A 144,179-nucleotide genomic window follows, 5' to 3' on the forward strand; every position below is an offset into this window, starting at 1 on the left:
CTTTTTCTTTGGCATTAGCTTTTGTATAGGAAATCTATATTTTTATTCCCTTATGGTTTTCTTGGTATTTAGTTACAAATTAAAACAGCAGTTAGGATATTAATGATAACAATATGTATTATTTAAGAGTTGTATAGCTGATAGTGATATGCTTCCACCAAAGATTTTATATTTTATTGTGATATTGTCTATAAACAAGTAAATGATTATTTGGAGACCTATGCCTTCCACTTGATGTAAATGCTATATATTGCAGTTTTTGTTTTATGCCTATGAACATTCAATGTTATAACTTTTTATTGTATACTTTCTAATGAGGAAAGGGCATTTGAATTTAAAAGGCCTTGAAGTATTTTTATATGTACTAAGAAGGCCACTGAAAGCACCAGTTGAGAGAGTATATTGTATGGTTTTTAGTCCTATGATGGGAGGAAGTTTTTAAAAGGATTTGGTCTTTAACTGTGTGTGATGGCATCGTGTAATCCATATAGTAGACAACACTTAGTGGAATAAGGTTTTTGTTGTTGTTTTCAGCTTACAAGTTTGCCACATTTTAGCATTATGGTAAAAATGGAGAAAATAATTTTAGATTAGTTTGCTGATGTTTCGATCACTGATAAGATTTAATTCATTATCTCTGAAGATGCTGAGTTGCTTCCATTTTTCTAATCTAGAACTGGAACAAGTGGAGCAAGACCCAGATTTCATAATGTTGTCTCGCCAATTTAAAGCTACTGCAATGGAGCTTATTTCTATTTTGGAGCTGGTAAAGCTTTTACCTTTAACACTTCTACTAAATTGACTGAAAAACATGGAAATGCTATTTGAGCATTGAGCTTTAAAAGCCCTAGTATTCTTTTAAGATTGGTTGAATAATATCATTATAGTCCATGTTTAAAATTTGAATAAAATATTTTGGGTTATAGATATGAACTTTTGTTTTATAGTTATAAACTTAAAGATTTTGGGAATGCCATCCTTTTTTGTGTTGTGTTTGTATTAGTAGCACATTTCCTTGCTTGTTTACAGAAACAAAAAACTGGTGGAAGGACAAAAGTCCTTTTGGACAACGTTCCAGTTCACAAGTTGGCTGATATATTTGTTGCTAGTTTTGAGATAAGTTTTGAAGAACAATTATCTATGCTGGATTCAGTTGACCCTAAAGTGAGGCTTTCAAAAGCAACTGAGTTAGTTGACAGGCATTTACAGGTGAGTGATAGGGTTACTGATGCTTGATATGGTTCTGGTATTGTATCATCTCTAATTCTACTCGTGTCTGTCTATGTCAACAGTCGATACGTGTAGCTGAGAAAATTACACAAAAGGTTGAAGGACAATTGTCAAAATCTCAAAAAGAATTTCTTTTGCGCCAGCAGGTTAGTTTTCTTGCTCCTCTTTATGATATATTTCTCAAATACAAATGCAAGGGTATAGGTGTTAAATTGAGAAAAGAGTTAGACCTTACTAAAATTCAATAACATGTTTCAAGCCAATAGTTTTTCCAGACTATTATGACAAGTAGGAAGTCTGTGTGCACAGTATGCATTAGTAGATAATGTTTTGTCTTTCCTTAATGGCACTTATGGCAGTAATATATGACATGTAAGTAAATAAGAATCTATTTTGTCAAGAATTAAGAAAATCTTGGCCGGCTTTGCAGCAGATGAGCATTTTTCTGCTTTGTTTATGTGTGTTAATCTAATTGAAATGTTTTTGTTATCTGTTTTATGTAAAATATATTTTAGATAAGGGCTATAAAAGAGGAACTTGGTGATAATGATGATGATGAGGATGACCTGGCTGCCCTTGAAAGAAAGATGCAAAGTGCAGGAATGCCTCAGAATATATGGAAACATGCACATAGAGAGTTGAGGTACTTTTCAATGGAAACATAATTAGACATGGTGATGAACTGATTATTGATCTTTGTGAGGGAATTACTTGCTATAAATGTTTTGTTAAAGGAAAGCAAAATGATATTATCATTATTCAAGTGATTTTATAGCCTTGAAGACACAATCAATTCATTTTACTATAATTTCTGTCTCAGGAGGCTTAAAAAAATGCAGCCTCAGCAACCAGGGTATAACAGTTCAAGGGTTTACCTAGAGCTTATCTCTGATCTTCCCTGGCAGAAGGCCAGTGAAGAAATTGAACTGGACTTGAGAGCTGCACAGAAACGGCTGGATAGTGATCACTATGGTTTAGTGAAGGTTAAGCAACGGATAATTGAATACCTGGCGGTTCGCAAGGTTGCCAAACACCTGTTACTATGCTTTTCTTGTCTTTGTAAAATTTAATGTGTTACTAATTTAAGTGCATGCATACATTACAGCTTAAACCAGATGCAAGGGGTCCTGTGTTGTGCTTTGTTGGACCACCAGGTGTTGGGAAAACATCATTGGCATCTTCTATTGCTGCTGCTTTGGGAAGAAAATTTGTACGCATATCCCTTGGTGGAGTCAAGGATGAGGCTGATATTAGAGGACATAGGAGAACATATGTTGGAAGCATGCCTGGGAGGCTTATAGATGGATTAAAGGTTCAACTGCATTGAAAATTTTGAACATTATTAGTACTAATAGCTTCTGATTTGTATGACATTTGCAAATACATGTGAGAGGTTATTGATAGTTTTAGATTTTGATACATGGAATGCTTTCATTTTCTTGTTTGCTTTTTGTTATTTGATTTTGTCCTAGTGAATGTGACTAGAACTGATTTGGTATTAGGATCCAGAGATGAAATCTGAAATTCCTAAATGCTTATACAAAACTATAGTACAGAAAATGCTGATTCAGTAATTTTTAAATTGGAACCTTGGAGCGTTCCATTGTACAGAATGAAAAATACGTTTATGAGGATTTGGTGCATATGATAATTCTTACTTCTTTCAATGCATTCTCATTTGGAATAAATCTGAGTTTTAGACATGCAGTAACAATAGGAAAGAAAGATTAAGAAACAAATGCTACGTTATCTAACAATGATATTAGAGACCACTGAAGTTGAAGGATTAAAATGTTGATACGCAGGTTAACAAACAGTAATGATTGCTGATTAGTGAATTCATGTGGCTGAGTTCATTGTTCTCACTTCTTCTATGATCATATTATTTTAGGTTTCTTTTTGTTGTGCAATTTAGAATACTCCAGAGAGAATATAGAGGTTAATAAATAGTTTTGATTAGTGAATTCATGGGGTAGTGTTCTTTATTCTTTTATGATGATATTATGATGTAAGGCTTCTTTTTTGTTTTATAATGTAAAGCATTGCATCCATATTTGCTAATTATTGTGTGTTTGTACGAAACCTAGATAATTTTAATTATCATATTTTATGGATGCACAGATATAAATGGAGAAGACATTATCTCTTATATTAACATAATGCTTCATAACAAGTATTTTAAAGCTGGTATATTGATTTTTTTCTTTCTCTACACATTGTAACACATACTTGAAGTCATTAAGGGCAAGCGTTAAGATTGGACCAAACAAAATTGAATATATATAATATAGTTGTTGCTGTGTTTTTCCGTCATGAAATCTTAGACTGATTGATGCTTTTCACATGTAACCTACAGAGAGTAGCTGTTTGCAATCCTGTCATGTTGCTTGATGAAGTTGACAAGACAGGTTCTGATATTCGTGGAGATCCAGCTTCAGCATTGCTAGAGGTTCTTGATCCAGAACAAAATAAATCGTTCAATGATCAGTATCCTTTACTCTTAAAGATGTGTTCCCTCAATTTGCTCTTCTCTCCTGTTGGATGTGATGATATATGTACATAGATATCCTTTCTGATGAATAAAATTTCTCTTTATACACACCCCACCCAGTCACACACAAAAGACTTAAGTTGAAATAATGAATAATGCAACAGCTATTTCCTGGTTGGGGAAACCTGTTCTTTTGCATTTTTACTCTCTGGTTGCTAGCTAACTAACAATAGATTTTTGTGAAGATTTCGCCATCTGCCTTTTAGATGATTCGACTGTTAAGGATAAGTTAATCTTAATTTTAGTTGACTTCTTTTAGTAAGGGAATTGTGTTAATGTATACCCTGATATATGTATTACTTGACCAGAGTTGTTCATTTTTTCTTTTTTCGCTCCTTATAATGTTCATTGCTGAGGATGATATCTTATCCTCCTTGTTACTGACATCAAATCTTTCCTCTTATTATTCACTAATATTTCATCTTCTACTGTAAAAACAAAAGCAAAAAATAATCTGTAGTTGTTCCTTAATGTTAGCTAGCTATTTGAATGTTCCGTTTGATCTATCCAAGGTAGTTTTTGTGGCTACAGCAAATAGGTTGCAACCCATTCCTCCACCACTTCGTGATAGGATGGAAATAATTGAGCTTCCTGGATATACACCTGAGGAAAAGCTCCACATTGCTATGCGGCATTTGATTCCAAGAGTTTTAGACCAGCATGGATTGAGTTCTGAGTTTCTTCAGATTCCTGAGGTACTGAATGTATTTTTATATAAAAATAGTTTAGAAAACTGAAAAGTTTCTGCTCATTAAGGGACAGTGCCAAAGAAAAGGAATAAGGAGACAGATGATGTATTTTTAATTTTACATGAAATAGATTAGTGTATGAGTGAGCAATTAATTTTATAATTATCCATAACTGTAAATATTTTTTTCAGTCTTCACAATCTTGGAAAATTACTGGTTTCTGTGTTTTGATTAGGCCTTACAACATATTGATTGAACATCAAAAGTATTTCTTTACTAATCTTTACGATCACATTCTTTCCTTCTACATGTTATTGTTCTAAAGAGATGCTATAAAACTAATGAAAACATATGAAGCATATTAGTCTCAACTGAAATACTTTCTATATCGTTTGTGTTCTTAGAAAGCAATTTTGTATAGAATTCTAACAAAGAACTGTATGTAGGCAATGGTGAAGCTTGTCATTCAGAGATATACTAGGGAAGCTGGTGTGCGAAACTTAGAGAGAAATCTAGCTGCCTTGGCTCGAGCTGCTGCAGTAATAGTTTTAGAGCAAGAACAAGTAGTTCCATTAAACAAAGGGATGCAGGGACTTGCTACACCACTTGTGGAAAACAGACTTGCTGATGGGACTGAAGTTGAAATGGAAGTGATACCAATGGGTGTCAATAGTCGGGACATCTCAAGCACGTTTAGGATTGCCTCTCCATTGGTTGTTGACGAAACTATGCTTGAAAAAGTGCTTGGGGTAATTGATGATGATATATTATAATGTGTGTTTACAACATTTGTTTGATATATTACATGTGAATGAACTGGCTTGGTTATGATGTCATCATGGAAGATTTTTCATAAGCAAATCTTGAAGGAAAATTAATTTGATGTCATTTAATGCAGCCCCCAAGATTTGATGGCAGAGAAGCTGCAGAACGTGTGGCTACCCCTGGGGTCTCTGTTGGGCTAGTTTGGACTGCTTTTGGTGGAGAAGTTCAGTTTGTGGAGGCTACAGCTATGGTTGGGAAGGGTGAACTGCATCTCACTGGACAACTTGGTGATGTAATAAAAGAATCAGCTCAGATTGCACTGACATGGGTAAGCAATCAAATCTAAGTGGCTTAATTTTCCTTCCATCTTGATTAGTTTTATCTTACTAGCATCTCAACATTTTTATTGGACCATTGGAATAAGGGGTCTAACAGTTCCGTATTAAAAAAATCTATAGCATCTTATGTGTAAAAGATTATCTAGGGTTGTGGTTTTCTAATAAGCATTGTATCTTGAGGCTTTGTTCCTGTTTCGATCCAATTACAAGGAGTTGCGTTTGTAAGGTCTTGAGCTCTGCAACTGTAATGGTTAGCTCTTGTGGTGTGGTCCTCCAAATGTTCTTATCAATCAATATTTAGAGCTTTCCATCATGTTTCTCAGTTGCAAATGAGTGGCATGGGTGGTGAAGCTAACATTGCCGTGTTTGTTGAGACCAGTCAAAGGGTTAATGCATGGTTAGCCCACATGGGTGCTGGGGTTATAGAATGTGGTGGGATGTTAGGATCCAATTGCAAGGTATGAGACTTGAGTTCTATATTAGCAACATGGGATTCTAGAGGTTTATAAAGGGCTCTTCAACTATAACGACTAGCTTTTGTAATGTGGTTCTCTTAGGGTTCTTATCAGTTCTCTTTGAGAACAACAAGATGAAATAGGTCTAAAGTAACTCTAATATTTTAAGACGGAACCCATTAAGAGTTTGTATGAAAAAATAAAAATCCTTTGATATATCTCGTGGTGTGCACTAGTGACATTTTCTTTAATTTTTTAGCCTTAATTTGGTCATTTGCATTGAAGGCTGCATTATATGTTTGTCGCTACACATTGGCTGTCATGTTTATCTTTTTGAATACATGCCATCTGACTGTTATATATGCTCAACACATGGATTAAATAAAGAACCGTTACTTGCCTTTTTACTATCAAGGATTGATTTTGTAGGTAAGGGCAAGGGCTACTGATCTTAGGCTTGCTGCTACAGAAGGATTTAATATTTTGGAGGGCCGTGATGTACACATACATTTTCCTGCGGGTGCTGTACCTAAAGATGGGCCCTCAGCAGGTGTGACTTTGGTCACAGCACTGGTATCACTTTTCAGTCAGCAAAGGGTGAGATCAGACACGGCTATGACCGGAGAGATGACATTGAGGGGTCTTGTTCTACCTGTTGGTGGTGTCAAGGATAAGGTAAAATTCTAAATCTTTTTAACCTTTGTCAACTTTTTGAGAAAATGACTTTAATAGAATGAATTCAGAGCTTAGACTTAAATTAAGTAACATACTAATAATAAGGAGAGAAAATATAGTAAGATGAAAATCTAACAAGAAAAATAAGAAATAAAAGTAAAGCACCCGTGATGGGATAATATGAGGGGAAGGCTTATATATATATATATATATTTTACCAAACGAAATTAACCGATTACCAAGCAGAATTATACGAACCCAGTTTGCCATTACAAATGGAATAAATGCTTTTGCAGAGTTAGTTTGCAATTTGTGCCTGGCTTTTAATGTATGGATCATATGATCAAACAACATATTTCAGACAGTAAAAGATTAAGACTGTAAAAGGTGGTATGAAGTGACTTTTTTCAATGTTTCACAGATATTAGCTGCACATCGTTATGGTATTAAGAGAGTTATTCTGCCTGAAAGGAACTTGAAGGACTTGGTTGAAGTACCATCGTCAGTGCTATCCAATTTGGAGGTAATTCTGCTTCCATGTTTGCAGCATCGTTACACAGTTTTACAGTTGTACGCTGAGCATGTTTCCTACTAATCTAGACAAGTATTTGGTAATTGATATTTAAAATTCAATCTCTAATTCACTTTTAACTGATATATTTTCAAATCAACAGTATGCCTTGTATAGGCCTGTTTTCATTTTCTACATTTTTATGGTGCTCAATCAGGTCCTTAAATCGCTTATCATCAATTTACCAAAAAAATACATCTCTTATCATCACTGAAATGAAGCACAAAATCACACTTCCCTTTTTAACTTAACAGGTCCTGCTTGCTAAACGAGTGGAAGATGTGTTAGAGCATGCTTTCGATGGTGGGTGCCCTTGGAGGCAGCACTCAAAGTTATAGCAGCATCCTTGCTTTGCAGGACGACTTAGTACACCTTCGTGTTTCAATCAGTAATGGCTTGTATATCAATTCAACATTCGCTCCTCTCCTGATCTATCATCGTCATTGTGATATCGGGGTCCGAGTTTGAGTACTTTGTCCTATTCAACTAATCGTAGTTAAGCAAAAAACTCAAGAAACCAACAATTTGGATGGGAGCTGAGCTGACATCTCCATTTATCATAGGGAATCCAGTCCACCACAGTTTTAGTGTGTAAATGCTTTAGCTTGAGACCAACTATTGTGGAAGAAGGTGAGCAACTGCATCCTTTGAGTGCTCTCCATACAACATCTCCGGGTCACACTTTTGTAAATTATTTACCCTGTCACCACATATATACATTTTTAATATATATTATGCATAGATCGTAACAAGAGAGGGCTTCCTCTCTCTTTAATGTGGTTCCTTCTTCCTGCATGTCAATCCTTTTCTTTATGTTTTAGTCTTTAGTCAGTAAGGCCGAGTTTTGAAATATGTTGTCAACTACATAGTTATTATTATTCCTGCAACATTTGGGCTTACAGAGATACATTAATCTCACCTCGAGGAGACAAGTAGGGGTTTATTAGACATGTGACATGTTAGATGTGAGACTCTGTCGAGCAATCTCTTGAGATATCATATAAGAAATAAAAGATTGAATCATGAAATTAGAAATTACAAAAATGAAACATTATACAATCAATAAAAATTCACACTATATTAATGCGTTCTCATATAAAATGTTCAGGCTATATGTGATGTGTATATGTCGCTGTAATTTAATAGGTTCTAACTTATATACATTTATGTATTTTATCGAAAGAATAACATAAACTTGTTTTTTATAGAACAAAATTTGAATAAAAAGTAGCTTTTAATTAAGTTGGCGGGATGAGTTATTTTACAGCTTCCACAGAGTTTAATTGTACAGTCTTTCCCTTGAATCTCAACGACTTTTTCTTTCATTGATTTCCTATTTTAAGTGAATTTTTATCTTTTATTTTATTTTAAATTATCTTTATTTATTATGAGGTATTGATTTGTTTTAAAACTATTCGTATTTTTATTTTTTAAATTTTTATTACATGAAATAGATTTTTTTTACTGAAATGAGTAAGTAATTTAATTAAATAAAAGTTGATATTTTAAAATATTTATAATTTTATACTTTAAATTTAATTTTGATTTTAGATTTTTAAAATTTTTTCTTTTGTAGTTAAATTTGTGAAACTTTGATCATAACAAAGACTTAAGTATGTTTTAGTTTCTTGATAAATTAATGAATTTTATTTTTGATTCCTAATAAATTTTTTTATTGAATTTCTGATAAAATACTTTTTTGTCTTTGTTATTTTTTTTAATCCTTTTGATATATCTATTTTTATTTTAGTTCTTATAATATTTTATTATTTTATCTTAGTGTTTTTGAAAAATATTTAATAAAGACTAATAATAAATATTTCAAATATTTTATTCATATTTATTTTATCTTTCATTGTCATGATGAAAGATGAGTATCTTATATTCTCACAAAGTTATTCTCTACAATGACCACCTATCTCCAATTCATTATTTCACATTTTTCTTTCACTATAAAAATATTTTGCTTTGAATATTCTCATTGATGGAAATTTCACTTTACAATATTCTCATTGGAAAGTATTTTGCTTTAAATCCCCAAGTCATTAGTCTCCAACCTAAGTCAATAGTCTCCAACCTACTTCTCTAGCATAACAATATTAAAAACATGCAAGTTTCTGAAACCTAGGCCTTCAAATTCCTTTTTCATTGAAAGTTTTTCCCAATTAAGTCAATGTATTTCTTTTGATGAGTTATTATTTGAACACCAAAAAAAGAATTCATCATCTTTTTCCGTTCATCTTGAAGAGTAAGTGACAAAAGAAACACTCTTACAATAAGAAGGTATATATTGAGGAGCAAATTTAATGAGAGTTTCTTTACCATTCTTTGACAGATGCTTTGTGGTCTAGTAATTAATTTTCTTCCACATTCTATCCTTGAGAAATTCAATAATAACCTTTTTCTTTCTACCAATGATGGAAGGTAGCCCAAGTACTTCCGTGTGCATATACTTTGTGAGGCACCAATGAGTGAGCTGAAGTTCAACCACGTAACCTATATATAAAAACACATTTCTCAAAATAACAAATGACATCAAATATTAAATAACCCAAAAGCCACAAGTAGTAGCTTTTATCTAAGCATGAAAAATCACGTCTCTTGATGACCAAACGTATTATGTTTAGCGCGAAATCTAATCTATAATAACATGATAGCTCTTTCGAAATAGGCACTTATAGTTTTGGATCCTAGCAAAGATTGTGTTGCCTGCGCTTATCAAATGTTTCGCTTAATTTGTTAAGCGTGAATGCGTGAAGCAAGAAACTATAGCAAAGGTTGGCACCACGCACCTTGATAAATGACAAAATGGCCTTTAATTAATCTGGTTGTTATGTGTTTGCGTAGTGAAAAAAACCACGAAAAATAATGGGATCTTTTCATTTCATTTTAATATTTTATAAAATGCAACAATATTCTCTCTCTCTCTCTACCATAATATTAGTATCCGGTGAACATATGTTTGGATTCACACCTTATTTGCCATGTCAACATCAACACTAAAGAAAAATTGCCAAAATTTGAAATCACCAGTGACCAAATGTGCAATAAAATTTTGAGGGAACACAATTATGCACAATCATGAAACTAGATGGATAAAAAAGTGAGTTTAAGTGAAAATAATAATATAAGTTTTAATACATAATTTATTATATAATCTTAATCGTAATTTTAATTAAAAGTTATAGTTTTTCCCCTATATAATTATTATTAATTACTCAATAAAAATAATATATTACGTATATTATTAATTTTTAAACTACGAACCTTTTGCTTACTAATTTTTACACTCTTAATAAAAAAATATTTATTATCAGACGTGTTTTGTACATATCTCATTAAATAACTCAATTTAAAACACACTAGGATTGGCCTAATGATAAAAGTTTGAATAATATGTATGTAGTCTTAAGTTTAATTATCATCGCCATTGTAAAAAAATCAATTTATTTTTGGGAAAAAAGATAATCATGTATGTAATATATATATATATATATATATATATATATATATATATATATATATATATATATATATATATATATATATATATATATATATATATATATATATATATGTATGTATGTATAAATAAACTTAAACAAACGGACTCAATTGTGGTGTTGATAACAAAAGAAGTGTTTATTTTTCCTTCTAATTTGTTAAATTCTTATAATTAAAAATATCTCAACTAACTCTAATCCAAAATTACATGAGAAATTTAATAACACTATATGCTACTCTTCTAAAGTGAAAAAAAAATATGTGAAATAAAAAAGCAAAGCTTTATTTACTGTTGATTTAAATTGATGTATTTTAAATACAATTAACTTGAAATTTAAATTAATCAAATGATATATATATTGGCTCTCACTTTTTTACTTTTGATATCTCTTCACTTTAACGGACTTCAATCCATCGATACCACACTAGTGCAAGGAGAGTATATCTCATCACACAATTGAATAAGAATTCATCTGATCACTTCCCAATTTTTAACGATATATATGTAACCCATCTTTTGCTAAAAACAACAACGGATGTTACAAGGAGAGTAACGTTAACTCGTTTTTTCTTCTTCAAAAGTATGTGGTTTTAAGCTTTCATCAGACTTGTTATAATTTTAACTTTTACGTAACTTTTAATTATTTTAATATGATTATGCATGTGGCTTCGATGTTCTATGGATAAGAGCCCGCAATGCGTTACGTGACAAAATTTCAAGTGGCTTCTAGTATGACGCTTATAGAAAGATTGTCACAAAGAACCCAATCAAAACAGAAAGCAACAGAATTTCAGTTTCAATTTAGCCTTGAGACAAAGTTTTCATCAATTCATTAATTAACGTGTAGCATCAGATTCCTACCGAAACACCAACTTCAATAAAAAAAAAATATAATAATGTGTCGATCACATTATAAAGTCTAAATTAAATTCCATTTCTCAAAAACCTAGAGAAAATCAAGAATGAAATTCGCTTATAACCTAGTGATGATTTTCTTTATCTTTCTCTTTCAATACTCAAACGGCTCCAACCTTATCCTTCAATCATGCAAAGAGGCCTCAAAGAATGATCCAAATTTGAGCTATGATTTCTGTGTTGCATCCCTTGAAGAAGCCTTATCCAAGTGTCACCCACCACCCACCAACCTTGAAGACCTTGTGGGCATGTCAATTAATCTATCCAAATCCAACGTAACCAACATGGTTTCCATCATTTCAAACCTATTGAAGAACAAAACTTTTGATCAATACACTAAGGCTTGCCTAAAAGATTGCTTCGATCTTTACTCGGATTCGCTTTCGGCTTTAGATGATGCTGTGGTTGCTTTCAAGTCCAAGGATTTGGACACGGCTGGTATAAACTTGAGTGCTTCCTTGGATAATTCTGTTACATGTGAAGATCAATTCAAGGATAAGAAAGGTGAAACTTCTCCTATAACAAAGGAGAACAACGTGTACTTCCAACTCAATGTAATATCTCTAGCCTTCATCCAAATGTTTCGTCAACATTATTGAGAAAATTTAGAGCATATCATTACAATTATAAACCTTGTATGGTGGGAGTCATGAAATTAATTTTGTGATTTTTATATAAGCTTTATACGTGTATAATTGAAGTGTGTGTAAAATCCTTTATTTGTTATGATGATGTATTGAGATTGAAATTATGAGGTGCATGTAATTAAAGCCCTTCATATGTTGGAATTGCTTTGAAGTAGTGAAGTTCTTCCTCTCACTTTACACCCGTAAGTTTGTTATTCGTTCTGTTTTTTAATTTGTTGGGTTTGGGTTGATGCGTGATGATCACAATTGGGAATAAGTGTTTTATTCCTTTTATTATTTTTTGAATGGTGACTCGTGGAATAGGTGAGGGCACGTTTACAGTTAAGCTTGATTTGACTTATGGAGGATTATTGCGACTTAGAACATGATCTTTTCCTAGGCCCACACCACGCACCCATTTCTAACGTGGGTTGGGCAGTTTCTATCTACCCCTAATTTCATATTTTATTTTTATTAGTTAAGTTATATCTACCTATTACTAAAATTATTATCGATAATTCTTATCAAAATTAAATGATAATAAAAAAATAATCAAATAATGTGTATTTTAATATATTTTTTAAAATTTATATTATATAAATTTTAATCTATATTAATAAAATAACAAATTTTTTTAGATTAGTATAAAATTTTGTATATATATGAATTTGTGGTTTTATTAAACATCATTCAATTCAAAATTATTATATTATTAAATGATACCATAATTTGTCAAAGTTATACTAGTGCACTTTAATCCATTTTCTTTTTCCACTAATTTTAATTAAAAAAATATACTATCCATATTTACTATATTATTATATCGAAATTTTATCACGATTTATTAAAATTATTTTTTTTTTGGATAAAATGATTACAAATATTTTATTAACTTTTTATATAAAATTTAATCTTTTTGATAATTTTAAAGTTTTATTAACCAAGTTTAATATAAAATTATTCAAAGAAACTATTAGTCTAAATTATTTTAAAATAAATACCACTTTCAACCTATAAAAACAAAAACTTACGAATGAATTATGTAACTATACCTATTTAAAACATTTTAAACAATAATACTAATTATATTTAAATAAACATTTAAAAAAAAACAAAAAACTAAAAAAATTACAAATTGGTAATCCATAAGTAAGTTATGGGTTGATAATTTGTATGTTATTTATGACGGATTGTCAATCCGTAAGTAACATTCGGATTGTCAATCCATAAGTTATATAAAAATTACAAATGATCGATCCATAAATTTTATATAACTTATGGATTATCAATTCGTAAGTTTTATACCCAATCAAAAATCTAGATTAAAGACAAGTTGCAGCTTACCTTCGCTGTAATCAAGCACACTAACTACCACCACAACCACCACTTGCAAACATAAAGGAGGACCTCTCCTCTTATGAGAATGAATGAATGTGAAAAGCAACAAAATGAATGAGTGAAGAAGGTAAAAGGAAAAAGAAGAAGTAACAGGGGTATTTCCGGAATTTTAAAAGATTCTGGGTGCACAAGCAGAAGCCGGTGCACAAAGCAAAAGCTGTTAACCAATCATTGGAGGCCCAGTAGATAACCACACGATAGTTTTAGCCCAATCGGGGAGAACCCACGCCGTTTTCACTTTCACTTGCAACATTCACGAACTCTTTCGGAGACAGACACAGAAGTCAGCGAGTGCACCATAAATGTAGAAACCCCTCAAATCAAAACAAAACCATACAACACAAATCGTAGATTGAAAAAAAAATAATAAAGAATCAGAAAAAATGGGTTCTGAGAACAAAGAAGCCCCAGGTGGAGAACTTAACAATTCGTCTCCTTCGCCCTCTTCTTCTCATGCTTGGAAAAGTCGAATCGTTATTCCAACCCTTCTCGCAGGTCCCTCTCTTTTTCTCTGTATTATTGTGTTGCTTCTTTTATTTTCCCATTAAATATTTTTGTTTTCTCCAGAAAATGAAATGAATAAAAAAAAAATAAAACTAAGCTATGTTTTGTATTGGTACCTCATGCCCATGATGACTAATTAATTTGATTTTATATGCTATTGTTTAGTATTATACACGCGATCAAGTTAGAGGAGGTCATGTTTGTTCACTATTCAATTATGCATGATTAAGATTAAATTTTAAGAATAATCAATCACACAGACTCACATAAGTTTGAGGATAAAGAGAATGAGGGAGGTTGGAGAGTGTTTGTTTGAATTTATGATGTTTGTGGGTTTTTGGAGCAGGAGTTGCTGGTGCTGGAGCTGGGTTGATTTCAAAGCATCGAAGAACTCTTGGTCTTGCTACTGTGTGTTCTAACTATGCTGTGAATTTCACCATTGTCACCGGGTGCTATTGTGGTAATTGTTGGATTTTCTTTTGATCTGATGATTGGCTGTTACAGTTTTGGGAATATGTTGTAGTAGTTTGTATTTGAGGGTGTTGTTGTGCTGATTAGTGCTGCGTGTTTTGAATCCATGATTGTATTGATTTGCTACTGAATTTTATATGGATTTGCATCCTTCTCATTTTTTCACATGATTGTATCATGTTATGGGAGAAAGGCAGGGGTTTTTTGTTGCAGAGACAGAAGCCATTGATGCCTTTCTTTCTCTCCTAATGTATTGTTGTGTTTTTAAGAAAAATGAGAAGATCCAAATATGTTGATGTAGCTATTAAAAGAATAATATGCCCTGATCATTTCCGGGGGGAGGTTATGTTACTGGCCTGAAGTTGTTTGAGTGGTCTTATTAGTAAGTTCCTCTTATAAAGAAGTGAAATATGTTAGGTATTCTGTTGTCGAGTGCTATCTATAAATTGGAGCATGTCCTCCATTTTTTCCCATTACCTCATATAAATTTACTGTTAGCCTTATGGAACATTTTGATGAAGTAGATAGGTCAAATTTAAATTTGGTTTGGTGAAGCAACTTTTTATCAATCAGAAGCAACATACCTTGATAAATAATAGGAAAAATGTTGGTTAGATGTTTTGAGAATGGGAAAAATGAACAACAAAAATGAATTTTCTATTAACTGATCTTTTTAGATTTCTAGCAGAGATTCTTCGTTGACATTATGCTATGAAATCCATAATTAATTACACATAATGTGAAAAATTGCCATAAGGCAAAGAGACTGTAATCAGTGAACAACAATCAACAAATGTAGTTCTAGATTGCAAGTTTTCTTCTGGAAGAATACTTTGATTCAAAGGAAGGATATTATCTAATAAATGCTTGATTACCAAGTTTTAATTTTATAAAATGCTTCACAAATAAAATAAACTAATAATAGTAACTCATTGCATGGCATGTCGTGAGAAATTCTCAAAGGATATTTGAACTGTAAACTCCAATATTTTGATTTTTGATTTAGGGTGATGTGAGATATTGCGGGCCATAAACATTAAGTGGCTTCTCTTACCAAAAAAAAAGAGACAAATAACAAACATGAATGTGAATTCCATATAATTTTGCAATTGATTACCTTCTTTTCCCCTTATTATGGCTTTTTGGTATTTGAAAGAATTTTGTTAATGTCTATATTAATCTATTTACTTGCTTGACAAGAGACAATAGTTTTAACAGAAAATTAAGTCTCTTTTGTATATCTGCCATCTGGCACCATTTTGTAAGTTCATTCCAATAGCTTGGGTGGGTTTTCGCTAAATTTAATGCTAATGAGGTTACCACCTTCCCTTTTGTTGAATTGAGGATCTAGAGTATTTGGTTTTTTCTTTGGACTTCATGTATCAATTCCAAGAATTCATGTTCAACATGCCTACATGGGCCTCAATCCCTATTAGATGACTTTTCTGCCTAATTTAATAAAATATAATGCTGTCTAATTTGTCAGGGGCACGCGAATTTGTGGCTGCAACTAGAAAAACGGGACCTGATGACATATTGAATTCTGCAGTAGCTGGATTTGGAACTGGTGCTCTTCTAGGGCGTCTCCAAGGTTTAGTTCTGCTCCTCTCGCTCTTTTACTGCATGCTTGTGATTTTTGCCAGTCAAACCATGGTGATGTATCTACCTGTTCCTGAACTAATCTTTTGTTACATATGTTAAAATGAATTCTGCTCTTGGATCTTACTTATTATACACTTTCTTTGTTTATGTATGATGTATTTGCTGCAACTCGTATCATATATTATTATATTAGGACCATTTGCTAGATCCTTCCCAGTGCCCAGCAATGTAGACTGAAATAACCTTTGCTTGATAAGATCTAAATTGTTTTCATGTTCAGTTTTCTTGCTCGGTTGTTTTTGTTATTTCGTTTGTTCATTTTATTCCCTCTATTTCCTTAACTTATCATAAGTAAATGAATGCTGCTCTTGGATCTTACTTATTATACACTTTCTTTGTTTATGTATGATCTAATGCTGCAAGTTGTATCATATATCACGTATTCAGGACCATTTGATAGATCCTGCCCAGCAAATTAGACTGAAACAACCTTTGCTTGATAAGATCTAAAATGTTTTCATGTTCAGTTTCCTTGCTAGTTTTTTTTTTTCTTTTTCTTTTGTTCATTTTTTATTCCGTTGTTTCTTAAACTTTTTTTCTAATGATTCCAACATGTCATAAATTTTCTCATTAGCACCAAAAACATGTTTCATTAGGTAGTGAAAGAATTATTTGGATGTTATAAGGAAGAATAGGATGTATCACGGTTATTTCAAGAACAAGTTTGTTCTCTATCTTAGAATGCAACCTATTTTTTATGTCTGGCCAAGGGTAAGTTTCTTGAGATTACCACTAGTGATGTGGAGGTAAGCATGTGTTGTACACCCTGGGAGAGGGTAATGTTGAGTGTCTCCTAATTGCAATGGTACCCAAGGATTAGTCATGACAATGCTTATGAGAATAATTAGGTCAAAGGCCGATGAAGTTTTCCCAGATTATGTTTAAATTTAGATAGATGCATTACTTAGTGGTGAAATCCTTGCAAATAGTTCTTGCTTGTATTGGTGAATAAGCTCAAATGGTTACAAGCATTAAAAGTTGATTTCATTTGTGGAATTTTAGGTGGTCAACTTGGTGCAATCCGGTACTCTGTCATGTTTGCTGTTGTGGGGACAACAGCAGATTTTGCTATACTGAAACTGAAGGATGCTTTGAGAGATCACACTAAAACAATATACCAACACATTGAGAATTCAAAGAAGAGTGGAACTTGGTTAAAATTGCCGGAATGGTTCCCAATCCAAGTACTTGACGAGGAAGCTCTTGCTGCAAAACGTGCTCAAGAAGAGCAGTTCCTTCAGCAGAGGGCAAGGATTCGCAGCCTAAGGGAAGAAGAATCTTGAGAACTTCAATTTTTTGTGGATGTATGCGCTCATCTTGGAGTAAGGCAAACTCCCACCCCCTAAAGCTTTTGTACCCAATTTTATTTTATTGAATTAGTTTATAATAACATACTTTTCTAGCTGATGAGCAATGGCTTCAGCAGAGATGTTGAAAATGTTGAGATTGAAATTTCAGTATTCATTTGGAATGTCTATTGATTTTTCCCTTCTAAGGGTAGACAATGTCAAGTAACTACATGAGAAAAGTCTATAAATAGTTGAAAAGATTGTTTTGCTGTATTTTGACCTTTACAATCTCCATAAAATTGCTTCATATGGCATTTGTACTCTAAATCATTTTGGCTTGCTATGAATCATTTGTGTTTATATTAGAGGCCTAATGGGATTTGGGATGATTATATGTTGTGCACTTCTAGTGCTGTCTAACTAAATTAGAACCTGAATGCGAGAGAAATTCTGTTTGTATATGGCATGTCGGGCTACCTCTACACTGAAATTTCATATTTGAATGACTTTCACATTTAACTTTGCCACATGAATTTTGTAAGTCTCCTTTGCCTTAAAGACCAGGTCCAAAATTCCCTATTTAATATTGAAATTAAGGTTTAAATATATTTTTCATACATGTAATATATCTTCTTTTCAAATTGTTACTTTTTTTTTTTGATTTTGCTATTTGACCTTTTCAGATTTTTGCATTTGATACCTATTGATAGTTTGAGGCTGTTAAGTGATGATGTGACAAATGAAATGTGATATCACCGTTGTCATATCATGTTTGATTTGTTTAGTTGTCATTTTCTCACTTTCCATGTCATTATCCTTTTTTTTTTAATTTTAAAATTGTTTCCCCCATCCATTTTTGCAACCCAAGAGCACCGCACAATCACCCATCACCACCCAGGCTACCATCGATGATTGCCATCGTCACTCTGTGATTGCCATTATCACCGATTAATGGTGTATCGCCTCCAACAGCAGCACCATAGTCGTATGTGGCCCAACCATCGCAGTAGTCGCATGTAGCACCCCAGCACCAGTGCACCACATTAGATTCACGTTGCGTGACCATTCCCAGCCAGCATAGAGTCATGCATAACATCCTCACCACCACTTAGATTTGCACCGCACAACCACCACCACTTTGCATGGAGTCGTGCGTTGCACCTTGACACTGCAAATAGATCCACAAGTTTTTTGTTCTTATTTTTCTCCAAATATTAAAGTGGTTTGAACTGATTTTGTGAAATCGATTGAGGGGTTTTGTTCCCTTTCTCTAAATGAACAAAACACATACTCATTTGTCCATTATCGTCGTCACAAACCAAACGAATTGTATTGGGAGAAGAATGCGGAGTAATGAAGATCGTGAAGGTCGTCCGTGCAAATAAGAGTTGGTTTTTTATTTTAGCGTTGGCCAAGCTGATTCTAGCGACATGTTTTTTTAAAATAATTAAAAAATAATTAACGATGTGAAAAAGTAGATGATGTGGTTGTTACATGAAACTGTTGATGTGACATTTCATCAGTCATGTCATCACTTAACAGAGCCAAGCTAACGGTAGGTACCGAAAGCAAAAATTTGGAAAGGTTTGGCAACAAAAAAATATAATAGGTAGCAATTTGAAAAATGAGTATTACATATATGAAAAATATATTTAAGCCTGAAATTAAATTGTAGCTTGATCGTCAACTTAATTTAATGCCTAATGGTATGATAAAAAAAAACAAGGGGAAACAAAACTGATATGGTAAATCCAGAGAGTAACTTAAGCTCTCAAACATAATGATGCACGATTGTTTTGGAAATTACTATTTGCCTTGATCGTGTATAAAAAATGTTTATGAAAATACATTTGTTGGTAGTAATTTTGTCTCCGATAATGTGGCACGAGATAATGTTGTTTTTATAGAAAAAATATTGGGTTAACATGTTTTTAACCTCCACAAGTTTTTATTTTAACAATTTTTTGGTTGAAATGTAATTTTGCTCCATTAATTAAAAATCCATAATTTTAGTCTCTTTGTTATAAAATAGAGACATTTATTCATTCAGTTTTATAAATTTCATGATTGCGATTCTTTCAAAACATTGACGGGTAAGATTAACTTGATATGATCTAAATTAAATAATACAGGTTGAGATTATTTTTTTAATACATGTTATAGTTAACATTAATATATTAACAATCAACACTTTCAGTTTAATAGAAGAACTAAAATTATAAGGATGTGTTTGATTTACATTTTCATTTTCTGTTTTCATTTCTTGTTTTCATTTTCTGAAAATTGTTTTCATTTTCAAAAGATTAGAATTCTGAAAACATGTTTGATTTGACTTCTTGTTTTCTGTTTTCATGAAATAAAAATACTAAAAAAATTTATGATATATTGACTTCTTGTCTTTTTGTATTTTTAGATTTGCTTAAAATTACATTCATTGTCACCACAATTTCATTTTACCTAAAATGAAGTTTCTATTCTTAACTGAAAACGAAATTTTATTGTTTTCATTTTCTGGTTATTTCCTGTTTTCATTTTCACTGAAAATATTTTTAGAAATCCAACCAAACACATTTTCATCACCGTTTTCTGTTTTCAATGAAAATGAAAACAAAAAACAACCAAACCAAACACCCCCTAAGGTTTTCAAAATTGAAAGACTAAATGTCTATTTTAAAATAGGAGATGAAAATTATGAATTTTGAAAAATATGGAGATTAAATGTTTCTATTTTAAAATAAAGAGACCAAAATTATGAATGTTAAAAAATAGAAAGATGAAAATTGCATTTAAACTTATTTTTTTTCCTTGTAAGTTTAAAAGTTTTAAAATGAATCTTTATTGGTTATTATGTGTCATGCATCTAAAAGGTCTAATTATATGTCATGTTAGACTAATCATTTTAGATACTGTCATACCCTAATTTCGTCTGGGGACAATTATTCATCAACGTACGGACTTTGGCTGACCGATTTAAGATGCTTAACACTCGTCACTGGGTAGTCCGTAAAGTTTCGCGACGTTTCAAAAAGAAATCAGCCAAAAATACAAAATAGGGAGGATTGCACTCATTAAATTGGGGGGTGTATCTAGCATTGGGCCATCCGGGCCATCTAGAACATTCTGGTATGGGGCTGCACTCATTAAACTGGGGGTGTAAATAGCATTGGGCCATCTGGGCCCATCTAGAACATTATGGTATGGGGCTACGCTCATTAAACTGGGGGTGTATCTAGCATTGGGCCATCTGGGTCCATCTAGAATATTCTGGTGGGAGGGTGCACTCATCAAAATGGGCGGTGTAACTAGCATTAGGTCTATCTGGACCATCTACAAAATTTTGGTGGGAGGGTGCACTCAACAAAATGGGGGGTGTAACTAGCATTGGGTCCATCTGGACCATCTAGAACACTCTGGAGGATGTGCACTCATCAAACTAGTGGGTGTAACTAGCATTGGGTCCATCTGGACCTTCTAGAACATTCTAAAAGGAGTGTGAACTTACCAATTTGGGGGGTGCACTTAGAAAATTTCATTTAGAACGGTGAACTTATCAATTGGGGGTTGCGCTCAGGAAACTTCATGAGGAAGAAACCCTAGTTTTTTTTTGCTATAAATTGGGGAGGGGGGGGGGGGGTGAGTTTAAGGGGTTCAACATTTTTCGCACTAAGTTTTCACTTGAAATTAGTGAAAAGAAGAAGAAAGAAGGAGAAAATTCAAGCCGCGGTGTTTCTTTAACGCTTCCAAGACGTTTCCGTGATCGATTCTGTGTACGTTTTTCGTCATTCTTCGTTCGTTCTTCGATCTTCAATAGGTTAGTTTTCGATTTTGAAGCTTTGAATTCATTCTATGCACCCTTATGGGTCCATTCTTTCTTTGTGTGTTTTCATCTTCATCTCCTCTACTTTCGGTATTCCTTTTCTGCGTTTTAAGCGAGTTTCGGCCGATCATTTAAGTCGTAATCTCACTTAATTGATGTTTAAATGAATTTCAACCGATCGTTTGTGTTATAATCTCGTTCAATCCCCCTTAAAATAAAATCCAGCCGATTGTTCACGTCGTAACCTCAGTTAAAAAACAAACAAAAATAAATAATAAAATATCTAAAAATAATAAAAGATCTAAAAAATAACAATAAAATAATAAAATAAGTGTTAGCCGGACATTTTACTTTGAAGTTCTTTTTAATGAGTTGAGAAATAACCAAGTGAAACTAAGGCTAAAATCAACTCACAAATCAAGCATTTGCCCGCCAAAAGGTCATTTTGCTTTTTCGAAGAACTACGTAGATCTGATTTCCTCATCGCAATTCAGGATACGTAAGAGCAAAAAGCTTTTGTCGACCCCAAGAGATCATTAAAAGTCGAAACGCCTTAGTGTTTCTCTCCTTTCAAAACCAAGAGATCGTTAAAGGTCCAACGCCTTAATGTTTCTCTCCTTTCAAAACTAAGAGATCGTTAAAGGTCCAACGCCTTAACATTTCTCTCCTTTCAAAAACTAGAGATCGTTAAAGGTTCAACGCCTTAACGGTTTTCCCTTCTTTCAAAACCAAGAGATCATTCAAAGGTCCCAATGCCTTAATGTTATGTTCGTCAAAAAACCCAAGAGATCGTTAAAGGTCCAACGCCTTAACGATTCTCCCCTTTCAAAATCAAGAGATCGTTCAAGGTCCAACGCTTTAAACGACTTTTGTCCGGTTAAAATCAATCCTGCGAAAAAAAGATAAAGACAACTTAACTAACGTTCAGTTCTTAAAGAACTACGTAAGTCTGATTTCCTCATGTACATAAATGATAAATTTTTTTATGAAATTCAAAATCTTGTTGTGATGAAGATAAAATTGATAAATATTATGGAAAATATATCTGATACTATTATTAATGATTTTGATAAATTATTTTAAATGAAAGTAGCAAAATCATATCTTGTGATTTGCTAATAATTTTTTTAAGTAAATTAATTTCAGTCTTTAAATTATTTAATTTAAGTGGTTGAGACATTAATTTTACACATGTAAACGGATCCTATCCCAATAAATAAAAATAAATAAATTCATATTTGAAACTTTTATTGGGTCAAAACAAAAACAAGCAATTTAAGAATAAATAAAAAAACTGCTTTCAAAGAGAAAATGTGATTTTTTTATCAAGAGCATGAAACGTAACACAACACTATTTTATTTAAATTGCCCAAGTAAAATGGGGATGTACACTTGAAGGGTATCAAGTTTTAAGGTCATTTGACGATAATATCTAGTTGTTGAGAATTTTGATTAATTCCAATAAGGTTTTCGTTGTTGACTTCCCAATTGTACATAGATGAGGAAAATCCCTGGCATCTTGGTAAATGGCATATGAAATTGATGCATCGTCTCCATGTCATATTGCAAAACAAAAATGTTGTGTCATTGTCATGATGATGGTCAATTTGTTTAAAGTAACCCAGAAGCACCACTTGAATTTCCAAGTCTTTGTTATTGGTTTTGCAGTGAATTGTGAAATTTAAACCTTACTTCAAATTATTTGATACTCGAACTATAGTCACGTCTCCCCATTAGCTACAGAAGAAAGTTCCCAACTCAAAATACAATGAAAATTGCTGGTGAGAAAAAAACTCGCTTCATCGAAATAATCATGCTTTAAACTATACTTGATGAATTGAAGAAATTGCTAGAATCTATTGGAGAAGTGACAAGAAGAAAAATAGAGAAATTAAACTCGGGAAGAAATTTCAAATTGGACAAGGGAAGGCCGATAGCCTTTTTTATAGTTCAAAAAATGTAAATTTATTTCTAGTAACATGTAAATAAAATCTGTAGAGATATGATGCGTTTACCCTATAGGAATAAAACTAATATTTTATACCAAATCTCAATCACTCAATTTAAATAATCTAATTGATTCACTTTAAAAATTTAAAAATTTAAATTAGCAAAATCATGAAATATGTGTTATTTTTATTTAAATTAATTTATCAAAATCATTCATAATAGCACCACATAATATTTTTGTCAATCTTATTTAAATTGATTCACTTTGCAATTTCTCGGTTTGGTAGTAGAAACATTTTGTATCAACTCTCATATATAATATCTTTTTTGCTATAAAAAAACCAGGCTACCATTAACGAAAAATATTATCTAGTATTATCATTAATGACTTTTATCTGTTAGTTTAATTAGAAATAATAAAATTATATCTCATTATTTACTAATTAGATTTTTTAAATCTCTTAAATTATTTAAATTGTGTGATTGAGATTAGGTATAAAAGTAATATTTTACACCTAATGTAAATCAATCCTATCTCACATATATATGTATGCATGCTGCACAATCACTAATTGAATAAATTGACGGTAATAAAAATTGTGAAAATACTAACGAGATTGTATCCATTAAATTTTCAAAAATCATGTCATCCAACCCATGCATGTCTATATGAGTGTACACGCGCATGTGTGTGACTGCATGTGATCAAACTACTATAACAGTAACTATAAAAGAATTAAAAATTAAAATTTTGACTTTAAATTTTCTTCATTATTTCAGTTTTAATATTTTTCTCTCTCTTATTTCTATTATTTTTTTAAGACTCGAAGTAAAATTATTAAAATGAATAACAAATGACTTATATTAAATTATTACAATAGAAAATATTAATTAGTAAATTGTCTCTACTTTTAGCTTCGTTAATTTCACCATTTTTTCTTATTTATTTTATATTTTTTTATTTATATCTTATATTGAATGAATTAAGTATTTTATCTATCGAGAGTGAAATAAAAAAATTACTTGATGATAAAATATATCTAAATGATTTTATATATCAGAAAGATTGAAGATTAATATAAAATTAATAATTGATATTTTATTTATTCTTTTTTATTTATAATTTTTGCATTAGGCTCTGGTATTTGTAAACACAACCATGCTCATCTTTACTATCTTTTAATGTAGTCAAAATGTCTTCTCAAGAGCATTTTTGGTCCCTTCCAACTAATAAATACAGAGGACGTATTGCAAAATTTCACTTACAGTGACCAAAGACAACGTGGACGACGATGAATCATTGGTGAAGAAGACCATCCAGACTGTTAGAAAAGAAAATATTAATACTACATAGTAAAATGCTTTTATAACGGAACAATTCCTATATCAAATAAAAATAATATCGAGATAAATTATATAAGTAGAGAATAATTCTCAACTTATTCATCCTCTAGGACATGGACTACAACAAATATGATGGTATAGTTTGTGGAAGGCATGATGACATCTGAATAGATTGGAGGTGTTCAAAATTACATAGTTAATCCATTAAAGGTAAGAAGTATTTTCAAATTTTATAGTTTATGTCTTCAATTATTTTTTTCAATTAAAAGGATGGCAAATTCTTAGTAAATGACAAGTTTATTGAATACCACAATCAAGGTGCATCCTCAAGGGCAGAATCTTGTCATTCAAAGGGGTATCGGTGTCGTCATTCAACAATTGCGATCTAGTCAAACCCCTTGTTGTTCTACATTAAATCTAGATCTATAGTTGTCTGATGCTTTTGTTTCTTGACCTGTGCATGTGGAATTTGGGCATTTTCTTTTTAATAATCTTTTTTTGTCCTGTATGTGAATATGAAGTAACCACTTTTATAATGTTAGTTTTTAGTTTTTAGTTTTTTAAGATATTTTTTTATCTTTAAAATATTTATTAAATTTCTTTATTATTATTTTAAATAAAATAAAATTTTGAATAATTTTATATTAGCCAGTTTATTTGAACTATTATGATAATAACATAATAAAAATATAATATCTAAAGTGTATTTTTTTAAAATTTGATTGAAAATATTTTAAGAAATACTATAAGAATAATAATAGAATACTTAATATAAAAAAATGTAATAATTAAAATTAAAAATGTAATGAAAATAATTTATCTAGAAATAAAAATAATCCTTCCATCTTAAAATAAGCATCACATTTGTGAAAAGAAATTGTTTAAAAATAAGTGTCGCATATAACTTTAATGTAATATTAATTATTTTTTTAACCCTAATAAGTGTTATTTTAATTTTTCAATATAATGTTTATATTAAGGTTAGTTAAATAAAATAATATTTTTTTTTTCATCTATTTATTCACTTTTCTTGGTTTGTGTAAAATATCTTAGGATAATACTTATTTAGGGAAGGTGGGAGTGCAAGAATTTAATGTTAATTAAAAAACTAAAATTATGACACCTCAAAATATATTTTTATCGATTAAATAAAATTAAAAATTATATAAAAATATCATATAAATGTGTTTATTTCAATCATTTTATATTTTTTTAAATCTATTTTAATTGTTAATTTTATCAAATATTTATAATTTAATAAATTAATTTAAAATTTTTCATCTACCATTTAGTATTTTAAATTCTAGTTAATTTTACAAAACATAACCTAAATAATTAAAATAAAAAAAACTTGATATTCTCAATGATCACCCATCATTGTTTAACAACACAAAATAAATCACAAAGACTAAAATCATTTACCAAATAAAAGTTGAAGGACCAAAATTAGTCAAACTTTTGTTTATGAATTAAAATCATAATTCTAAAATAATTTCATACACTAAAAACATAATTAACCGATGTAATCAAAGTTGAAGTACATTTATCATTTTCTTTCTCATCTCTTCCGCTACTTACTACCTCACTCCTATAGGGAAAGGCAAAGGAAAATCCTCCCACCCCCAAACCATATATATATATATATATATATATATATATATATATATATATATATATATATATATATATTTATCATAAGATAGCTCAGTGAGAGAGATAGGAAGAGGTGGTGCTATGTTATATATCTAAGAAAATGGTTTATTGTTGAATCTGGAACGGCTAGCTATTACAAAGGATCTCACGTGGCCTCTCCAAGTCCCACCATCTTGCGAAACAGAAACAAAGACATGAACTTCATAGATTGAAAATGTATCTAGCTAGGAGATCTGATGATGAAAAAGAGTAGGAAATAAAAATGGTTTCAGAAGAGAAGAGGGGAAGGTAAGATGTGAAATGAAAGGCATAAGAGCGAATGAATGGAAATGAAAATGAGAAAGAGAGAAGGAGTAAGAAATAGCATATTGCAAGTCTATTAATTTTTGAAAACTAAAGCCAAATCATTTCAGAAGCACAACACCCTGATTTCCCAACATAAACGACACTCCTTTTTATTGAATTGATAACTTTAGTCATCTAGCTACAAGCCTCACACCCTTCTTGGTTTCTAGCATCAATAACAAAAACAAATCATTGCACTTTCGGTGATACATTTTTAATTTCAATTTGTGTTTTGTTTTCATCCTTCAGAAAATTCAGTTATCTATCAAGAGTCCATTTGAATTTCAATTCAGCTTTCTTGAGCCAAACGGCATGAATGAGTTGTAGCATTGCATCCATTGTCATCAACTAGCTAAGTTGTTGATTTTTTAAAATTGTTTATTTCCGGAAGCCAGGTTGTTGATTTAATTTATATTTATTAACTATAGACGAAATCATGTGAATTTGATGAAGTAAAAACAGTCCAATTTCTATAAGACCTTTGGAATTTTTATTATATTTTAATTTAGTTAAAATATGTTTTCGATCCCAAAACACTATAATTTTGTGTTTGCTTCTTGATAAGTTATGTTTGTTACTTTGAATTCTTAATAAAATAATAATTTTGGAGAGTGTTTGTTTTACAAAATCTTTTACAATTCCCAAAAGTGTGGATATGAGATTGCATATTCTCATGTTTGTTTAAAAGGTGATCAAAAAATATTTATGGGTATCTTTTAGAAAAGTAAAATGTTTATGCTTATGTTGATTTTATATTGATTTAATTCCCATGAAAAGAGGATGAGAATATGAATTCCTTATGGGTGAGAATCATATTAATTATGAAAAAAATTCTATTATATCCTCAATATCAAGATCTATTATCTCATTTATCTGTCTATGATTTTTTTTTTTTGGAATCTCTCCATGATTTTATGCTTTACATCGGTTAGTATTTCAGATTCTACAATTCAATCTTGATAACAAAGGGTGTGAATTTGAAGACAAAAGAGCATGTTGCAATTGATTTTGAAATTTAATTATTGATATAAAGACAATTTATTGATTTTGGTTTTTGTTTACTTGAGGTGTGGTTAAAGTTTTGTTGTACATGTTTCTTCATGTTGCTTGTTCTTTATAAGGCCTAATGAGATGTTTTGGTGTTGTGTTTCTTAATTTTCTTTAACAATAAGATATAGTTAAGGAATTTATTAAAAAAAAATGGTAAGATTCTTTATTGCCACTTGCAAACTATAATATATAGTCTCATATCTTGTTGTGTAGGTGCATATAATAAGTTTTTTAATATAAAAATGATATTTTAGTAATTTAACATGCATTCTTAGGAAAAAATGATGTGAACCAAACACATTCTTTAAACAATATTTTGGGAAGATAAAAAAGACTCTCAATTAATTTTAATAGTTAAATAAATGTATTGTTTTTAAAAATAACTAGAATGACATTCCCATCTAGTATGTCGGAGAATGACATTCCTGATAATAAAAAAGATTTCATAAAATAAACATTTTTTTTGTTTTTATATTTTTGACATTTTTTTAATCCTTAATAGATGAGTGAATTTGTGTTTGTTTTTTGGTAATTTTTTCATTTGTTATTACTTTTTTCATAGAGACTAATAACAAATGAAAAAAATTGTCAATGAACAAATATAAAATTCATTAATTTATCAAATAACTAAAAAATATATCAAGAATCAAAAATATAAAATTTTTATTTTATCATCAAACAAAAATGAAGAAAAAATTTATTAGAGAATAAATATATAATTCAAGTATTTATTAGAGATCATAAACATATTTTATCCTTTTAAACATTTATAGACTTTGATTTGGAAGCTTGCATGAAAATATATGATTTCTAAATTACCGTTTTTAATTTAATTTAGAACAATTTCCGTATTGCATTGATATATTGTATTTCAGTTAGCATTATTACCTGTTTTATTTTTTATTTTTTTTTTGCTGAACTTTAATTTATATTATTTAAAAATTATATAAGTTTAATTAGAATTTAATATATAGATTTATTACTCAAAATATTGTAAATAAACATTGTTTTCAAATTTTAAAAAACTTCTCCCTCTTTTTATTTTTTTGATAATAAAAACTTCCCCCTCTTCTTATATATATATATACAAGATTTTCATTTCCTACAAGCATACTCCATCGATAAGGAAAAAAAAAATAAAATCAAGAATGAAATTTGCTTCATACCTAGTGATTTTCTTCTTTATGTTTCTTTTCCAATGCTCAAATTCAAATGGCTCCAATCTTATCTCTCAATCTTGTATGGAGGCCTCCAAAATTGACCCAATTTTGGAGTATGATTTCTGTGTTGCCTTCCTCTCCAATAAGTGGCACACACCACCCTCCAACCTCAAAGATTTCGTGGTCACATCAATTCAGCAAACCAAATCCAACGCAACCAACATGGTTTCAATCATTTCAAACTTCTTGAAGAACAAAAGTTTTGATCCATACGTAAAGGATTGCCTACGAACTTGCTTTGACCTTTACTCGGATAGCGTTTCGGCCTTAGATAATGCTGTGGTTGCTTTCAAGAACAAGGATTTTGACACGGCTAGTACCAAAGTGAGTGTTTCCTTGGATTCCCCAGTTGCATGTCAAGGTTTGTTCAACGATAAGAAGGGTGAAAATAAGTCTCCTTTAACAAAGGAGAACCGCGCCTACTTCCAATTCAGTGTAATACCTTTTGTTTTCATTCAAATGTGTCGTATACATAATTGAGGGAAAGCATACTATATGCTGCACGCTTTAATTGTATTGAGTCATTAAAATAATTTTTAAGAGCTTTCTAAGAGCCTTAATTGAATCGTGTGCAAAATTCTTATGGTTTAAATACAGGTACCATACGACCCGAATACGAAGATATGATATTTTTTTAAAAAGTTAATTAAAACGTGTTGTTAAAATACTATACATATCTAGATTTTGTTTTAACAAACATGACAAACATTATTGAGTGACAAAATAAATTTATTTAATAAAAATAATGTTTGAGCAAAGCTAAAACCATACTAGTGGATCTTTTTTTATTATAAAATCCCTAAAGTTTAAAACAATAAAATTATAAAAAAAATTCAGAAAGTGGCTCAGGCCACATCTGAAACCGCTTGAACTGTATTAGAACTGTATTGAAAACAACTTGAGCTGTGTGTTATAATTTTTTAAAGAAAAAAAATGGATACTTTTTGGATAGGTTTCGGTGTTGAACACGAGTATGACACCTCAATACTTTTCCCATATTTGGAGCATCGTGGCTTCATAGGTTAAACCAAATTTATTAGTAAAATTCACTACAAGAAGTTTTAGCTCGTTTTATCAGGGTACATGGGAGATCCCTCGCTTTCCTCGGTCGTTTGCTCGTACCTCACTTCTTTGTAATTTGAGCTAAATGAACAATTTTATAGGAGATGCTCTCTGGTTTTGAGAATTCCATCTTCACAAACTACAATAATTACAACGTAAACATCCTCAAGTTAAAAAACAAGTGTGTTGTCAGTATCCCTTGGACCTTACTGAATCTGTCTTCTGCGTGATCATAGGAAGTTTCCGCAGTTAAAACCCTTCCCACGAAATTACCAATGAAGCCCACTATTTTACGCAACACAATTGCCTTAAATAACAAATGTAAAAGGCCAAAACAGTACTCTCTTGTTACGGATACAAAGAACTAACTAGGGTGACTGATTTAATTTGATTTGAGTGTTTATTTTTTGAAAATAATTTTTATTTTCAAATTTTTAAAACTTATAAAATATATATCTAGAAAAAAGTAATCTAAAGTGATATCATGTTTTTACATTTTTAGAAAATACTAAAAACATTAATTTGTTGTTTTTAGATTTTTTTTAAAAAAATAATTTCTACTCAAAATTTTAAGTGAAGGATTTTTGCTTTTATTTTTTAAAATGAAAATAAAAAACACTCAAAATAAATGCCACCAATCAACAAATACAAAGCCGCTAAGGAAACTTCCCTTGTGATAGTACTTCCCACTACCTACTTGAAAAATTGAAATCCTTCATGTATATTAACCATACATTCTTTCCATACCTTTGCACCAATTAACACTCACCCTTTTCAGTTTATACCAAATAAATGATGTTACAAGCTTCTTTTTTGCGCTTGATCTCTTTCTTCTTTCTCATCGCACTCCCTCTTGGAAGAAGCTCTACCACCTTGAATGTACCAAAGGACATAATCAACCAAACATGCCAAAAATGTGCCAACCAATCCATCATCTTGAGCTACAAGCTATGCTCCACTTCTCTTCCGACGGTTCCGGTGAGTCACTCCGCAAATCTCGAAGGGTTGGCGTTGGTTGCAATGGAGCTAGCACTAGAGAATGTCACTAGCACTTTGGCAATCATAGAGAAGCTATTAGATAGCACAAGTTTGGATAATTCTGCTTTGGGGTGCTTAGCAGATTGCTTGGAACTGTACTCTGATGCAGCATGGACAATACTGAATTCCGTAGGTGTTTTCTTGTCTGGGAATTATGATGTAACTAGGATTTGGATGAGTTCAGTTATGGAAGCAGCATCAACATGCCAACAAGGTTTTACTGAGAGAGGTGAAGCTTCTCCTTTGACACAGGAGAATTATAATCTCTTTCAGTTGTGTGGTATTGCACTTTGCATTATTCATTTGGCTACACCTGGAGTACCTTATTCTCAATTATTCCACAGATAAATTTGGTCGTATACGCTGTCTTTCTCATTAATAAAGTGAGAGACATCGATTTAGTATCTCAAAATGGACAATATTAGTGAGTATAGTGGAAACGTTTTGTATCTTAATAGAAAAGGGAATTAAAGGAGAAAGACGGAGTAGAGATGCTAGTGCTAGACATTAGACATAGAAATTAGAATCATCTACGTTGTTTTCTTTGTTTTAGTTTTTATTAGAGCAAAATCTTTTCTATGAATGAAAGGTGTATTTATCGTAGAATTCCTCATCGATCTGACTATTTTTCTTTTTAATTTAGTCTATCAAAGTTTAAATTTTTAATAGTTTAACTTTCTATTCCGATATAACACCAAGATGCATTTGGATCTCATGTTATTAACTAATTAACGTGACAATTTTATTTTATAAAAAGAAAAACGACGTAAGAAAAAAAAAACAAAAAAACTAGGAGTTTAAGTCCCTCTCAACGAGAGTATACTTTTCAATATGTCATTTGTTGAAATTATCGGGTTTTTTTTTCTTCTTCTTAATAATCTAACATATACAATTAACTAATTTAAGAAAAGTAAGATCTAAGAAAAAGGGTGTGATTAATAGAACTATTCTCTAAGCCAGTTGAAAGTTCATACCATAGCCAAAGCTTATACACGATAAGTTTGAAGGTACAAACTTAAAAATGAGTTAACAGAACTTTTTGGTCTAAATAATAGATATATATCTTCCATGAGAGTTGATATTGCTCGAGTCTTGTAGGGCTATTTATGATTGGATGCCTTCTAGCATGGGCAAGCTAAATAGGTCCTCTACCGTGCGAAAGTAAGATGGCTTGTTAGATACAAAGTTTTATGGAGACTATTATATGCCTGAATAAAGTTTTTTTAAAAACTTTTTTTTTCTCTCTCTCTCACAACTCTTTTCCTTTCTCCTAAATGGTGGAGAAATGCAAGTGGACCGCCGCCACCACCACACTAGAGAGGTCGTGTCCCTCCTTTGTGGAAAAAAATATTATATCTCTTTGAAACAATTGATCTTCCTAGTGTGGAGGATGGGGAGATACGGTCGCTGGTGCGGCAGTAGACGACAAAGCCAATCTTCCTGTAATTTTAGAAGGTGATCTAGAGGGCAATGCGAACTCTGATCGCAAATTTGTTGTCCACTAGCAGCTTCACATTGCTTTTACTCTTCACTTGCAATTCTTTCATCAAGGCATCTAGCCATACTGCTTGACATTTAGTTTCTGAGGCTGTAATGTACTCCGCTTCCCATGAAGAGAGTTCTACAACAGGTTCCTTTCTGGAGGATCAAGAGATTAGAGCTCCTTCAAAGAAGAAGATATAGTCTGTTGTGTTTTTCCCATCACACTTGCCTCCACATCAATCTGAATAAGAATATCTAACCAATTCTAGTTCTATACCAACCTCAGCCTTTGGAAATAGGATTCCAAAGTCCACTGTCCCTTGCACATATCTTAGTATCCTCTTTACAACTAACAAGTGAGACTGCTTTGGCTCTTGCATGAATCTACTGAAGCTGAGATTAGGCCTTGTATTGCACAAATATCTCAAGCATCCAACTATCTTTCTATAATAAGTAGGATCAACCAGATATTCATCTGTATCATTCTTTAACACAAGTCCAACTTCAACTAGTGTTCCTATTGGATTGCTTTGTAGCATATTGAACCTTTTCAATGGATCTTTTGCATATTTAGATTGATACATCACTACACCATATTGAGTCACTTTGAACTCAGTTCCCCAAACATAAGTGAGGAGTCCAAGGTCACTCATCTCAAATCCATTCATCATCTGACCTTTGAACATGTTAATTGTATTTTCACTATTACTAGTAATTAGGAGATCATCAACATATAGACACACTATCAGTTTCTCTGCTTTCTCATTGCCTTTCCAACATTTCACATAGACTACATGTTCTAAGGTGTATTTCTCAAAACCAATTTGAGACAAAAAGCTATCAATTCTCTTGTTCTGAGCTCTTGGAGCTTATTTAAGCCCACAGAGTGCCTTCTGGAGCCTGTACACCTTACTTTCATTACCTTTAACCTCAAATCCTTGTAGTTGATGCACATAAACTTCTTCTTCTTCTAGGGGACCATTCAGGATAACAGACTTCACATCAAGTTGATGAATGGACCAATTAGCATTGGTTGCAGTGGCTACTACCAATCTAACAGTTTCAATCCTTGCCACTAGTGCATAGACTTCACTATAATCGATTCTTGCATTTTGCAAGAAACCCTTTGCTACCAATGTGGCCTTATACTTCACCACTTCTCCCTTAGGATTAACCTTTACCTTGTAGACCCATTTCAGTGCTATAGACTTCTTGTGCTGAGGAGGATCTACCAGCTCCCAGGTTTGATTCCCTCTCAATAGAGTTGATTTCCTCCTTCATAGCGTTTAACCATTTTTCATTTGTCACTATCTTTTCAAATTCAACAGACTCAAATTTTGCTATAAGTTCAAAGTGCACTAGTTCACCTTCTGAGTTGACTAATGATTCTTGAAACAACTCATAGTCTCTCAAATGAGATGACAATTGACTTATCCTTGCTGATATTCTCACAGTTTGATCTCTACTGATAGTTGGTGCAGCTGAGGTTTCTTCTTCTAGAAGTATCCTGGATTGACCCTCTTTAGAGGTTGTTCCCCAATTCCAACTTCTACTCCCATCGCATATCACATCCTTTCTTATAGTAACTTGACCATTCTCTGGATCATACAATCTGTAGCCACCGGTTGAGTGATAACCCAATGAAATATGTTGAGCGTCTTTGTCATCTAGCTTTCTTTTTATGTTTGTAGCAAATTGAACCAAATGCCTCCAAGTATGTCGCATCTAGTTTTAATCCAATCCATGCTTCTTCTAGTGTCATACCTTCAAGTCTCTTAGTAGGAGATTGATTCAGAATATAAGTTGTTGTTGATACAACTTCTCCCCATAAGTAGCTTGGTAGGTTCTTACTTTTCAACATATACCTCACCATATTCATTATTGTTCCGTTCTCTCTCAACTGTACCATTGTGTTGAGTTATGTAAGGTGGTGTTACTTCATGAATTAGCCCTTTACTTTCATAGAAATGCTTGAAATCATTTGACATATATTCGCCCCCACCATCTATCCTTAGGATCTTGATCACTTTTCCACTTTGCTTCTCTACTAGACATTTAAATCTTCTAAAGGCTTCTAGTACTTCATGCTTCCTCTTAACCAAGTAGATCCTAACTTTCTTAGTTAAATCATCAATGAAACAAATAAAGTACTACGATGCCAAGTTTCTCAGTTGCTTTTGTGGGAAGATACTTGCTGAAGCTTCTTCTGGCTTGCTTGCATTTAATGCACTCTTTGCACATCTCTTTTGGTACTAAGATCTGAGGTAGTACTTCAACCATTTTCTGTCTGATAAGAAGGCGTAGGTCCTTGAAGTTGAGATGGCCAAATCTATGATGCCATAACCACTCCATCTTGTTTTTTGAGGTTGCAAGACACTCATGCTCCAGAATATTCATCCAAATTCTAAAGGTCCTGTTCTCAGATAGGTTTACCTTAATCACAAGTTTTTGGTCTTCATCAAACACTTTGAGACAATTGTCCTCTATCCTTATAACAACCCCCTTTTCAAGTAGTTGGCCTAGGCTTAACAGATTAGTCTTCATGTCAGGTACAAACAACACCTCCTCGATGATAGGGTCTTTTCCATCCTTCCCCTTGAATGTTACTTTTCCAATACCTTCAGCAGTCAATGTAATATGATCTGCAAAGCAAACTCAGCTCTTGGATGATTCATTCATATTGATGAACCAATCCCTCTTCCTTGTCATATGAGTGGTGCAACCAGAATCTAAGTACCATGAGAAGTCACTTGATGATTTACTACTAGTGGTAGCCATAAGCAATACGAATTCAGAATCCGAGCCTTTATCTTGAGCCAAATTTGCATGATTACTGGCCTTGTTCTTGGCACCTTCTCCTTGCCAACATTCTTTTGCATAATGATTAGGTTTCTGACAGTTGTAGCATTTCACCTTTCTTTTTTCGAACTTCTACTCCTTGTTGTTGTTGGAGTTTGATTTTGAGAAGTTTAGCATGATGTTTTTCCTTTGAAGGATTCACTGCCTTTAGCTGTCACTTGTTCTTGGTTCTTTGTGGTGGTGTTTGACTTGTTTCCTTTCCATGGTCCTTTCCCTTTCCATTTGTAATTGGGTCATGCATGAAGTGTCTATTCTTGATGGGATCTTCACTCATAGATCCTCATCTCATGTGCCTCAAGAGAGTGTTGCAATTCTTCAATCTGTATTATGTCTAAGTCCTTTGACTCCTCGATTGCAACAACTACATGATCAAATCATGGTGGCAAAGTTCTCAATATTTTGTCTACCACTTGTTGATATGAGATTATGTCCTTTGCAGGCCCTCATTGAATTGACTAGTTTTTGAATTCTGTCAAAGTAATCTGCTACAGATTCTTTGTCCTCCATGGTGAGAAGTTCATATTGCCTTCTCAGTGTCTGCAACTTAATCTTCTTATTCTTCTCTCCATCTCCATATGTTTTCCCTAGAATATCCCATGCTTCCTTTGATACGGAGGCTTTGGATATTTTATTGAATATCTTTGAATTCACACATTGGTAGATGAGAAAACACGCCTTGCTATCATGTTTCTGTTGTTGTTTGAAGGTCAGTTTTTGCTCCTCAGTGGCATTCTTGTTCGATTCTATAAAACCAGTTGTCACTACTTCTGCCCCATCTTGGAAGCCAAAAATCGCCGACATTTTGATCCGTCAATTATCAAATAATTTGCCATCAAAGACTGAAAGAGACCCCTGAATAATACTATTAGGGATTGCCATGTATGCACCCCACTCATTTCTTCAATCACAATGCGAGTACATAATCGATTCTTCTTCAGTTGTTCTTCTAACCAATAACTTTCACTCAGCCACCGCACCTCACGAAAAAATGGTGGAGAAGAAGACTCAATACACAAAACTTGCGAGAAAACAAAAAGAATCTCTCAAGAAGAAGACACATTTTATTGAAAACAATAAAAAAAAAACTCTCTAACTACCATTCCTCATAGGTGTAGGATCTCACAACTCTTGATACCTTGCTAAACTCTCTCTAAAATACATTTAAAAATAAAGCATACAATTGAATGGATAAAAAACTATATTGATAACAAACTTTGGAATTTTATCATATTCAATATTATGAAGAGCATATAACAATCATTACTTAAGAGTAACTAACTCAAGTAACTCCTTTAACATTTAACAATTTTTGAATTATTTCTTGACATTTCATAATATATTTTATCAATAAATTGAATTTTTTATTTGTCACTTTATATTTAGTAATTATTTTACCAGATAATTTTATCAAAACTTATAATTCAACCTGGATACTGACTATTCAGATAAATAACGACTAAAAAATTATTTTTATTAAAAATTAAATTTAAATAATATCTTAATAATTTAATCTTAACTTAAACATATGCATCATCATTAACTTCACTTGATTCAGTAGTCACCCTCTTAATATAAAAGTTAAAATATATACGAAATTATTGCTTGACCGACTAAGAACGAATCCGTAACGAGCTTAAAAAACAACATAATAGCGATTAGCGATCTGTTTTGAAATAAAAAAGAATACTAATTATTAAATCCTGGTAGACATGCACTAAAAATAAATCTAAAATTTCACTTGCACCCACCCACACACCCTCGCATCCATCGTAATCAAAACTTAATTCACATTTTTGTTTGGGTTTTTTCATCACAGTGCTTTTCTTTCCTTCCTTCTGAGATTGCTGAAGAGAGAAAAGCAAAATCGAAAGAACTGAATTGGATTTCATTGGCGGAGTGAAAGTGAAGTGTTGCGCAAATCTGATTGGCAAGAATGGCGCCAGTGTCGGCTCTCGCAAAGTACAAGCTGGTGTTCTTGGGCGATCAATCCGTTGGGAAAACCAGCATCATCACTCGCTTCATGTACGACAAATTCGACAACACTTATCAGGTCTTCTTCTTTCAGATCCAATCTCTCTTTCACTATTTCATCACATTTTTTAAAAAAAATTCAAGAGATCACGGTTTTACCGTGGAATGGGATCATTGCTTTCGTCGTGATTGGTGGTGATATGTTCCTGAATTTAGGTTCATTTTTTGTTTTTAAGAAATTGTTATTTAAACAGACGCCAATGTGGTTTGGTATATAAAATTTATTATACTTTTAAAATTTTACCATGTGTTTTTGTCCCTCATTCCAATTGTGATTGCCTTGAAGACATTAAATAATTTCATTACAAAAATTTGGTGGCTACTATAATTGTATGTTGTATGATGCAGCTTCAGGGGAGGAAATGGCATATTGGAGAGAAACAGAAAACAGATTCAGATTCCAGTGTTGCACGTGTCTTATAAAAACTTTAACTATATAGGCGTCTAATAGTTTAGTTTTTTGATCCGCAAAAGTTGAGTGTTAGTTGGTTAGTTTTTCTTAGCAAGAGAATCAATCCCGTTACCATTTACTCTTTCTCTTCTTTCTTAACCACCCAACCAACTTTATAAGTCTAATAGTTTCGTAGTAAATTATTTGGAGAATAGAAAAAAAAATAGGCATATAAGAACATTGTAGCACCAGTAATTCTGAGTCACGCGAAATGATTTTAAGACATCCATATATGTATTTTCTTGTCTTTACTTCCATGTCCACCTGCAAGTGAAACTAAAGTCTACAGTTAATGTGTACACATGTGATGATGGGGCATGTTGAAGTCCCACATCGAATAAATATAGTGTCGAGATAAACTATATAAGTGGAAAGTAATCCTCACCTTACAAGCCGGTTTTATAGGGTTGAGCTAAACTCATGAAAAACCTACTTTTTGACAACACATTATGTGCAAATATAATTCTACACATGCATTTAGTTGTTTACATTTTGACCGTACTCAAAACTTTCCTTTTTTTTCCCTTTTGCTAAACAGGCTACAATCGGTATCGATTTTCTGTCAAAAACTATGTATCTTGAAGATCGAACTGTTCGACTGCAATTGTGGTAAGATGTTGCTTGATCATTTTAAAAATTTCACTAGGGAGGGTAAGGAATAGTTATGAAGAAAATGATGGAAGGGGAAGCAAAGGATTGTTTGGTCTATAATGAAGAGGGAAGGGCAGAAGGGGAATGGGGGCAATGCTGATATATCAACTATCTGTTTTTACTGTTTCTCATCAAGTGTAAAGAGATATTGGAATACTAAATTTTGGAATCCTGTGGAGTAATGATAACTTCCCTGCAAATAAGGGACGAACAATGTCTCCCCCCCCCCCCCCCCCCCCCCCTTTTTTCCTCAGTTTTCATCCACTCCTAAAATATGCAAATTACTGAACTGCAGATACATTACTATTTGATGTTTATCTTGTTTCTTTTGTATGTTATATTTCAAAGATTTATTTGGTATATCGGAATCTGCATTGCAGAATATGTGATATTTTATGATTGCTAACATTTTTAATCCTTTTTTTTTATAAAAAATTATCCATTTAGTTATGAAGTATTTGCCTTTATCCCATACCTTTTAATCTCACTATAATGTCTGTTTAAAATGGTTTTTAAATATTAACTACTGTTATGTATTCATTTGTATTTTACTTTATACCATAAAAAATTAGGTTTTGAAGTGGATTGATTTAAGCTGAACATGATGCTATTAGACATTTTGTAATCTGCAGCATTTCCTGGTTACTGCTTTGTATTCTTGGGCTTTATTTCAACAGTTGATGTATATTGGAAAACTTGACTGAATTCAATGGAGTTTAATGTGTTTGATCGACAATTTTTAGTTGAGTTTCCATACAAAAGCAGTACACTGTTGGCTTTTTATTTTTATTTTTATTGAATTCTCTTAATTTTCTTCCTCTCAAAACCTTTACTTTTTATTTTTCTTCATTTGTGACAGGGATACAGCTGGCCAGGAAAGATTTAGAAGTCTTATTCCAAGCTACATTAGGGACTCATCTGTTGCTGTCATTGTTTATGATGTTGCAAGTATGCCATTTAGACCTGCTTTCTTTCACCTATTCCCTCCATGACGAATTATATTTTCTTGCAGATTTTTCATTTCAATATAATAATATATTAATAGTTAATAAGTTTTTTTTTTGGATGCTGGTTAATTAAGTGTTGAATTTGAAGAGCTGAGTTTTCTATTCATTATTAATTTCTTCAAAAACTTATTAAGGAAGAAGATTTATATCTTAGAGGAATATGTATGCTCCATTTAATAAAAAATCACGTTATTTAAGTAATTCCTTTTCCTTTCTTTGGGATATGATTTGAGTGAAATATTCATTTTTTACATAAAGTGGGTGAATTCTTTTAATCAAAAAAGAAAGTGAATATGGGATGAACATGTGGCCTCCCCCAGATTCTAAAGTTACCTGTGCCAATTAGGTAATTAATTATCAGGAACTGGAACTTCTCAAGAAGTAGCTTTCTCTAACAGGTGCTGCCTGTTATTCTTGGACAGCTCGAATCTCTCTAGTTGACTCATATCATGTGTGCATAGTTTTTTGTTCACTGTTCCTAAAGTCCTAAACACTTTGATGGACAGTTTCTGATTGTTCAGCATTCTTGTGATATAGGCCGTCAGACTTTCCTAAACACATCAAAGTGGATTGAAGAGGTGCGCAGTGAAAGAGGCAGCGATGTTATTGTTGTTCTTGTTGGGAACAAAACTGATCTTGTGGATAAAAGGTAATGGCTAATCAATGGTAGAGTGACTAACTTCATCAGATAGTTTATACTGGCCGGTTTCATGACATGACTCTTATGTTCTGTATTATCTAATGGCCTATTTGATGTTGATTTTTGGCTAGTTACTAATTCAACACTTAAGAGAAAGTTTATGGGTTAGTAAAGAAGAAACTGTTGTGATCAAGGGAAGTAAAACTACACAAATAATCATTTCATTCTTCACAGGCTAGACTGTGGGATGTGGGACAAGAATAAGAGAACAATACTGTGTGCAGTAGATTAAAGCTAATAGAAAAATTCATCAATCATATGAAGGGGGATATTTGTGTTTTGTTTGGTGAAATGAGTTATAAATCGGTTAAGATCTTCAAACAACTGGAATATTTACTGTGTCACTGTTTCAAGCCTTGAATAGCCTCAAGAATTCCTTGAGAATGAGTGACTCGTGACAAGTAGTCCATTCAGATAAAATGAAAAACATCTCAAGCTATATATTAGACATATACATCACAAACTTCATTTACTATGTATGAAAGACCTAGAGAGAACTGGCATAGTTTAAGGGCTTTATTTAGTTTCTTCTTTTATTCAATATATTTATTATCAGGTATGTGTACATCTAAGAGAGAGATATCTGGGGAAAGTGAGAGGAGGGACAGTGAAAGATGTTGTCCAATTTGATTTTCTGTCCTTCCAGTATGTTTGCGACATTTTGAGGAAAAACTGTTAAAATATGTTGTTTTTTCTTGCTAAAAACTGGATATTGTTTCCTGACTTGGTAAATTTGAAACATGCTTCATTTTCCTAACCATGCATAGGAAAGTTGTCCATGAAGCTGCACAAGAAAAAAAGTGATTATTTTCCCCAAAAATATGTTAAATCCAAACATGAAGAAGAATGTTGCTTAGATTTTTAGAAACATGTTAGAAGGGGGTCACTGTTATCCATGAAAGATGATATGAAAGGAATTAGCAGAACCCTATATTTATGATAGTCCAAGTCTTAGAATTTGGGCTTAGGACCTAACTCAATCCTACAAAATTAGCTTGTAAGGTGGAGACTACCCAAGCTTTATAAGCTCTATTTAAGTTATATCTCTAGTCAATGTGGGACTAAACACCATCCTTGAGGTTGCAATTAAGGCAGCCCTCAAAGAGACCGCAACTAAGGCGAGTTAGGGATGACAGTAAGCACTAAGTCTCTAAAATATGACCTGCTTGAATGGTTTGGCCCTTGAAATGCTTCTTTTGCACTCTGCGTATTTGTTCCGATATCTTGTACAAAATATGACCCGCTTTACATTTCCTTTCTGTAGCTTATTTCCAGCAAGGAGATTGCTATGGTACAATGACTAACATTTTATAATATTTAAAAATCTATTATATACTAGTAGTTGCAAGTGAAATGTTTAAGAATTCACCTTGGGTTCCTAATCCAGGAAAAAAAATGGTTACAGGAACAAGGTTGTTTGACTTTTCATTATGGGTAATGTTCTATACATTTGACACTACAGGCAAGTCTCTACAGAGGAAGGGGAAGCAAAGTCCCGAGAGCTAAACGTTATGTTTATTGAAGCTAGTGCAAAAGCTGGCTTTAATATAAAGGTAAGCCTCTCCCTTCTATGCCATAGATATTTAATAAATATCAGCTTGATAATCTAGAAGAAAGCTATCTCACCAGGTCCTGAGGTGCATATATTCTTTTTAGTGATAATTTGTCAGGGAAGTTAATATGATTTTTCTGTATAATTATAAGCCTATTGCATTGTCTTGCAGAATGAATACAACAGTTGGTTGTTTCTACTAGTCAACTTAAAATTTTCCTTAAGTTTTCCTCAATTATGTTAGATATACTTGCTGGCATTATGATATATCTACTTGTTATATATACCTAGTCCTGACTTTTTATTTGTACTGCTTTGTCAAACTTTTTATATTTAGGCCCTCTTTCGAAAAATTGCTGCTGCATTACCCGGAATGGAAACATTATCTACAACAAAACAGGAAGATATGGTTGACGTGAACCTGAGGTCTTCTGGTAGCCATGATTCCCAACCTCAGTCGGGTGGATGTTCTTGCTGAATGAATGTGCCTTGTCCTAAAGTTTTGTATCTTTTTGCTTCATGCTATTTATTTTGGAATGTGTTTGTCTCAGATCTGTAAAGATTCATTAGTCCTTTAGACTTAAACAACTTTATGTGAGAGAAACTATTGAAAACAAGTGGAGAGGTAGCAATGGAAGAACAAATGTAATACAGCTCATTGGTTAGTTGGCTATTCATTATTATTTACTTTGATAAAGATAAAAGTCTACATTTACCTTCTTCGTCCTATATTTGATCTAGTGTTACTACAATACTTCTGTACTTTATTAAAAAAATTAATGAGTAAACCCCAATTTTAATTAGCACATGAAATTATAAGCTCTTGTCATTTTAGTTTTGGCTTAATTACACTTGATATCCCCAGTTTTTTTATTTTTTGGCAAATTTTACATCTAACAAATTAATTTAATGTATTTTACCTTTAACTTTTAAGAGACTTGTAAATTTTATGCCTTGGTTTTAGACTTTCATTTAATCATAAATAACAAATTACGAGTAAACGACGATATACAATTATTTAAGACAATAAGTGCATACACATGCATTGCATGCTTAGCATTAGACGATAGTTTGACGCTTGTCTAGTAATTGGACAGAATTAATATAACTATTGATGAGGTGGTGTGAATTTCAAAATCCCTTTAGCATAAGTAACAAATGAGATACTTTTGAAAATAGAAGTTGGAGGCAACCGAACGTGAATATATACAAACAATCATTAGTCTTGATGTATAATCATAAACAGTTTTTTTCTCTCCATACAAACAGCTAAAATTGGGGTTGGGGACCCGTATTAAGGTGGAATGGAACAGGCAAAGAGAGGCTGTATCTGCAATACGGGGAGCATTACTTTCTGGTTGTAGTACCCACTTGGACTCGGAGCTTTGAGAGATTGTAGCCAAGAGACTTATTGAGTTGGAACCAAGAGATATTGGCCCTTATATTTTGCTGTCAAATATGTATGCTGCTCAGGGGAGATGGGATGTGAGATTGATGATAAATGAAAAGGGGTTACAGAAAGAAGCAGCATCCAGCTTGGTTCATCTTGAAGATTTTGAATCTAAATATTTTGTTAAGAATAATTCAGGCCATAGGAAAAAGATAATGTACTCGATGTTGAGTGAATTAGGAACACAGATGAAATTATCTGTTGGACACTCGATTAAGGAAGACAATTTCATACCTAGATAAAGATAAGAGTCTCTATTTTAGAGGCTGTTGGGAGAGAAGCAAAGTGCAAGTTAAGGAACGAGATGTTGAGGTCATGATTATGGATATCAGGGAAAAAGATGTCATAACTCATAAAAGAGGCTGCCACTAAAAACTATGTGTTGCAGGATGGGGATGCTATGATCATGTAAGGATCTTGTAGATTCTGCAGGTCCAGATTGGTTTCACCATAGATTTTGGGTCCCTGAATTTTCTGGTAGCAGATAATTTATTTGATGAAGAATAACTTGCTCAATGTCTTGCATAATTAAGACACTCAGATAATCAATCCATAAAATCCAAAGTAGAGAAGAGAGATTTCATCAACTTTGTTTGTCAAGTGAAAATTCTTGCAAGACGAGTGTCGGGTCTTACGGTGCATACTCGAAATGGAGTTTTAAGGAAGATGAGTGGCTGGTACTAAAGATCAAGAAACACAGTTATGCCGTCAGATTGTAGACCCTCTTCACCTTCCTTGATAAAAGGATATCAAAGAAGCAGACAACCATATATCTCTATCTTTTCCAGACTAAAAATTATTGGATGAGAGAATTTTGTCTCAGTTCAAAATAAGAAAAACACCCATATACAAAGAACACTTACAAAGTATTGACACTTATCTTGTCTCAAGGAGGCAAGTGAGGATTCAAGACTGTCGTTTCACTTGACTAATTCCTTAAGATTCATATCTATATCTTCATCTTTGTACTCAGATATTTGTAATTTTGAATTTTTCTTTATCATATTTATAGCTGTATAATAGCTTATTTGATGTGCACAAGTAAAATATCATGACTGTAATTTTTTTGAAGCCTTCCAATCTCTGTCCACACAAGCGCGAGTGCAGGTGCCCCTGTTGTTGGGTGAAGAGCTAGCAAATAAAATTGGGGGAATTGTTTTCTTTGAGTTTATTAATTATTATTTTGGGAAAGTTTATTTATTCTCCTGTTATATAGTCATTTCTCCATAATTGTTAGCTTGTTTAGAAGAAATGAAAGCATAATTCCAACATCTGGAATTTTTTAGGACATTTGGCATATGATTTTTAAACCAATACAATGAAATTTACTTCCATTGCTATTAATATTTCATAGCTTCTTTTTGCTTGCGGAGGTATAATGACCGAATCTTTCTCAAATGCTTAGTGACAACTTTGAGCCTTTTCTAGCTACTGTATTCATCTGTTTACCTTGTGAATGAATAATTCTATGACAAGTTCAGTGGCTGAATTGTTGATCCATTGAAAGCTACTGGAAACCAAGTGATATTTCAACATGCTTGTGAATAAAATTGAGATATTTTTAATTATGAAATACATAAGGAGTTACACTAAAAAAAAAAAAAAACACTGGGGATTTGGGTGACATGCATACATGTCTAGTAAGATCATAGAATTTCGTCGGTCCTCACAACTTAAGAGAAAAACAAAATTATTGAAGGGAAATTAAATAGGGTAAATCGACTGAACTTAAAATAATAAACTTAATTTTTTTTTTTATTTCATATATTACAGGCAACATCAGATTGATACTTATTTTTTGGTGCTTCTCTATTGGTCCACTTGTACCCCTAAGTCGTATGTTTGTCCAGCCTTCCAGTCTTGTGGTATGTTATTAACAGGAACCACCCATGTTTCTTCTCCCTCTTCTTCAGGGCTAAACAACATCCTCAAAGTCAAAGGTCCACTTGGTGGAGCTGTAGTGGTCCAAACTGCTCCATGACTCCGGTCCAGTAACTTGCACACAAAGTTTTGAGTCTGCACTCAGCAAAAAGAGATAATACTCATTACAATACTTTTCATCTAACTAACTGGACGTTACTCATACATCCATTTCAATTGAATGATGAAGAGTTTAATGTCTTAGTGATTTCCATATCAAAAGTTAATTATTTGATAAAATATATGGCTAACCAGTGGTTAAGAAATCAAACAAAAAAAATTATTAAAAATAACATAGGAGTGTAATTAAAAATCACTGCAAGCGTATTTTTACACTGGTTAGCATTTGTGAAAAAGTTGATAGAAAATCAGTAAATGATCTTAAAAATACTCAAATTTCACCAGGTTTCTTGACTAAATTATCTGTTCAAAGATTTGACAATTTCTAATTGATTGGCACGGGAAGGAGGAAGTATACCTCACAAAGCTGAACAGCAGTTATGTCTCTACTTCCTTGTTGAAACCATATGACAAAAGCCAAATAGTGAGGGTTGTTGCTGCTCTCATGTATCTTAACTGTAATGTTTTTGTTTGGGTAGCTGCATGAGACACTGCAGATAACAAGAGAGGCCTAGTTAAGTCTTTGGTTTCAACATTCTACTTAAAAATTTAATGCATGCATGAATCAAAAAGGTGTTGTTCTGTGTGGAAGAATCTCTGACCGTCTATATTGAATATCAAGTACGCCAAGAGCTAATAGAGATGCAGCAGCGTCAGTGTTGAGAGCCATTCTACCAAAGGCTCGTTGGCTAAGAATGAAATCAGTGTTATGACCTGAGCCTGAGTCAGTTATAACCACAGTCACACCGTTGTCTGAGCATAAAGCACTATTGCTACATCTTACCTGGTAAAACATAATGAGAAATATTACTTTCAAAGAAAGTACGTACTAGAACTATATATAATGCATGTATATACACTGTTATATTGCAAAGTGCTGTTGAAGAATGCCTATTAATTAAGTACAACTCATAAAAAGATTAATATAACTATCTATGATCTAGTTTGTTGCTAGTTTAATATATCTTGAACTTTTGATCGGTCGTGCGTATAATTATATAGAGGATGAACTCATGCAAACGCAAGAATTAATTACTCGTACGGACGAAATAACAAATATAACAAAAAAGAAAAAAAGGTTCTTTTTTTTTTTACAGTAAAAAAAAAGTTGTTTGTGTGTGCATGTGTATGTGTATTAAAAGTGAGATTTACATATAGGTTATTGCTAATTAATTTTTGTTAATCTTCAGAAAACATGCACGATAAAATCATCCTATAGGTTGTGTTAGTACATATATAATAATATTAAACTCATTAGGGTCGGTTTAATAGTAATGAGTATGATCGATAAATGCATAAAAAATTAAGTTCGATCTTCATTGTAGTTGTTGTATTAAAAAAAAGAGCAAGTAATAATACTGTATACTAGCTTGATCAGAACTCACTTGGTAACAGGCACCACAGCCAACACCATTTCGATAAAGATTAGATGCAGCTGATACGTCGCCACCATTAACCGTAGCACCAAAGGAACCAAATTCACATGCACCAACTGCATTAAATTAATTAAAATCATGTTAATAAAATATCATTTCATGTTTGCATTTTGTTATACTTTTATCAGTAATTAATTTTCTTACCATCTGTGCCATTTTCTTGAGAGTTTGGGTAAAATGCTGCACGAGATTGAACAAATGAAGTATCTGCCAGAGTTTGCATGAAAAGAAAGGTGGCAAGAAGAAGGGGATACAAAAGAGAGAGAGCCATGTGTGAGATAGAATTATAAATTAAAGCAATTAAGATGGAAAAATGAAAAACTTAGTAATATGCATGGAGGGAACCCGGATTTCTCCCATTTATAGAGAAATATTATTGGTCAATGTTATCAACTTCGACATTCCAAAAGGTATAAAATTAAATTATTCACAAATTTGAATAAGAGGAATTTTGCTACGGTACGTTTTCTCTGAGTTATTTGCTTAGAGTTGGACTACAGGCTATTTGTCTTAATTTGACGATCGAGGAACGCCACTTTAAACTTTTGTAAGAAAAAATTGGGATTTGACTACTACCAAATTAATAAGAAAATATATAAAGTAAAAATAAATAAAAATAAAGAATTATGAGCTGTACTGTTTTTAGACCAAAACATGAGCTGTTGTTAAAATTGATTTTCATATATTTTTACAGTTTCTCATAATTCTTTATCATTTTTACCATTTAAAGCATTTAAATAATATCTGTTTCCTTCAACTTAACAATTCTAAAATAATTATAAGAATGTTTTATAACGGATCCTACAACTTAGAAAGTTTCTGGAAAGCTTCACATAATATCAGTTGAAAAATATGCCCGATGCGCAAAAGGTAAAAAAAGGTATAATTCTTTTCTTCCTATATACTATATACTATATAGTCCATGCGGCTTGCTCTCCGATGGAAACCAATTGCTTTAAGAGTTTCTTTGGGAGTCAATATTTTCAAAGTAACACTTTGAACATCTCTAATGCAATTGCTAAATTGGATTTTTAAAATTGAGCAACAATATTTAATTTTTGGTGATAAATTTATACTTTTATTATTTTCTAAATATTTTAAAAATATATAAGTAAATATTTTAATTTAAAATGAAAATATATAAAGATGTGAAGTTTATTATGAAGCCTACTTACATTAAGAACTCAACTTGGTTCCATTATTTGAAAGAAAAATAGTAAATACTCTTGCATTATTTTATGTCACTATAGAGAACCATCAAGAAAGAGTTAATTATCTAAACTGAATTCCTGCATATGCTCTTTGAGATAGTGTAATAGTCTAATAGGTACTGTTTATAGTCTCTTTCTACAGTAGCAATTGCTGTGATGGGAGAGAAAAATACAGGATTCAATTGAGACGGACCTAACATGTGGGTTTCACATGCTGGATCTTGTATCTTTCTTTGTTCTTGCTATAGGGTATAACATGGTTGGACTTAGATTAAAATATCTTTTAAATTTAAACTATTTTAGATCAAGAAATGTATGTATCTATATTTTCTCATTTTATACTTATGAGTTAAATATGTTTTACTTCATGTAGATGCAAAATGATACTGAAGAGGTCTACTTTAGTTTATTAACGTTGAATATAGTGAGAGTGTTGTTGTAAATATCTTTTATTTATGTTTAATTAAATTGGAAAAAAGTTCTCTCTTCTCCTCTTTCTCACAGCGGGTGTTGAATAATAATTTCATTTTCCTATATCTCAATATCCTGCATATATAATTTTCATTCGCAAGCATAGACGTTTGATTATGACTTATGAGAGGCAATTGACATTTGCTCACCTAAATGGTAGGCTAAAACCAAAGATTGAATTGTACTGAATTAAAAAGTGAAGTAGCCTGAATTGGAATGGAATATAAGGGCGAAGAGTTAGGCCTTTCAGCACTTTGAAATGAGTATGACCCTATATATGTCACGCATATTTTAGAGTTAATTCCCACATTTTGTCAAAGATCACATAGTAAGTACCTTGATCTCAATGTGGAAGATGCATACGAAATATCCATCTAATTTAGATTAGATATTATTAGTATAGTATGTTTGAAGATACATTACACGGGGACACAAATGCAAAAGGAGCAGACTCTCGTCATGATGAGAAAATGACCTTGGTCCTCCGCATATCTATATAGCACTTTTTGTTTTTGCTAGGTCGTTTGATGGTCATGTCATAACATTGTGGGCATATGTTATTATAGTGATGTTCAAAAGCCAATATTTCTTTGAACCAGTATCTGTAAATGTAGTCTCTTCCAAATTTGCAGAAGCCTGCTGCCAAGTTTTCATGAGTTTTGTGCAAAGCATGATTTTAAATTGCTGGTATAGTCGGTGAGTCAGAAAACCTTTATATTGTAGATAATTAAAAAAAAATACAACTAATGTGATAACTAAGAAAAATAATAAATTTCTCACATATTTAAAATCAATTTAACTTTATTATTTAAAATTTCCAAAAATTAAGGAATAAAAGTTTATTTTATTTTATCTTTTTAATTTGTTCTCCCACAAATATTTATGAAAAATTCATTCAAGTATAACTTATTTATGCTAAAGCTTATGATTTTTCTTTTATCAATAAATGTTGATTTATTAATTTTGGTTAGAAATCTAAAGCTTAAGATGATATCTTGAGCTAGAAGTTTGGCCAATAAAAATATTTTATTAAGAAATTAAGAAAATGAGATTAAAAGGATCGAAGACCACTTGGTAGTTGGTAGTTCTTATACGTGTCATACTTATATTTGTCATAAATTAACCATTCAAAAACGCTAAAATACTTATGATATTAGGTGGAAACATTTAACTTGTTTATATTTCTAATGGTAGGCGCACCTGTCTTAAAAGTTGGATGAAATTGATTTTAATACAATTAATTTTGAATTATTAAACACAATCCAAATTAGTTATAATTATAAATTTTATATTCAAGCATATCATGTACTTGGGTTGACAGAATTGATTCTTTGGCGTGCTGCTGACAAAGACTGCCACGAAGGTAAGTCCCTTGAAGCACATCAGATAGAGGCACTGGACCCAGCAGCGTGCCATTTGTAATCATCAATTTGTGTGAAGAAAAGAGAGGTAATAATAATCTATATACTTGTGGTACATCCAAGGAAACTTCTCCTAGATGCATATTTCTTGTCCTTATCGTTTGAGATATTTACCCTAAATATCAGGGAAGGAAGAAACGGAATTTATATAGACTGCTAGCAGTAGGAGATTGAGAGGTACTGAAACAAAAACACAAAATAAGGATAAATATATAATAATATTCCAATTAATAAAGATAAAAAATGGAATTTAATATAATATTTTTAAGAATAGACACGATATTTTCAGTCGAGAGTCAATGACCCGTTTATCTTACTACCGATATTCATTTGAGTATTTATTTAATAAATAGGAGTAAAATTTAAATTAATACTCCAAAAAGATAAGTCATGAGATAACATGATTTCTAAATTGAAAATCATACATTATTTTATGATTTTTTTTCATTAAAGTTATAAAAAAATTAACCACTTTAATTTTTTTTTTATTTTTTTAACACAACTTTAAAGTGTTAAGAGTTTTTTTTCATACGACTTTAAAGTCGTAATAGAATTTTTTTTTCTTTTTTTCTTATTAAAATTGTAAATTATTTTACAACTTTAATTCTTTTGCACCCAAGGTATTTTTCTTAAATTGTAAATATTTTTTATTTTAATTATTTAATGAATTAATGTATGCTTTCTTTTTTTGTTTTATTTAATATTTTCTATATATTTTATATTATTTTATTTAATATGTTCTATATTTTTATATATTGGTTTATTTAATATATTTTCTATATTTAATATGTTCTATATTTTTTTACTAATTTTAAGGATTATTATTTGTTTTGTAAATTAAAAAATAATGAAAAGAAATTAAATAAAAATATTAAAATGTACTTTGTCTAACAAAAATATTAAAATGTTTTGTTGCTAATATTAACAAATAATATTAACTTATAATTTATCAAATAATATTAATTTTTTAAAAAAAGTTTAATATTTGTGGCTCAAGAAATTGTAAATACACAACTTGGACGACGAGCAATGACATGAACTATCAAATTGAACCAATGGTGTTGTGATTGTGAAAATTTTCGGTTCGAATTCCTTACTTGCATGCAATTGTAACATGTGCTTCTTGCATTTTAAACTGTAATGACTTTGTTAACCCTGAATACAAGTGGGAAAACATTTAAAAAGTTTTCATTCCGTTATAAATGAAGATAAATGACCTTAATATTTGGGTCCATATTTTGTGTCTAGTCCTTCAAAGAGATGAGACACAGGAGAAAGACCAATCACTAGTCGTATAGATAATAAGATTGACAAATCAATTCCAAATAAGCCTAAGAAATATTTATTTGTATAGAACTGAATGACATAATCGTAGTAACGATTCATATAAGTAAATTGATTACTAATATTATTTCTACCTTTTAATTTTATGCTTCTATTTAATTTTTATTGTTCAATTTATATTAATGTATTATGTTGTTTTTATTTTAACAATTATTTTTATTACTAAATTATTTTCTGTTGTTAATATTAAAATAATTTATAAAATAAAATTAATTAATACTACTATACGAAATTATTAATTTACTTAATGATAGTTGTAAAAATTAATCAAATTTTTTTAAACAATTAATATTATTTCATAAATTATAAGTTAATATTATTTGTTAATATTAGTAACAAAAAATTTTAATATTTTGGGTAAACAAAGTACATTTTAATATTTTTATTTAAATTTATGTTTTTTGTATTATTTTTTTAATTTACAAAACAAATAATAATCCTTAACGTTAGTAAAAAAATATAGAAAATATTAAATAAAATTTTAAAAAACAAAACATACATTAATTCATTAAATGATTAAAATAAAAAATATTTATGATTTTAAAAAATACCTTACCTGCAAAAAAAATTGAAGTCGTAAAATAATTTACGACTTCAATAAAAAAATCCATTACAACTTTAAAGTTGTGTGAATGAAAAAAACTCTTACGACTTTAAAGTTATGTTAAAAAAAATAAAAATTAAAGTCATAAAATTTTGTACAACTTCAATGATAAAAAAGAAGAAGTCGTATAACAGTTTACGAGTTCAATTTTCTATGACTTATCCCTTTGGGGTATTAATTTAAATTTTACCCCATTTTGGTAAATTTGAAAGAAAAAAAATACTCCCTTTTGGTTGTTTGCCCTGAAAGGAAGGGGAAGAATAGGAACTTTTTATTAAAATAATGGATCTGCAAATAGAAAAAAAAAAAAAAAAAGGAGATAGGCATGACAATTTCCCTTTTTCTTTTGGGCCTTTGAATGTATCAGTTAAAGCAGATTTTCTTTTGAGCCTTTGATTAGCTAGAACAAGTTTTTGGAGTCGACAAAAACAAAAGGAATAAGTGTGTTTTTAGTGAATTAAAAAAAACTTAAATTTTTTTATATTTGTAACACGCATATTTTTACCTACCTGAACTTTGTTATATAAAAAAAAAACAAATCATAGATGAAAGTAAAAAATGGAAAACCAAAAAATCAAAATATATTTACCTAAATTCACCCGAATCTCAAGTGTTGCAAATCTATAAAAATGATTTTTATAATAGTTATGTAATAACTTTATTGACTACTTTTTAATTGTGTACTCAGATTAGACAATTCTGTTTAAGTTAGACTTTTAATAAAAATGGCATAGAACAATATGTTAAATTAATCCGTAAAACTTACAATTATAATCACCAGCCAATTTAGCCCTAAAATTGTGAAAAATAAATTTTAGACCCAAAATTAATTACTATTAATTAATTTGATATCTAAAATTGTATCGTTCATCAATTTAATTCTTAATATTACATTTTAACTATTTTTTTCTTTGAACTCAAATTTGGTTGAATTAAATCTCGGGAATTTATCAGGAACATTTTTAAATAATTTAATTTTTAATTTGACACTTGTTAGTCAATTTAATCTCTAACATTAAAGACCAAATTGACTAATACATGTCAAATTTGAATGTAGTTATTAAAGTTATGAACAGCCGTCAATGTTAGAGACAAATAATTAACGAATCTTAATTTCAAAAAGAGCAATGTTTATTTTTAACGATTTCAAAAATTAAATTAATCGATACTTATAATTTTAAGAATTAACTTGTTATATTACCCACGTATTAGCTCTGAATCAGACATCAGGTTAAGCAGAAAAAATCAACAAATGGAACTGTTGCTGCAAATTATAACAAGCTCAATTAACTCCATTCTCATTCTTTTCCCATTAAAAGGTCCTTCGTATATTAATTCAAGATTCATTTTATCCCGACCAACAAACTGCTTCAATCTCATCCCTTGCTGACCTATATAACTCCAGCCTCTGGGCACACTGCTGTCTCCTTTCCCTCAACACAGAATCTTCTCCCAACAACCATGCGAGTTGTCTTTCCTGAAAACATAAACAGAAAAAATAGGCGTGAAAATGATAAAATTTTCGTTTGCATTCCCCGATTCTCTTTTTGGGTTATTGTATTTTGATTATCAATGGAGACTAAGGGTCTATTTGGATACAAGGTTTGAAATGTTTTGTGAGTTTCTCTACTTGAAAAAAGCTCTATATTTCTAGTAGAGAAACGGTTTGTATCCTAACAGGCCTCAAGTTTTCACGTTGTTTCAGATGGCTGAGAAAGACATTTATCTGAGTGTGTGAAGTATTTACTATTTAGCAGTAGTTCAATCATCCAATGCCCCATTATATGTCTCCATAGAAGTTTCCCTCTAAAATAGGATGATGAATCATGAAAGTGATATGTGAATGCAGTTTTTTTTTATCCGCAGGAATCAAACACACTTATCAAAGTTTTAAAACTGACGCACACAGCTAGACCTCCTTAGTGATATTGTCAAGGAAATGACTCCGCACACAGATCAATTCAAATCCACTGAATCATAGGCATCTGATTGCATCTAATTGATTGAGTCATAAGAGTCGTTTGATGCCATTTATTTTAGATTCTAGTCAATGATTTGTTTGCTGATTTATAGGAACTAATTTAGCTAATTAGTTTTAAATACGAATGTAAATAACAATTATGAAAACCTCTATATATTGGCACTGTAGTTTCCGAATAATCAATCATCCATTCTCTATATGGTATCAGGATAGGCATACTCCCATGAGTTAAGATCCATGGCCGGCTCAACCAATTCTTCCGCAGCAACTACTAACAACAACACTCAAAATGGGACAACAACAACCCAATCCAACCCAGTGGTTTTTCAACTCACTTTCAGCTATCAACAACTATCATGCTTGGCATCGGCAAGCAAGTTCCCTTCTATCTGGCATGAAGCTGTTCGGTTATGTGGATGGATCCACTCCCTCCCAATAGCCAGAGATCACCCAGGATGGTGCAACCATTCCTAATCCAGCATATGAAACATGGTTTTGCCAAGATCATCTCATAGTGAGCTTGCTCCAATCTGCTATGAATGAAAGAGACAACATAGCTCTTTCAGCCTGCTCTTGAAGCCAAATATGCGAATCCATCGCATTCTCATGTTATGTCTCTTAAAAATCAACTCCAACGCAGCCACAAAGGATCTCAATCTGTCACAAAATATTTGTTCTTTGTCAAGAGAATAGTTGATGAATTATCTGTTATTGATCATGTAATATCAGATGATGATGTAACTCTTTATGTGCTTAATGGTTAGGTGCAGAATACAGAGACATCGTTGCATCAATACACACAAGAGACCGTCCCTTCTCCTTTGAAGAATTACTCAGTCATTTGGTTGCCCACGAGGAATTTTTAAAACGTTATGATTATCCCTCTTAAGTATCAGTTCCCACTACCAACTTTCATCAAATGTGTTGAACATGTATATCAGCAGTTGCCTATCATGAGTATTTAGGACTGTTTATTTTATTTTCAGTTATTATTTTTTATGATTCCTTTCGGTTACAATAGTTGTTATGTTAGTAGTTATTGTTTAGGAAGTCAGTTACTGCTTTTATAATTTTATTCAGTTACAAAAATCTCTATTTAAACAGATTATTATTCAATAAAATGTGTGCATTCATCTCCCTTCATTCTGTGAGTTAAGTTTTTTTTTCAACAGATTAGTATCAAAAGCCTTCTTCTTAAGAGAGACCTGTGAGTGAATCGAGTGAAACCCACCACAAAAAGCCAAAACACCTTGCTTTAATTCATCAAATTGATGGATTCTGAAACACCGTACACAGCACTAACACCACCTGTGTTTGATGGTGATAATTATCAAATCTGGGCAACAAGAATGGAGGCACATCTGGAGGCAAATGATCTCTGGGAAGCTGTTGAGGAAGACTACGAAGTTCTTCCTTTACCAACCAATCCAACAATGGCTCAGATAAAAAATCAAAAGGAGAGGAAAGCAAGAAAGTCAAAGGCAAGAGCTTCTTTATTTGCTGCTGTCTCAAAAGAAATTTTCACTAGAATAATGACCATCAAATCAGCATATGAAATCTGGAGTTTCCTCAAGAATGAATACGAAGGAGATGAAAGGATTAAGGGAATGCAAGCCCTGAATCTGGTTAGAGAATTTGAGATGCAGAAAATAAAGGAGTCCGAAACAATTAAAAAGTATTTTTTGGTTCTGAATTTTCTGATTCAAGAATAGTTGAAAAAATACTGGTGACTGTCCCTGAAAGATTTGAGGCTACTATTACAGCCTTAGAGAATACTAAGGATCTGTCAAAACTTATCTTGACAGAACTTGTAAATGCTTTGCAAGCCCAAGAGCAAAGAAGAAGAATGAGGGCTGATGATTCTGTGGAAGGAGCATTGCAAGCTAAATTGCAAATTAACCAAGTTAAGAAAAGCAAGTGGAAGAAATACAAGAAGAAGAATTTCCACACACAAGAAGCAGCGGCTAACACTAGCAACAAAAGTGGAGACAACAACAAAGGATTTCCTCCTTGCAAGCATTGTGGCAGAATGGGTCATCCTCCTTTCAAATGTTGGAGAAGACCCGATGTTAAGCGTGAAAAGTGCAACAAGTTAGGGCATCATGTGAGAATTTGCAAAAAGCAATCTTCAACAAAAGAATGAGGCTCAAGTTGCAGATCAACAAGAGGAAGAAGAGCAATTATTTGTAGCAACTTGTTTTACAAGCAGTAGCTCAACTGAATGTTGGCTAGTGGATAGTGGTTGTACCAACCACATGACCCACGATCAAGAGCTTTTCAGAGAGTTAGACAGATCACAAGTATCAAAAGTTAGAATCGGAAATGGTGATCTTATCACTGTTGAAGGAAAGGGAACTGTAGCCATTAAAAGTTGCACAGGTACAAAATTAATTTATGATGTTTTGTATGTACCTGAGATTGATCAAAACTTGTTGAGTGTGGGACAATTGGTTGAGAAGGGGTTTAAAGCCATCTTTGAAAATAAGCACTGTTTGATTAAAGATGTGAATGACACGGAAATTTTCAGTATCAAAATGAGAGGTAAAAGTTTCTCATTTGACCCACTGAAGGAGGGGCAAGCAGCCTATCCAGCTACTATAAATAGTACAAAGGCTTGGCACAAAAGGTTAGGTCATTTTCATCATACAGCTGTGCTGAACATGTAACGAAAGGAGTTGGTTCATGGCTTACCTCACTTAGATTCTAAATTACCAAGTTGTGAAGCATGTCAATATGGCAAGCAAGCAAGATTACCCTTCAAACAATCAACCTGGAGGGCAACATAGAAGCTGCAGTTGATTCACACAGATTTGGCCGGACCTCAAAGGACTGCTTTGCTTAAAGAGAGTAAATATTACATCATCTTTATAGATGATTTCACCAAAATGTGTTGGATTTACTTTCTCAAGTTTAAGTCAGAGGTTGAAGGTGTATTTTGGAGATTTAAGCAGTGGATTGAAAAGCAAAGTGGTTGCATGATTCAAGCTTTGAGGTTTGATAATGGCAAGGAGTACACTTCAGTACAATTCATCATGTTTTGTGGTGAGGAAGCAGGCATTGAGCATCAATTAACAGCTCCTTACACCCCTCAACAAATTGGGGTTAGTGAAAGAAAGAATCGGACGATAATGGAAATGGTCAGATGTATGCTTCATGAGAAAGGGTTACCTAAGGAATATTGGGCAAAAGCTACAAACACTACAGTATTCTTGTTAAATCGACTTCCAACCAAAGCAGTAAACGGGAAGACTCCTTTTGAGACTTGGTATGGTTATAAACCTTCCTTGAAAAATTTTAAAGTATTTGGATGCTTGTGTTTTACTTATGTGCCACAGATTAAGAGAGACAAGCTAGACAAAAAAGCTGAACCCGGTATCTTTGTGGGATATAGTTCAGTATCTAAAGCTTATAGAGTTTTCCAACCCCATAAAAGGAAAATTCTGATAAGCATGGACGTGAACTTCATGGAGAATGAGAAATGGAGCTGGAATGATACTGAAAAGATGTCGATAGCTGACCCTTTGCAAAATCAAGATGAGTTAATTGATGATGCACCCGTGAGAGGCACTAGATTGCTCTCAGATATTTATGAAAGATGCAATGTAGCAGTTCTAGAACCTGCAGGATATTGGGATGCAAAGGAGGATCCAAAATGGAGTGCTGCAATGCAGGAGGAGCTTGTCATGATTGATAAAAATCAGACTTGGGAACTCGTTGAAAGGCCTGAACACAAAAAAGTCATAGGTGTGAAAGTGGGTGTTTAGAACAAAGCTGAATGCAAATGACTCAATCAACAAACATAAAGCAAGGTTAGTAGTAAAGGGGTGTGCTCAAATTTTTGGAGTAGATTTCTTTGATACTTTTGCTCCAGTTGCAAGGCAGGATACCATTAGGATGTTGCTAGCTATTGCAGCACAGGAGGGATGGAAAATCTGCCAACTTGATGTCAAGTTAGCTTTCTTAAATGGATTTCTGGAGTAAGAAATCTATGTTGAGCAACCTGAAGGTTTCCTTGTGAAAGGACATGAGGACAAAGTCTATCTATTAAAGAAGGCTTTGTATGGTTTGAAACAGGCCCCAAGAGCCTAGTACAACAGGATTGATAAGTACTTATCAAAACTAGGCTTTGTTAAAAGTCTTAGTGAATCCACTTTATACATCAAAGGTGATCGAGCTAACTTCATTGTGATCTCTTTGTATGTTGATGATCTCTTAGTCACTGGCAGCAATGTTGAACTTATTCAGCAATTCAAGGATGATATGATGCAAGTCTTTAAGATGACAGACCTAGGAGAAATGTCTTATTTCCTTGGTATGGAGGTTAAGCAGAATGATTTGCACTTGGAGAAGGATACAACAACTAAAGTAATGGTGGACAATCAGGCAGCCATAGCCATCTCTAAAAATCCAATTTTTCATGGAAAAACAAAGCATTTTAGCATCAAATTATTTTTTCTTAGAGATGTACAGAGGGATGGTGCAGTGTGCTTGAAGTACTGCAAGACAGAAGACCAGCTGTCAGATATCTTCACCAAAGCTCTTCCGAGAAGCAGATTTGATTTACTGATAGAGAAACTTGGACTTGCTAACCACTGATACAAGGTTGAGTGTTGAATATGTGTATCAGTAGTTGTCTATCATGAGTGTTTAGGACTGTTTATTTTATTTTCAGTTATTATTTTTTATGATTCTTTTTAGTTACAATAGTTGTTATGTTAGTGGTTATTGTTTAGGAAGTCAGTTATTGCTTTTATAATTTCATTCAGTTACAAAAATCTCTATTTAAACAAATTATTATTCAATAAAATGTGTGCATTCATCTCCCTTCATTCTGTGAGTTAAGTTTTTTTTTCCAACAAAAAGAATATGCAGTTTTGGTCCAATCACTCAAACCAGCGAGGTCATGGTGATTCTCTACTCATAGTCCACATGGAAATGGGTCCTTTTCACCAAATCAAAGCTTCAATTATCGGCAAGGTGGCCAACAACATAGGCGTTTTCCTGGTCCACAAAGCAGAAATAATAAACCCCTGCCAAATGTCAATTTTGTGACCTCGAAGGACATATAGTCAAATATTGCCTACAGTTGTCTCAACGTCCTACTGCCAACTTTGCAGCTTCCACCGCTACACCCTCCACTAATTGGGTGCTTGACACAGGTGCAAGCCACCATGTGACAAGTGATCTTCGTAACATCAACCTTTACTCTCATTATGATGGCCCAGATGAAGTAACAACAAGTAATGGCACAGGTTTGCCCGATACTCGTGCTGCTTCTACTAAACTTCCCACCTCCACCTCTGCCTTTACTTTGCATGAAGTTTTGTGTGTTCCAAAAACATGTCATAATCTCATATCCATTTCAGAATTCTATCAAAGCAATAATGTTTATGTTGAATTTCACCTCTTTTCTTTTTGTATGAAGGATCGTACAACGCAAGCGACATTGATGCACAGTCAAAGTAGTGATGACCTGTACACCCTTCAACCCACAACAAAACACTCATCACCCACTCAAGCAACAACACTATCCACCATTCGATCCCCTCCACTCCTTTGGCATGCTCGTCTTGGTCACCCTCCCTGAAAATTCTACAACATGTTTTCAAGGGCAATGACTCCGTCAATATGCCCAAATCTCCTCTTCATTGTTCTTCTTGTCAATTAAATAAGAGCCATAAATTACTGTTTAGTGAATCCTCTGTAACTTCAAACTCACCATTAGAACTTATGTATTCCGATGTTTGGGGACCTTTACCAATTCCCTCAATAACTTGCTTCCGTTACTATCTCATTTTTGTTGATCATTTCACCTAATATGTATGGTTGTTTCCATTAAAATTCAAAAGTGAAGTGTTTGATGTTTTTCCTAAATTTCATGCTCAAGTAGAATCTTTCTTCAATCACAAAATTCATTCTCTTTACACCGGTGGGGGCACTGAATACATAAAACTCAAATCATTTTTTCAAAACCATGGTATTTCACACTACATTTCTCCACCCTACACCCCTGAACATGTTGAACTTGCAGAAAGAAAGCATCGACACATTGTCAAAACTAGTCTTGCACTACTTAATCATGCCTCCAAAACAATGGTGTTATGCTTTCCAGACAGCCGTATAGCTCATAAATCGCATGCCCACCCCAAACCTTCAAAATAACACATCTTTCTCCAAACTCTTTCACGAGCCCATATCCTACGCACATGTAAAGGTGTCTATGTTATCCTTGGCTTCGTCCATATTCAAATCATAAACTTGATCACCGCAACACTCCTTGTGTCTGTCTTAGCTACTCTTCACAGCATCATGCCTACAAATGTCTTGACCAAGTCAGCAATAAAATTTACATTTCTAGGCATGTAGTGTTCTTTGAAACAGAATTTCCGTTCTCTTCCCCTTCAAAAGGCACAACGGTACCTTCACTCCCTGACCTCACTTCACCATTCACTCCTCCAATTTCTCCACCCTCCATGACACACCAACAAATCCCATTCAAACACTTGAATCTCATCCCTTAATTCAACGCACTTTCCCTCATCTATGAGAACCCACACACATCACCCTCTCACTCAACAACTCCGCTACAACCAGCCCAACTAAGTGAACTAACCTCCACACCAACCCCATTGATACCACACCAACGAATGTCATTGCCTTATCATCATCAAATCTCTCACCACCACTTGATCAAGCATCAATGAGAGCTCCCTTCAGGCCAATTACTCAATCCATGCACAATATCCATAAGCCCAACAAAAAGTTTCTTTTAACCACCAAGCATCCCCATTCCATCCATCATTGAACCAACATGTGTCTCCAAGGCAATAAAGTCACTAGAATGGCGTGAGGCTATGAGTAATGAATTTAATGCATTACTTGCACAAGGTACTAGGGATCTAGTTCCAAGAGACCACTCACAAAATGTTATTGGATCCAAATGGGTCTTTCGTATCAAAAGAAATCCAGATGGATCAATTTCAAGGTATAAAGCGAGACTAGTGGCCAAGGGATTCCATCAAAGACCAGGTTTTGATTATACACAAACCTGATACAGTTCACTTGGTGCTCTCTATTGCTCTCCATTATCAATGGGCCATTAGACAGTTGGATGTGAATAATGCTTTTCTACATGGTCACTTGAAAGAAGAGGTGTTCATGGCTCAACCACCTGGGTTCATCGATCCTGAATTTGCCAATCATGTTTGTCGTTTAAAAAAATCAATTTATAGGCTCAAGCAGGCACCCTGGGCATGGTTCAGTGCTTTACACTCCTTTCTATGTTTATATGGTTTTCATGTCTCAAAATCAGACTCGTCTCTTTTCATCCTCAATCAAGGTAACATTCTAATGTTATGCACTTGTATATGTGGATGACATTTTAATTACAGGCTCATCTATTTCAGTCATCCAACATTGCATTTCTTCTTTGCCCCAACAATTCTCCACCAAAGATTTGGGTTCTCTTCATTATTTCTTGGGCATAGAAGCTATTCCTACCAATACAGGTCTTTACTCAGTCAGCACAAATATATCTGTGACCTTCTTGAAAGGACAAAAATGGCAGAAGCAAAAGACGTTCAAACTCCATTTTCCATTAGCACATCTCTTACATTAAACGATGGCACTGTAATTGTAGACCAAGCTCAGTACAGAAGCATTATTGGTAATCTCCAATATATTTATCCATGACTAGACCAGACATTGCCTAATCAGTCAATCGGCTAGCACAACTCATGCACTAACCCACCACCATGCATATGACAGCTCTAAAATGCCTCCTGCGATATCTCAAAGCTACCATATTTCATGGACTTCATCTCCATAGAGGGTGTTTACCGTTTTTATACCTTTAATGATGTTGATTGGGCAGGTAAAAAGGAAGATACTTCAACTTCCGCTCATCTTGTTTTCTATGGAAGGAGCCTCATCTCTTGGAAATCTTCCAAACAATGTGCAGTAGCTCGTTCATCCACAGAAGCTGAATATCGATCCCTAACAACAACCTCAGCTGAACTCACATGGATTCGATCTTTACTTTCTGAACTTTGCATCCAAGTTCAACATGTCCCGACCATCCACTGTGACAATCTCAGTGCCACCTATCTTTCAATTAATCCGGTAATGCACAGTAGGATGAAGCATATAGCAATTGATGTGCACTTTCTTCATGACCTCGTTCAACAACGAATTCTCCAAGTTCAGCATGTCTCCACCACGGACCAACTTGCTGATTTCCTCACAAAACCCTTATCCAGGCAGCGTCATCACCTTCTCAAGACCAAGATTAGTGTCCTTGATGGCACACCTCTCTTGCGGGGGCGTGTCAAGGCAATGACTCAGCACACAAAGATCAATTCAAATCCACTGAATCATAGGCATTTGATTGCATCTAATTGATTGAGTCATAAGAGTCGTTTCATGTCATTTATTTTAGATTCTAGTCAATGATTTGTTTGCTGATTTATAGGATCTAATTTAGCTAATTATGTTTTAAATACGAATGTAAATAACAGCTATGAAAACCTCTATATTGGCACTATAATTTCTGAATAATCAATCAAGTCGAATCCATTCTCTATAGATATGTATGAAGTTTGATATGGTAGAAGGGTTTTGTATTATACCTCCTTTTTGCCCAGTTGTGCATAAAAACGGTCTAATAAAGATCGCTTAGCCTCCCTCACTTGACAATGAACCACAGCCTTTGGAATGGTATTCCTCAATGTTTGTGACACCATCCCAACATAAGATGAAACATTTGAACCGATCCTCTGGAAGTGTTCCTCGGCATACCGATCAACTAACAAGGAGGAAGCTGGATTCTTTCCCTTGTCAACTTCCTGAGGGAGCTTCCGGAAGAAATCGACAGTGATATAGGAAGATTCCATTTCCACCAGCCGTAACGTTGTCTTCTTACCGTCTTCACGGAATCTCTCTAACGCCTCATTAGCTGCTTCTGCTATTTCAGCTTGAAGAGTTGGAAAGCGCTTCAATTCCTGCAACCATTGTCAAATTTAAATGAAAGCATATTTCATGTAGAGTAAACCATTAGTACTTACTAGAGGAAAACAAAATTCAACCACCCCCCCTCTGGGGCCAAAAAAATAACGTTAATTAAACTCAAACCTGCGTTTCTGCAATTGACTTTCTCACGAGTTGCTTCAATACGAAGTGAACCTGCCACAAATAGCATTTAGCACGAGAGTTAGCAAATATTGGTAGCTTGCTAAATATGAAGAAAAAAATAGTTTGGAAAAGCTTATTTTGAATCTAGGAACTGAACTGGATCAAACTATTTAAAGCAAAAAGCACTTACAGCATCCACAGAAGCTTGTGCAGGACCTTTGAAATAATGAAGTGAGCTCTCCAGAAGGCGTCGGTAACCTTGCTCTGGAGCGATTAGATGAGGTTGATACCCATCTGCCTCTGAAATAACTTTTTTCACATTTTGCAACGACAAATGACGGTCCAGTGGAAGCTTTCTCAATGCAGCAGGAAGCTGATAATCAAAAACCACGTAAATTCGATCTCCACCTGGCCTCCTAGGAGGGATAATACAAGAAACTGGAAGGGTCAGGGCATTTCCTACGCAGAAATATTATATCCAGTTTTTAAAACTAGATGCCTACACACTCAAACTTCAATGTAGGTGGTTGGTTATCATCTTTAATCCCTGTATTGTAATTACGACCATGAAGGATTTGCAAGGCTAATGATCTAAATTACAACTTCATTAAGTTTTTTTATCCCTATTATTACACTATAGTTACTGTAACTTCTTGAAGTCTTCCGTTTGTTTTACCTTCCAAAACCTTGTTCAGTTTGTAGTATATAGTTACAGTTTCCTGTCGAGTTAAAATAACTTGTTTTTGGCAGCAAATAGAAATTAATAACATTGATATAATGAGGTCTAATTCATGAAAAAAATAATTTGATATACTGTGGCCAGTTTGAACAGAAAAATAAAATAAAAATCTTACCCTCCATCTAAATGCTCCTTAAATACTCGTTCAAAATCACGGCATAATTCTAGAATAGTGTACAGCTGTGCCTGATAAAATCATAGAAAGCTATATATGAACATTTCAGTAGGAATTATTTCAACTTATATCAGTAGCAGACAGCAAAAAATTACTCCTCACCCCAGCATCAACAGCAACTGGTCTACCAAGGTGTGCCAACTCTGCTTCAAGCTCATCAATGTTTCTATTAATTAAAGATGCAATTCCTGGAAGCCGAGTTCTTATCACAGACTCTAAATGCTGAAATCAAATCAGTTCTATAAGTAACAAACCGAGTAACTCTGAACAGTTGCAAGAGGAAAAATAAAAACATCCCCTCCCAACACACTAAAGAGTAGGATAAATAGAAACCTTTGAGAGAATCCTTGCTAGATATTCCGAGCCCATTTGGCTGACCAAGTGTGAGTAATCAGGACTGGTAGTGAAAAATGAATGCTCCTGCTGCCGAGCAGCAATCATATCCACATTCCTATTAATATCTGCCTGAGAACGGTTTACAACTCCAACCCAAGGGTTTTTAAGTTGATAAGATCTTCCCTCAAGGACCTACAGGATAACCAAAATGTCGATAAGATTCATGTAAAATCAGGACTAGGTTTCATAACAGGCCAAAAATTATAATCTCACGAGTTTGCACAGAATGTACTAGAAAAGCTAAGATCTTACATCGAGAGCATTTGTTCCTTTGTCCATCAAATCAAGCTTTGTCAACACACCGAACGTTCTTTCCCCTAAAAGACAAACATTTTGAACGCGGTGTCAAGAGAAAATCATAATAGCATAATAAAAATAATAGTCAATGCATACAATTTGTATAGTTGAAGCATAATGGTAAACAAAATGCAGCAAGCATACCTGCAGGGTCAACTTGTCTGGAAACCTTGATGGCATCTGATGTTGCTATATCTTGATTTGCTGAAGTAATGGCCAAAATTAAGCAATTGGGCTGCAATACAGAAAAATATATAAAAGTATTCTCAAAAGTTCCATTAACTGAGTGAATAGTAAATCCATCAAATTTGAAAACATCAAATGCTGTAAAATCCTGAGGAATTAGATGGAAGGTGCGACTTCAAATTATTAATATCATTTTGCCACCCGTTCAAGGGCATAATGTCAGAATGGAAAAGGTTAAAAAGTCCCAATATTTAGAATTCAAATGCTAACAACTTTGGACCAAACTAAAATGGACCAAAAACATAACGTGAACAACTATTGCCAGTCCATTCATCGCTGGTAAAGAGAAGTGATTTAAATTCAGATAGTGAACTTTTTATATCTTCTTCCGTAGGCTGTTTATCCAACGTGGGACTGACAACTTCTTTTAAAGGCCATCAAACAGCAAAAAAAATCCAAAATAAGAAAAATAAAGAGCTAAGAGGGAATTGTTTCCCATAGCAGTGTATATAAAGTTTGCCTTTAACTACCTTGTCGACATATGAGTGAATCATGTTTTCAATGTCTTGAACAATACTTTCTGGCTGTCCCTCTGACAAAAAAAAAAAAAAAAGATCTTTAACATATAGGAAAAAGGAAATTCATAATATGAAATCCTTATATATTTGAGAAAGAAGAATGAAATGAAAGCGTACCTACAGCAACCTTTGTCAAACCAGGCAGATCTATCAGTGTTAGATTGACAACTATCAACAACAAAATAACAAACCTTGAATGTCGCAAAAAAATAAATAGAAAATTAGCAATACACACACAGAAATCTCTCTTACATGCATAGACAGAGCAGCGAAGTACAAATATAATTCACTTAATGCATTAAAATGAGTGATTCCTTGATTATTATGTTAAATTTCTCCTTCGATTAGAAAGATATTAGTGCTTGAACAACACAAGGAAGCAAAATGCAATTCAATTAAAAATACAGCACTCTGAATTACCTGCAATTGATACACAAGTCTCATAACATGGTAACTAAAAACTAAAGAGGCAGCATCAAATAAAACAATAAACAGCACAAATAGCGATAAATAGTAAAATACCACCAAGTTTTCAGGGTACATGTAAAAGTAGCAAGGACTGATAACAGATTCTCTTCCAGTAACAACAATAGCAAAAGCCATGAGGGGGTTTCAAAGCAAGGAATAGATAGCACCCCAAATGAAAATGCAAAATATGATTTCTTTACCATTCGGGGAATAGATGCTGAGATGAATAGCAACCGGAGATATCTGTTTTGATTTCCCAGTCAGTTTATTAGTTTCATCTTCAATTTCCTTTCGAACCATAGCTACAAAAATAACAGGAAATCAAACAACAAATTTAAAATAGTTTATCTAAAGAGAAAATATAGAATAGAAGGTATATATTGCTTATCTATTTCTGAATAAACATCCTGAGAAAATAGAGGGTGCAATGTACAGTGTTAACCATATATCAAAAGATTTTCACCAGTGTCAAGTGTCAACTTCCAAAAGGAAATAACACTTGCAGCAAGGAAACATGCATTGCATTTGTTGCATGCAAACAGTGGTACAAGTATGTTTAACTTTAACATGCAAGAATGACAGACCAGCAAGATAAAATTCACACAGATAAACTAAGCTACAAACACTACACTACATTATAAATCACATATTTCGGAAAAACGAAAGACATGCATGCAGTATGCAGAGCATGCAACACTGTGTAGTCAAGTCAAGGAAAACTCTAATTTCCAGAATCTTGAAACGGAGATTTCAAAATCAAACACACATTGCATAATTAAGACGTACAGAAATCAGTAAATCGCTTCCCAGGCAAGTGCAGAAATTCGGCATACTCCTGTTGTCGCTGTTCTACTTTGTGCAGCTGCAGCACCAAAGGCCTCCGCGTCACAATCCCTAAACATCACTCGAAACGTTAAAAAAGAAAAAATCAATTTCGCTGGATTTATTTTCCTTACACTACTCAAAAGAACCTTCAATTTCCTTCTTCTACTACTAATTAAACAACCAAACAGCATAAATCAAAATAAGTAAATAAATAAATAATCGAAGAAACGGTTAAAGAAATAAGAACAACGAACCTGATCCCCTGGGAAGAAAGTCGCGGCCGACAATGCTCTCCAGCACTGAAGACTTTCCAGAACTCTGCATTAAGAGAAAATGTTAAATAAATCAGTAGTAGCAAAGATAGCGAAAAGCGGAAGGAATGGATGGAAGAAGAGAGAGAGAGAGAGAGAGAGAGAGGAGCGAACCTGGCCGCCAACGACGGCGACGGAGGGAAGGGCTTCCCACAGAGTAGGCAAGGCGGCGGTATCGGCGCCGTGGTCGCCGAGGACCGTGCAGGCGCGCTGAATTCGGTTGACGAGTGCGATCAAGGTGTCCATTGGTTTATGCTGAGAGGGAAGAAGTGAGAGTGTGGAAGAGCGAAAGAGGAGTAGGAGAGGAAGGAGGAAGAAGAAGAAAAGAGGAAGGAGAAGAAGGGAAGCTATTTTGTTGGTTGGTTGCTTGTTCTGTTCTGTGTTTTCCGTTACGTGATTACGCTTTTCTCTCTCTGAGTTTTTTAAAATTTGTTCGTTAGAGAGAGTTGGAATGATGGGCCACGTAAGCGAGAGGTGTGTTATAATAGTGGACTTCAGTTGAGTTTATTCGCTTCGGAGCTGAACTGTTTCTTCCGCTCCTCCTGTCTATTTTCGAATATGTCAATTTTTTTTTTAAATGACCTATCCGTTTCACGCTTTGAGCTTAGAGAGCTTTTGAACATCCTCGCCGGATATTTTGTTTTCTTGGTTTATTTTGAGAAAATTAGACAGTCATATTTCCTGATTTTTTATCCAATAACATATAATTTCTTTTTTCTACCTTCATGAACGGATCTAAGACCCTGACCCACTTGAGGATTTATTTTTAAAAAATCATAAAAATAATTATTGATTATACATGTGAAGATAAATATATAAATGTTGAAGATAATTAAATAGAAACATGAGAGAAATAAAAAAAACGTAGTCACTGGGTTCAAATATTTCAAATTAAAGGGGGTAAAATAGAAAAACCTAACACATTTATTTGTAATTTTATCAAGTGAGGTTCCCTAACCTCAAGTCTACTAATTTCCTTTTAAATTTAAAAATATTACACTTTTTATTATATATTTCAAAACATTACTTTGATATCCCTCAAATCTTACATTAATATTCCATATAATTGAGGCAAAAGTAAGTTAAATACTTATATAATTACACAAAATTCTCGAAGGCCTTGTTGTAATTTGATTCTTATAATTTGAAAAGATAGTTTTTTTAGTTCCTATAATTTAAAGATGTTATTTTTAGTTTTTATCATTTTTATTTTAATTCTCTTTTATTTTCTATAGTTGAAAGTAATCTTCTTAATTTCTTTAATTTGTATTTTAATTACCTTTTAGTCTTTACTAAAAAAATATATAAAAATAATTAGTTACAGATTAGTTATAAATTATCAACTATTTTTTTATTACAAATTATCTTGCGATAAATTAGTTACGAATTACTTACTAATATTTTTATAATTAATTCTAATGTATAATATTACTCATATTTTGGTGATAAGGATTAAAAGGGAATTAAAATATGAAGTATAGGGACTAAAAAGACCACTCTCAAATTATAGAGATCAAAGGGAATTAATCTGCAAATAATAAAGAGTTAAAAAAAATCACTTTCAAATTATATGAATTATAAGAGAATTAAAATGTAAATTATAGGATTAAAAAATCACTTAAAAATTATAAGTAAGATGAAACTATAGGAATCAAATAAGTAATTAAACTTATTTTTAACTTTTCTTCCTATACTCTTTCTTTCACATATTTATTTTTATTTTTTAAAATTTAAGTCAAAATATTTAAAACTGACGCAGCCTTTAAATAAGAATATTTTAATATTTTATAAGATGGATGAGATTCTATTTTTAATTATTTTTTATTTTTAATATCAAATTTAAATGAATTGAACTTTTAATGTAATAAGTATAATTAAATTATATTAATTAGAAGGTATTTTAATGTAAAAATAAGTAATGTAAAAAATAATACTTTTATTAATAGTATACTTTGAACTGTATGAAGATTTTATTTGTATTGCGATGTTCTTGAAATAATATTTTTGTCTTTAATTGTGTGAAAATTCTACTTATATTCACATCAAAACTAATTTCTCCTTTAATTAGTGGGACTCAAAGAAGGTCATTTATAGGCTTTTATACTTCTCATGATTAGACATTTAATTCTTGTTGAACTCTTTTTTAATTTGTATTTGATATACTTTATTCTTAGTGGAAGACTTCTAATTATAGTATAAAAGAAATATGAATTTGACTTTTTTTTAAAAGTGATTTAAATTAAAATAATCTCATATCTCTTTGTTATAAGAATCTTTTAGATTTAAGGTAAAGATATTTTTTAAATAATTATAGTGTAATTTGATTCATATGTTTATGATAACTTTTACATTTAAGATACTCTTTATATTTATATTAATTATATTATTCGTACTAGTCAAGAATATAATAATATTTCACTAAAATATTTATTTAATTAAATTAAAATTTTTAATTTAATTATCAAATAAAATATTTTCTTATGTAAAGATTAAAAGTGTATGACCCGTAAGTTCAATACTAAATAAATATCAAATTAATTATGGTTAATCAAGATAAGCGTATGACAATATTCTTTAATATCGTAACATCTTTCATATTCAAAAATCAACAAAAAAAATAACATAATATTTTTATTATTATTTGCAACTCTAACTTTAGAGGAATATTATTAGCAAAACTTTAATAAGTTAACAGATTATATTATATTTAATCAGTTAATGACTAAAAAATTAATTTTTTTCTTCATTAAATTGTGTTCGTTAAGATCTTAATTATATCAAAAATTTAAATTCATTACTAAGAATTGATAAATTTTTTATTGATTAATTAATAATTTTATAAGTATTTAATGTAATTGGTGCCCTGAGTAATCATAGGATATATCTTTCGATTCTTTATTTACTAAATACTTAATTTTATTGAATAAAAATTATGTACATTGAGATTTTATATTTTTTACGTTCTTGTGTAGGTTGCTTTAATTTCGAGAAAGTTATTAAAGAGAAACCTTTTCAATTATCCTGGACATGCAACTTTACCCTTCCCTCGTTGCTTCGTGTTGTTGCATCGTAAGTGGAGAATGGAGAAGTTTGGATAGGGAGATAAGGGAATATGAAGATGGAAAGGTATCATATGTGATGGTTCGGTTTTGGACCGCTGTGACATGGCAAACATCATGCATTGGACTTTTTGGTTTGATTTTTGAGGTGTCTTCGTTGTTCTCTATTGTGATATATACTATGGAGTTGCCCATCGTTCCCTTCCTTGCTGCTATTTTCTTTCATGACAAAATCAACGCGATGAAGGTTATGGGGGGTATCTCTCTTATGTGTATCAACAATATCTAGAGATGACAAAAAAGCCAAGGCAGATACAAATACAAGTGATGATGATGATTTCGTTGTTGGGGACTTTAGGTTACAAGGGTTGAAGAAATCAAGGAACTACGGACCAACTGTTTGTGAAGTTAATTATAGCAATCTCTTTTGCAATTGAGCTGAGACACGGGCCTCGACAAATTCATGTTGGATGTTGTTGTAATTTTATGCCCGGTTTTTTTTTTTCTTTCTTTCTTGATGGTACATGTAAAATGTGAAAGAAAATACATTTAATAAATATTAATTTAAGACAATTTATTTTTATTGATATAAATGATTCCTTAATAATAATGAAATCAGAATGTAAAAAACTATGTTTTTAAATCTTTTAATTTTAGCATACTTTAAAATTAGTTTAATTAATAGAATATCATTCTAATATGATTTATAAAATCTCAATGTACGTAATTTTTATTCAATAAAATTAAGTATTTAGTAAATAAAGAATCGAAAGATATATCCTATGATTACTCAGGGCACAAGAACGTAAAAATTATGCTCAAGATCACGATTCAATCCCCTCTGCTCAGTGACGACCATGAGCATAATTCACAGGTGTGACCGTCTAAGACTCATGTCTAGAATGGATCAAAAAATTTAAAAAATACATTTATAATTATGTAGTATTTTTTTTATGTTACTTTTATAAATAGATTAAAATTGTTACCTCCTTTTATGTTTTCTTAATCAAATTGAATATAACATGTGATAAAAAATATAAGAGATTATTTTTTCAAACATGTTATATTCACAAATTCATGTTAAATGAATTTTCAAGCATATATTCTAATAGATACTTTTAAATTAACACGCTCTTTCAAATAATTTTATCATCATGTAGTGAACTTATTATCTACTATATATTAAATCTGACCGTCACCACATGTCAACCATTAGACAGTTTTCACTTTTTTTATTTTTTGATGTATTTTATTTTTGTTTTTAAAAAATTTAAATATTTTATTTTATTATTTTATTCTGTCACTCTTTCATTTACTAAAAAAACCATGCATTACACGGTTCTAATGCTAGTAATAATTAATAACTCAAAGTGTTTGTTTTTTAAGAAGATAAAAAATACAAACAACTCAAATTATAAAGAACTTTAAACTAAAATTTTAATTGTCAATTTTAATAAAATTACATATTTGTTTTTAATGCAAAATATATTTGTAATTCCAAATAGTTTCATATAAGGATCCCTTATTTATTATTTTTTGGAATCTTATCTCTAATGCTCTAATAAATTAACATTTGCGGATAAATAAAATAAAAATAAAAACCTGCACAAGACAGTGGTGCAGGGCAAACGTGGCTGATGCAGCAAGGGTGGAGATGAACCCATACATATATATGCTTTTCGCTAGAGTGACCCATAGGGTCGTTAGATTCGCCGTTGATCGCGAGAAGGGAAACTGATATGGTGAGGAGGACTGTAGAGTTTAGTATGAATGCTGTGAACTTTTGGGCGTTGAGGAAGTAAGAGAACACTGCATTGAAGACTAAATGGGTTGCACCTATTAGAGAATAGGTGGTGAGAGGGAGATATAGAAGTCCATAGGAATACATCTAGTCATTCGCCGTAACAATTAAGCCGAAAGCTATGTAGAGGAAAACTAGAGTGTAGAGTTTTGGTTTGGTTTCGGAGAAATTATTATCATTAGGCATGCTAGTACTAGAATTGTCATGTGTTGTTGGGAAGTAGAAAAAGAGTGGAAGTAGTAAAGGGAATCCTGCGGTTTGAACAAATGTTGCCATCCATTTGCTATTGCCACCACTGTCATAGTATAACCTTCCTAAAAGAGTGGCTGCAGATTGGCCTGTAAGAGCAAGGGATATGTATAGGGATATACGTCACCAACATTTGTATTTTGAGTCTTGGACGTTGAGGTTGATGCTGAGTGTGATGAGTGAGTTCTGTTTCGGTGCAGTCTTCTGTCATTTGAAAAATATAAAAGAGAATGAGAATGATTAAGGTAGGGGTAGCTACACGAGTTCACCTCAACATTACATCACATCCTTTACATGAGAAATTATTATTATATGGTCATGAAATCTTTCTTCCACGAAAATTTCCTATATATAAGGAAGAGATTCACTTACTTTATTTTCAACATGGACCCTTAATTTTATTTTGAATAAGCGGATGAGATTTATCCTATACACACTTATCTTTTTCTTGTTCCATTTGCAATTCATAAACATTTATATGTTTATCTTCCCTTTCTAACACTAGGAAGTTTTCTCCATTCTCTTTTCCCGCACCTAGTTTGCATTTCATTTTCCTATAAAATCTAGCATTTAAATCTCCTACGAACTACACACATACCAAACCTCTATCTCTCTTCCTCCCCCAATTCGCTAATGACCATTTATCGTTTTTCTCAGTAACTATAAAACTCACTTCAAACATTTTGTCTCTTATACATAGCTTAAATTTCATTTATTTTCATTTTTTTATTTCAGTTATAGATACTATATAGGGATATGTATGCACATTCTCGTGCACCTAAATGGGGACATGTACACACAAAATTGTCACTTTATTATATCTAGCACTTGAGTTGATGAGCAAATTATTCACATTATCTTTTGTATGAATGAATATATGCATGGTATTAATCATGTGATAGGTAAATACAAAAGTGAAAGGATGACAAGATTCATAAACTTTACATGAGTTGAACACCACACGAGCAAATTACTCACTCTCTATTGTGTGATCGAATACATGGGATACATATATACATATGAGTTCTGATTTGAATGACAATTGTATTTTTTAGGTACTTTATCTAAGAATTCTAATGAATAATAGGTTTTATTCATTTGCACATAAATTGTTTACTATAAAACTTGAATTTACTTCATTTTTTAGCCACCAAATTAAAAACTCGTTGCATATATTCTTCCAATAAGACTCCGATGAGTCACCACATGCACAGTTCTTTAATAAATAATTGTACTCCATTTTCTTTAATTAACACTTCATCAATGTAAAAAATATATATAATTGTTTCTTCCATCTCTCAAAGTATATTGCGTGAAAATCTTATGAACCAAATAACAATTGTATACTTCTATATCAGAGCATATCGCAGAATGATTTCACCAATAGTTCAAAAGGCTATAAACTGATTACTACAAATAAACATTTGTTGTTATATGATTCTCAACCAAAGTAAATAATTTACTAATTGTTAAACATTTCTCCAACAAAACTTAAACTAGATTCTAAACAAAAAACCATATTCCTCCTCAATAAAAACCTTGTCAATGAAATAGTCCTTCATCATCATAGACCTGCAAAAATAACACTGATTAGTTATGATAATGAATAAAACACAAGTTAAAGATTTGAAAGAATGCCATAAAGCTTGCATTATTAATCATTTAGATTTGTTTTCTTGCAAGTCCTGTTGTTGTGACCATGCTCTCCACACTCATGGCATGTTTTCCTTTTAACCAATGACTTATTAAGTGATACTTCAAGCCCACTTTTCAATCTATTATTATGAGACACTTTTTCCCCATCCTTTTTTATTTCCTTTGTTTGTGATATGTGTGGGTCTCCAAGAATCAAATGTGGCACTTCACTTACTTGTTCTGGCATGCAGAGTTTGTTCCCAATGGTGAGACTTGACTCCAAAAGTGGTATGTTGTCACCCGTAGATAAACTTGTTTTCATTACAATTGTTGACTTGTGAGTTTGGCCCAACTCCAAAACAATGAACCTATATATCTCTTTCGATTCTTCAGCAAGATCAACTAATATGCTTGCTTGTTGTTGTGCGTGCATCCTTCTTAAAATCCTAGGTGTAGTGGACTGACCATCAAAGTTATTTTCAGCATCACTAACCTCAATACATTTGTTAGCATCCTTCGTCCAACGTTGCAAAACAAAATGATCGGGAATTTAAACAACCCCTTTTGCTTGAAAAAAATACTAATATGTGTCTACACAATATCCCTATAAATTCAAAAAGGTGACAGTCACATTTAGCAACCTTTGAGTCTAAATCTACATTAACAATAAATGTATCTCGAGCATCATAGCAACTAGACACCTGATAGACATAACTAGGCCCATCTCTTCCAATCTTTTTCTTAGTAAACTCGTTGATCTTCCTTTGCTCATCTTGAAATTTTCCAAAAACATTTCTTGTATAAACAAATGCAGCATGATGTCCAAGTTTGGAGCCAGTACTCAAAATATGAGATTTATGCCTAGATTCGTAATCTTTCCTTTTTTCTACTTCTAAGCGACAATCAAATACCTTTTCAAACTTCACCACAAATTCTTGTAAGGTTGTTCTCGAGTGTACAAAAGAATCAAAAAAGGCATTAATGCCCTCACTTCTTTCAGTAGTATTCATACCAGCAAAAAATGTACTCCTACTGAAAATAGGTATCCATGATTCTTTAATCATGTATAATCCCTGAAGTCATTCATTTCCTTCCAAGTTATACTCTTTCATTAGGCGCTTTCATTCTTCTTCAAAAATATCAATACAAGGTGACTCTCGGATGCATCTTTTAAGCTCACGCTTGAAAGTAGATCTTTTATGGTATACATGAGCTAACTTTTCAGGAAACTCCTTCCTAATGTGCCACAAGCAAAGACGATGTCTTGTTTCTAGAAACACTTTTTTTATAACAGCTCCAATTGCTAAATCTTGATCAGTTATGATAGAAACAGGTTTTTTCCCACCCATTTCCTTGAGCCAAGTCTGAAATAACCAAGTAAAAGAATTCTCTGATTCGTCTTGTAACAATGCACAACCAAACAAAATTGACTAATAATGATTATTCACTCCAATAAATGGTGCAAATGGCATACTATACTTATTGGTTTTATAGGTGGTATCAAAAGTTATAACATCTCCAAATTGCAGGTAAGCTACCCTTTATCTAGCATCTACCCAAAAAGAATTTACCATCTAAGAATCATCATCACATTGGATTGCATAGAAAAAATTAGGATTTTCAACTTGTTTTCTTTTGCAATAATTGAAAATAGCTTCAACATCTCCAACATCTAAATTTTTTCTTCGAAGATTTTTGATATGATTCCAACAATCTCTATTTGAGAAAGATGAGTCACCATTGTTGAAAATTGAAGCAACCTTCCTTAATTTTTCCACAAGACTCTGTGCAACAACACTCATCTTTTTATGACACCTCATATAACACACACTTTTGGGGCTAAGCATTACATGGTTGTGATCATTGCTAAATGATTTTACAACCCAATTGATTGCTATGTCACCTCTTGAAATAGTAAGTGAAGCTTGACAACTAGTTCAAAGAGTTGAGCACTTTCTTTTACTTTGACAAATGTTATCATTAGTATCCTTTTCCACTAAACTTTTTACTTTGTGTTGACCTTCACAACAACATACCAAGACTATCATATTTGGTTTAATTGATCAAATCTGTATTTCAAAACCATTCTTCTTAGCAAATGAATTATAAAATTCTCTAACCTTTTCAAGAGACTCAAACTCCAACCCAAGACAAGGTTGGATATTCAATTCTTCAGCATCATTTGAAGCATCTCTCGGCATAACCTCCCCAAATGAAAGTGGTGTATCCATGGACATGACATTAATGGACTCAATTTCTTGTATTTCTATATTACCAAGAGTATTTGCCATCACTGAACAGGTTTGCATATTTTCAATAATCAAAATTTGTTAAAATCTAAATTTATGAAATAATTAGTTGTTGCACAGAGTATTTGCTATCATTGTACTTAATAAGAAAATTAAAATTAACAAAGCAAGTTTACAAAATAGATAATTGAAGCACAGAGGAAGTTTACTAAATGGATTATTGAATTATATAGATAAGGTCTAGGAAGTGGATAATTGAATTAATAAAAAAAATAGAATAGTCAAAATTTGTCAAATTTAAAGAAAATGCATAGTTGGCATAAGAAGCGAGAATATAGGCAATGAAAATCAACTTACATTGTTCACTTGTACTATCTCAAGCTTGTGGCAACTTCGATTATCGTTTCTATAATCAAAGCATCAAAATGGAAATCAACAAAATGCAAACTAGGTGCAAGAAGAGAAAATAGAGTTAGCTTTCTAGTGTTAAAAAGGGAAGATAGAATGAGGTATAGGAATTACAAAAGGAAACACATACAAGGTAAATGTGCATAAGATTTTAGTTATTAAATCTCATCCGCTCATTCAAAATAAAATTAAGGATTCAGATTGAGAGTATGTGAATCCATTTCCCATATATATATATATCTAAGATCATTATGGACCAAACTAGTCTCTAGCTATGAAGTCTTATTAATTAGATTCTTTTAATAAATTGAAAATTTTAATTATATATCATGTAAAAATTGATTGAGATCATAAATATACATGATGGTCCTGCCATTTAATAATTTTACCCTTAATTATTGAGATACACAATGTAGTGTGTTTCTTGGGTTTATTGCATGTGAGTATTTACTTTCTTTCCCCTTAAAATAACTGTTGGTTTTAGAGGTTTTTAAAAAGACATGGTCGATTTTTTTTAATTTTAAATAAATAATTTCAAATAAGAATTAAAGGTTGAACTGACTACTGAAGTTTTCCTATATATACAAGTATTTATTATTTTTAAGGTTCATAATAATCATTAAAAAATTATATTAAATATTTCTAGAAATATCTATTTAATTAAATTAATAATATTTATAAAAAATGTTGATCAAGGAAATGTAACGATAATAAAAATCCATAATTAGTTCATAATTTCTTAACAATAAACTCACTTTTTTTCATCTATAATAAGAATAAAAAAACAGATACTTAAAAGTTTATAATCCTTACACACATTAAGTACACCGCTCAACAAATTGAATTAGATCCATTAGTTCACTCATGTTTAGAACTTAGTTTTAAAAAGCATTTTGTATTTTTTTTAAAAACTATAAAAAAAATCAAAATAAGTTAATTTAAACGGTGTACTTGTATTTTCGCTATATACCCTGGAAGATACGAGCAGGATACGGGGGACCATGTAGTTAGGTGGTCCATTTTGGACCATGTTTTATCCACCGTCGATTTATGAGTATTATATTCAACGTGTGAGATTTGTTACTGGGAACAGCTTTCTCCAATTTAAAATACTTTTAGTTATTTAATTGTTTTAATCTGATGTCCACGTGTTTTACCGCTTTGCCCTTTTGTTTTATTGACCAATTAAATATATTAGAGGTGTTAGGCGTTTATGGTGCCAACGGAAAGTGCTCGACGCCGGTGTTATGCTTGTGTCAAAACATGGGCTTGGTCAGCATGTCTAGCCATTCCAACTGGCGAGATCACCACGTCACACTCCAGGTAAGTAAGCTTATCGCCATCTTCAATGGCAACACCCATCCTCTCGTCATTGCAGATGGCGGAACAGCCATTTCGCCATTGCCACTTGCGGGATCCATTGAAAAAATAGATCCCCTACGTTAAAACGTTGCAAACACATCCTGAATGGTAAATCGTTTTTAAAACTAACCCCCAACATTAAATTTGTCGTTATGCTTGTTGAATCTTGTTTGTGTTTTTGCAAAGTGAATGTTGTCACAGTTAGTGATTTGTGAGCATTATCGATGAACACTTCCCATTTTAAAAAACGTCATCTACTCAAGCAATTGCAATTAGTGTGTTCAATTATGATTTTTAGCAACTAAAAAATTATGACAAAAATTAAAGTTATCACTAAAAATATATTATCGGTGATTGAATTTCATTTTTTCACGAATATTATTTATAACAGTGATAAAAAAGCTGTCACTGTAATTTTATTATTAGTGACAAAAAAAATTGTTACAAAAAACTTATAAATATCTATATATTCTATTTTCATATTTAATTTAAAACTATCACTAATACACATTCTAGTCAAGTAATTGATATCATTAAAATATTTGTGACGAAAAATTTTTTTTTTGTCATAAATATTATATTATATTTGATTAGTTTATTTATTTTCAATTACTATTGACAAATTAAACATTATTAAAAATTTAAAATAAAAAGAAGAGTTGAACATAAAATATCTCACTATGAGAAACAAACCAAACTACCAAGTCACATTTGTTTGTTGTAAATTAAGTGATAATTTATGTTATAAATTTACATATTGTATTATTAATATTTTATTATTTATAAATAATAAAACATAAGTAAGATAATATAAATAATAAAAATAAAAACGAAATATATAAATATAAATAAGAAAATGTAATCAATGAAATATTAGTTTATATTAGACACAAGTTTAACTTATATTTATTTCTTATTTTTATGATTAATCGTTGTAATTGATAGATTGTGAAATCATAGATATTGAATTCTAAAAGAGTCTATAATGATCCGTTCATACATCACTCTCTTGAAAAGTAAGTGAAGGAATCTCTACCTAATAGTGCATCTCATGCTTTAGCATTGACCAATGTAAAACAAGTTGAATCTAATGTAGGTACTTTTATAGAATAATTTTTAATAAAAAATTATTATTGAAAATATTAGAACTTATCTTATTTATTTTAGATAAGCATGTCATAAAGAAGGAACGCGGGCATACAATAAATACAAAATTTCAAAAGAAAAAGGAAAAGCTTACGACAAAAGGAAAAGGTATTGACATCCAATTCCCTCCACCATTATATAAGATTTGCGAAAAACATGCAAAATATTTTAAGTTTGAAGTACAAGTATGTAATCGTCAGAAAGCTCCTTTACAAGTTAATGGTTGAAGTGAAATTAGTAGAGATGATGTAGATGAAATGTGGCGACATATGAAGGTTAGTATATAATTAGGTCAATTATATTCAATTTTATTTATATATTTGAATATTAGTTATATCTTCAAATTGGTTTGATAATGTATCTTGATGGTATTTAATTTTTACTTTTTGTAATGAAAACATGTGATATAAAGATGCTTTTAGTTTGTCTGATAAGGTGAAAGAATATGCAATGAAGCAAATTCAATCTCAATACAAGAATAAGTTTTATCATTTACATCAAGCTTATCTTAAAGAAAAGGATAGACCAAAATATGTATCTCAAGAAGATTGGAATTGGCTAATAAAAAATAAATGGAGTGGTTCAAAATTTCGGGTAAAATTATTTTATTATTTTGAACATAATTTTTTGAAAGGTTTATACTTATAATATAAAATCATTTATACTTTGATGTAGGAAAGAATCTTGACAAACAAAGCTAATCGAAGCAAGTAAGAAATAAGTTCAATTATTGATACAAAATCAATTGTGCAAAAGGCATTTGAAACGGTAACATCTTTTAATATTTTATATTACTTTTCTTATAAGTTATATAAAAATAACTCATTTTTTATTTTTTGATTGTTTTTATATGATATATGAAAGGTTGATGAAATTTATAAAGGCATTATTTCTATATTATTCAATTTGTTTTTGACTATATTAAATTTTAATAAAGAAGATTCAATATCCGGTGAATGGCCAAATGTTATGGAAGTTTGGAAGGTCACACACATGAAATCTAATGCAACTTGGTGCATTCTAAAAGGAGAAGAAATCATGGTAAAAAAAAATTCATTTTAAAGTCTTGATGTTAATATTAGAATTAAAGATATTAATTGTATTATGATAGCATGTCTAGTTATATTTTTGTGAAATGTTTTTCTTTCCACCATTTGTCAACTAGTAATGTGAAGATTTTAATGTCATTGTGAAAATTATACATATTTTTTGAACATTATACCTGAAGCTTTGGAGAATGTGGGTGATATATATTAAGAGAAAATTTCAAAAGCTCTTGTACCACTTGTTGAACACTTTGTCATGGTATTAGGAAGAAAGTCAAATCATTCTTTAGGTGTTGGTAGTGCACCAATAACAAAAAAAATTTCACACAAACAAATTATTCAAAATCAACTTGAGAATGCACAAAATCAAGCAAATAATTTGGAGTTGGAAATGCAAAAGTTGATAGATATTACAAAAAAGCAAGAGTATGTCATTATCCAACTTCATATTAAAGTGCAATCTTAACGAGAGTTAATTGAAACTAACTCAGAACAAATGAAGCAAAATCTTGAAAATGAAGTGAAACGCCATATGTTAGACATATTGAAAGAATTATCAGCCTCTGAATCACCTATTAACTCGTGTGCTCAGGTTAATAATATAAAATTCTTTTATTGAATATTTTCTTTTATGACTTATTATGTGATTATTTATCTAAAAAAATACCAATTATTTGATTTTATCTGATTTATTATTTTTTATATTTATTTGCAGGATTGAAACTCATAAAGATATTAGTACTGTAATTTTGGGATTGAAACTTATAAAGATATTACTTTTTATTGTTATGTCAAGACTTTAATATTATAGATTTTGTTGGTTTGTTATTTTCATGAGAGTCTAAATATTGTATTAATGTATTTGATTTACATATTTTTGGATATTATATATTGTTTTAGTTTATCGTTCAACATGTAATGATTTTGTTATATTTTAATGTAAACTTTGATTTACTTAAATTTTTTTACTTTTATTTTAATGATATTTATTTTAGCATTTAAAAATAATTTTCAATACATTATTGGTGTATTTTAAAAAAAATAATATAGTGATAATAAGACAATATTTTATTTAAAAATAATAATAAAAATCATACTAATTACGATTAGTAACTAGTTGTGACGAAAAATTGATACTAATAATAACATTTGATCATTAATAATTTTGTCATTATAAACTCTTATCAAACATGATAACAATTATATAAAAATACTGTTTTCATAATAAAAAGTATTTTTGTGACAATAAAAAATATTGTCATTGTTATAACATTGACTCATGTATTAATAACGTGAGAAATCAAAATATTATCATTAAATACTTTTAGTGATAATTTTTTAAGTTTTTAATGATAATTTTTTTATTAGAAAAGATATATTTTCTTATAGTGGTGGTGTGGACACATTGGTGCGGAGGAAGAGAGCAGCAACAACGAGCATCACTAAAATCAACCGTCGACACTGTCGACCAGAACACACCTAAGATATCCATGTTTGCACCATCGACCAGAACAAAACAACCGTCGACACTGTCTCAAACACGATATTGGACCGCAACACTTGTCCCACTCACCTTCTAGTGGTATATCTGGTTTGTAATTGGAAATATTATAGAGAGCATCTTTTAATGTAAACCCAAAAGCTACAAACAAAATAAACACAAAAGTAAAACTCTTAATCCATTGATAAAATGATCTTAGCCTCAAACATAATTTTCTAATAGAAAACCACACATGTACTAAGTAACTGGTAGCTTACACTCTTATGGATAAAAACCTTTTTGTTTTCTTTCTGTTTAACTTTTATTAAGTAAGGACCCAAAGGTAATTTCCAACTTACTAAAATTATTATATGACAAAATTAAAATATTAGTTTCTAATTTTTTAGTTTTTTTTAACTTTAACTATTTATTAGATTTTCTTTTTAATCTTTTCTAGGTGAGGTGAGATTTTATTTAATTTTTATTTTCTTTCACTCATAAGCTAAGATTTTATTACTTTTTTTTTTTTACATATAATAGGATTTTCTCTTTACTTGTTTATCATATAAGACATTGATGATGATAAATAACATTTTCTTTTTTATTTTTATTAAAAAATTGGATATTTCCAAATTGTACAATTTATTTTAACCATCCTATTATTTACAAAATTTATTTTATTATTTCAACTTATACCTTAGGATATTGATATTGTTAGATGATAGTTTTGTTTTATTTTATTATTTTTAATATTCTAATACTAAATTATTTATTTTAACCATTACTCTATTCACGTTATTTTTCTATTAATTTTAAAATTACACTTTTAGATATTTTAACCATTACATGAATTAAACTAGATATTAATAACATGCACCTAATTAAAAGGTAGAGACAATGACTCGATATGTTTGTATTCGGTTGTAAGCACAACTAGATTGAGATATTTATACAAACTTTCAACCTATCCAATTGTCAAATCAATTAAGGTATTTTTAGATAATTATTTGACTTTTCAAAAAATTCTTACAATTGGTTCAATTGTGCTTATAGAGGCACCATTCCATTGTTTACATATCTAATTAAGTATTCACAGTTAATCTTTTACAATAACAATTAGATAGAAGAACTCAACTGAAAAATAAATAAAAATTTAGGGACTGAATTAAAAAAATAAAAACTCCTAAAAAATTTGGTAAAAAAATATGGAGACCTTGAGAATAATTCAACCAGAATATAATAATTGAAAGTAAAAAATATAATTAAAATGATTTATCTATAAATAAATATAACTGTTTAAAATTAATTAAAAACTAACATGTTAAATATTCTAAAACATATTTTTATCAATAAAATAAAATTAGGATTTATATAAAAATATCATATAAATATATTATTCATTTATATCATTTTATATTTTCTGTAACTTTGATAGATAATTTTATAAAACATTCATGATAACTTTTGGAGCTAATTTTATCAAATATAATCTTAATATATTAATTTCAACTTTTTATTAGTCTTTTTCAGGGAAGCTTTTTGATTAGTTTGTGTAGTTCTTTTCTGTTCGAATACATACTTTATTTTTTAACAAAGGTCAAACATATGCCAGCCTAATTTACATTTTCTATTTAAATCAATTGTGTATATTAATTACATTATATTTTTAATTTTGAATTAAGAATTTACAACTCATAAAATACTTGCTAATATATTAAAGTTTCTTCAACGTACATACTTTCCTAAAACCTTTTTTTTTGTTGAAGAAACTTTCTAAAACTTCTTTTGTCAGGACCAATTTTTTTTTTTTTTTGTGAATCCTTTTTTGAATTAGAACTTAAGAGACAGCTTGTTTGTGTAACTTTTAAATAATAAAATATTTTAATTGTTTAAACCTTCACCCGTTTTATATTATTTTTCATCACCCGGCATTAACTCTTCGGATCCTCATGCATTATTTCACCTTATTTTCTTTTAATTTCGACCGTCATGAATAGTTAAATGTTTCTTCAACATACTTTTTTTTTTTACAAATCCTTTATTTTTAATCTTTTGAATTAGAACTTCACAGTCGGCACTCAGCTAGAATGTGTAATTTTTAAATAATAATAAAATTTATTTACCATCATCCATTTTATATTATTTTTCATCACACTCATCGACTTTTCTGTGTATGCTTGTGCATTAATTGTTTCACATTTCTTTTTTCTTTTTTAATTTCAGCCACATGAAAAGCTAAAGCCTTAATTGTATTTTTTATTCTAATATTTTAATTTTTGATGAATTTTATCTCTAATAAGTTAATTTAAAGTATTTTATTTTTAATTTTTAAGAAATTTATGAATTTTATCCTCCCATTTTACATTTAACATAATTGCATCTTTTTTTTATTTACAAAATTTGCAACCAATTTTTTAATTATTTTTGATGAATTTTTCCTCTATTTTTTTTGGCACATTTTACCCCCAACCTTTGTACTTATTAATGGATAAATGAAGAAGAAGAAAAAAATTCACAAATTTCTTAACAGTTAGGAATAAAATATATTAAATTAATTTATTGGAGGTAAAATTCGTTAAAACTTAAAAAGTTAAGTGTTAAAAATGCAACTAAGCCAAAGCTAATTGTAAACTTTATTGGTTAACACTCAAATAAATTTTTCAATAGTATTCAATTGTGTAAATTTTTATACGATAAATTACGTTTTTCATCTTTAACTTTTTGACATTAATGATTTTGGTTCCTAAACTTTTCATTGACCATCAATGTTGGCGGACTTTTTTTAGTCCAACGTTCTAGTCATTTCTATCTATTTTGGATGTTATGTGATTATGTGATGTTCATTTTATTAGCATTATTTTGTTATGTTTGTTTTCTAGTGGTTAAAAATTGTCAAAAATTATGAAATTTTATTTTGTTAAACAAACGTGGCTTTGTGAAATTTCGAAAGCTTCATCACTTTTTAAATCTTAAATTGCATTTTGTGTAAAGCTCATATAACAACCCAACCGATCAAATTTTTTACTAATAGTGTGTTTGGTTTGTTGGCAACACGAATTCCAAGATCATTTAGTGGAGAAATCTGTGAGAGGAAACTTCAAAATGAACGTATGTTGAGAGCTTTGGAATGATAAACCAAACACACTAACTGATCAAATTTACTTACAAGTTACAACTCAAACAATGAAAATTTATTTTTGACTCATCAAATTACTTACGAATCAACCAATGAAAACCGTTTATTTATAGGCACAAGACACAACACATGACCTCGATTAGCGAGGAGTCACACTCATTGCAAAACGATACGTGTGAAGACACATGCAACCCTTCACCCAATGAGAAAATCTCGCAAATCATGGTGCCACAGGTGGCATTCCAGGGAGGGGGCATTCAATGCAGCTTCCCACACAAGCTTTCAAAATGAAACACTTTGTCGCTTCAAATACTGAACAAACGTCGACTGACGAGGGTGAGCAAACAAAGATTTCAGTGCAGTTATGCATCGATTTTATAAAGCTTTTAGTCTCTTCATCATGCTACACACTCGAGATTGAGGAGTTATGTAACCTTGGATCGATGATGTGTCATTTATATAAAGTTTTTAGTCTCTTTGTGCTACACACTTAAGACTAAGGCATTGTGTACTCTTCCATTGGTGATGTGTCAATCATATAAACCATTTATTCTCTTCATTTTATACACTCAATGTTGAAATTTTAGGGGATCTTTATAAAATAACAATAACCACCAGGAACACATTACGTTAGATTATTAAGAAGAGTTTTAGGAATACTTGAATCCATAATGATTGATAAAACAAATGCAGTGAAATATGAATTCGTAGGTGATTTCTGATTTATGCGCTCTTCTTAGGATCTGTTACGAAATGTTGTAGAGTAACGGATAACCGTCTAATAGCATAACCGGTGACTTTATGGTTATTCCTCAATTGGAGCCTCTTTATTCCTTAATAGGATCTTCGTAATTCTTCTGATTGGGAGAATAGAAACTATGTATGACGTCTCGATATATTGCGAACCATAACTTTGTTACAGTGTGTTAACCTAATAGGGTTTTCATTATTTCTTAATGGATCAACACTAACATCTGTTTATTTAAGTCAATATCATCTAATTTAGTTGTATAACAGACTCACTTAATTTGATCACATAAAATAAAACTCATCAATGATAAATAACTAATATAATTGTCTTATAATATTAGCTCACATTAATTATTGAAATAGGTTGTGTACTCTTTGGTCGGTGATGTGTCGATCTTATATAGTCTATGTATGATAAGTAAATTTATTGACTTTTATGATAATTATGTTAAAAACTATGTTGAGGATAATTTCTAATTGATTAACAGTGAAAAAAATCACTAATTATGAATATAGGTTGACACCTCATTCCAACAACATGATAATCTAGCAACATAATAAAAATAAAATAATAAAATAAACATATATATATATATATATATATATAGGATTATCAATACCCTAAATAATAAAAGATAAAAATGAGAAAATCCTATTTTATGTAAAGTAAAAGTAAAAATAATAAAATCTTACCTTATGAATGGAAGAAGAGAAAATAAAATAATAAAATCTTACATAAAATAGAAAATATTAATAAAAAAATATAATATATGTTCAATAACAACAAAAATTTTAAGTTAGAAGCTAAAAACTATTATTTCAAGCATTAAAAAAATACTAGAAATTTCTAGAAAAAAAACTTGATTGTCATCAATTAAACAATCTTTCAACTAATAAATAAAGTTAAAATTTAACTAAAACATCTTGTCAAATATAACTTGAATAATAATATTTATAAGTACTATCAATATATTTAAGTTAGAAAAAAAAACTTTTTAATTCCTATATTTTTGGTCACACATGGACACGTCATAGTCTTGTTAGTTTGACATTAATAAATTTGGTCTTTAAACTTTAAAAACATGTGTATTTAGTTTATTGTAACTTTACAAAATATAATAAATTTTTAGAGAGGATAGACTAGTCCACATAACTTTTTAGTGTTTAATTACAATGTTGGTCCTCCAAGTAATGCATTTGTGTGATTTTAGTCTTTTGAGATTTTGATTGAGTCATATACATATGATAAATTTGTAATTTTTGTCTCCAAATCCAATTACACTAATTGGGTATTTTTTTTCCCGTATCACAATTGTACCATTTTATTCTCTCAGACACGTCAATCAATGTCATGTCAACCAATTTAAATTGATTTTGAGGTACCTAATTGGTGCAATTGAACCTTTTTTTAAGCTCAATAAAAGGAATATATATATATATATATATATATATAAAAGCACAAGAGATGCCATTACAATGCAATCCCTCTCACCCGTACGAAAGTAAGGATGACTGCCATAATAGTGTAGAAGAATAGTACTTTTCCTCAAATTAGAGTGAGAAAAAATTTCAAATCATGCTCCAAATCGTATAGAAAATAAAAAGATAGTAGAAAGACATGCATTTCAAATAATATTGCATGCTATGGAAACCGTGCAAATATCTTAAATTGATTTTCAAATGACACATTAATCGTTTGAATAATTGTAATTTTTTTAGTAACAGACGATCAAAATAATTATAGACCTTTAATGTGTTAATTATTATATTCTTTAGTATTAAAATGAATAAGTCAAGCTTTTCTCCAAACTGCTAATTAATCCTATATTAATGTGTCAAGTAGTGAGATTTTTTAATCTGTCAAAAAAAATTGAGATAATATTTAAGATCAAATTTTGTTGTCAAAATCTAAGATCAAATTAAAAATGTAATAAACTGCAGTTTAGGGCTGGAATTTTTTAAGATAAAATCTTGTTGTCATTCATGGAAAATACAAAAGATAATTATTTAAATAAATATTTTATCCAATCAAAATAATTATTTTATTAATAAATACAATACATTATTTATTATTTTAAAACAAAATATATGATAAGTTATTTTGTAATAAAATATTATTTAAATACATAAGAATTTATTTCATAATTCGTATGCTTAGTTATTAATTAAAATAAAATAGTATGAATTATTTAAATTTATCCACATATTTATAAAATCATTAATTTTAATAATTCAAATTATTATAGCATCTTCCGTTCAAAAAACACTATTATAACATCTAAATTATTTAATAAATTATTGCTTTTAAGAAAATATTTGTCCAATGATAAATTTTAAAATTATTATAAGTTTAGGTTAGAGTGAATTAGATCAATGATTAACATAAAATTAAAATTTCAATCTGACAATTCTGAAATATTTAAATAAATTTTATATATATCAACGATGATGATTATAAAATTAAAGTTTTCATCCGGAGATTCGAAGTTATTCAGGTAAACTTTACATAAGATAAGATGTAGATAGATTTGATTTAACCCGTTACTCACCCGATTTTTATATTATTTTTTACCATAGTCATTGCCTGTTCGTTTCGATGCAGTATTACCTATTTTTATTATATATATAGAAAAACACTTATGGCCTGCCTGAAATGTTATTGAATTTGAATATGTCTGCATCTATTTTTTTATTAAATATTCGTACACATATACTTTTTTAGTTTTTTGGCGTCCATTGTATAAATAAAATATAAATTTTCAAGATCTGCATATCTCCATAATTTTGTTATCAATCAGAATTTTCGAGCTACATAGTCGATTTAACCAATGGACAATAAAATGTTGATAACTAAATATTTATTATAAAATTTAAAACTAGACAAGGATAATTACAGAAAAATGTTACCTTATTTTTAAGCTTAATTGCATATTTTACCAATAAGTTATTATTATTTACAAATTTTATTACTCAAATTTTTTTCACACATTTTACTGATATATTAAATGTGTAATGAATGATCAATGTGTCCCTAAAGAATGATATCATTTTGTTACATTGATGATAAAATATGTAAAAATTAAATATATATATATATATATAATATGAAAAAATTGAAAAAACAAGATAGTAAAATGTGGGTAAAAACTTGGAAAGTAAACTTCATCAAATAATGATAGTTAAGTGATAAAATGTATAAATTAGTTTGATTTTTATTTGTTTTCTATTTCAAAACTTGCATAGGAATTACTAAAAACGTATTTTTTACTGTTTTTTTTATTTAAGTTTTGAAATAAGATAATAGATTTAAAATCACATATGAAACAAAATAAAAGACTTTAATTATCATACAAATTTCGTATAATGTTTTTACATTGGTCAATTTAAAGTTATCCTAAATGTATCCTTTGAAAAACTTATTATAAAAACTAACAATCATATCCTATCTAATTTTTTTTATGTCAGGATATTTTAATTAAATTCAAAATAAAAAATATTTTAAATATTTTTTCGAATTACAGAAGCCATTATTCTTTCCATTTAAACTATACCCTTTACACAAAGAACAAAAATTAAATTATGATGGTGGGATACTAACAAATAAATTCAAGAGCGACATCATCCTTATTCAATCTCTAGTTTTTTATATGTAGAAATAATAAATAAAAAAATGCCTAGGATTTACAATAATTTACCTACTTAACTAAACAAGGTTACTAAACAAGGTTGTCAAACTCGCGATTCTATATAAACTCATAAAGGTCTCATAAACTCGACTCGTAAAATCGACTGATAAACTTGTAAGAGTTTACTCAATATAAAAAATATATTAATATTCTTATATATAAAATCATATATAACTAGATATTTTTTACATCCTTAATCCAACAAAAGAAATCATTAACCACTATGGAGGAGTTGATTAATAAAACACAACTCTCTCCCCAAAATAATCCCAACGTCATCACGTCGGTTTGGCGGCTCCTCAACAGAATCTCATCCTTGCACCCTACTGCTGTCATTCTGCTTCCACAAACAAGGTTCGCGATCATCACAGATATCAACCACATGATACAAAATTGTAAGGGTGAGTTCATTATAAAAAGAATCAATGTTAAATCCAAATAATCACAATTAGCAAGAAAACATAAGCAAACATCATGAACTTACACAACATTCAACAATTATTCATCATACACATCATCCATCCATGAATCCAATCAAGACTTCTCAGAATGATGCATGCACCTGACCTCAACTCTCAGATGCAATGCGATACGTACCGTATCCAATACCAAGGAAATAGCCCTAAGCGTGTCTACATGACACCTCATTTAGGAAACCATGCAATATTTGTCGAGGTCACTCAGTCGTGCACTGTAACTTCCCCCCTAGGTGATCAACCTGGGGCCACAAGGAGTTCCCTACCAGGTGACACACCCCCTAGTATAAAGTACATACTGCCATAATTTATACTATTTCCCGTGTCATATGAGGTATGAAACATGGGCACCATCAAGTACAATAACCATAGATGAATTAAAGCTCCTAAGCATCCCTTCAGAAATGCTTGGATTCTTTAACCACTTTAGTTTCCCACACAAGGGACGTCCGACAAGGTCAATGCACCCCCTATGAACATACACTAAGTACAATGTATGAACGTGGCCAAAAGCAAGTGCCAAAGACCATGAACCAATTAAAGCGCCTAAGCATCCCCTCATAAATGCTTAGATTCTTTAACCACGCTTGTCCCCCACGAATGGGCCATCCGACAAGGTTAGTGCACTCCGCCCCCCACGAACATACACAACATCCACTTGTCAATGCATTTCCAACATCATCAACATTCCATTTCAATGACATCACCAATAACCACAACAACCTCATTCCATATTGACATAACCATAAATAATAACATCAATTCATGTTGACATGATCACCATTAACAACGTCATCTCAAATCAAAATCATCGTAAATATCAACATCACCACATATCAATTAAAGTCACCAATAGCAACATCAACAATGAGTCGTATTCTGCATATAAATATATTTTCCATGCTTGAGGTTCACACTCCCCAGGTCTTCAAACAACACAAGTTTAATAAACGATAATGTTATTCATCAACAATAGACATATCGCATCCTATTCGTTAAAAACATAGTTTTCTTGAAAGAAAATCAACATGCAACAGAGACAGACAAATATTCTCATAGTTAGGTTCCCTGGCCCTAACTATGGTGTCAAAACGGTAAATTCAATAATAACTCCCCTCACCTATCGTGAGCTCTCCGTCAATTCCTCTTTGCATCACTTAGAGGTCTCTCCCTCGTTCGTGCTTGTCGGTCCAACACAAGTCTCTATTATGCCAAAACGAAAGGAATTTAATATTGATTTCAAAAACAAGGTTAAAGGTAACATTCGGGGTCAAATACCTGTGTCAAAACATAAAGGGCTGAGGGCTGTTTCGGATTCTACAAATGGAAACATCATTTTGAAGTTCCGATCACACCAATGTGACCGGGGTTCAGTGAATGCCGCAAAAATAACCTCAAGGTTATAAAAAGATAACTTTTACAATGTCTCATTCTCTAAGGTTTTTCAAAGGAAATGTAAAAATACCCTATTACAGTACCCAACACATAAGAGACACTATGAGGAACTCAAACTAATTAGGAGAAGGCTTAGAAGTCAAGGTTACCTCAGAGAAACTTTGAAATAGAGGATTGAGGGATTTTCTCCATCGAATCTTCGAGGAGGATTCTGAGGATTCCGCTCCGATTAAAGTGTTCCTCTTGGTGTGGGGATCCAACGGTAAACAATGACGGCTTACAGCGGCCACCGATGGTCTTGGGTGATGAAAAATAAGGTTTTAGGGTTTGCGAGACGTTTTTGGGAGAAGAGGAGAGTGAAAATCGTTTTTTTCACGCTAAGGACGTATTTATAACTTGCAACTTTCGCTTAGCGGGCCTGTCGCGCTAAGCCGAAGTCCACTTCTTGTGTTTAGCACAAGAATTTAGGCTTAGCGCAACCCCCTCTACACTAGGGCTCGCTAAGCGCACCTTTGGGCCACTCAGCGCAATTCCCCTCGATTGGAATTGGGCTTAGCGCAATTACCCTCAGTTGGAATTGCACTTAGCGCACCATTCTCGCTTAGTAGGAGATCAAAAGTTATTGTTTCAAGATCCCAACGGTCAAACTGTAGAAACATATCTTAGGGATATCCAGACAAAATTTGAAGATGATTAATGGTTAACGAATCCGGTATCGCGATTTCATTTAACTAGGTTTTGTTAAAATCTAAAATCTCATACTTTCAACTTAACTCAACAAAACTCCACATAATTCAACATTCATATCACGAAATTCACACATGACTAGTTCAAGGCATAATTCAACTCATTCAAGTCTATCATATGGTCAAACAACATAATAAATACAATCAAACATCAATTTATAATTAATAACATTTCAGGGTGTTACATCCATCAATCCTCTAATTAAATCATATCCAATATCACCCCACCATCATCATCTTCATCTCCATTATCTTCAAACTCTTCCTCGTTTGAGAAGTGATCTTCAACATTGTCATTTAAAACCAAATTTTCAATATCAAATGCATATAAAGTTAGATCACTTAAACTTATTCCAACCAAGTCACTATTGCTTCCACTATCACTTTCACCTAGATGTTGTTCAACTTGGACATTGTCTTCATCAAAAATATCATTACTCTCTTTTTTTATCCACTCATCATTAGATTCGGTATTTTCAAATGGAAGATCGAATAACAATTTTTCTTATTTGTTTACTTTTCAACTTCAAGTTGTACATCACATAAATTATGTCATTCACCTTCTTTTGATGCAAGTGCTAACTTCTCTTTGTATGAACCTATAAATAACATAGAAAACTGAAGTTCATAACTTAATTCCAAGTTTGGTTCGATTCTACCGAGTTTGGTCCGATTCTATCGAGTTTACTCTGATTCTATTGAGTTTATTATCGATTCTACTTGATTTGTGATTCTACTCATGATTTAACTCGTGGAGGCACTATGAAATCATAAGCTCGTACGATTTTACGAGTTAAATTACGATTTTGATAACCATGCAACCAACAATAACACATGCACATGATCAACCAATCAAGTTAGACTCACTTAATTGTCCAACCTGAAGTTTAAACTTAATTCATATATATATATATATATATATATATATATATATATATATAATTTTACTTGTTGTCTATTAATTTCGAACATCAAATTTCTTCCTCTCCAATGAAACCTCAAGGCTATCATCACTTTTATCTTCCTTGGCCTTTGTGCCATCTAGGTAATATTGATACATATAAGACAAAAAGCCCCATATAGCTAACAAGAAGGCTATAACCTTAACCCCATTAATCTTGTCATGAAAGACCATGAAAGCAAGGAATGGAGTTATGGTCAATTCCAAGTTACCTATTACAATTGAGAACAATGAAGATACCTCAAAAATCAACCCCAACAAACCAATGTCAGCTATTTGCCATTCCACAGCAGTCCAAAGTAGACTCTTTGTAATGAGACCCTACCATTTTCAAATTCCTTCATCTCCATTTCCAGAGTTTTCCAATCTCCACTTACAAACAATCCCACTATGTTACTACAAGTAGCAATGATCGTAGGGTACAATTGCATGGCCAACAAAGTAGAAAAGGTAGGGTGTCATTATAACCTTGTCAAATTCTCTCTTTATAACCTTGTCAAAACATGTTAGAACAAAGGATGAAAGTTTGAAGAAAAAAAAGAAAGGAAAAAAAAAGAAAAAAAAGATTTAAGTCTCACATCGCTTAGGATAAACACTTGAATAGTGTTTCACTCCCTATATAGAGAGAGCTCATTTCTTCTTTTTTCCTTGCCCCAGTTGAGAAGCATTTCCTCAACTTTTCTTTCTCCCTCCCATATTTCAGCCGATGCATTTCCGGCAAACTTCTCCCTCTTTCTTTCTGTCGCTCTAAAATTTTGGTTGCCTTTAAGAGTGACTTTGTAAGTCATATTTTTCGGTTGCCTTTAAGAGTGACTTTGTAAGTCATATTTTTCGGTTGGCTTTAAGAGTGACTTTTTAAGTCACATTTTTCGATTGGCTATTAGAGTGACTTTTCAAGTCATATTTTCAGGTGGCTTTAGAGTGACTTTTCAAGTCATACAAGAGGGTGTAATTCTAGAAAAGGTTCCCTCAGTGCAGTGGGAATCTTATACAGTGATCTGGGCTGTTTTATCCTAGGGACGTCATGGTTGATAGTCTGCTTGCACAATTTTTGGCAGTGCCACGAAACGTCTTAAAGAAAGCGACATTGTTCGTGACTCAGTCAGTAATTTTTTCGATTTGCCATAAACTATTGTTACAACAATTTTAAGACGGTTTCAGTTCTGCTATGGCTACCATAGATATTACTGGCTCGAACAGCAATGACCTCAACAAACCTTTTAGGTTTGAAGGGTATCATTTCAAACGTTGGCAACAAAAGATGATGTTTTATTTAACTATGAGAAAAGTTGTCTATGTTTTGAACACTGATATTCCGGTGGTACTTGAGGATGCTGAGAAGGAAGTGAAGGATAAAATGACTATGGAATTAGCTCTCTGGAATAAAAATGATTACCTATGCAAGAATTTGATTCTGAATGGGTTAGCTGATGATCTCTATGATTATTATAGCCCATATAAGTCTGCCAAATTAGTTTGGCTGACTTTGGAAAAGAAATATGATACTGAGGAAGCTGGGACTAAAAAGTATGTTGTTAGCCGCTACCTCAAGTATCAAATGACTGATGATAAATCAGTAGAGTCTCAATCCCATGAGATACAAAAAATTGCTCATGATATCATATCATAGGGTATGACATTGGATGAGCAATTTCAGGTTGCTGTCATCATAGACAAACTGCCTCCTGGCTGGAAGGATTTCAAAAACCTTCTCAGACACAAGACCAAAGAATTCTCTTTGGAGTCTCTGATCACACGTCTGCGCATTGAGGAAGAGGCACGCAGACAAGATCAGAAAGATGAAGTGTTGGTTGTGTCTCACAACAACACTAAAAGGAAGAACACGTGCAGTTCTGAAGCCTATTGGCAAAAACTTTAAGAATCAGGACCGCAATGTGAGAAATACCTCCAACCGCAACAAGAACCCCTCAAGGGTCCAACATGCTAGACAACATCCACCTGCCAAGAATAACCCCAGTGAGCCATTCCTCTACTACAATTGTGGCAAACCGGGACATATGGCACGTAAATGCAGAAATCCTTCAATGACAGGTGCTCCCCAGGCTAACATGACTCAAGAGCCATACATAGCTGTGATAACAGAAATCAATATGATTGGAGGATTAGATGGATGGTGGGTAGACACTGGCGCCTCCCGCCATGTCTGCTATGATCGTGCTATGTTTAAAACATACACGAATGTTGAAAATAAGAAAGTGTTGTTGAGCGATTCCCACACCACTACCGTTGCTGGAACTGGAGATGTTGAACTGAAGTTTACCTCTGGAAAGACTTTGTTTCTCAAAGATGTGATGCATACTCCAGAGATGAGAAAGAATCTGGTTTCTGGTTTTCTTTTAAACAAGGCTGGGTTTACTCAGACCATAGGTGCAGATTTATTTACTTTGACCAAGAATGGGGTATTTGTAGGGAAAGGGTACGCCACTGATGGCATGTTCAAATTGAATCTTGATATTAATAAAGTTTCTCCTTCTGCTTACATGCTGTGTGATTTTAATATCTGGCATTCTAGACTTTGTCATATAAATAGTTGTTGCATATCTAATATGAGTAACTTAGGTTTTATTCCAAAGCTATCTTCAAATCACTTTGAAAAATGTGTTTTTTGCATTCAATCTAAAATAACTAAGAAATCACATAAATCAGTAGTTAAAGAATCTGAGCCATTGAATTTAATACATTCTGATATATGTGAATTTGATGGAACGTTGACCAGAAATGGAAAACGATATTTTATCACTTTTATTGATGACTGCTCTGATTATACATATGTATATCTTATGAAAAATAAAAGTGAAGCGCTTGACATGTTTAAGTTATTTGTAACAGAAATTGAAAATCAATTCAATAAGAAAATTAAGAAACTTCGAAGTGATAGAGGCACAAAGTATGATTCCAGTTTGTTTAATGAGTTTTATAATTTGCATGGAATCATACATGAAACGACTGCTCCATATTCACCTGAAATGAACGGTAAAGCTGAAAGAAAGAACAGAACTTTTACAAAATTAGTTGTAGCTACTATGTTGAGTTCTAGTGCAACATCTTTTTGGTGGGGCGAAATTTTGTTAATTGTTTGTTATGTGCTAAATAGAATCCCCAAATCAAAAAGCAAGACATCTCCCTATGAGATATTAAAGAAAAGATAACCAAATTTGTCTTATTTGAGAACTTGGGGATGTCTGGCCTATGTAAGGATCCCAAATCCTAAGAGGGTTAAACTTGCAAGTAGAGCCTATGAATGTGTGTTCATTGGTTATGTAATTAATAGCAAAGCGTATAGGTTTTATGACCTAAACGCAAAAGTGATCATAGAGTCAAATGATGCTGATTTTTATGAAAATAAATTTCCTTTTAAATTAAGGGATAGTGGGGGTACTTCATCCAATTATCTTCCTGCTATTAGTAGTGAAAATCTTGCACAACCAGAACCAGATATAGAGCCTCAAAGAGGTAAGAGAGCAAGAATTGCTAAAGATTATGGACCCGATTATATGGCTTATACATTAGAGGAGGATCCATCAAACCTCCAAGAAGCTTTGTCTTCTTTGGATGCTGACTTGTGGCAAGAAGCCATTAATGATGAGATGGATTCTTTAGAATCTAACAAGACATGGCATTTAGTAGACTTGCCTCCTGGTTGCAAACCAATTGGTTATAAATGAATCTTGAAAAAGAAACTAAAACCTGATGGTACTGTGGATAAATACAAGGCTCTCCTTGTAGCCAAGGGTTTTAGGCAAAGAGAGAATGTGGATTTCTTCGACACCTTTTCACCAGTCACTAGAATAACATCTATTCGGGTGCTAATATCTCTTGCTGCTATTCACAGTCTAGTGGTACACCAAATGGATGCTAAAACTGCTTTTTTAAATGGTGAATTGGAAGAGGAAATCTATATGGAACAACCTGAAGGGTTTGTGATTCATGGACAAGAAGATAAAGTCTGCAAGTTAGATAAATCTTTGTATGGCCTAAACCAAGCACCTAAGCAGTGGCATGAAAAGTTTGATAACTTAATAGTCTCGAATGGGTTTAAGGTGAATGAAAGTGACAAATGCATTAACTACAAATCTGTAAATAATATTTGCACTATCATATGTGTATATGTCGATGACCTTCTCATATTTGGTTCAAATATTCATGTAGTGAACAATGTGAAATCATTGTTGTGTAACAACTTTGATATGAAAGACCTCGGAGAAGCAAGTGTAATCCTTGGTATTAAGATTACTAGGTCAAAAGAGGGAATTTCTCTGGATCAATCTCACTACATTGAGAAGATCTTAAAGAAATATGACTACTTTGACTGTAAACCTGCTAGTACACCATATGATCCAAGTGTAAAACTGTTTAAGAACACTGGTGAAGGTATACGACAAACTGAGTACGCAAGTATCATTGGCAGCCTTAGGTATGCCACTGATTGTACTAGACCTGACATAGCCTATGTTGTGGGATTATTATGCAGGTTTACCAGTAGACCTAGTATGGAGCACTGACTCGCTATTGAAAGGGTAATGAGGTACCTTAAAAGAACCATAAACCTTGGATTACATTATAAAAGGTTTCCTGCTGTACTTGAAGGATACAACGATGCAGATTGGAACACTCTTTCAGATGATTCCAAAGCAACCATCGACTATATATTTAGCATAGCTGGTGGGGCTGTTTCTTGGAAGTCAAAGAAACAGACTATCTTAGCTCAGTCCACTATGGAATATGAGATGATAGTACTAGCAACTGCTAGTAAGGAAGCAAGTTGGCTAAGAAGCTTACTTGCAGAGATTCCTTTATGGGAAAGACCGATACCAGCTGTGTTGATCCATTGTGATAGTACCACGGCTATTGCAAAAATTGAGAACCGTTATTACAATGGTAAGAAACGACAGATACGTCGTAAGCACAACCCTGTTAGAGAATTACTCTCAACAGGAGCTGTTAGAGTGGATCACGTACGCACTGATGATAATTTAGCAGATCCTTTGACGAAAGGATTAGCTAGAGAGAAAGTCCATAACACTTCTAAAAGAATGGGACTATTGCCCTTACTGCGATGATCATTCATGATGGTAACCCGACCTAAATGACTGGAGATCCCAAGAACTAGGTTCAATGGGTAATAACAAGTTGTGAAGTGATATGAGATGAACATGCTGTTATAAGTGAAAGCAGCATGATTCCTGAAGTAACAAGAGGATGAGTTATGAAAAAAATTCATAATTCTTAATGAGATCTATGCTCTACATTGAGTGGAGTACCTAGGCTACAAGAGTACTCTTGATAGACTCACCTATGTGAATGTTGAAGTGGGGGCCGCTTCATATGAAATTTTGGGCAAAAATTTCTAGAGCATTCACTATATCGGGATAGACGTGCATGGCCTTTAACGCACAGGCTTTATAGAATACACCTATGAAAAGGTTGTGTGTGGTTTGATGTCGGAGATAGAGTTCAAGACTTCGAGTCACTCTAGTAAAATCTGAATCTTACTCATTATGCAAAGGTTCAAGTTGTATGACACCTTTGTTTATGCACAATTTTATGAAATCCTCGAAAATCTTCTTTTCAAATTTCAAGTGAGGGATTGTTAGAACAAATGATGAAAGTTTGAAAAAAAAAGAAAGGAAAAAAAAAAGAAAAAAAAGCTTCAAGTCCCACATCGCTCAGGATAAACACTTGAATAGTGTTTCACTCTCTATATATGGAGAGCTCATTTCTTCTTTTTTCCTTGCCCCAGTTGAGAAGCATTTCCTCAACTTTTCTTTCTCCCTCCCATGTTTTAGCTGATGCATTTTCGGCAAACTTCTCCCTCTTTCTTTCTGTCGCTCTAAAATTTTGGTTGCCTTTAAGAGTGACTTTGTAAGTCATATTTTTCGGTTGCCTTTAAGAGTGACTTTTTAAGTCACATTTTTCGGTTGGCTATTAGAGTGACTTTTCAAGTCATATTTTCGGGTGGCTTTAGAGTGACTTTTCAAGTCATACAAGAGGGTGTAATTCTAGAAAAGGTTCCCTCAGTGCAGTGAGAATCTTATACAGTGATCTGAGCTGTTTTATCCTGGAGACGTCGTGGTTGATAGTCTGCTTGCACAATTTTTGGTAGTGCCACGAAACGTCTTAAAGAAAGCGACATTGTCCGTGACTCAGCCAATAATTTTTTCGGTTTGCCATAAACTATTGTTACAACAAAACAAAACTACACAAGAGAGTGGTGCAAAGAAAACACGGCAGATGCAACAAGGGCACAAAAGAACCCAATTATTTGCTTTCCTTTTGGAAGGTGTTTTGTGTCCTCAGATTCAGTATTGAATGCAATTAGGGTAACTGACATGGTAATATAAGGACAACTATAGAGTTGAATATCAATGCAGTGAGCTTTTGGGAATTGATGAAGAAAGTGAACACTGCATTGAAGCCTAATTGGGATGCACATACTAGAGCATAAGTGGAAAGAGGAAGATATGAAAGTCCATAGGCATATATATCAAGTCCATCATTGCACACATTAAGCCCAAGACTAGGTACCAGGAAAATACAATGGAAAGTTTTGGTTTTGTTTCGAAGGAATCACTTTTTGTTAATTTGGTATGTGTTGGAGAGTAAAATATGAGTGGAAGTGGTACAGGGAATCCAACTGATTGAACAAATGCTACAACCCATTTGCTTTTACCACTTTTTTCAATGTATAACTTCCCCCAAAATAGTGGATGTACATTGGCCTGCAAGAAGGGTTGTGTAAAACGACACACGAAACCACCGTTTGTATTCTCTGATTCTTGGATGTTGAGGTTGCTGATCAGTATCAACAGTTATAGGCATGTTTGAGTTGTCGTCCAAGGGATGAAGCATAACAAGCTGGTCAAATGTAGAATAATTAAAGTTTAAACTTTAAGTACATCAATAAAAAAAATATTTATTTGTTTTTACTTTTTACAAAACAAAAAAGATCATATTTAAAAAAAACTCATTTATTAAAAAAATGTTTAATATATAATTCTATAATTTAAGATACAAACATTTTTCTTAGAATTTATTTCAAATGTCACTTGTTATTGGATCAATCCTGTGACATGTTTCAAGACTAATCTAATGGACAAATACAAAAGACGCACTCCATATCTAAACACAATTTTGAGGTTCGCACGCGGACGATTTACTCAAACATATATTACTTTGTTTGTGAACATAATGAGTTGTGCACTTTCTAGTCTTATGAGGAATACAAATAAGAAATTAGGATTACTTCTATTACTTTTCTGATATATAATTGATGCACAATTGAGACAAGAGATGTCGGAGACAATTTTATAACTTAGGAATTCGCCTTTGGATATCATTATTTGGGCCATTACATCATATTATTTAATCATTATTTAATCCTTTACTCTTAGATTAGTTTTTTATATTATTTTCACCATCCAATATTTCACCTATTTTTAATAACAAAACACTTTTGGACTTCATGAAAAGTTATTGAATCAGTGCCCAACTAATTTTAATTTTTTTATTATATATTCATGAACGTATACATTTATGGAAAACGCTAGATGACACAAATGATACCAATGGTTTTTAGTTTTTTTTGGTTCATAAATTATATTCATACGCCTCATGTTTTCCGTTAAACATTAACTTTAATTCTTTTTTATATGTAAGAATTAAACCTGATATAAGAAACTTATAACACATCATGTTTTATTTAATCAACTGATTTAAACTCATTATTAAAATTGTGTTATTTTAATTTTGTTAATAGGCAATGAAAAATATATTAATGAAGGTGCTAGGGGCCCAACCAGCAGTACATAAAAGTTTTTTTTTTTACCGAATAAGCCGTACATGAAAGTTAACGTACGTGCGCATCTCGGTTAATAACTATATATTTGCTTCCAACAATATAAATAAGAATTAACCAAGTGTAATCCACTAATATTGAGATATCCCCTTCGTAATTTCAACACCCTCATAATGAAATTTGTGTTATTCTATAAAAACAGCCACCTCATGTTTTCATGCAATTTGTTCAAAAATGTTTCATACTATATACCAGTTCTCTACATTTTTTACTGTCCATTGTATAAATCAAATAATGTACATTTGTGTAATTGTTTTATGCGTGTTAATGGTTATGCACTTACAGTAATCATAAGTTATCATATGAAAGTTTATTAATTTTTTTAATAATTATTTTAAAAATTATATCAATAATAATCTTTTATCGAATAACAGTATAAAATTTTTCACAGTAACAAAAACTAAGTTATCGTGGGATACCAATTACCAAGAAATATGCATTGCATAAACTTGAACAACAACATAACCCTTTCCCAAGCAAACTATAGTATAAATTCAATTAATTCCTAAATATAGAGTTCCATTATCTATTTTTTATTTTCGTGAATGGATGGAGAAACCCCAAACAAAGAACTAAGATCCGCGTTGAAACATGATAGACAATACATCAACCAAAACGACACTAGACAAAAAAAGACAAAACCAAACCAAAAACTTTGGTCCATTATTCTACTAATAATTCCATGCATCAAATTTCTCCATTTCCCATTGAAACCTTAATGCAATCACTTTTATCTTCCTTGGCCTTTCGGTCATCTAGATAATGTTGATAAATATAGGACAAAAAGGCCCATACAGCTAATATGAAGGCTATAATCTTAACCCCATAAATCTTGTCATGAAAGACAATGACAGCAAGGATAGGAGTTATGGTCAGTTCCAAATTGCTTATTACAACTGAGAACAATGAAGATACCTCAAAAATCAACCCCAACATAGAAACGCCGGCTATTTGCCATGCCACAGCAGTCCAAACCAAAGTCATTACATATGACACACTACCGCTTTCGAATTCCTTCATCTCCATTCCCATAGTTCTCCAATCTCCACTGAAAAACAACCCCACACTGCCAAAAACTGAAGCAACGAGCATTGGGTAAAAATTCATTCTTAACACAGTAGCAAAGGTTTTAGTCTTTATAACTTTCTCAAAACAACGCTGCACAAGAGAGTGATGGAGTGCAAACGTGGCAGATGAGACTATGGCACAGAGGATCCCAATTATTTGCTTCTCTTTGGGATGGTGCTTTGTGTCCTCAGATTCAGGGTTGAGTGCAATTAGGATAACTGACATGCTAAGACAGCTACAGAGTTTAATATGAGTGCAGTGAACTTTTGGGAATTGATGAAGAAAGTCAACACTGCAATGAAGCCCAATTGGGATGCACATAATAGTGCAAAAGTGGAAAGAGGAAGGTATAAAAGTCCACATGCATACATAAAGTCTATGGCTGCTAACAATAATCCAAAAACTAGGTACAAGAGAAATATAATGAGAAGTTTTGGTTTGGTTTCGGAGGTATCATTATTACTAGGATCGTTTGTTGATTTTGCATGTTTTGGACAGTAAAATAGGAGTGGAATTAGTATAGGGAATCCAGCTGATTGAACAAATGCTTCAATCCATTTGCTTTTACCACCTTTGTCAAAGTAAAACCTTCCCAAAAGAGTGGCTGAACATTGGCAAACGAGAAGAAGGATTGTATAAATGGACACACGCAACCACCGTATGTATTTCTCAAGTGTTGATGAATGTAGAGGTTGTTGTTGAGTAACAGTTATGTTTTCCTTCATGATTGTGTGCAATTTGTGTACTTTGGTTGTCTTCTGATGAGGAATACAAATAAGAAATTAAGATTAATTACTACTATATAGTTTCCCTCTGATGTAGAATTGTTCACAATTGAGATAAGATAGGGATATCCCAGAGACAAAACTAAGGAATGATTGGATTATTGAATGATTGTTTGGACACACGCAACCTTTTATTTAACCCTTCAGTGTCTCAAACCCGTTTTATTGTTTATATTTTATTTATTTTTCACCATAACCATCGACTCTTTTGTCTGTGATGCAGTATTTCATTTTATTAAAAAGAAACTTTCGGCCTTCATAAAAATTTATTAAATTTGAATTGGTTTACATCTAATTTTTATTTTATTTATTAAATATTCGTATATACGTATACTTTTTACCATAATAAAATTTTCAAAATGCTTACCTCCGCAATTTTTTTCTATTATTATTATTATTATCTTGTTGTATATTTGACAAAAGTGGTTTAAAGGCTAGTTTTTTTTTTAAACAATTTAAAGACTAGCTAAAAGCTAAAAATTGAACTGGAAATTGAAAAGTAGCTAGTTAAAAGTTGTTAAACTAACTTATTGAATAATTATAAATGTTTGATATTATTATCTATTGACATAACTATTAAATGAAAAAGATATATATGAAAATGTCTATATGATATTTTTACATAATTTTAATTTTATTATTTATAAAATTTTATTTTAAGATATTTATAATTTTAGTTTTTTAATTAATTTTAAACTCTTGTTATTTTTATATATAGAAATTATTTTAATTATATTTTTTCATTTTACTTATTATATTTATTTTCATATTGTATATTCTACTATTATTAATGTTAAATTATATCTTAAAATATTTTCAAGCAAGTTTAAAGTACAATAAAATAGCAAACACTTGAGTAAATGTCATACTTTTATTGTGATGATTAGTGTAATGGTTAAAATATCTTAATATAAATAGTCTAATGGTTAAATATTGCAATATAAAAAAATACCTAAAACCTATAATAACAAAAATAAAATAAAATAAACCTACGATTTCTATCAATATATTGAATTATATGCTAAAATGATAAATTAAATAGTCTAATGATTAACAAACATTATAATATAAAAAGTATCCAAAAATAAATATTTTACCTATCATTAGTAATATCTTATGTAATATAGAGATAATTGAATAAAATCTTATATATTTTCTTCTCTTAAAACATTTTTTTTTTGTTTTACAATAGAACTTACTTTTAAGTCATTTTTATGTAAATTAATATTTTTTTCAGTTTTAGTTCCTACAAGTTTTTTTTACTCATTTCATGTAAGTTTATATTTTTTTCAATTTTCATTCTTATAAGTTTAATTTTTTTTTCATTTTTGATTTATGTAAATACGAACTTACAAACATTAAAAACAAAAAAAGAATAAAAACTCAAAATGACTAAAATTGAAAAAGAGGTAAACTTGCAAGAACTAAAAAAAAGAAAAAAAAGTTACATGAATAAAAATTAAAAAATTGTAAACTTATCATAACTAAATTAAAAATACAAATTTATTGAATAAAAAAAATTTAAATCTTTCATTATAACTTTGACAAACAAAGTTTACTTCTAACAGAATTAATTTGACCACCTCTCTTGAATATCTTTTTTTTAATAAAAAAAAAAGATATTCCAGAGAGGTGGTTGAGTCATAAGAAATGCCTCAACCAGACCAACAAGGGCAAATTTCCCCATTTGGGGTACTTTTAAAAAGTATTTCCCCAGATGGGGTTGTTTTAAAAGATATTCCGGCAGTGGGCACTTTTGCACGTAAAGTGCATGCATGGCCCAAGCAAACCGTCAGTGAGATTGACGAGTTCGTTGTCGATGAAGGACTCGCCACTGCGAATGGCGATACGCACATGCAAGGTGAAGGACTCGCCACTACGAATGATGATATGCACATGCAAGGGGAACCGCCAGTTTGACTGGCGAGTTCCACTAGGTCAGCTTTTTGCAGGGAGCTCAGGCTTTTGCAGGTGCAGGCGTGACAGGCAAATCGCCACTCCCATGGGCGAGTTAGCCTAAAGTGGAGTTGCCAATGGTATTGGCGAGTTAGGTGTGGGAGCTGGGTGTATATATAGACCCATTATGTTGCAGTTTTAGTGTGTCTTCCACTTTTTTAAAAGCTCTCAAAATTTCCTCCTTCTCACTTTACATTTGTTCTGCCATAAGCTTTCCAAATTTGCCGGTTCAGGTTTAATTTGTAGCATCAATATTTTCAGTTAAGTAATTTTTTTTGAATGTGAAGTTTTGAATAATTTTTTAATTAAATTAGCTTTATATTTCATATGGTTGTTGGTGTGTATTTAAAATAAAAGAAATTTGTACCATCATCTTTATTTGAAGAAAATATTTTGAGTCCGAAAATTGTATTTTGAATTTCAAGTTTTTATTATATTTTTAATTAGATTAGATTGGTATTGGTGTTTTAAAAGTTTTTAAAACTAAAAAATTTTGTACCATCATATTTATTTGAAGTATTTTGAGTGTGGAATTTTTTTGATATGAGGTTGTAGTAATATTTTTTTAAAATTACTTTAGGTTGATGTTAATGATTTGTTGGTATGTGGTAAAAATTTATGAGCGTTGAACTTGAATGGAATTTTAAATTTTAATATGAAGTGTGTAGTATGTAATTAATATGTGTATTTTTAAAGTGTTGTTTAGTTCAGCGTTTTTAAATTTATACTTTTACGTTTATGGCGTCATTTTTATTTTAATGTATTTGTAGTAATTTTGTAATTATGTTTATTTATTTAGAAGTTATTATTGTTAACATTAATTATTTTTAATACTAACTTTGGTTATGGTTTATTTCTCCTTTAAAATTAGTTCGTTGGAATCGTTTATATTTTTTAAGTGTGTATCATTATATTTATTTAAAGTTAATATTTTTTGTATAGAATAAAATTATAATGTGAAGTTCCAGTAAAGGGACTTTTTTGTGATTTCATTTTATTATTTTGAATTTATTATGATTAATTATTTAAAATATTGTTTTTGTATGTACATCATGAATTCGGTTACAACAGTATTATATTTCAATGGAAGGGTATATGAAGATAACGATGGTGTAATATTTGAAGGTAGTAAAAAAAACGATTCAGATTAAACGTAGAATTAGTTTCAATGCTTTGAAGAAAAAAATTGGAGATAAGGTAAAGTTACAAAATAATGAAATTATTTATGCTATCAGTTGTAGATTTTTAGTGTCAGGAAAATATATTGCCTTGTAAATTTGTGATGAGGAAGACGTTGAAACGATGCTGGAAAGTTTTAAACAACAAGAACAAATGTCAGTTCCTGAATTGTACATGTCTCTATGTAAATAAGCAAGCACAGCAGATCCCCATGCATACGTGCTACACTGTTCAAAGTCACGCAATTTGTCAACAAAAAGAACACCTCCTATGAATCTGAAGATCCATGCACGGGTAAACCTTTGTAGTTGTTCTACGTTACCGTCATGGATATTTATTTGTGAAAAATGGTGAGCTAGCCAACTTAATTTGACCACACTGCCTTGAAGTTCACCTTCCTGTGGTCTGACTCTCAACAATTCTTCACACAATTCAGTCCAACCAAGATAAGTCTAACCAATTAATGGTTCCCCGTTAGTATGAAGACCTAATAAAACTGACATATCTTAAAGAGTAATGGTAGTCTCTCCGCATCTCAAGTGAAACGTGTGTGTTTCAGGCCTCCATCTTTCAATTAAGACGGTAATTAATGACGAATTTATTGTTAGGTACCCCATCTTCATTATCAAATAAAATTTAGATTGTGAAGCAGAAGAATAATTTTCCCTAGTATTTCTTCTTGTCCTTGATAGATGGGGACAACTCATCTGATGTGTAATGGTTCCTCATTCCAAACATGTTATGAAACATGTTTAGCTTGCATCCATAAAACGTCTTCATCTATTGGACCAGACTTAATGTGTATACTAGATGAAGATGACGAAGATGTCATTGATATTGTAAAATAAAATATAATACAAAAAATTGACAACAAAAATTTTACATTAAAATAATTAACTACAGTTACAAAAAATCAATTAAATATACATACCACATAATTAAAATATGAATAAATAATAAAATTAAAAATAACAATACGTACACAAATTTAAATAAATGTTCTAAAATACTATACAAATAACAAAATTAAAAATTAAATAGCTACAAAAATTTAAACAAATGACCAAATTAAAATACATAACAAAATTAAAAATTTAAACACGTACATAAATTTAACACAACAAAACTTCAAATACTACCTAAAATACTCTACAAATAACAAAATTAAAAATTAAATAACTACAAAAATTTAAATAAATGACCAAATTAAAATACATAACAAAATTAAAAATTTAAACACGTACATAAATTTAACACAACAAAACTTCAAATACTACCTAAAAAACTCTACAAATAACAAAATTAAAAATTAAATAGCTACAAAAAATTAAATAAATGACCAAATTAAAATACATAACAAAAATAAAAATTTAAACACGTACATAAATTTAACACAACAAAACTTAAAATACTACCTAAAGTACTCTACAAATAACAAAATTAAAAATTACATACCTACACAAATTTAAATAAATGGCCAAATTAAAATACATAACAAAATTAAAAATTTAAACATGTACATAAATTTAACACAAAAAAACTTAAAATACTACCTAAAATACTCTACAAATAACAAAATTAAAAATTAAATAGCTACATAAATTTAAATAAATGACCAAACTAAAATACATAACACAAATTTAAAAATTTAAACACGTACATAAATTTAACACAACAAAACTTAAAATACTACCTAAAATACTCTACAAATAACAAAATTAAAATTAAATAGCTACAAAAATTTAAATAAATGACCAAATTAAAATACATAATAAAATAAAATTTAAACACGTACATAAATTTAACACAAAAAAACTTAAAATACTACCTAAAATACTCTACAAATAAAAAAATTAAAAATTAAATACCTATACAAATTCAAATAAATGACCAAATTAAAATACATAACAAAATTAAAAATTTAAACACGTACATAAATTTAACAGAAAAAAACTTAAAATACTACCTAAAATACTCTACAAATAACGAAATTAAAAATTAAAATACCAACATAAATTTAAATAAATGACCAAATTAAAATACGTACATAACAAAATTATAAAATAAAACACGTACATAAATTTAACACAACAAAACTTAATTTATTAACTAAAATACTCTACAAATAAAAAAATTAAATATTAAAATACCTACATAAATTTAAATAAATGACCATATTTTTTTTCAATCATTAAAATTTAAATTAAATAACATATATTATACACACAAAAATGGTAATAAATAAAAAAATTACTATGGAATAAAAAATTTAAACAATGTATATATATAAAATTAATAAAGTATTATATATTTCAATAAAAATTATAATTAAATAAACTAAATAATATTCACATTCTAACTAAACCTAAAATACCATATATATAATACAAATAATATCATACAAACCTAATAAATTTAAACCAAATAATAATAACATAACAACTAAAACTAACGTACAAATAATTTTATCACAAATAATAACATACAAATTTTAAAAATCTTAACAAAATCATGTTAATAAATCAACTACAATTAACGTATAAATAATAATATACCAACTAAAATTTTTACATATACATATAACACAAATAATATTAATATTTGAACGTACTACTTAAAATTTAAAAGTTTCACCTAACATCAACAAACTTAACATATCTATATATAAAACAATTAATACTATACTAATTTACAAAATTTTTAAAAAATAATATTATCAAATTAACTAAAACTAACCTAACATATATATATATAACACAACTAATAACATACAATTTAAAAAACCTAACTTAAATAATATTAACATATTAACTAAAGTTACCAAGTTAAAAAAACTTACCAAATAGAAAAATCACGTAATAGCAAGAGGAGAAATCACGTAACAGCAAGAACGAAGCACTGTCCTACAAAGATAAACAAACCTAACGTAAATAATTTTCACTAAAATTAAGTTAACATATATATATATATATATATATATATATATATATATATATATATAACACAACAAATATTTACCATTATAAAATACTTACCAAAAAGAAAAAGCAGGGAGAAAACAAGAAGAACCGCAATGTACTGGAGTAATATGAAGAAGAAGAAGAAGAAGAAAGCAATGCAAGCGCAACTGTGGAACTCATCCAACTTCTTCTTTTACAAGGAACAGAATTTGAATTAAAGTAACTCGCCAGCCACGCTGTCGATTCCCGCAAAGCCCAACCCGCCAATGAGAATGGTGATTCCCTCCTGCACCAGAGCTGACCTCTGCACCTGCGCCTGCTGCACCTGCATCGCCTGCTGCACCTGCATGGCTTGACCTAGCCCTGAGCCTACGTGGTGGGAACTCGCCAATCAAACTGGTGGTTCCCCTTGCATGTGCATATCACCATTCGCAGTGGCTAGTCCTTCACCTTGCATCCTTCACCTTGCATGTGCGTATCGCCATTCGCAGTGGCGAGTCCTTCACCGACAGCGAACTCGCTAGTCCCATTGGCAATTTGCTTGGGCCATGCATGCACTTTACGTGCAAAAGTGCCCCCTACCACAATATCTTTTAAAACAACCCCATCTAAAAAAATACTTTTCAAAAGTATCCCGAATGGAAAAATTTGCCACCAACAAGTATAACATAAATAGAAGACAGATGAGTCTTAGATACATACGTACAGTTACTTAAGCAAATATACAGTTCCCAAACTAAAAGATAAAAATCCGCCAACACAAAATCGAGAAATACCCATTCCCCTGTTTTTACACGTCCCTGATTGGAATCAACACAAAACCAAGAAGAACACCCTCCAAGCTGCACAATACTACCTCCAAAGCACAACCCCCCAAAAGATAAAGATTGCATGCACAAAAATTAAATCTCTTGAAAAAGACATAAATTTATTTGAACTAAAGATGAACCAAAGAAATATGAACAAAAATTAAAAATACATAAACTTATGTAAACTAAAAATAACCAAAAAACTTGCATAAACTAAAATTATAATAAACATAAATTATCGACACCAAAATCATATTATAACTTTGACTAACAACGTTTACTATTACCAAAATTAATTTGAAACCGGTAGAGTTGATTTTTAAGTGTGAAAAATATCTATATTCAATTATATGATACAATAGATGAATAATCCACATAACTTTGACAAACACTATTTACTATTACCCTCGAATGTTACACTTTATCCCACAGAGGGCAGAACAAAAAAAAATAAAATCAAGTTGCTCTGGAATATCAAGAATGCACAAAATTTCAACACCAATATCACTCTTTTTGGTGGTACGGGAATACTATGATTTCAACTAATTTCAACATCATATTTAATTATGTCATTAATTAGCTTGTTTGTAAATTGAAAAACTTAAATGTTAAAATTGGTCAGAACCATAAACACATAGTTATTCTGAACTACTTAATAATTTCTCCATAATTAACCTACTCTTGTCAACACAATTTAAACATAACAAAAATTGGTATAAAAGTATAATTTGATCAAAATTTGGTCCATCCATCCCATCAGCAAATTTCTACCTCACTGTTTGAAACCCCAAGGCCATCACTTTTCTCTGCCTTGGCTTTTTTGTCATCAAGATAATGTTGATACACATAAGACAGAAAGCCCCACACTGCTAACAACAAGGCTACAAACTTCACCCCATTGATCTTGTCATGGAAGAATACAATTGCAAGGATGGGAACAATAGGCAATGCCAAGGTACCTATCACATTTGAAAACAATGAAGACACCTCAAAAATCAACCCTAGCATACCAATTGAGGATATTTGCCATGTCACAGCAATCCAAAGTAGAGTCATTACATATGACACACTTCCCTTATCATATCCCTTCATCTCATTGTTCAAACTTTTCCACTCTCCACTTGCAAACAACCCTACTACACAAGCACATGTAGCAATGAAGGATGGGTAAAATTGCATGTCCAACACAGCAGAAAAGGTTTCTCTCTTTATAACTTTCTGAAAAGAAAGCTGCACAAGAGAGAGGTACAAAGAGAATGTAGCTGATGCACCAATGGTGCAGAAGAATCCAATTACATGCTTTTCTCTGGAAAGACCGGTTGAGTCCTCGTCGGAATCGGAGTTGATTGCAAGCAGAGAAGCTGATATGGTAAGGAGGACTACAGAATTGATTATGAATGCTGTGAATTTCTGGGAATTGAGGAAGAAAGAGAACACCGCGTTGAAGCCTAATTGGGTGGCACATAGTAGAGAATAGGTGGAAAGAGGGAGATATAAAAGTCCATAGGAATACATCAAGTTGTCCCCTGTGAGAATTAGGCCAAAAGCTAGATAGAGGAAAACAAGGGTGGAGAATTTTGGTTTTGTTTTGTAGGAATAATCATTATTGCTGGGATTGTTATTAAACTTGGCATGTGTTTGTCTTGGGAAGTAAAAAAGGAGTGGAAGAAGTACAGGGAATCCAGCTGATTGAACAAATGTTGCCATCCATTTGCTATTACCACCATTGTCATAGTATAATCTTCCCAAAAGAGTGGCTGCAGATTGGCCTACAAGAAGAAAGATTATGTAGAGGGACACACGTAGCCACCATTTGTATTTTCTGAATCTTGGATGTTGAAGTTGCTGTGTGACATTTGAGTTTCTGTCTGAGTTGTGCAATTTTCTTCCATCTGAGGAAACCACACGAGAAACTGAGATTAGTGAGAACTTCTATGACTTCTATCTTACATAATTAGAGCTAAATTCTTGTTTTGAATCAAAATATCAAATTGAATGCTGAATGCTGAATTGAGGAGATTATTATTCAGTACAATATTAAGGAGGAACTTGCTTCTCAATTAAGTTCCTCCTTAATGCAGAATTCATGCTAGAGAAGCAAGGTTCCTCCTTAATCTTATACTAAGTTCCTCTATCATCATGCTGAATTCAGCTTAACTGAATCATTATATCTTTCTTTATGCCATTACTTAAATTCTTTCTTTGTGATAAAACTCAAGACATGTGGTGTTCAATCAATCTCTAACTTTTTCCAAGTTTCATCTTCTAGATATTGAAATCTGACATGACCATATTATTAGCCAATTACAAGCAACAGTTTTCTAAGGTGGATTGGCCTTGGCCAAACACAGTGAGGTTCGTCATCTACCCTATTTGCAATAATAGCTAACATAATATAAAATCCTAGCAAGAGGAACATAGTGATTCTTATGCATGAGATAAAAGGATGAGGATTTGAGGAACCAGTGATTATTATTATTATCTTCCTTTGGTATCTGTTTATGTTTCAAGAATCAGTGAGAGTTTTTAAGAAGCGAGTGTGATTGAGAAACTAACCTGTATTTTGTAGCTGCTGCTCTTGAACCACCTCCATTTTAAAAAACAAAAATGTAATGAAAACTATGAAGGGGATAACATCAAGATTTGAAGAGGAGCTTGCAAAGCAAAAGTGAGCCGCAAATATTGAAGTATAGATATTAGATAAATAACGCTACTTTCCAGTTTTCAATATATGTAATTGTAGACCAATCCATAGAAGTAAATTATTCAACGCCGACAAAATAAAAGTTTGACTTCACTAAGTTGATCAGATTGGACTTTTCTGTTGCTCATACACACTAATTTGGAAGTGTTGACGTAGTAACTATTGTGAAATTCATAAGCAACACGGAATTTTGAGCATTTTCTTACCATTATTCTGTTGCGTGCGGCATGTCTTAATTTGTTGCTGCCACGTAAATTTGTTGTCAGACTCGTTAGTTTGTGTTCTCATTGGGAGTAACCAATCAGTTGTCTCTATTATTTATCTGGGTCTTCAATTTTGGAGAAACCATTTAGGCATGATTTTTTTTTTCTAACCTACTTCAATAACTTTTAAACAGTAATTTTTTTGTTTTTGGTGAACTTGGTGTAGTATGATTGAAAAAAGAAATAATCATGTTGTTTAAGCATGTAATCAAAAGTTAAATTCTTAAGTTATTGTATGCGGAAAAAGAAAAATATCTATTAGTACAAGTCAACTTTTTATATGAATTTTCATATCTAAAAGATTAGTACAGGTTTAATTTGCCGTTGAAATTGTTGTAATATAAATGCGCATTTTAATACAGGTCTAATGGATAAAAACAGAATAAACTAGCATATCCCATTGCCGAGAGGCTCTTCGCTATAATAAAAATAAGAGTTATGATCCTTTGATAAAAGTATTTTTATCTGAAAAGCAATTTTTCACCTAATTTCCAAACATGCTATAAGTCTTTGACACTAAGTTAGAGATATCCTGATTCTTTGATTCTTGAGGGGGGAAAAGCATTATTTATTTGGTGCCATGTATAAGATTTCATCACAGCAAGAACCCCACCTTCTGGAGTCCTCTACATCAGAAAATCCAACTTCCTATCTCGCTATCACCAATATCAAAAGGCAAGTGTAAATAACATCTCCAAGAGTGAAAAAGGAAGACTCAATAGAGTCTCGGAGAGAAAGGATGCAAATTGTTGTAGAGGATTAAACTCAAACACAAACAGAAAATGCCTCAATACCAACCAACATTAAATGATCCTCTAAAGTTGAGAGTTCTACAATGTTAAACGCCATTTAATAGTGCCTCTTAATTTCAAATGGGGAAAAAGGGATTAATTTGATATATCAAAAAAAATAAAGGTGAGGCTCCCACATGCAAAGGTAACATATACATTTTTACACTGACAAACCAATCCCACTTATGCTTATGCTCCCATCTCAAAGACTACTATAATCATCTTCATCATTAATCCGAATGTAACACAATATTGCAAATACAAACACAAAGAAGGAAGAGAGTTCCATTGCAAAGGCTCCCCAACCTATAACACCAGAATGCTTTAATATGGCTGGAATGGCAATGCTTCCAACAGCAGAGGCCCCGGTTAAGAACTTGGTTGCATTCACCCAGCTGCTCCATCATTCATCAGATTCACACCACAAAAAAAAATACAATTGAATGATTCAATTTCCCAGCTTGGACTAGGAGAATTCAGACACTAACTTACCTGCTATCTGATTCAGAAAATAAGGAAGAACGTCCAGATCCCACCAAGAAGAGCAAAGGCATTGGAAGAAGCACATATGTTATTGCTGCAGGAAGAATAGAAAAAGATGTAATGCTAACATACATGAAAATTTTCTTGTCATCACGTAATTAATTATCCCATGAATGAAAAAGAACAATTAAACAGAATGCAGGAGAATCGAATTCAACGATGCTTTATCTCACCAGTTAGCATTGGCCACCAATTATTATACAATGCACATGCCTGCCACAGAACAAATATAAGCAATTAAACAATCATTTTTTACATCTATTGTTACATTTTACTATATATATTAAAAAGGAATTGGGGTGGTCACAAGTCACAACCTATGCCATGGACAGGGAGAACCCTCTCTAGGGAGAAATTATTGCATAGCCTCAAATCACTGCATGCCCATAGTCTCAATGATTCCTAGTGTAACAAGTAGTTGAATTTTTTAATTTATAAAAAAGACTTAATAAAACTCAACTAGGTGTCACTTGGAAATTAATAAGGATCATAATGATTCGGCACATACAATAATTTCTCCTCTCTAGATCCTAATAAACACGTCATGTCCCCAGTTGCTTCCGTTGTGCCAACCCATGCAAGTTTCTCTTGTCACATCACATTTAAATATACATAGCACCACCAAGGAGGGGAAAAAATACTGACCAAAATTTGCAAAACAACTCCTCCAGAGACCAAAATTCCCAAAAGGACAAGTTTCCCTGTGTTCAAGCAGTAACGAAAATATCCTGGTAACTCTGCCATCTCCAATTCTAAATAAGCAGCGAATTTTTTTTGCCATGAGAGCATTAGATTAGAAGAAAATGCTAAATGAAGAAGCAATTCTAATTTCTAACAACTACATTAATGCAAGACACATCAGTTATATATAAGTGATACCATTTGTTGGGGGGGGGGGGGGGGGGGAGAGGGGGAACACACATGCACAACAAAGATCGAAGATGAAAACAACCACAAACACACAAAACATCAGTTATCTATTATTGAATTGAAAGTGTGTTACATCATACATCTCAACTCAAATATGTATTACACCCGACCTGTACGTAGAAGCAAACATAAAGAAAATGTAGTAGCTTAAAGACTCCATGTTTGACAGACACGACAAAGTAATGATGTCAAATAGAGAGCAAAAGCCGTAGTTTTTGTGAGCTAGCACAAGTGAAAGATGTATGATTTTATCCAAATTCCCAATTTTTTTGAAAATAACATTTCATTGAAGATTATCTATCTATAATTTATCTCTATTTGTTTGTCTCTGTAGTCTATCCATCTATAATCTTCCCTAATTCCAATATGCAACTACGTCTAAAGAATCCAATATAGTACAAGTACTGAGGAAGAAAATTATATAGAAAAAGGCACCAAATGAAGAGCAACAAAATTGAACATGTGTATGTGCTTGAAAACCAAAATATGGTAACTTAATAACAGACAGCAGAATGTTGGAAGCTATGTTCTTTGTAGATTCAACAATGAGAGAACATGAGAAATTGATACCTGATATCTAAATCAAATCAACAACCTATAGATTTAATTTTATATTTTGTTGCACTAAGGTATTGAAACGGTTGAGCTACTTTTATTTATACTATAACTAATAACAAGTTACAACTACTCCATCAGCGTGCATCTACTAGTCAGGTTCGGATAGACAGTGGCCAAGGCCAACCGTAAAAGCTTCGTCAAAGTGTGTTGACAAAATTGCATCTTCATTTTTAATTAATTTTTTTGGGTACTATTTTCTGGGAATAAAAACTTTTCTGGGATAGTATTTTCTGATAACGTCCTATCACCAAACATGGGAATATTCCTACCTTTATATTTCCGGGAATGATACAAGGTTTATATTAAGACTTTATGCCAATTATTGGAAGCCTTCTTTAATTCAATCAATTTAATTTTGAATTGATTCAAATTTTATATGGCAATTACAATGTGTTAATAAAATTGATATGTTGAAAATATTATAAATGTAATTGCATTTCATTGGAAAATTATTATTACTTTGATGACCATTAATTTGTGTAATTAAATAATTATTATGAAATTGATTAATCAGTTAATTTGAATAAGAAAAAAAGTAATTGATTGAATTTTAATTAATAATTTGTTTATATGAATTAAAAAATAGATAATTGATTTCATCAGATTATAATTTGTTAGCAATTAAAATTAGATGATTTATTATATTACATTTATTATTTATTATTGTGAATAAAAAATAAAAATATGATTGATTGCTTTTATTTCCGAAAATGTAATAATAATAATTTATTATTATGAATTCTGAATTATTTTAAATCTTGAATTAACTAATTAAGAGTGAATTAGTTTCATTTATTTGATGAGAATGAATATGGTATTGTGACGTCACATTATTCCATCTTTATAAAACCTTTTATATTCTCTAAAAAGACATTTTGTATAATATACTAGATAAATAGATTACATAAAAATATAAATAAATACTATATGTTTTAATAAGTAGTTATATTTTATAACTTTTACTTTTATCTTGTTATTTTATTTTATCTCTTTTTTATTTCATTGAAATTTCTTTACACAGTTAATGTGAGATTAATCTTTACTTCATATTTTAAGATTATTCGTTTTTCTAAATATTTTTACTGGTGGTGGAATCTTTCTAACATGACATTATAGAGATTCTCAACTTTTCTTAGACTGCTAGTAGTAATTAACATTCTTTTAAACATGTTATTTGTTTTGTATACTCATAAAATTGTATATACAAGTTTTTAAATAAAAAAAATGAGTCTCGCATTATGGGGATTTTTGAGGAGATATATGAAGCTGGTCAAAAAGAAGAGTTGGTATTCATTAATTATTCAATTTGATTCGCAAGTTATTGTGAAATTCATCACTAATTCTAGTTTCTCACTAATTCTAGAGCTCGTTGTGCTACAGATCTTAGATTGATCCTGGCAATTCGTTCTTTAATTGAAAGAGTTAATGTACGTATGATTGTTCATACTAGAGATGGCAATAGATATGCTGATGTCTTAGCTAATTTTGTCTGTGAAAGAGTTGGAATTCATGAGTTTTGAGCATCTACCTACGTTTGTAAGTTATTTGCTAAAATTTGATGCAGCGGGAATCATTACCCCGTATCTTTATTTCGCTACATGTAATCTTCTTTTGGGCTTATACGGTATAATATAAAAAAAAGTCTCTCATAATTTTTTTGTTTAAATACATATTAATAAATAAAAAAATATGTTACTAATATTTTTTTTTTGGTGCTGTACTATTATTTTTCTTTATTAATGAATTAAACGGGCAACTATCATGTTTAGCACGCAGATTCAACAAAAAGTATCTTGATGTTAAATAGTTAGTTGAACTAGCTGGCATAACCCTTTTTGTGGACTGTGTATTCTTATTTTTCACTCTTTTTTTTTTTTTTCTGGGTAGAATTTTCCTTCTCATTTATTTACCCTTTGTAAACAATAATTATGATAATTCATGCAATAGGGTAATAACAACTATAGAAACACCAATCACATGAATTCATTATTATTGATCAGCTTTTTCACAAATTTACTATGAGCTTAAAGCAAATATCATGTGATGTTGTTCTATAAATCTAAGTAAGTTGTACATTTATCAATTACTAGGATTTTAGTGAATGTTTATTTTATATAACTAAAATTTATAATTTATAATAAATAAATACTTATGTATAAATTATGAAATAATTTTACACAAACATAAATATACTAATAACAAGTACGGCTGTAGTTGAATGATATTATTCTACTATGGATTTTATTTTAAATTGTAGAATGCTTGCATCCCATAGATACCATACCATGTAAGTATTTATAACAGTTTTTACTTAAGCGCCATTGTAAAATGCAGAATATATATATATATATATATATATATATATATATATATATATTAGAATCAAGGTTTCTTATGTTATAGCAAAAAAGGAGACTACAAACAATATATCATTTAACTTAGAATGATTTGGAATAGCAATATCAGACATATCTTCGTATCTTCAATTTAATTTTTTCTTCGATCTTTAGTCTCTAAGCTTAGTTTAGTTTAGTGTATCATGTCTTTTTTAAGAGATTTACACTCACCCGTGGGTAAAGATTTTTGTAAGAAGATATATCGTAAGAAGATATATCGATGTAACATGTAATGATCATGGTCCAAGGACAATACATTTGTCTTTAATTTGTCTCTAATAGTGTGTGAAGTTTTTTGAATCAACCAATAAATTCTGACTTAATTTTTCAATTATTAAGATTTATTCGGTTTAAAGTAATTAATAAGAATTTTAAATTGAAGATAATAATAGTTATTGAACTCTATGAATGACTTTGAGATTTTTTTTTGTCTCACCTACACACATAGTTTTTTTTGTTTGAATATGTAAAACTTTGTTCTTATTTTACCTTCAATTTGGAATCATTCTTAAATCAGTGCCAGACCTAAGTTGCTTTGAGGGGTGTACCTCATTTTTTAAAATTCATCAAATTTGTAAATAAAATTTTATATTTTTATATTTTATTTCATCTAATTTATACAATTGAACCCATTGATTTTATTTTTTATATTTTGTCCCCCTAACTTAGGGTCTTAGATCTTGATTTTTTTTTTAGTCATTACAAGAAGAATTCATACCAACTCCAAGGTGATAGAGCATATTTGGAAACGTTACAATTACAACAATAATCAAATTTAACTCTTCTTTGATATTATTGTTTTACAATTTTTTTATTATCTAATTTATGTATTTTTTATTTCTTTAAAATTTAATCATAAATAGAAAATAAATTTATGTTCATTTTTCTATTTCTTAATATTTAATATCTTTTTCTTTTATGTTTCATTAAAATTAAATATATTTAATTTACCGAATAATTAAATAAAATATTTAAAAATAAAGTTCATGTGAAATTTATAAAAAAAATTCTAAAATTCTAAAATAAAATCTATCATTAAAATAAAAAATTAAATAAATTTTAAAAGATCTTGAATCCTATTTAATATTATAAAAAATATCTTAAATATCAATTTAGAATGTTCAATTAAACATGCTGTTAGTGGTGACTCAGATGTGTACAGGTGAATGTGAATGTTGCCAACAAATTACTAATTCATCTTATTTCGTGGAGCCCGCCCGCACCTGACGCATTATTGACAGACCTTGTCATTTGTCATTCTGGTTACATTATTATTGGGTCTGATCTTTTCTAAAGACTCAACCTTATCAACAAATGTTATCCCTCTTACATATAATTTTCATCATCTTGTTGTGTGAATCATTGCAACCAAACTTCTAAGGTTCTAATAATTTCTATAATAAATAGGGCTTCCCTTTCTGACACGGGTTCTATGTTGATAAACTATCAGTTGATAAATTATCCTACACAAACTTAATCCATTATTTTTATATACAATTAATAAAAAATAATAAAATATAAAGAAAAAAATATTTATTATTTATCAGTATCAATCTAATTTCTTTTAATAAAAAATAATATAGTTTATTTTTTGAATAACAATTTGATAATACGAAGATATATTAAATATTTATATAATAAAAAATTCAATTTCTCTTGTTATTTTTTTATGTGAAATCAAATAACTAACTAAATGAAAAATCTTATAAATATATTATTATTATTATTATTAAAATTTAAAACAATTCTGATTTTAAACTTGATTTTTTAAGTAAGCAAACTTTTGAAAAATTGATATTATTAAAAATAAGCCTGGAACGCACTGAAAAAAACCTAGAATAATCATTTTATATGTTTTTCTAAAATATTTATATGTATTTTTAAATGTATGTATAAATCGATTTTAAAATACATACATAATAATCTATTTGATATATTGCATATAAGATAATTTAAATAATATATTTAAGAAATAAAAAATTAAACAAAAAATTGCATAAGAGAAATGAGTAGAAATAGATAGGTCGGACTGTTTTGGTTTTACTTTTATATATATATATATATATATATATATATATATTCAAAAACACATAATAATAATAATAATAAATATAAAATATATTTATAAAAAAATCATTTAGTTAGTTATAAACAAAAGATAACAAAAAAAATTGAAAATTTTCTATTATGTAAATATTTAATATATCTTAATGGAATCAAATTGTTATCTAAGGAAGCAGGTTATATAATTTGTTTTGTTAAAAAATCATATTGATTCTAATAAATGATAAGTATTTTTTATTACTTATCAATTTTTTTTTATTAATTGTATGTAAGAGTAATGCGTTAGATTTGTGTTCATGAATATCTCCTAGGTTGACATAGGTTTTTGGTCTCATTGATCTAAAAATATAAGACACATAAGAATATGATTATTATTTTTTTCTTAAAGACATAAGAACATCTTTAGTATTAATAGATAATATTTTAGTAATAAAATAAAAATTATTAAATATTCTTAAATTTTACTACCTTACAGTAAGATTCTAATTAAAATATTTAATTCTTACATTGTAAATATTCTCAAGAGTGAAGTCAATTAGATATAAAGAAAAAAAAAAGAAGAAATTAATCATTAATATGATAAATTGTAATAAAAGGAAGAAAAGCACTCTTTAAATTTATGTTTGAACTCATACTGTTTAGATTTTTTTTTTAAAAAAAAACTATTACTCTTTTGTTACCTCTCTCTACTGCAAGCGTGAATTGCAAGAAATCTCATGCTGCTGAGGATCCAGAAGGACCCGAACCCCAACCCTTGCTAGAATTTACTCGTGATCCACGAGATGAGAAAAAAAATATAAATAACATGTACTTTTTTTATTAAAAAATTAAAAAGAAATACAAAACTAAACCAGTTCTGGCCCATAATATTTTAAGGGAATTTCTTTAAGTATTTTTTATTTATTCTTATAATATCTTTATGATATCTGTTATAAAAAATTCATATATAATTTTATTTTAATAATAAAATTTTTAAAAAACTTTAAAAAATTGATACTTTTTTATTTAATTATGATGTTATTATATATCAAATAAATATTATTTTTTATTAATATAAAATAATTTTTCATAAGATACAAATTTTATTTTTTAAAATCTTTTTTCATAATTATAGTTTTTTCACATAAATTTTTTTAAAAAATTTTCTTTAGTTAATAACCCTTTAAAGAATTCTCATTCTCATTCAAGATATTTATGTTACTTTCCCTTTCCTCAGCTGTGAGAGCAGCAACAAACAAACGCAGAACTGCCCAATCTTCAAGCTAACATAAACACCATGGAAGCCGTCCAAGTCATATCCACCACTACAATCAAGGCACCACCGAGTCACAATAACCATGACTCAGTTCAGAAAATCGATTTAACTCCCTGGGATCTTCAGTTCCTCCCAATTGAAACCATTCAGGAAGGCCTTCTTTTTCGCAACAAACACACAAAAAACCAAATCGAGCACCTCCAACACTCCCTTTCATCCACTCTCGCCTTCTTTCCACCCCTCGCAGGTCGTCTTGTCATTCTCCAACACCACGACAACACTGTCTCGTCCCACATCGTATGCAACAACGCAGGAGCACTCTTTGTCCACGCCGTTGCAGACAACACCACTGTCGTTGATATTCTTCAACCCAAATACGTTCCTCCCATTGTTTGCTCCTTCTTTCCGCTCAACGGAGTTAAAAACCACGAAGGCACGTCACAGCCAGTGTTGGCAGTGCAAGTGACGGAGCTACTTGACGGCGTCTTCATCGCCTTCACAATCAACCACGTGGTTGCAGACGGCAAGTCATTTTGGCATTTCGTGAATTCCTGGGCTGAAATCTCACGCGGTATCCCTAAAATATCAAAAATCCCTTTTTTCGAACGTTTCTTTCCCGTTGGCATTGACCGCGCCATACGGTTTCCGTTCACAAAGGTGGAAGAAAAAGAAGAAGGAGAACACTCACAAAACCTTGAACCAAAAACTCTCTCTGAGAGGGTCTTCCATTTCACCAAGCGAAAAATCTCGGAACTGAAATCAAAAGCCAACGCAGAGGCCAACACGGACAAAATATCTTCTCTGCAGGCGGTTTTAACTCTCCTTTGGCGCGCTGTGAGTCGTTGCAAACATATGGGGCCACAAGAAGAGGTTCATTTTGTTCTTCTGATTGGAGCTAGACCAAGGCTTATTCCACCACTCGCAAATGATTATTTCGGAAACGCAGCACTGGTTGGTCGTGCTACCATGAAAGCAGAAGAACTATTACAGGAGGGTGGATTCGGAATGGGTGCTTCGGAGATAAACAAGGTGATTTCTTCGCACTCTCATGAGAAGGTGAGGAGCTACTACGAGTCTTGGGTGAGAACCCCAAGGCTTTTTGCGATAGGTCGCCTCGCTAATAGTAACTCATTGGCCACTAGCGGTTCTCCAAGGTTCAACGTTTACGGCAATGATTTTGGGTGGGGAAAGCCCCTGACCGTAAGAAGTGGCGGCGCAAATAAAAGTAGCGGAAAAATTACTCTGTTTGGTGGCGCTGAAGAAGGTTCTATGGACATTGAAGTGTGCCTTCCTTATGTGATTCTCGAGGCAATTGGAAATGACTCTGAGCTCATGGATGCCATTTCCAACTAGCATGGTTTGGTTTATCTATAGTTGATTTCAGATTCATGATATTATAGTATTGAGTAACGAATAATTATGTATGTCTTAGGCAAAGATCATGTGATGTTGACTAGTATTTTAATGAATGTTTATTTTATATAACTAAAATTTATAATTTATAATAAATAAATACTTATATATAAATTATGAAATAATTTTACACAAACATAAATTATACTAATAATAACAGGTCATACTAATAACAGGTACCAGCCGTCATAGAATGATATGGTTTTAAATGGTAAAATGCTTGCATTCCATAGATACCGTAAGTATTTATAACTGTTTTTACTAAAAATCTATGTAGAATAGTATCATCCTACCTTTTACCTATTGTAAAATACAGAAAATATATATATATATATATATATATATATATATATATATATATATATATATATATATATATATATATATATATTAGAGTCAAGATTTCTTATGTCATAGCAAAAAAGAAAACTATAGACAATATATCATTTAACTTAGAATGATTTGAAATAGCAATATCACTAACAGGCCTGAGAATAATTAACAGGACCAATTACTTAAAGGAATCCATTTGAAGAATTGTGGCAGCTTTGTATCATGGTTCTCCTTTCGATCAGCATTAACATATTAGTTAATGTTAGGATTCTATTATAATAACAAAACAAAGACATGAGTGTAAGTAAAATTATAAATATAACTTCAAACTGAGATAACATGAGAGCAGAAATTTATCTTCATATTTCCAATTTAATTTTTCGAGATTTTTACTCTCTAAGCTTAGTTTAGCGTATCACATCTTTTTAACCTATTAAGTCTTCGTAAGAAAATGTATTTAATTTGTCACATTTGTAACAGGGTGGGTGAAGTTTTTGAATCAATCAATAAATTATGACTTAATTTTTTTAATTATTAAGATTTATTCGGTTTAAAGTAATTAATAAGAATTTCAAATTGAAGATAATAATAGTTATTAAACTCTACCAATTACTTTGAGATTTCTTTTTTCATTCCACTTACACACATAGTTTGTTTGTTTGAATATGTAGAACCTTTGTTTCTTACTTTTAATTTGGAATAATTTTTGAATCAGTATTGGCGCGAACCTAAGTTGCTTTGAGGGGGTGCACTTGCACCCCTCATTTTTTAAAATTCATCAAATTTGTAAATAAAATTTTATATTTTTGTATTTTATTTCATCTAATTTATACAACTGAATCCACTAATTTTATTTTTTATAATTTATCTCCACTAACCTAGGGTCTTGGATCCACAACTGCTTTGAAGTCTTGGTTTTTTATTCCATTTTTGTAGTCATTGAATATTCAATTCACAGTTAGAGATGAAACAGAAAGGTTTTGTTTTTTATTTACAGTAGTAATGGAGCAATTTTAGATATAAAATATTAGTTATAAGAACATAACTACCCTAAAATGTCTCTTATACTTTATTGCAAAAAAGAGATCTCATTTAGCATGTTGGTTTTCTCCTAAATCATATAATTAACACGGCTACCTAAGCTACCCATTCCATGGGAGATTCTTGTGTGAAATCTGTCTCAAGGGTTTCCAAAGGGACCAAAACCTTCCACTCCATTGACTAGGGCACAACCTTCCTTGGAAGCTGAAGCAAAGAGCAAGGGAAAGAAGTAAGGAAGTTTATGTGTGTCCACCACCACCCTTGAGGGCTTTGGGAGACCTAAATGGGACAAAGAAGCACCCCCTTCAAAAAGCACCATGAGAAAAGTGGAAATGTGCTCAAAGTGTGCTCAAAGTGTTATACTCACTCAGATAGGAAAGCACACTCCCACCAAAGAATACAAATGTGAATGTGGCACGGGTAATATCTATCTATCTATCTGTCTTTATATGGAGATCACAAACTGTTATGATGAGTTATATCCATCTCATACTAATAAAAAAAATTGTGTAAGAGTGGTAACTTGTCTACTACAAAAGGATGACATTATAAAATGGAGTAACATCCTATATTACTTTGAACAACTGAATAACCTAAGCAAGAGACCATCATAAGAACCCATTTTAAGTCAAATAGATTATTGATAAAGAGGCGAAGGAAAAAGAATGAGCAAAACTAGAAAGACAGAAATATCAACATGCATCACAAGAATCTGAATATTTGGAAGAATATGCTAAAAGAGAAGAGGCATAAAAGAAAATAGTCTTAGGTACTTAAATCTTTCTCTGAAGATCTAAAAATTGGAGAGCAGAGTAGTAGTATATAAGTGCAATTTGTACGACACAACTGTTGTTGTGGTGAAAGTTCTCACTGCCAACACTAACGAAAACCACAAAAGAAGTTATATAAATAAAATGGATATGCAACATAATGTTCGATAACATAAGACAAAACAATAAGTATATAGTGCCTGATTTATTGCTGAAATTTTCTAGCATTTTATACACCAAGTTTTCATATTCTCATTCATAGATTAAAGTTTATAATCCCAATTCAAATAGAATGTTTTATTGTTAAATTGAGTAATGTAGTTTAACCTTACTATGAATTAAAATTGTGACATAGTAAGTATAATTTCACAATCATGTTGCTTTGTATTACTTGTGTTACACTCAACAGAAAGCATCACCATTATTCATTTTGTATAAAACTGAACTTAAACACCATAGGGACGAAAATGCAGCACATTTTCTAGCAATTAGTTATAAACGAACATGGCTAAGGAACAGGTAGGTGAACAAGCCACTACTAAAACCAAATGAATGTTTCCCAAAAGTTACTCCACAAATACAAGGAAATAGATCAAAATACAAATTATCTAAACATTCAACAAGGCCCACTAATGATGTATTCAGACCCAGCAATTTGTTCCCCATACAACCCCATAAAACCAAGAAAGTTAGAAGCAAAAATGTGAGCCTGAAAACAAACATAGCCTTCAACGCAACTGGTTTTACACGACGACGACGACACACCATGTTCCACGGCCGGTGAGTGACGTAGGACGTCAGTTGAGTGAGGAAAAATACGTAAGCTCCCTTACTTCAGGCATGAAGGTCATCTGTGAGTGACTTCAACCACCAACCTCATTTAATTGACAGCGCATACGATGACGCTGTGTCAAAAAATGTTGTGGAGCGACGGTCCTTTTAAAAACTGTTCTTGTATGATGCATTTGAAGACGGATTTTGCTACACTCAGTTGACACACATCATAATTACAAAAATATCAGTGCATATTCTTCTAAGATGGTTTCAAAGGACCGATGTGGAATGTGCATCGTAAAAACATCTTTTTCTAGTAGTGTCATTAATAAAATATATATGATATTATTATTTAAAAATTATAAGATTTATATATAATAAACTAATATGTTATATATAATATGCATTAATATATCAATTTGTATTTTATATATATATATATATATATATATATATATATATATATATATAACTTTGACTCATAAAAAATTATATTATAAATTAAATTATTTAAACTTTATTGCATAAATAAAACAATATTTTGTATAATTTATTTTAAAATATTTTTTATAATTTTCATAATTTCTACAAAATAAATTAAAATTTATTTTTTTATAAAATTATATATAATTTTAACGAAACAATAATTTTATTATTTGAACACAATTTATATTATAACATACATTTATCGCACACCAAATTGGATATGATTAAAACTTATTCTACTCTTATCATACATGTTCTTGTTCTGTTTTGGGACCACCTTCCAACTTCATGTTAGCAAATGAACTTAATCTTAGGAGTTGAAAGAAGTTTATAATATTTTTTTCTTTAAATAATGAAGTATTCTTTTGACAACATGCAATGACAAGTCGGAGGTGACCATGAAGTGAAACACTTTGTTAACACTAGAAATGTAAACACTAGCTAGTATCTTCAATGTAATCTAAACAAGTTTAGAGAGTTTGATGCCACTAGGAAGAGGAGTGGCAATTGGATCAACAATGTCAATTCTATATTGAGAACGAGATATATATCACTTTCATGAAACTCATCTCAAGCTTTATATTCAGCCATGTTTCTGAGGATGTTATTCTTAGAGGCTGCCAAGTCAGAGTTTTTAATATAAGAATATGTTATTCTCGTGTTAGTGGATTAGTTAGTTTCAGATTTTATTGTTTAGTCAGTGGTTCTAACTTCAGTGTTAGTATTTCTAACTTCAGTGGCAATTAGATTCAATAGAATGATGTACTTGTTAATTCTGATTCATATTGATTCCTTTCTCTCCCGCTTTTCTTTCTTTATCTTTAAAACTAAAATCAAGTTGTTTCTTCTTTCTTTTGCATTTCTAACGCATGAAAAGAATGTAAAACTGAAACTAATTATACTATAAGGTTCTCTATTCGTAGAGAATACAATGTGCTAACAATGGCATTGGCCATTTTGTCTTGCTTAACCATTTCTCAGACCCATCACATTGAGATATGGGTGTGTTTGAATTTCCGGTGGACGAGTTCCAAAAGTGCATTTGAGAGTAAAATGAGTTTGGGTGATGTTTGGTCACCCTCGAAAATATATTTAAAAGTAAATTTTTGTCTTGAAATTCATAAAAATAAGATTTGAGATACTCATGTAAACTTAACTTTCACTCAAACTTAAATTTGTAAATTTTAATTTAAATATGCACTGTCATTCTCATTTTCATTCCCTAACTTTCTAAGTGAAAAAATCAAAATTCTTATTACAAAATGTTTTTATTAAGGTGATTTCTTATAATTAGTTAATTAACACATAATTACAACTATGTAAATATTTTATTAATATTCAGTAGTTTGAAGCCAATAAAAGGAATAAAGAATTTATTTAACAATTTTTTCCAAAAAATGAAATATCATAATATACACAGAAAAGTTCTAACAATATTCTCTCACACTTTTCCTCAAAATTATTTTTATTATTAGTTAAAATTTATAAAAAATAATCATTTTTTATAAATTTTACTTTTTATTTAATAATTTTTTTCTTCTGATTTATATATATGGGATTTACTAAAATAGTCTCACTAAAAAATTAAAAGGTATATCTTAGCACCGTACTTACACCTTTTCTATTGGAAAAAAATCATTTCACTTTTATTTAGACTAACATAAATTAAAGGGTAATCATATAATTTTAGTTTATTTATTATTTATTTTTTAAAATATAAATTTCCAAAATCTTCTTTTCTCTTTCCGACGTCTGGTTCTGCATTCTTTGAAGCCACATACAGTCTCCCTTCCCTGTGCACGCACACCCTTTTCTTCCTATCAATCAACTCTCACATAATTTTTTTTATTTCTCCTAATCACGTTGTGGAGTTTATTTGAATTTGTTTTCTTGAAATTGATCCTTAATTTTGTTTACTTTCATGCGAGAATAAGTCAAAAATTCAAACACATAAAATTAAGAGGTGCAAAATATAATTTTTTTTTTAAAAAAATACGTGTAAATTTATTAAAATGAGGGGTGCACTGATTAAAAAAAATGAGGAAGTACATTTCTCCGCCCTCAAACATCCTTGGTCCGTCAGTGTTTACTTCAAGATTCAACATGAACAATAATTACATTATAAAAATTAAGAACCATTCTCTCACCCACTAAAACAGGAAAATTTTGAAATGATAGCACAAGCCTTCATATGGTTCGAGTAAGCTCACATATGGTTTTCTTTAAGTATAAAATTTTTCTTATGAAGAAAGGAAAGAACGGTTATCCTTAGAAAGAGAACACAAATATTGTTTAGTATGAAAGACATAAGCCCAATTTTGGTTAGCCATTTAGCCTTTCCAAGTTACTCTTACCGTTAAGATCCAAAATAAAGACATAATAGAGCATTACATGTGGTTAGTTAAATTGTGATATCTATATATAAGCAAAAATTATTAAAAAATGGTAAGTTGGAACTTAACAACATTGGTTTTTTTACCTAATATTGTAATAAGATGTTAGAATTTAATCCTCCAATTAGGCATAACTACTGAATCCAACACGCAGGTACTGAAAAATGCATAACTTCGGTCTTTGCAAGCCATTTTGCCCTTTCAAGCGGCTCTAATTAATGTCTAAAAGAAAACATTATAACATCACATATGCTTAGGTAAAAAGTGTGATATCCTTATAAAGAAATTGACTAAAAAATGGTAAATTGAAACTTAATTGCATTTATTCTATTACCTAATATTGCAATGTTGGAACTACATCATCTTATTAGGCATGACAACTAAATCTAAATCTATAGGTATATGTTTAATTCGCTCTAACTCGACTTTCCTGCTTTGATAGAGGTTAAGTTTGAATTTTTCCTACTCCGCATCATTTTATATACACTTTTTACACTATTTTTTTACATTAGTTTATATATATGATGTGTTCTTACGCTCTAGTTTTATATTATATTAAAAATAATTTAATAAATTGAATATTATGATAACTAAATTATAATAATATTTAAATGATAAATTGATAAAACCATATTCGAAAATTTGCATGTTTGATAAAGATAATAAAAAGGTCTAACCATAATTGGCCTTATATATATATACGAGTTCCTTCTCTTTTACATGTTTCCAATCTGTTGTTAATAAGTCATCAAAGTAATAATTAATTAGGAAGTTAAAATTTAAATGCTCATTTGGGGTTGATTTTTCAACCACAGTGTTGGAGTCTTACGTTTGAGAGATAAATTAAGAAAATGAAAAAGTAATTATATTAATGTTTAAGGCAGAAAACGATTATTTCTTTCAAGAAGAAAAATTGAAAGAATAATAAATGATTAATACTATTCTTTATACTAAAATGATGGATACTATATATAATGTAACCATTTAAGTTGAGTCATGAATTACAATAAAACAAAAGATAATGACGAATGTGCAAGACTTTATATACATGCGTGCTATAGAAGCTTCTAATGACAACTATACCACAATGTTTGTTGTTAATCTTGTTAGAACAACAACATATTCACGCATAAAGATATGAAAAAAGGTATGAGAGAATTGAAATTCTGTTTTATTCAAATATAAGTACAAATGATGAAAGAGTCAAATATTATTTATACAATATATCCGCTAAAACTAATTTATTTACTTTCTAACCACTAGCTATTTTAATCACATTTTAATACCCCCGTTTGATTCAAAAGCTTATAAACAAACTACCTTCAAGAACTCTCTCAACTCCTTAAACCTTTCAATCTTCAATGGCTTAGTCATTATATCCGCCAATTGCACTTTTGTCCTGAAATGCTTCAATTTGACCCTACCTTTGTTTACTTGATCCTTAAGGAAATGAAACTCAGTGTCTATATTCTTGCTTCTACCATGAGATACTAGATTCTTGGCTAAGGCTATAGCTGATTTACTGTCCACAAGCAATTCAACAACATTACCAATAGACACCTTCAATTTACTAAGCAAGGAAGATAACCATAGTGCTTAACAAGCAACTGAACACGCTGCAATGTATTCTACTTCACAAGTTGATAGTGCCACCGTTGTTTGCTTCTTTGAGCTCCAGGATATAGGAGATCCAGACAATAGGAAGACTTATCCCATAGTGCTTCTCCTATCAACCAAATCATCACACCAATCAGAATCAAAATAGGCTTCAAGATGTAGACTCTCATCCTCCTTGGTTTGATGGGAAAAAATGATTCCATATCCTAGAAATCCCTTTAGATATCTCAAGATTCTCTTAGCAGCTAACAAATGTGGTTGTCTAGGATCACTCATGAACCTACTCACAAGTTCAACATTGAACGCAATTTCTGGTCTACTATGACAAATAAACCTCAATCTACCAACAATTTGTCTGAACAAGAGTCCATCAACTGAAACCTCATCCTCATTTCTTACAAGCTTCACATTTAACTCAGTTGGAGTTTCTACAGGACTACACTCCATCATATTGAACTTCTTTAGTACCTTTAAAATATACTTCTTCTGGTGCATAAAGATTCCCCTTTTAGTATAAGCAAACTTTAATCCCAAAAAATATGATAGGATTCCCAAGTTTGTCATTTCAAATTCCATCTTTAAGCTTTGCTTGAGTGACTCAATACTAGCTGAACCACTACCAGTAATCAATAAGTCATCCACATATAAGCAAATAAGAAGAATTTCAGTGGAACTTACAGTCTTAACATAAACTCCATGCTCAACTGAATATTTCTGAAAACCAACACTATGAAGGAAAGTATCAATCCTTTTGTTCCAAGCCCTAGGTGCTTGTTTCAGGCCATATAGAGCCTTCCTTAACTTCAAAACCTTTTGTTCGTTCCCTTTACTTATGAAACCAGGAGGTTGTACAATGAACACTTCCTCATCAAGTGGTCCATTGAGAAAAGTTGATTTAACATCCAGCTGCCATAACTTCCAATTCCTCCAACTAGCCAAAGCAACAATCAGCCTCACAGTTTTCAATCTAGCTACAGGAGCAAACACCTCTGAGTAATCTATCCCTTTCTTCTACATGAAACCTTTAGCTACCAGTCTAGTCTTATGCTTAGCAACTGAGCCATCTGGTTTAAGTTTAACTTTAAAAACCCATTTAAGATCAATAGGAATCTTGTTTTGAGGTAATTCTATCATTTCCCAGGTATGATTCTTCTCAATACTCCTCAATTCTTCTTCCATAGATGATTTCCATACTTTGCTTGTGATGGCTTCATCAAGACTAATAGGTTCCACATCAGCCATGAGTGTCAGGTGCTAAACTAGATCACCATCATTTGAGATAGCATTAAACTTGATAATCTAAAAGTCTTGATGAAAATTTTTTATTTCTTGTATGTCTGTTATTCACTACCTGAGACTCAACATTCATTGTCTCTTGAGTGGTTTCTCTTACTGAGTTGTTTTCTTCCCAATCAAATTGCAATTTTGGAACTATTTCAGTTATAGGCTATGACTCACCCTATGAATTAGATTCATCAAAATAAACATCTCTACTGAAGAGAACTTGTTTTGTCTTGGGATTGTACAACTTGTAGGAACCTGTAGAGTTGTAACCTACAAAAATCATTGGTTCACTTTTCTCATCAAGCTTCTTTCTCCTTTGATATGGAATATGTCTGTAGCATAATGAACCTAAGATTTTGAAATGCTTGACTAAAGGCTTGCTACCAGACCATGCTTCTTCTAGAACTATTGAGTCAAGCCTTTTGGTAGGGCATTTGTTATGGACATGAACAGCAGTCATGGCTGCTTCACTCGAGAAGCTATGGGGGATATTTTTTTGCTTGAGCATGCTTCTTACCATATTTAATATGGTCATGTTTCTTCTTTCTACAATCCCATTGTGTTGGGGGGGTGTAGGGAGCAGTTACTTCATGTATTATTCCATGCTCCTTGCAGAAGCCTTCTAGCTCACCAAACGTGAATTCTCCTCCTCCATCTGTCCTCAGAATCTTAATACACTTCTCAGACTGCTTTTCTAATAGAGCCTTGAATCCCTTAAAGATGTTGAATACTTCACTCTTAGCCTTAATCAAATATAGCCATAACTTTCTACTAAGATCATCCACAAATGATACGAAATATCTATTTCCCCCTAGTGATGGAACATCAAATGGCCCACAAACATCTGAGTAGACAACATGTAGAACATCACTAGCTTTGGACATAATGTATGAGCTGAAAGAGGTTCTAGGTTGTTTGCTAATCAAGCAATTGTCACATATTTTCTTTGGAATCACAATTGAGGGAAGACCAGATACCATATCTTTTGATCACAACAAGCTTAAATCTTTGAAATTTAAGTGGCTTAACCTTAGGTGCCATAACCATGAGTCATCTGATAATGTAGCAACAGAAAAGCATTGAGATTCAATGGTGTTTAGGTTTACCTTGAAGGTCCTGTTTCTGGCCAAAGGGGATTTCATGATCATTCTCTTTGTTGTGCCTTAGATCTCCAAAAACCATTAATCATATTCATTGAGAATCCCTTCTCCAAGAACTGGCCCATATTGATCAAGTTGCTCTTCATTCCAGGAACATAAAGCACATCTGAGATCACTGCTTGTCTTCCATCTTGCCTTGTGACTAACACATTCCCAACACCCTCAGCCTGAATAACTCTATTGTCTACAAACCTTACTGTGCTCTTCTTCTTTGCATAAAATTAACAAGCCAACCACGATGTCCTGTCATATGATTTGAACACCCAAAATCTATGTACCAAATTTCATTGTTGTGAGATTCTGGACTGGTGATCATCATCAGCATCAAAAGTTGTTCTTCAGGAATTGCTTCATTCTCTTCTTTGGCCATGTTTGCCTGATGATCACTATGTGATTAACTCCCCCGATGATCTATGTGACTTGGTGCAACTACACATTATGTGGAAAAATGTCCAATCCGATTACAATTAAAACATTTAATTTTTTCTGTTAACAACCTTTTTCTTTCCTCCTCACCAATTAGTGAAACTCCCTCTTCTATTGGAGCTTTCTGGTTGATCTTGATCAATCTTTCTTTGATCTTGGCTTTGAATGTTTCTTCCAAAGCCACCTCTGGAATTTCTCCCACGGCCTCGACCTCAGAAATTTCCTTTGGAGTTGTGGCCTCCTCTTCCTGATGTATGAGCCTACAGTGCATGATGATCACCAGGCTTCTTTGAACCTCTTTCAATGAGTCTCTTCTCATGTGCCTCGAGAGAACCTTGAAGTTCTTCTACCTTTAATTCCTCGAGCTTCTTGGATTCTTCAATGGCTACAACAATGTGGTCGAATTTGGGATTAAGTGTTTGTTAATTGCTATTCAAGAGTACTAAAATCACTAAAAATGGATAAAAAGTAGCAACACACCTCTAAATTTATGGTTTCTTTTGTGAGATTTAGAAATAATTGATTTGTGTGTGAGTTGTTACAGTGGAAGATCCATTTGGATGTCTAATGTTAAAAATTTTGGGATTTTTAGGCTGAAGAAGAGAAGATTTGAAAATGTTGCTAAAGGGCTCGCTCAGCGAGCCAGATTGGCTAAGCAAGACTCATCCACTTAGTGAGAAGGCCAGTTCGCTCAATGAGAGCAAAACCCTAGAGAATGTTAAGTTAGAGAGCAGCGTGCTTAGCACGTAACCAGCCCGCCCAACAAAGGTCTTGTCTCTTCTCACGCTTAGCGTGTCCAAGCCTGCTTAGCACCCAGTCACTAACTCTCACTCAGCGAGACATGCTTGCTGAGCATGCCTTCGTAAGTTAAGAAGCCCAAAAGTCTTTAAAAATTGGAAGAAAGGGGGAAATGAAGCATCAAGCAGCATGGAAAGGAAGGAACAGAGCACCAAGGCTGAAGGAAGACAATTTTCTTCACATTTTCACTCCATCATTCCATCCAGATATTGTTTTCATCGTTGTATTAAGCCTTCCTTGTTAATGGAGGACTAAACACTTCATTGTTGGTGAGTTTTTCCACTGAGCACTTTTGATGTAAAAACTCTAACCATCTATTTAATATTATTGTTAGTGTTCTATGCTTCTATCTGTGTTTATTTTCCATATTTGTGGCTTGATCACCCATTTATATGTTTTGTTAGAATTTAAGTATTGGAAAATGTTTTTAGTCCTTAAAACTTGGTAGAGCAGCTAGAGGTCTTCATTTCTAGGAATAGTGTGAAGTAATCTAATAAATATTGCATCTTTTGTGTAATGTGGCTCGCTTAGAATGAGTTTGTTGATGAATCAAGAATGAAACTAAGAGGGCTAGGCTCTTTCGTGTAAGGAATTACAGTTAGAGTAATTTAATGGTGTAAGGAACATTAGGATAATGTTAAATAGAGAAATTTTTTTAATTACGTCAAGCGAAAGTTCAGTAGAATACTCCCCAACATATTTACCTTAGTATTTGTTCCATTTTACGATTCTGTGTTTGTTCTTATTATTTGTTCTTAAGTTTAGAAAGATTACTACAATCATTGGAAAACATGAATGAACCATCTCATTTTAGTTCACTGCAATTAAATTTGTTTACAAATTGAATATTTTCCATCGAAGTATAATAAATTCCATGTAGACACGATACTCGATCTTATCGTTTTAATTACTACTTGAACGAATTGGTGCACTTGCCAACCATTCTAACAATGTTCTCAGAATCTTTTCTACAATTGTTTGATCTAAAATTTTTTCACCACAATTCTTCATGGCATTCATGTGAGTGATGATTTTGTTGAAAAATTCAATTATCTTTTCATTATTCTCCATTTGCATCAATTCGTATTGACGCCTCATCGTCTGTAATCTCACCTTCTTCAATTGCTTTGTGCCTTCATTGCATTTCTCCAGGATCTTCCACACTTCTTGCGAACTTGCAACGCCTGCAATTTTCTCAAAGTGCGCCTCATCAACACATTGATGAATCATAAAGGTTGCTTTACAATCTTTCTTCTTGTTTTCTTTGTGAAGAGTCTTCTCTGCATCTGTGAAATCTTTAGTGAGCATCGAATAACCTTCTTCGACGATTTCTGTGACTTCCTGATAGTCCAGAATCGCCTTCATCTGCACACGCCACCAATCCCAGTTCTTTCCATGGAGAATGGGAAAATTTACTTAAAAATTCGCGTCAATTGATCTCATTGTGTGTGTCGCAAGGATCTCTCAATCGAAACCTTGGCTCTGATACCAATTTGTTAAAATAATAACAAATTCACACATGAGATATAAGAAAAAGATACGAGAGAATTGATATTCTGTTATTCAAATATGAGTACAAATGATGATGAAAGAGTCAAATACTATTTATACACTATATACATTAAAACTAGCTTATTCACTTTTTAGTCGCTAACTATTTTAATCACATTCTAACAAATCTTACCAGCATATATATGTCATGATTCAGGGATCCTGCGTATCTCTTATGCGTTTTCTCGTATATCCTATGATATGAATTGTTTTTATGTTCCGAAATCAGTGGAAGGCATGAAGGGGTGACGGAGGTGGAAGTGGAACCAAAGCACAGCAAGCTCACTGTCACTGGCTATTTTATTTTTTTTCATATTTTTCTTTTTATTTGTCTATTCTCTCACTTTTTATTTTCCTTTTTTTCCACATTTGTGATACACCCAAAATGTGTGTACATTTAAAATATATAATTTGTTGTTTTTTTACCATTGCTAGGTTTTTGCTTATGAGTTTGTTTGCACTAGAATGTCGTCGGTAATTCACGAAGCACCGAATTAATTTGTTTTTTTTTTTTATTGAAAGATAACTTTGAAACTTATTGGTTATGATGGAGTTTGAAAAGCAAATGATTATTAAATTAAAATTGTCTAGCATATTCTGAAGAGTGATGACTTGTTATACGAAAAGAATAAAGCAGAGGCGGAGAGGCCAACAGTATTGGAAGAGGTAACATATATATTATCGTTGCTGGAGGAATAAAAAAGGATTACGAGATTTTTCTTGTCACGTAATAATAATCTAATAAATGAAAAAAGAAACAATTAAATAGCATGCTGGAAATGCTTTAGCAGTTTAGCTCACCACTCACCAGTTAGCATTGGCCACCAACTATTATACAAAGCACTTGCCTTTGAAGGGGCAATGTAAAAAGCTTCGTCAAATGGAAATAGCTAGCATTGACCCACTGAGGAAAGTATTGTACTAAGTGTCTGATTTTGAGGTATAAATGTCTATGATTTTGCTGTAAAAAAATGTCTATGATTTGTTTAATTAATTGACAAAAAATTATTATTAATGAAAATGTAAAATTATTTTATATTATGATATAATAATCATCATTTAATAACAAATTTATATATATATATATATATATATATATATATATATATATATTTTATTGGATAAAAGTGTAAAAGTATCAATGTATAATAATTAAACTCCAATTAATTATTTAAAAATATAAATGAATACAAATTGTTTTAAATAACTATATTTTATAATTTTACTTTCCCCTGGATATTTAATTTGTCTTATCTCTTATTTTTATTTTATTAATGGCAAAATATTAAGTTCATAAATTGAATATATTTTTATAAAGTTATATATATGGCTTCGTGGGGATATGTTAGAATAAAATTCAATGTATAAGGACATACATGTAATTTAAAAAATGTTTAGTTGTCTTTGTATAAGCCTAAATAAAGTGGGCTAATTTAAAATTAAAGTTTTAAATGGTAAGGGGGATAATTGTTATGGAAATAAATGTACAGAGGCCAAAGAAACTGCCATTTTGAAGTTTTATCGACAATTTGCTTGGTGGAGTATTTTTTATTTTTCAGGTATCAAATTAAAAATATCACAAATTAAGTTTATAAATAAGGATCATTGTCCCAAGTTGAATTTCATGAAAATTATCTTTACCCTTTAAGAGGACATAAGGAAAACTCATTTAATTATGAAATGATCTCGCCATTCTCTTGCTCCATTCTCTCTTTGATTAGCTCTTTTAAGTTAAAAAATACAACATAATGTATCTAACAACTTTTAATTTACTTATAAAACTCTTATTTTAATATTTAATTTTAAGATATTTTTAAATAAAAAATTAAGTCAAACACATCCACAAGTCATCACATCAGGTTATGTTTGGACTGACAGCAGAGGATGAAATAGAAGGAGAAATTATTTCAGTTTGATTTATAAAAATAAGAATAAAACACAACAACAATAATAATAAAAGATGAATCGTGTTTCATTCTGTTCGATTGCTTAATCATAATTTTCTTCTCTCAAATTTGAGATGTACTTGATAGAACACAATTTTCAAATTATAAAATAACTTCTTTTTTTTACAAATTTTAATCTAATCATTAACATCTCAAGGATGATATATTTAAAATTGGGTAATGTGAGAATGCCATTTTCTTAAATAACAGAATAAATTTTTGGTTCCATTTCGTTATAAATATTCTAACAATAGAAAACATTCTAATTCATTCATTATAATTGTAATTCATCTCATTGTCTACCACTGATTCAGAAAGAGCCATACAGATTACGCAATCATTAGCATGCAAAGTTATTCAAAAGATGAAATGACTGAGACTTTTGTGGAGTATAAAATATGGACTGAATCTTATGCAGATATTTTCAGCGGACAAAGTTGTACTTTCATGAGACCTGCATGCTTAAACAATGGAATGTCTTCTTGCAGCTTCTAGGAGAAAAATCAAGTCCGTTAGATTTGCTACTCTAATTAGTCTCAGATTGACCCATCCTGAGCATGAGCTGATAATTAAATTAAGCATTTTGGGCCCAGAACGTCCTTAATTTGCTACTACTACTAGTTGGTCTCTTGTTCAATTTGTGGTAAAAAAAGTTTGGTAAGTAATTGAATTTATGTTGTTGCTTCCTGCATCAAAAGTTATTTCTTATACATTTTTTTTTTTAACTTTGGGATTGCCTAATTCCATAATGTAAAATTACATTTCAAAATAATTATATCTTTTAACAACTCGTCTACTTGAATGACCAATCTAAAAAGTAAAAAAAAATAAAATAAAAATTGAGATGTAGGAGGTAACATCTTAAATTCGGTAAATTTGGCCCAGAAAGTAATACGCAATTTGACAATTTGCAAATGAGTGGTGAAAAAGGACAGGGGCCTCTGATGACAAATTGAAGATGGTGACGGCAAATAATGTGAGAAAATGATACAATCATTTTCCTGTTGTGTCTGGCACTCGGCAGAGATTCTTACTTTGTTTTTGTTTTTTTTTTTCTCTAAAATGTTAATAAGTATTTGTGAGGTATTAATTTTATAAAAAAAAAAACTCAAGTAGAAGAATTTATGAAATTATTATTATTATTTCTAACAATTTTTTTATCAACATTTTTTGTTTACAATAATCTTTTAAGGAGGAGCTAATTAACATTTTTAATCAGTATTTTATAAAGTTACGCTGCTAACAAGTGATTATTAGTTCAGCATACTTAAAATAGTTTTCAAAATATCATTTACCATCAATAATGTCACATACTAATACTAAACTTTTTATATTTAGATTTAAAAAGTATCTATTTTATTTCCGTTGCTCTTTAAAAAATAAATAATAAGAAACAATATATCTCTTAGTCATATATATCATTAACAGATTAACTACATCTCATAGTATTTCTTTCTCCCCTCTTTTCTTCTCTATATTTTTCTCTCTTTATTGGAAAATGTGTTGTACATATAAATAATCAACTTTTCTGATAAATATGTACACGTCTCGAAGGAAAATAACCTTACTTTAATCCTTAAAAAAAACTTGATGTGAGAGATAATTAAAGTAAAGTAAAAGTAAAATAATTTAAAATTTTTAAGTATAATTTTAAACTGTTTAAAAAGTAATTTAGTATTACTTAATACCTATTTTACAACTTACAAACCCTGAGCCATGGTTCATTGTTAATTTGTGTTGTTGAAAGAAAACATACTTGGTGCCATTGAAGAAAAAAACACTTGGTTTGATTTTTTTTATATGAAACATTAATTTACCAAAAATAAATAATTAATGTTTGTTAAAAACTCTAAACATATAAAATTAGTGTTTTCTTCTTAATAATTTATTTTATATCAAGACTAACATTTAAATCCTAAATGGTAACACATTTGGTTTAATAATGCAAGACAATGGTGCTCACTATTTTAATATTACCAAGATATCAATTGTATAGAGCGGTTATGATATACTTCTACACCGACAGCACGTGATGTCTTTTGTTTTTCTTTCATACATTACTGAAAATATGCTATAATTATGGACGCGTTTTATTACTTTTAATTATATTATATAGTTTTTTTAGGAAGAATTAAATTATATATTTAATCAGTCAGAAAAAAATATATTATGTAGTTAATCTATGATGCATGCATTGAATGATGTTTAGATTGATTTAGTTATTAGATCCCCTCAAATTAAGGATATCAATTCTTTGTCGCAGCTTAATTGAATTAGGAAAGTGACCGAATGGTGTTGAGGGCATCTCCCAATTTTCTCATTCAACTTTAATACGTTATACTATTAGAATTAATTTTTGTGAGGGAAGTTAAATCTCTTGACCAAATTTTATTTAAACAATACCATATGTCATTCTTAATATTATATTTCCTAAATTTTTAATTTCAAATATGCACATATTTTTTCTATATTTTAAATACTTATTTTATTTTGTATTTCTCATCATTTCAAATATTTATTCGACGTACGTACATCATAATTGCTAGCAAAAATAGTAAATTAATAATCATTAAACATATAGATGATCTGTTATATGTTGTTCCAGATTAATTAATGATTTTAAATTTAAATCTTTATATATTGTTTCAGTTTAATTAATTATTTTAAATCTGTTATATATTGTTCCAGTTTAATTAATGATTTTCACTTGTAATAATCATGTATTTGATATTAAAAAAATATTCCATCATATTCTTTTTTATAAGATCTAACTTAAAAATATAATTTAATCTTTAGGTCTTACTTATAATTTTTATGTATTAATTATTTTTCACAGAAGTGTTTTGCATTAACTTAGTTGTTGAATAACGTAATATTGAAGAAACATAACTTTTGTTAATTTTTTTTACATGCATAGTTTTAAAAAAAATACTAATTTAAGATAAATTTAATGTTTTAAACTTTTTTTAAGGGGAGCTTTTTACTAAATTAACTAAATTTTTTAATATTTGTAACTGGATCTTACAATAAAGATAGAAGGATATATTATTTTTCATGTAAAATATATATACATGTATTATGTAAAAAAAAAAGAAGCAAAAATAGTATATGAATGCTGAATTGCCTAACATTACATTTTGATAGCAAACATACTAAATTAAAATCCTTATGCCAAAAGGGTAAATTATTAAGGGGTATTTTGGATTAGGATTTTAAAAAAATATCTTGGCATAATTTTTTTTTTATTTTTAAAAGATTTTGTAAGAATATAATGATTTTTAAGATTTTTTTAAATGACTTTTACGATTAAGCTTTAATAATTTGAATTTTAATGAATTTATAAAATATGAATTCATAATTTTTTTTTAAGATTTTAAAGGACTTTATGAAATTTTTAAAAATTCAAAATTTTTGATAAAAATTATGAATTTTTCTCACCTAACAATTTAAATAAAATTCATCTTATACAAAAAAATAATCTTAAACTTGTTATATAACAAATTAATTTTTCATAACATATTTATAAGCACAACAAACTTGTCATCATTTCTACAATAACGATTTCACCAAACAATAAATGTGTCCAATAATTAATTATTTCAAACTTTATTTATAAATGTACCACAAAAATTCATGTACAAAAATAAATCATTTATATATTTATCAATTTATACGTTAATCAATTTTTTACATTCATTAAAAATAAACGTATAATAAAAATGTCTCAAATTCAACGAATTTGTGAAGATCTCTAATATCATTATTCTAGGACATGAAATTATTCTAGGACATGCTGACTATGGGTCTATGAATTCAAAGAGTAAAAATATTATAAATATTTATCATTTTCAACAAAGAAATAAAGAAATTATGTATAATGAGAAAACAAAACAAATCAATTAGGAGAAAAAAAAAGTCTTATAAAATTTCTAGGGTTTAAATGAAATTATTTACTGTATATTTTCTATTAAAAAATCTCAAAAAACCTATTAAAATTCATCCTAAAACAATTATCAAAATTTTTATGTTTTTAAATATCTTAAGATTTTTTTAAAGTTATAAAAAATTTTAGTTGAATATTAATAAATTTTATTGAATTTCTTAAAAAGTCCTAATAATCTTAATTAAATATAAAAAAAATATTTTTATTATTTAAAAATTTTAATTAAATATCTCAAAAGACTATTTTATAAAAATAAATCTTTTAAAATGCTAATTAAATACATCCATGTGTTGAATAGGTTTGGTAAAGTTTCATCAACATTGGAATTCTAGGGGCATCATTGCTGCAGGCCAGATATATTCCTGTTAACTTGTGAATTTGGATGTATTTGATGCCGTGACAAACAAGGGTACCAAGAACATTTATCGTGTGTCAGGGAACAAGTTATACACTATCTTGCAAGGACTTTGTTTACCGACGCCGGCTAACGTGCGCACCCCTAGATGGATACACACGGTTCCAGGTATACTTTAGTTCTACAAGGTATGCACGGTACTAAAACAATTACAATCGTTAGATGTGCATTCTTTATGATCAATGGTCAAAATAAGTTACATACTATCATGGAAAATTGCACTGGAATAAATTGATAAAATAATAAATTAAATTAATGGCTGGCTTTTTTCTCTCCTTGCATCTTTATTCTTTTACACACCCAATTGAAAAAACATCATCCACAAGCAAAAGTTGAATCTTTTCTAAACTTTTTTTTCTGAATTCCAACTCAAAAAATTGTTTGAGAAAAAAGTTCACCGTTTAATTTATTATATCATAACTATTGTGAGAAGATGAACGTGGAACATGACACAACAATTGCAGAGAAAAAAAAAAGTTACACAGAAGAAAAAAAGAAGAAAAAACAATCAACATCCTTTATCATTACCTGAATGACTTTCATAGATCTAAAGATTTTTTATACAAAAAAATTATGTTGGGAGCGGTTTTGGTCCTCGCAGGGGGTGTGCTCGGAGAAGGTGGACGCGCAGGGGAGGTGGTAGGCGGCGAAGTCGAGATTGGTGGATAATTGGGTTGTGGCGGTGGCAGTGACGGTGGTGGTGTTGGTTTTGGGGTGGAAGCATAGGGATGAGGCGCCTTAGGTTGCGGAGGGTGAAGAGATCTGAGTATAAACTCCGACATCGTCGACGGCAAATCCGGCACCGCCAAGAAAGAGAAAAAAATAGGAGGAGAAAATAGAAAATAAGAAATAAAATAAAATTATAACATTATTATTTTGTGCTTTATGATCAGCTTAAATCCAAATCATCTGCGCCCTTCATTTAAATATGAATAAATCTAAACGGCAATCGTTTCTCGAAACTCATGTTCGCACCGTGAATACCTATTTTATGGGTCGTACTCGAAAAGTCGTCTTGTTTACCTTACCCTTACCTCTGTCGGCAATATAAAGGATAAAAAATGATGTAATCCGACTGTCCAAAGTCATCATCTTTTCTGTTCCCCTTCCCGTTACTACTAGTCACTTTCCAACTTTGTTCCACTGAAAAACACACTTACAAATATAGTGCTAACTTTCTCTCTCTCACTCACTCACCTTGCTGCTTTGATTTGGATCTTGAAGGTGAAATAGTAGTATAAATGACTTTTTGAGCATTCTTTTCTTTCTGGGTCGTTTCTCAAATGATATTTTCATGCTGCTGTTGCTTCTTTTTTTTTGTCAACGTATAAGCATTTTATTTGGTTGTGTTATTGTTATTATCATCTTTATTATCATTGCTAAAGTAGTTGGATTTAGTTTGCAACCTTTCAGCTTGATTTGTTCATCGTTTGAGCTTGTTCACATTTGCACTGAAAAGATTCAATTTTCATGAGCTTTTCTTTTTGGTGGATGCAATTTTAGATCTTCAGCTGATCCAGCTAAAACAGTTGAGATTTGGGGTTGGGGGAGTGTTGTGCCATGCAATACAATTATACTAATGAGATTGTTTGAAAGTGGGTATTGGATTCTATGAAGATCAGACAATGTGACACCAAAAACTCTGTTTTTAAAAGTTTCTTTTTCTTCGTGTAAAATCATTATCAAATCACATGTTAGTGTTAGATCCGCTTGCATGTTCGTGAGAAGAAAAAATAAAACAAAGTTCGGATGAAACTATGGTTGAAAGAGAGTTAAGCTCGTTTATTATAAGGTCTTCTCCTGCTAGAAATTGTGCCCCCAAACTACCTTATAGATTCTAAATCAGTACTAGTACCTTTTTTTGTTAACATATAATAAATTCTGTGTACTTAGATAATTATTACTACTTTATTAATTTTGGTAGTTTGCTTGATTTTGAGCCTCATTAGTTTCAGTGTACACTGCCATAGGTTTGAGAGGGTACTGCCATCCAATTAATGGGTTCTAAAACTAATGCATCGGGCTATAGAGCACGAAGGCCACTGTCAATATTTGCTGTGCTTGGTCTGTGCTGTTTCTTTTATCTTTTGGGAGCATGGCAAAGAAGTGGATCTGGGAAGGCAGATAAACTTGCATTGAAAGTTAATAACCTGATGACAGGCTGCACTGTTTTACCCAATTTGAGTTTTGAATCCCATCACAGTGATGTAGAAATTGTCAGACCTGATGTGCTAAAAGCTAAAGCATTCAAGCCGTGTGACATGAAATATACTGATTATACACCTTGCCAAGAGCAAGACCAAGCAATGAAATTCCCAAGAGAGAATATGATCTATAGGGAAAGACATTGTCCCGCTGAAAAGGAAAAATTGCACTGCCTCATTCCAGCCCCTGAAGGGTACACGACTCCTTTTCCATGGCCTAAAAGCCGTGATTATGCCTACTATGCTAATGTTCCTTACAAGAGCTTGACAGTGGAGAAGGCTGTTCAAAACTGGGTGCAATTCCAGGGAAATGTGTTCAAATTTCCAGGTGGAGGGACCATGTTCCCTCAAGGAGCAGATGCATATATTGATGAACTTGCATCAGTTATTCCAATTGCAGATGGTTCTGTCAGAACAGCACTGGACACTGGTTGTGGGGTAAGTTTTAATGATTAAGTTATTCTTCTGATAGTATGCTCTTTTTCTTTAGTTTAAGGATATGTAGTAAATAGTAAAAGCTCCTCTAATATGGATTAAGATCAGAAAGCTGTATAAGTCAATTGATGGATGCATACACCTTTACTTTTTCACTTTAAAAACAAATTCCCTTTAGAAGATCCTTATCCTGAATGCCTAATCAAGTTTTATAACTCAGTTTCTTTTCTTTTCCCATGATCTTATACCACTAAGGGATTTCAGATTGGATTCAGAATGCTTAGCTAAAGGGTCACTTTTTTTTTTCCTTGTTAAATGTGTGTATTTTTAATTCATAATTCTTGTGCCAATGTTTTTTTGAAGTCTTTCCCTCTGAAATATTTATAGCTGCCCTAAGATGCAATTAAGCAGAAAGAAATTTAAGAATTACTTCTGATGGCTGCTGCTTGGGAATCTCATGTTGACCATTTACTTATATGATGTTCTTTTG

The 144,179-nt window shown here is 31.3% G+C and overlaps 13 protein-coding genes and 2 long non-coding RNA genes across 22 annotated transcripts in view; 8 read left to right on the top strand and 7 right to left on the bottom strand.

Moving 5' to 3' along the window:
- Nucleotides 1-8,049, top strand: part of LOC100789982 (lon protease homolog 2, peroxisomal) — a 10,298-nt gene extending 2,249 nt beyond the window's left edge. The window contains exons 5-17 of the mRNA XM_003549916.4: nt 675-766; nt 1,030-1,209; nt 1,293-1,376; nt 1,746-1,873; nt 2,051-2,252; nt 2,336-2,542; nt 3,587-3,717; nt 4,263-4,476; nt 4,917-5,219; nt 5,369-5,563; nt 6,458-6,703; nt 7,125-7,226; nt 7,529-8,049. Of these exons, the coding sequence (XP_003549964.1) occupies nt 675-766; nt 1,030-1,209; nt 1,293-1,376; nt 1,746-1,873; nt 2,051-2,252; nt 2,336-2,542; nt 3,587-3,717; nt 4,263-4,476; nt 4,917-5,219; nt 5,369-5,563; nt 6,458-6,703; nt 7,125-7,226; nt 7,529-7,612 (2,168 nt within the window). The 3' untranslated portion in view covers nt 7,613-8,049. The remainder of the gene's footprint in view (nt 1-674; nt 767-1,029; nt 1,210-1,292; nt 1,377-1,745; nt 1,874-2,050; nt 2,253-2,335; nt 2,543-3,586; nt 3,718-4,262; nt 4,477-4,916; nt 5,220-5,368; nt 5,564-6,457; nt 6,704-7,124; nt 7,227-7,528) is intronic.
- A 3,621-nt stretch (nt 8,050-11,670) lies between these two features.
- Nucleotides 11,671-12,527, top strand: LOC100817110 (putative invertase inhibitor). Its single transcript, XM_003550884.5, has one exon. It carries the CDS (start codon nt 11,742-11,744, stop codon nt 12,291-12,293), a length of 552 nt encoding a protein of 183 aa, XP_003550932.1. The 5' UTR covers nt 11,671-11,741; the 3' UTR covers nt 12,294-12,527.
- A 1,545-nt stretch (nt 12,528-14,072) lies between these two features.
- Nucleotides 14,073-17,730, top strand: LOC100526920 (uncharacterized). The gene is made up of 4 exons (NM_001249071.2): nt 14,073-14,213; nt 14,569-14,682; nt 16,180-16,284; nt 17,358-17,730. The coding sequence occupies exons 1-4, from the start codon at nt 14,102-14,104 to the stop codon at nt 17,636-17,638; spliced, it is 612 nt and encodes a 203-aa protein (NP_001236000.1). The 5' UTR covers nt 14,073-14,101; the 3' UTR covers nt 17,639-17,730.
- A 13,036-nt stretch (nt 17,731-30,766) lies between these two features.
- Nucleotides 30,767-31,724, top strand: LOC100791033 (putative invertase inhibitor). Its single transcript, XM_003549918.4, has one exon. It carries the CDS (start codon nt 30,878-30,880, stop codon nt 31,469-31,471), a length of 594 nt encoding a protein of 197 aa, XP_003549966.1. The 5' UTR covers nt 30,767-30,877; the 3' UTR covers nt 31,472-31,724.
- Nucleotides 31,725-32,841: 1,117 nt separating this feature from the next.
- LOC102659800 (uncharacterized mitochondrial protein AtMg00810-like) lies at nt 32,842-33,291 on the bottom strand. Its single transcript, XM_006601397.1, has one exon. The coding sequence runs from the start codon at nt 33,289-33,291 to the stop codon at nt 32,842-32,844; it is 450 nt and encodes a 149-aa protein (XP_006601460.1).
- Nucleotides 33,292-37,134: 3,843 nt separating this feature from the next.
- Nucleotides 37,135-42,553, top strand: LOC100790511 (ras-related protein RABH1b). The gene is made up of 6 exons (XM_003549917.5): nt 37,135-37,514; nt 38,485-38,555; nt 39,457-39,545; nt 40,142-40,253; nt 41,767-41,857; nt 42,194-42,553. The coding sequence occupies exons 1-6, from the start codon at nt 37,398-37,400 to the stop codon at nt 42,332-42,334; spliced, it is 621 nt and encodes a 206-aa protein (XP_003549965.2). The 5' UTR covers nt 37,135-37,397; the 3' UTR covers nt 42,335-42,553.
- A 2,136-nt stretch (nt 42,554-44,689) lies between these two features.
- LOC100791557 (expansin-like B1-like) lies at nt 44,690-47,103 on the bottom strand. The gene is made up of 5 exons (NM_001254980.2): nt 46,927-47,103; nt 46,732-46,838; nt 45,949-46,130; nt 45,705-45,837; nt 44,690-45,322 (listed from the first exon to the last, which is right to left on the bottom strand). Exons 1-5 carry the CDS (start codon nt 47,051-47,053, stop codon nt 45,116-45,118), a joined length of 756 nt encoding a protein of 251 aa, NP_001241909.2. The 5' UTR covers nt 47,054-47,103; the 3' UTR covers nt 44,690-45,115.
- Nucleotides 47,104-53,098: 5,995 nt separating this feature from the next.
- Nucleotides 53,099-67,385, bottom strand: LOC100818169 (dynamin-related protein 1E). 2 transcript variants are annotated; one of them, XM_006600823.4, is made up of 15 exons: nt 67,033-67,385; nt 66,862-66,925; nt 66,569-66,676; nt 65,983-66,084; nt 65,432-65,482; nt 65,267-65,328; nt 64,695-64,785; nt 64,506-64,570; nt 64,191-64,385; nt 63,960-64,079; nt 63,798-63,868; nt 63,134-63,359; nt 62,944-62,994; nt 62,442-62,813; nt 53,099-54,471 (listed from the first exon to the last, which is right to left on the bottom strand). In XM_006600823.4, exons 1-15 carry the CDS (start codon nt 67,162-67,164, stop codon nt 54,433-54,435), a joined length of 1,749 nt encoding a protein of 582 aa, XP_006600886.1. In that variant the 5' UTR covers nt 67,165-67,385; the 3' UTR covers nt 53,099-54,432. The 2 variants fall into 2 exon arrangements, with proteins under 2 accessions (XP_006600886.1, XP_003550933.1); XM_003550885.5 differs by having other exon boundaries at nt 53,099-53,310; nt 67,033-67,383.
- A 5,963-nt stretch (nt 67,386-73,348) lies between these two features.
- On the bottom strand, nt 73,349-76,504 carry LOC121173842 (uncharacterized). Its single transcript, XR_005889357.1, has 3 exons — nt 76,269-76,504; nt 75,783-75,955; nt 73,349-73,599 (listed from the first exon to the last, which is right to left on the bottom strand). It is a non-coding gene; the product is annotated as an uncharacterized lncRNA (long non-coding RNA).
- Nucleotides 76,505-77,318: 814 nt separating this feature from the next.
- Nucleotides 77,319-80,786, top strand: LOC121173843 (uncharacterized). Of its 3 annotated transcripts, none has more exons than XR_005889359.1 (3): nt 77,319-79,102; nt 79,503-79,595; nt 80,589-80,786. It is a non-coding gene; the product is annotated as an uncharacterized lncRNA (long non-coding RNA). The 3 variants fall into 3 exon arrangements; XR_005889358.1 differs by lacking the exon at nt 79,503-79,595 and having other exon boundaries at nt 77,325-77,789; nt 78,849-79,102; XR_005889360.1 differs by lacking the exon at nt 79,503-79,595 and having other exon boundaries at nt 77,325-77,642; nt 78,849-79,102.
- Nucleotides 80,787-101,066: 20,280 nt separating this feature from the next.
- On the bottom strand, nt 101,067-101,672 carry LOC100819236 (probable purine permease 11). Its single transcript, XM_014769531.1, has one exon. The coding sequence runs from the start codon at nt 101,670-101,672 to the stop codon at nt 101,067-101,069; it is 606 nt and encodes a 201-aa protein (XP_014625017.1).
- An 8,052-nt stretch (nt 101,673-109,724) lies between these two features.
- LOC100819773 (probable purine permease 11) lies at nt 109,725-111,871 on the bottom strand. The gene is made up of 2 exons (XM_003550887.4): nt 111,693-111,871; nt 109,725-111,028 (listed from the first exon to the last, which is right to left on the bottom strand). The coding sequence occupies exons 1-2, from the start codon at nt 111,727-111,729 to the stop codon at nt 109,893-109,895; spliced, it is 1,173 nt and encodes a 390-aa protein (XP_003550935.1). The 5' UTR covers nt 111,730-111,871; the 3' UTR covers nt 109,725-109,892.
- Nucleotides 111,872-112,976: 1,105 nt separating this feature from the next.
- On the bottom strand, nt 112,977-115,086 carry LOC100775400 (vacuolar protein sorting-associated protein 55 homolog). Of its 2 annotated transcripts, XM_006600824.4 has the most exons (5): nt 114,938-115,086; nt 114,083-114,189; nt 113,611-113,650; nt 113,387-113,471; nt 112,977-113,289 (listed from the first exon to the last, which is right to left on the bottom strand). In XM_006600824.4, exons 2-5 carry the CDS (start codon nt 114,179-114,181, stop codon nt 113,097-113,099), a joined length of 417 nt encoding a protein of 138 aa, XP_006600887.1. In that variant the 5' UTR covers nt 114,182-114,189; nt 114,938-115,086; the 3' UTR covers nt 112,977-113,096. The 2 variants fall into 2 exon arrangements, with proteins under 2 accessions (XP_006600887.1, XP_003550937.2); XM_003550889.5 differs by having other exon boundaries at nt 114,083-115,085.
- A 5,526-nt stretch (nt 115,087-120,612) lies between these two features.
- Nucleotides 120,613-122,185, top strand: LOC100500257 (protein ENHANCED PSEUDOMONAS SUSCEPTIBILITY 1). Its single transcript, XM_003549921.5, has one exon. It carries the CDS (start codon nt 120,722-120,724, stop codon nt 122,051-122,053), a length of 1,332 nt encoding a protein of 443 aa, XP_003549969.1. The 5' UTR covers nt 120,613-120,721; the 3' UTR covers nt 122,054-122,185.
- Nucleotides 122,186-141,349: 19,164 nt separating this feature from the next.
- The window catches only part of LOC100527886 (probable methyltransferase PMT14), a 6,002-nt gene continuing 3,172 nt past the window's right edge, over nt 141,350-144,179 (top strand). The window contains exons 1-2 of one of the 4 annotated variants that reach the window (XM_006600826.3): nt 141,350-142,274; nt 143,006-143,692. In XM_006600826.3, coding sequence (XP_006600889.1) covers nt 143,048-143,692 — 645 coding nt within the window. In that variant the 5' untranslated portion in view covers nt 141,350-142,274; nt 143,006-143,047. Of the gene's footprint in view, nt 142,275-142,319; nt 142,843-143,005; nt 143,693-144,179 lie in introns of those variants that run through there. The other 3 variants (XM_006600825.4, XM_041011224.1, XM_041011223.1) reach the window with 3 other exon arrangements.

Source organism: Glycine max, chromosome 17 (genome assembly GCF_000004515.6).
Source record: "Glycine max cultivar Williams 82 chromosome 17, Glycine_max_v4.0, whole genome shotgun sequence".
Classification (NCBI taxonomy): domain Eukaryota; kingdom Viridiplantae; phylum Streptophyta; class Magnoliopsida; order Fabales; family Fabaceae; genus Glycine; species Glycine max.

What these genes read in the sequence shown, in the direction of transcription:
- LOC100818169 (XM_003550885.5), bottom strand. Translation starts at nt 67,164, where the DNA reads ATGGACACCTTGATCGCACTCGTCAACCGAATTCAGCGCGCCTGCACG. An exon ending in TTTGACAAAGGTTGCTGTAG is followed by an intron (nt 65,329 to 65,431) that starts GTACGCTTTCAT and finishes TTTTTTTGTCAG; the next exon opens with AGGGACAGCCAGAAAGTATT. An exon ending in TTCACTCATATGTCGACAAG is followed by an intron (nt 64,786 to 65,266) that starts GTAGTTAAAGGC and finishes TCTGTATTGCAG; the next exon opens with CCCAATTGCTTAATTTTGGC.
- LOC100791557 (NM_001254980.2), bottom strand. Translation starts at nt 47,053, where the DNA reads ATGGCTCTCTCTCTTTTGTATCCCCTTCTTCTTGCCACCTTTCTTTTC. An exon ending in CTTGATATTCAATATAGACG is followed by an intron (nt 45,838 to 45,948) that starts GTCAGAGATTCT and finishes TGTTATCTGCAG; the next exon opens with TGTCTCATGCAGCTACCCAA. An exon ending in CTGCTGTTCAGCTTTGTGAG is followed by an intron (nt 45,323 to 45,704) that starts GTATACTTCCTC and finishes TGCTGAGTGCAG; the next exon opens with ACTCAAAACTTTGTGTGCAA.
- LOC100790511 (XM_003549917.5), top strand. Translation starts at nt 37,398, where the DNA reads ATGGCGCCAGTGTCGGCTCTCGCAAAGTACAAGCTGGTGTTCTTGGGC. An exon ending in ACTGATCTTGTGGATAAAAG is followed by an intron (nt 40,254 to 41,766) that starts GTAATGGCTAAT and finishes TTGACACTACAG; the next exon opens with GCAAGTCTCTACAGAGGAAG. An exon ending in AAGCTGGCTTTAATATAAAG is followed by an intron (nt 41,858 to 42,193) that starts GTAAGCCTCTCC and finishes TTTTATATTTAG; the next exon opens with GCCCTCTTTCGAAAAATTGC.
- LOC100819773 (XM_003550887.4), bottom strand. Translation starts at nt 111,729, where the DNA reads ATGGAGGTGGTTCAAGAGCAGCAGCTACAAAATACAG. An exon ending in GCAGCAGCTACAAAATACAG is followed by an intron (nt 111,029 to 111,692) that starts GTTAGTTTCTCA and finishes TGGTTTCCTCAG; the next exon opens with ATGGAAGAAAATTGCACAAC.
- LOC100775400 (XM_003550889.5), bottom strand. Translation starts at nt 114,226, where the DNA reads ATGCTCTCATGGCAAAAAAAATTCGCTGCTTATTTAGAATTGGAGATG. An exon ending in GAGTTGTTTTGCAAATTTTG is followed by an intron (nt 113,651 to 114,082) that starts GTCAGTATTTTT and finishes GTTCTGTGGCAG; the next exon opens with GCATGTGCATTGTATAATAA. An exon ending in TTGGTGGCCAATGCTAACTG is followed by an intron (nt 113,472 to 113,610) that starts GTGAGATAAAGC and finishes TTCTTCCTGCAG; the next exon opens with CAATAACATATGTGCTTCTT.
- LOC102659800 (XM_006601397.1), bottom strand. Translation starts at nt 33,291, where the DNA reads ATGTTCAAAGGTCAGATGATGAATGGATTTGAGATGAGTGACCTTGGA.
- LOC100819236 (XM_014769531.1), bottom strand. Translation starts at nt 101,672, where the DNA reads ATGTCAGTTATCCTAATTGCACTCAACCCTGAATCTGAGGACACAAAG.
- LOC100791033 (XM_003549918.4), top strand. Translation starts at nt 30,878, where the DNA reads ATGATGTTACAAGCTTCTTTTTTGCGCTTGATCTCTTTCTTCTTTCTC.
- LOC100500257 (XM_003549921.5), top strand. Translation starts at nt 120,722, where the DNA reads ATGGAAGCCGTCCAAGTCATATCCACCACTACAATCAAGGCACCACCG.
- LOC100526920 (NM_001249071.2), top strand. Translation starts at nt 14,102, where the DNA reads ATGGGTTCTGAGAACAAAGAAGCCCCAGGTGGAGAACTTAACAATTCG. An exon ending in TGTCACCGGGTGCTATTGTG is followed by an intron (nt 14,683 to 16,179) that starts GTAATTGTTGGA and finishes CTAATTTGTCAG; the next exon opens with GGGCACGCGAATTTGTGGCT. An exon ending in TCTTCTAGGGCGTCTCCAAG is followed by an intron (nt 16,285 to 17,357) that starts GTTTAGTTCTGC and finishes GTGGAATTTTAG; the next exon opens with GTGGTCAACTTGGTGCAATC.
- LOC100817110 (XM_003550884.5), top strand. Translation starts at nt 11,742, where the DNA reads ATGAAATTCGCTTATAACCTAGTGATGATTTTCTTTATCTTTCTCTTT.